The sequence below is a fragment of the Nesoenas mayeri genome (assembly GCF_963082525.1).
Source record: "Nesoenas mayeri genome assembly, chromosome: 5".
Classification (NCBI taxonomy): Eukaryota; Metazoa; Chordata; class Aves; order Columbiformes; family Columbidae; genus Nesoenas; species Nesoenas mayeri.
Genome location: NC_137548.1, coordinates 23,742,835 through 23,864,210, shown reverse-complemented (window position 1 = coordinate 23,864,210; position 121,376 = coordinate 23,742,835). Strand labels below are relative to the sequence as shown.

General features: G+C 46.0%; 1 protein-coding gene across 1 annotated transcript; it reads left to right on the top strand.

Annotated features, from left to right (window-relative positions):
- Positions 1 to 11,650: 11,650 nt before the first annotated feature.
- Positions 11,651 to 89,444, top strand: ADCK1 (aarF domain containing kinase 1; the record flags this gene model as incomplete). Its single annotated transcript, XM_080345573.1, has 10 exons — positions 11,651 to 11,776; positions 16,098 to 16,181; positions 40,212 to 40,415; positions 63,447 to 63,605; positions 67,345 to 67,503; positions 71,395 to 71,511; positions 83,237 to 83,386; positions 83,635 to 83,832; positions 87,511 to 87,704; positions 89,155 to 89,444. 10 exons carry the CDS (start codon positions 11,651 to 11,653, stop codon positions 89,324 to 89,326), a joined length of 1,563 nt encoding a protein of 520 aa, XP_080201699.1. The 3' UTR covers positions 89,327 to 89,444.
- Between the last annotated feature and the right edge of the window lie 31,932 nt (positions 89,445 to 121,376).

Below are 121,376 nucleotides of genomic sequence, written 5' to 3'. Positions count from 1 at the left end.
TGATTAATAAATAAATACAATCTTTATTAGAAATAAAAAAATCTTACCGTAAGAGGCAGGAAGATTATAAGGCACACTAAATGTCCATCTTGCAGTCTTCTAGTCATTGTGTCTGTTTTGTTGTCTAATCTGCAGGGCAGACCAGTCCTGCAGACTAAATTCATTTGCTACAGTTTTGAGGATGGGGGAGATTTGGAGGAAGGTAAGGACAGCCTTGTTGCAGTCTTTCTATGCCAAAACTCACATCATCTCCAGTGGGAATCAGACTTTGGGTTTGCATTGTGGTGACAGCAAGTGTGTCATCACTTCTATGCATGACAGATGCTTCCCCTTCACTCTGAGGCAGCTGGCCTCTTATGAACACTTTAAACAAAGCTAAGGATACAAGACTTTGACTTGTATTGTTTATCAATAATTTTCCTGAGCAAAACTCATCCATCATCTTTCCTACCCATTTCTGTCCGTCTTTTAGTTACAGAATTGCTGTTGTCACATCTGGCAATATTGCCTCCTGATTCAGGAGCCTACTCTCACCATTGGAAGTTGCCTGGGTATCTGTTCTCCAGCTGTTATACTAGTCTCAGCTGAAAAACTTATCTTTTCTCCTTCCTACTTTGATGTTTCTCCTTCTTCCTTTGCTGTGAGGCATTTTTAGTGTTGTATGGTAAATATACAACTTTGTGAGCTATTTTGCAACAGTTTATATGGCAGCCACAGTACAAAATTATTGTTTAGAAGTTAAAATTGTATGTGAGCAATCTGCTTAAGCTCCTGCACGAGGCAAATGCTCCTTTGGTTTCCTCAGTCTCATAGCTTGTTCTTAGATTGGTGCAGTCACTTTCTCTTTGCAGACAGTGAGCTCTTCATGCTTGCAGCTGTTTATAGCTGTCTGGCTATAAGAAACACTGATTTGTTTTAAGACTTTATTTTCTTCCCCTTGAAACTCTTTCTGGTTTAATTTTGGTGTCTGAGTTGGCTAATTTTGAGTCTGTGAATATGTAAGGCTCTTAGCACTGGAAAGAGTGGACCATATGGTACAAAGGGGCTGTAGAAGCTTATTCAAAACCATATGGCTTTGTAAACATATCATAGTCTTTATTTCATGCATATGCTTCTAATCCAGCTGTGAATAACTTCTTGTCCTTGCCCTGCATTACCTAGAGAATGCTTACATACGTGGTTTAACTGGTCAAAAATGTTTAGTGGCATTAAAAAAAAAAAACACAACTTGTTTTTGAGAAGTTCTGAACTCAAAAACTGTGGGAAGTTTGGAAAGTTTGAATCTTTGCAACATTTTCAAAATGGACCATTCAGACTTTGTTGTAAAGCAATGTTTGTTGGCCAAGTGTAGTCTGAATGTGCTTACTTCTTTGAAAGTGGGAAAATTCTTAAAACCAGAATGTGCTTACTTTCTGACTGAATACCTTCTTTTTTAATGCAGAATGGTCTTTTGGTGTGCTCGTGGTTTGTTTGTTATTTGTTCATCAGTTTTCCAATTTTGTTCTTCAACTGAGAAAACAGTTCAGTTTCTGTGTGAGATTAGCCACCAGGTGAAATAAATGTATCATTCACATAGTTGTCCTTAGACCTTGTACACCTTCCATTACTTCTGCCTTCTGCTTCTCATGATGTTTTGATTAAAGAATTAGCACTGTGCAACACCTGAAGACGTATGCTATCTGGGTGGACAACTGGTTGGCATTTCAAAGAGCAAAGGAATTGTAGGCAGTGGATCAATGCTGTGTAAGGGTATTCCTGAGGAAATTACAGAGGAACAGACACTATGACTTATACTAGTCATCATTTTCATCAGCTGGCAATAGTATGAAACTGCTGTAGATAAAATTTGCGGATGTCAAAATGAAAGGCTGTAACACTGAGAGGAGAATCATCCAGGGTGAGGTAGATTACTTGGTAAGTGGGATATGTTAAAACAAAAGGTGTTTCAATACCACATTGTGCAAACTTCTGTGTCTAGAAGTAAGAAATAGGGGGTTAAGTACAGACTGTCCTGGAAAACAGGGATTCCAAAAAGGATTCAGGGGGGTTATGAGAGAGAAGCAGCTTAGCATGAATTTCTTGTGCTATGAAGTAACAAAAAGCCACGTGCAGCCCACGGATGTGTAAGTAGGGACATAGTGAACTTCGTTTTGTCCCAGTGTTCAAGTTTGTAAAACAATGCTGGAAGACTGAATAGGGTTGGAAGATGTCGAGGGTTTAGATTGTGGGGTGACAATAAAACCCTGGCAGATGTATTGTTAACCTCTTCTCCCCCACACACTTCCCCCTTTTGCCCCTCTCTCTCCCCGCTTCCCACTCAGGACAGGCGATCGGGAGGGAAAGGAGGACAGAGAGAAGAGAGTTGGAAAAATTAACAATGTTTTACTAATGCTACTAATAAGAATAGAGAAAATAATACAAAATATACAAAACCAATCTTGAAAGTCTCAGCAACTGCAGAGCCGGCACCCAAAGTCCTGGATTGGACTCTGCAGCCAACCGGAGCTGGATTCAGTCTGTCACTAGGCTTCAGTTATCAGGGACGACTAGCAAGGTCCTCTCCTAATGTTGGCCATAAGGCAAAAGGGACAAGATCCTCGTGATCTCCCACTTTTATATGAAGTATTCAGCTGAATGGGATGTTATACTCCGTTGGTCAGTTTCTTGGTCATCAGTTTCTCCTTGCCCCTCTTGTGAGATGTCCATCCATGCTTATCAATAAGTTTGCATTCCATTGCTAGGTTTACCAAAACATGTATCTAGTTCTTCAGGAAAATGCAGCTAATATGAAGGCTTTAGCTAACAGGCAAAATTCACTAAAAGAGAAACCTGGTTTTTAACAAAACCAGGACAGAAGACTACAAAGATAATATAAAGCTATTATTGACTGGAAGCAACTAGGGGAAATCAAATAAGTAAACTTGCTTTGTGGTGAACTTTTAAGAGGTAAATGTTGTATTCCAAAATTAGGATGAGGTGAACTCCATTTATCTGTTCTTATTGTCAATTACATTACAAGGAGAAATGATCTGAGTAAGCAAATTAAAACATTTAGTATGTTTTGCTCGTTACAAAAAGATTTTGAAGATATTTGATCATTTCATATGTGTACCTATGCAAGTTAGAAATGGAAGATCTGAAAGCACTTTCTCATAGAGGAAGAAAAAACAAGAACCAGTGACTGGAAATGGAAATTAGGGAAATTAAAATGAGAAATTAGGCAGAAATATTTAACAATGGGAGTGATTAACCTCCGGAAAACTCTGGGAGGTGTTCACTTTCCAATCCATCATCTTCTCATAAAGTCTGAAGTCTCTTGGGAAGAGACACTTCCATTATTACAAGCCTGAGCAACCAGAGCTCATACAGGAACAGCCAGTGAAACATAATGTCCCCCAGTATATACAGCACCAGACAAGAGAAGTTAATATTCTCTTCTGACTCGTGAATTTGTCATCTTTGTGCATCTTCCTGTGTCTCCTAGTCTCCTAGTTCTGGACTTTTTTTGGACCAGACCTGGTAATGGTTCAATGACACCAGCTCTTGCAGAGCTCCAATAAGAGGAAACACTAGGCAAGGAATGGCTCTGAGATCCTTAAACACATTTTCCCCAAATATATGTCTGTCTCTAAGAAAGAAGGTTGATCTCCTTTTTATTTTTATTATTATATTTTTTGCTTAGCGTTTCTGGACAGTAACACTATCAGGTCTTCACATACGTCTCTTTTCCCAGAATGATCACACCAAGATGATCCTCTGTGTGGTGAGTAAGGGGTTCAGGCTCTGTGGAGGACTTAATCCTTGGTGTGACTGCCAGCAGTGACATTTTTAGTTTGATGTGTATACCACAACTGGTTTTGAGAATAGTTTTTTGGGGCAGATTTAGGCTGTTAAATCCCCTGCACCTTTTTTATCTACTTCAGCACTTTTCACATTTGCAAATGCAGAATTAAATGGTTCATGAAATATCTTGTAACAAAGGAAGATGACAATACAAAGTAATGGAATAAGCTATTGTTAATATCAGACATTTGTATGCCTAACAGTCACTGCACATTGTGGGATAAAAAATATCAAAATAAACAACACTTCTCAACTCAAGGGATAAATTATGCCACAGGTAAGATGCTAAACAGCGAAAAATAAGATATTTACCTTGATGGAAAGATTCAGCCACATCAGCAACCCCTGCATTTCACAGTCCCCTAGAGGCTACAGGCAGCATTTAGAAGGAATAATTATAGCTGGGGGAAAAAGATCAGAAGGTCTATTAGTGCTTTCATAAAAATCTTTAGATTCTTCAAGCCATGTCTGTATTATCTGGAATGACTGGAAGGGAGGCTGTTTTAATTTCTATTATTTGTTTTACTTTGTAGAAAAGTACACTTTCTCAGATAGGCAAAAATGATCTCATGTACTTCTGTAACACCTTCCAGACTCCAGGGTGTTTTGCAAATGTTTTGGAAGCATTCCACTCCTGGATAATAACCATCTTTTAACATAAGACACGGTGGGCAACTGACACTTCCCAGCAACCTGGAAGAAGAAGTGGAGTATCCTTTAGCCACCAACAGCTTCAGAAAAGTAAAGTGGAATTTTTTTGCCAACAGAAATTATAAGACATAGGTATGGACATGGCATACAATTGTCTAAACTGATATTGGGCAACAAGGTTGAGCAAAGGCCTTGAAGGAACAAAGTACTAGTAGGAGTGGATTTTGCAGCTCACCTGAAGCACAGCTCTCCAAGCAGCACATCACTTTCTGTTGTCACATTCTGACATTGGTCACTGCTGACTCAAAGGGACTGAAGGACCTGGAGCAATGGGTATGTTTCTTTTGAGAGATGCCTTATCCAGATACTGGCTCTGTACAATGATTGGGGAGAAGACCCTATTCTAAAATGGGATGGCTCCCAGAGTCAGCTCTGAGCTTTCTGTTGCTGATATAAAAGCAAAACCTGCTAATCTCCAGTTTAAGCTGGACCAAGACTGTGTGTGGGTTTGGCCTAGCAGGAGACCTGTGAGACTATGTTAAGCTTCCTTCTGGAATTAGCTCCAGGTAGGTTGTTTTGCTTCCTGTCTTCCATGTTGATTTGCACATCTGTCAAGCCTTATACAGAGATAACTGTAATATTTATTTTGGTGACCTGAACTAACCAGAAAAGAATCAGAAAATATTTCTGAAGTACAGATCTCTAGCAGCAGAGATTCCACCAGCTGGATCTTCAACTTGTATGAATTGGCATTGCTACAGTGACTTTTAGAGCTGAACTTGTTTACAGCTTCAGAAGATGGATCTGCCTCAGTATTTCTGTTGCTGACCATCTGCAGAATGTGAGGACAGAGCAGAAGAGTGAAAAAGGATCTGCTGGGTCAAGCTGTTCTTCCCACTGCACTGGTAGCAATTTCTCCCCATGTCTCCTTGTTAAACTAGTTCTCTGGGCCCACAAAATCAGAGAGGATCACCTGCTTTCTCAGATTGTTTCTCTTTTCTTGTGCCTCCTCCTGTACATGAGGAATGTCTGGTATAAGTGAGACTTTCCAGATATCTCACCATGTTCTTCACCAAAGGGAATATAAAAAAAGAGTTTGATTCTCAGCAGGGAGGGTTGATACTGACCTTCTGTCCTGTGTTCAGGCAGTCTGGCTGCTCCTCTTGCTCAGCTGCTTGGGACAGAGAGGCCCTGAGTCCTTGGGTTTGTTTCTGCATTACATGAGATTCACACCTGGTATGCAAATGTTTTCAACAAGAATGAAAAGGAAATGCTTTTTGCTTTTCATCTTTCACAGCAATTTGGGGTAATCTGAGATTTAATTTATTCACCAGTTGAAAGGGAAAGGGAAATCAAGCCAGCGTCTTTCTTTTGTGCCAAGCTCTTTCTTGCTACCCCCGTGCAGGCTCACACAAAAGAGCTCTGATCACTCTAACTAGGTGCTTGTTCTAATTATAGAAAGATTCAGCGTTGGTTACATAATTGCCCACTGCACATCGGCACACAGCATTGTTATACTACAAAAGCCTCTTTTTTTCCAACTCCCTCTGCACAGCAGACCCAGAGTCAGCCTGTTTAACCAAGAGCTGCAAGGAACAGAATTAATCTGAAGTTACCTCCCGTAGCTTTTCCAGGAGAGGCCATCAAAAATCAGATACTGATCCGCTCCCTTTGCCAACACGTGTGATCCAGCGGTTAAAGCAGGGATTGATACCCTGGGCAGCAGTCCTAAGCATTCTGGGTGGAAGCAGCGAGCTGTGATCAGCAATCAGTGGTTGTGCTGAGGATACAATCTCTATTTTGTATTTTTATATGCAGTAGCACAGTAGTTTTAAATGGATACCCCACTAATACACCTAGTATCATCCTGAGCCATGGAGGTTGTGAATTTACAAACACAAAAATCTATAGCAAAACTTTCACAGGTGGTAGTAGGTACAGGAGTAGATATTTTTCACATGTTTCTAAGCTTATTTTATTCTGTGATTCAGAGTGGTTACTTCATGTTCAGCCTGCACTTATTTCTCTCTTATTTTCTCATCACATGCATGGCTCCCTCACTTTTTATTTTCTTCCTTTTTTAACATCATCCTCTAAAACATAAAGCTTCCTTCCAACAAATAGTCTTTCCTAGGCATTTTGTAACGGTCCAAGACTAAGCTGGGATGCTTCACTGCACCTGCAGGTAAGTGATGTTCAAAAGCCCCTATCTGTCCAAGAGGGGAAGAAACTTATTGAATTGTATAACCACTTTTGCCATGATGTGGCTGATGCAGCAACTGAGCATGTATCCTGTATCCTCATATATATCCTGTATCCTGTATCCTCAGTGTGCTGGCAGGTGATCACCCTTAACTCTGCCCTTCATAACCTGTAGCTGCTTTGTGAGGGAGCCCACGTTGTGCAGGCAGTTCTGTTAATGTCTGCTGCAGGGGACAAGTAGGGAAAACAAAAGTGAAATGAAGCCAAATGGAAACAAAAGGGACACCCAGCAAATATTTCCAATGTTGCTTTGGTCTTTTAGGAAAATCTTTGACATGCTGTTGTCCCACAAGCAGGGAGAAGCTTACTTTTACAGCACTTTTCACAGGGCTTGGATGAAAAACCTTTTCGTCCTGGAGGAGAAGCTGGTCATCAGGATCTTTCCTTGAGCATAATGTCCCAGTTTATTACTCCTCCTTCTAGAAGCTGAGACCTTTTCCTTCATAATCTGAGTGTTTCTAGATCCCTTTTTGCCCTGTCTCTACCTTTTTGGGTGCAGCTGTATCCCTGCAAATATGAATGGTAACACAGTATGGTGATGCTTTCCTGGGTTTGTGTCATTGTTTCCAGAACCCTGCTGGAAACTTTAACTCTCAGAGAATTATTACAAACTTTTTTGGGTTCATTCTGGTTTTGGTCTCTGGCATCCTTTTAAACTATTAGGGATTAACTTTGATAGCTATGTCCTTAACTTTGTCCCAAGTACTTAAAATTTTCCACTGTGGGTTCCCAGGTGTTACTGAATTGCAGGTTCTATCAGAAAGATACTGACTTGAAACCAACATTGAGTTTCCTTCTTTTCACAATATGGGGAAAGTTCAACTAGAAATGCGAAGTTTCAAGTGGGTGACTATCAGACTAGGTATTTGCTCCAGGCAATATGAATCTCTTACAATATTTATGATGATTCAGCAACATTTTTTCATTCTCTGCTTCGTTCTTTCTCTCTTTTATCATAATCTTTATTGCAAGAAGATTTTGGGGAAGAGATTGCTTTTGCATTGAACCTTGAATAAGATAAAATTTATTACAACCTTCATTTCTTATGTGAGGAGGTAAAGGTTAGCTGCAGAGAAAGCTCTTTTTTTTTTTTTTCCTTTCATTCTGCAATAATTTTCCTTGTTGCCAACAGCTTGATGAACACAGTTGTACTGAATCATAGTCTTGGGTGGAGAACAGCAATTTCTGACATACTTATGATGCACATCTCTTTAGCCTTTGGAATTACGCCCTTAAATATAAGAATATATTGGGTAACCATGTACACACTTCACCAAATGATAAAAGCTAAGGACAGCTGCATAGTGTATGCTATCAAATTTACGCTCCTTGAGGCTCTGACTGCATGATGGACAACACTGTTTCATGCTCAACAGGAGCCGTATGAGTGCTCGACTGTATTGCCAGGAGCCCTGTGGGGAGAGCGCTCGCTCAGCACTGTGAACAGACACGGTGTTGCAGCCCATGCGCTGTGGCTGCGTAGGTGGCTGTGCTCGCACCTATATCGTGACGTGTTGCAGACTCACAAGGTAAAACGTACTTGGTGCCCTGGTCAAACCGACATCCAGCACCAGCGCCCCTCCAGTACCTCTCCCAGGTATAGAAAGGGAACGCTCTGGTATCCGAGTTTGGTATTTCTACCGTCTCGCATGATTTCCGGTGTATGAAAACATATGTATATATATATATATATCTATATATAGATATAGATATATAAACACATATCTTCTTTTTTTTTTAAGAGCACAGAAAACGGCTTTTCGGGGCACCTGTGCCGGGCTGGGAGCCCCGCTGGTAAAGCGGATATGGTGTTGCCCTGTTGTACACTGAACGGAAGGGTGCTGCCCGTGCACCTTCTCTTGTGTAGCTACGAGGGGAGCAGCGCGCACCCCCGCAGCAGGCTCAGCGCCGGCCGGCGGGCTCGCCCAGGGGCCGCCGCTCGCCCGACTGCCACGCCACCGCCGAAGACTACATGTCCCAGCAGGCCGTGCGGGCAGGAACGTACCATGTGCCAAGCGTAGGGGGCGCAGGCGGCTGAGCGCGCGGTGCCGGCGGGGCGGTAAGTGCCGGCTCCGCGCGTCGGTGGTGCGGCCGACGCGGTGCTGGAGGCTGCGGAGGGTCCGGCGGGGACGGATTCGCACCCCGCTGCCCTCCCACACCCCGCTGCGGCCTCGGGCTCACCGGCCCGGTTCGGCCCTTCTGCGCCCCGGCTGCTGCCGCCGGCAAGGGCGGCCGGCCCCAGGCGGCCGAGCCCCGCCGCGGGCGCAGAGGCTGAGTTGACGCCGGGCTCGGCGGGGCTGGGGTTGTTTCTAAGAGCGGGGGGCGCCGGGGGGCACGGCACACCCCGGGGAGAACCGAAAGCAGCCGGATTCGGCCCCTGGCGTCCTTCACGGGGAGCCCTTGGCCGCGCTGCTGCGGCGCGGGCGCGAACTCGCGGGGCGAATCGGCCCCGCTGGGTGGCTGCGGCGGCCCCCGGGTGTTGTGCGGTCCCGGCGGGGCCCGGGGAGCGCGGTCTGCCGGGCAGTGCGGCCGCGCCGGGGCGGGCGGCGGTGCTGGGCCTGGAGGGAGCCCCCTCCGGCGGGACACCGGCAACCGCCCGCCCGTCCCAGCGCTCCCGGGTGGGCTGAGGAGTGCCCGGCTGAGGGGAAAGGGCACCTCGTGTGTGTGGAGTCGTGTGGAAGTCAAGCCAGCACGAGAAAGGAGCAGGGTGATTTATCAGTGCAGGCCTAAATAACGAGTGGCGGTGACATTGTGAGGCGAATTTCACAGCTGACGAGGTCTCTGAGGTGCCCCTGGGGGTGTTGTAAAGGCTCCTCAGCACCTTGTGGAAAACTGAAATACAGTTGATTTCTGACAATCCATTTCTATACCTTAAATTGGAGGGCTTTTAGTTATTCCCTTTTTATTGATACAACACATCAAACATGAAAGTAAGAACTTTGTTGCTGAAGAGCTCAGCTGCTCTGCCTGTTTATTTGCTACCTAAAGTTCCCATCTTCTGTTCATGATGTACAGCTGGCGGGTATGGGAATAGGTGTGATGTCAGGAGCTGCAGATTATAGCTTCAGGTAGGAATAAGATGCAAGAACAGATGGACTTGCATCCTGCTTTCAAGCAAATGTTCTTTTGGTAATAAAGAAGGTGAAGCTAAGAATAATGAAAGAGAGAGGCATATTTTCTGTGTTTAAAAAAAGTCACTGTTTGCACCTTTCACTTCCAATAAATGAAATTTTACAAAAAAAAAAAAAAAAAAGGAGCAGAAATGGTTTAATTAAAACACTTAGCAGAAAATGTTTTTTTGAAGGTGACAGAGGATACAAGAAATTTTTGTACAAACGAGCTCAGTCCTCCAGTAAGATACCCAGAATTTCTAGAATTTCAGTCAGGTCATGGGAGGAGAGCACCCTTTTTTTTTGTAGTGCATGTTCATTTGGCTGTAGTCAAGGGGCCAGGTTTATTTTCTCTTGAATCTGATCGTGGGTTCAGAGGAGTCATGATCAGCCAGCTAAGCCTTGTGAGAGGAGAAAGAGCTGGGGTACTGCAGGCAGCTCTGACTGATGCTGGCAGAATGTGTCTCAGCTTTTTTGCCTCAAAGTTACCTAGGGCTTGTAAGGAAATAAAAGGAAATAATAAAGTTCAGCTAAGGTTCATGTACAGAGGTCTCTTGTGTTATATTAGCCTATTTTGCTGATTGTGTTCTTGTGAGGTGTTTTTGAAAGGCTTGGCCCGTGTCACTGCATGTATTTTTTGTTTACAAGGCTTCCAAGAGAAAAGGCATGAGCCAGACTGACCCCACTAAAGGTTCACAAAAGCAGGAAAGCTTCTCAATTAAGTCTAAGAGTAGGTGGACTCCATCTGGCTAAGGTAAAAGCCTGTGCTCTAGAGGGTGCTCTCGAGCGCTTGCAGAGTGAGTGAACCGTCACTCTTGGTTCAGGGTGTAAGCAGAAAGAATGGTCGATCATCTTTTCTATCCAATGCCAGTCAATGGGTAGGGAAAGAAAAATATATCTGATTTGTAACTTTTTTTTTTCAGATCTGAATCCTCTAAAGTGACATGGAGATTATTACACGTCTAACACGTGTAATGATCTACATGTTCACGCTATTTTTATATGCTGCGGTGCTCCGAAGTGCTTAGTGTGGGAAATGCATTTGTTCCCCACCATCAGGAGCGAGGCCTGTGCTGGGCCTGTGACAGGGCCAGGATTAGGCTGTTGGTTCCCACAGATGTCTGTTCTGCCTCTGCAGCCCCCACCTGGCACTTGAACAGGATGGTGATGATGATAAAACAAGTCTTGCTTGGTCACTCTGAGCAGTTCCCCATCCCCTGTGTTGCGTGTGACTGTGCCCCCACAGCTCACCAGCAGCAAGGCACTTTGACAGCCAGTCTGGTAGAGTTCCCAACAAGTTTTTGGGTGCTCTTGGTGTTGCAAGAGCTCTTTTTAAACCTTGCTTGTTTTGATTTTCCCTTGGTCCCTTGCGATGGGTCTGTTCTGGGATATCTTCAAAACATTTTCAGTGAAGATGAGGCCTACTGCTGACTTTTGGTGAGCGCTTGCTCCCTTGTCCCTGTCCACCTGTTGTTTCTCTTTGTAAAGCATCTGGGGCCATGAGCAAATATTTTGTTGTGAGTTCTCAAGGTCTATCGCAATGAGTTACTTCTGGCTTTGTGGCCCGTAGACACCGTTGAGTTAGAAATCGCAATGGAGTCAGAGCTTGCTTTTGGTTACTGCATGATTGCTTGAGCTCTTGCCTGAGGGCATGCTAGCAATGCATCAGCAAGGAGTAATTAAAACTTGGATTGCCAGGTCCCTCGGGGCTATAGGCATTAGATCACTATATCCTTCTCAGATGTTATAGTTGCTATTTTGTATCTTGGCAGGGCTCATCACCCATGGCACGAAGGGCCTTGAAACTTGCTTCGTTGACAGCAGCCACTTCTGGCATCTATCTGTATGGCAACAAGTTCCTGGATCCCAATGATTTTGGAATTGTTCGTGTGGGCCGAGCCGTTGCCACAGTAAGTTTCATCCTAGAAATGTACAAGAGTGTTCCTAGGTGGGTAAGAGAATTGCAGTTCACAAGAACTTGAGATTTCCTGCATTCCCTCTCTGCACTTCCCGTTAGCAGCTGGATCTATGAGACTGAAGGTCAATACGGGGCTCTTCAAGTTCTTGACATGGTGAGGAGAAAAGACGTGAAAGCATAGAAGGAATAGAGCTGTTTGCATGTTTTGGAAAGAAACATGCAGAGATACTAGACTGCGGAGAGCTGTCTCTGCTTCCCTGGATTGGGTAGGACCTTCAGAGCAAGGACTCACTTTGGGCTCGCAGCTTCATCAGCCACCCTTCAAGGTCAGTTCTGCTGCCTTTAACAGTGACCTGCTTCAAACCATCTTGTCTACATCCGCATATGCCATTTTTTACATTAGAACATGTTGATTTAATGATTGTGGCTGTAGTGTTGATATGCTATGATAGCCATTGCCCTGCAACCCTTAGTATGAGAGGGGGGACAGCAGGTGTTTTGAGGATCATTCTCAAAGCAAGGTTCAAGTGAGGATGGGAGATGATGTACTTCTGAGACTGGATTGGTTTCCAGAGTTGCAAAATCAATGCTACATCTGCTTAGCATCACTGCTATATCACCCTTGTGTTGGTCATGGCTCTGGAAAACCTTGGCATGGAGACTGCCAGCCAAATAGGTAGCTGCTGTGTGCTTGAGAGTATTCACTGATGAATCGATGGGCAGCCAAGAACAAGGATAGTGGAGACTCTGGAGCAGGTACCAATCTCCCTGTACCTCACTTGCATTATACATGTGTCATTTTGGGCCATGATCTCCATCATTTACAGACCCCCAGTGGTAAGGAGCATATTCTATGACTTTTAAGCACTTCATTTATGAGTTTTACGGGAAGTCAGCTTCTGAGGGCAGATGCTCTGTGGGTTGGCTCAGGTGCTGTTCTGTTTATATGTGGAAGCTGCACCGTGAACTGTTTTGAAAAATGAGTGTTTATTTTAAAAGGGCGAGGGCAGAAATACAAACTGTAATCTTCTTACCTAATAAGTGCTAAACATGTGCTAAGCTTCATTCTCTGTCCCTGACCAGGAGGCAGCACTGCCTGGTGGCAGGGAGCAGCTCTCACCCTCTTGCTGCACAGAAAACGGAGGCAGAGAGAGGGAACACAGCTTATTGTGACTGGAGAGGAATCTGCTATCCGGGCTGTTTGGGCTTTCCAGTCTGCCCTTGAATTCTGCCTGCTTGAGCAGTGTTTCTCAGTCTTATTTAAAGCCAATGTTTTCTGTTTAAGACAAAAATAAAGGAGAAGTCTGCAGGATGAAGCTGTGCAATTGGTCTCTTTTGAGTGATGATGAGAAATGACTTTCCTAATCAATAGGAAGTAGAGTGAAGGAGATTTTCTTTGCTTTAGGTGCTGGCGACACTAAAAACATGTTTGGCTTTCACGTCCTCTGCCTTCAGGGAAGTCACAAGTCATGGACTATAAAGCATTTCACTGACCCTGCTCTTAAATGTGTTAGAGGGTTCTGCACCCATAGCTGCAAGCAGTGACCCCCAGAAACATGCTGCCAATGTTCTGTGTTCTGTTCGTGATGGCAGCATGTGTTCTTGTCTGTGTGTCTGTATACTTTTCAAACATGAATTTTCTGTCTCTGAGTTCTGTATTCCCTCAGTCCTATACAGGACTGCATATGGTTTGGTTGCTCCTTTAGGCCTGCTGCACTAGTGACCTCTGGCTTCCCAGCCTGTGGTCTTCTCCTTGTTGGAGAGGCAGAGGTCAGTGTGTCCCAGACTGCTCTCTGTCATTAATCATAGACCAGGTGAAGCCAATAGAGCAATTGGACATGTTTATTTCTCAGAAGCTCAGCTTCTTGGGCTCACTCTTTTTGTAAATGAAAGCTGAGACTCTGTAGCAAACAAACAACTTTGGATATTGGTGGCATGTACATAGATATGAAGTGCCTTTCCTTCAATCTAGTCCTGCCCAGGCTTCTTGCCTGGTTTGTTGATTCAAATATTGGACCATAGCGAGGCAAAAGCAGGCTGGAATTAAGAGGTTGTAATCCTTAAGAGCTAAGTTCAGCAGCAGCCGACACAAAAAAACGTGAGAGAAGTTATGATGTGGCAAAAAAACCCACAAAACAAAAGCCTGGAGAAAAGAAAACATGGAGGTCAAGAAACTTTACCGAGAACTATAGGACTGTGGACAGATTTCATCTGAGTTTGACTAGGAGGATTTGAGTCTGCAGGTATTTTAAGCGTAGTCCTTTGCAGACTTTCTTAAGAAACTTGATGAAGTGTATACTAGCGGAAAATTTCTTCTTGAGCCTCAGTTTAGAGACCTGGCTTTTGCTTATGTGTGGGTAGACAACTATTCAGAGGGAACATTGTGGCATGACCTGGTGAGGTCTGAGGATAGTTTAGGTGTGGTGGAAGAGTGTAAGGTGTTGAGAATTCTGTCATACAAATTGGAAGCCCAGTGCTTTGGGACTATTAACACTGCACTGCCTACAACATCAGTTAAAGAAGTAATGTGGCATTTGTAAGGGGAAGGACTGGTTGATCTTGTAGGTCTTTTTGTGTCTCTGAGATTCAGTCTCACACTGTCACATGAATGTTAGCACTTGGCTTGGATAAGAAAGAAGTCAGTGGCCTGGACAGCATTGCATTTCAGACAGTTTCTGTGTTCTGGTAAAATCAGAAACCTGGCAGAGAGTTGTGCATTTGCTGTACTTCGTTGAGGGCATCCCTGTTATTTTGGATATGTAGAAGGAACGTTCTGCGCAGTAGCTGAAATACATCTCAGACGCGGGCAGGGATTTGGCAATGTCAGAGTTGCCTATCAGGATCATTATAATACTAATTCAGTGTTTAAGATTATGATGTAATTAGCAACTGCTTAATTAATTCCCTCTTCCTCTGTAATACAGGCCAATTTGTTAGCTGCTTCCTTTCAAGTTGGAGGTGATAATTACCCTCATGGACCAGCGATAAAATGAGAACCAACTCAAGATTTCATGCAAGGCTTATTTGAACCTCCCTCCATTTCAAAGTTGTTTTTTGAGATTGGGCAGAGGCTTTGAAAATTTTTCTTCTGAATGTGACTCTGTGTAGCTGTGCAGCTCCTCAGTTCACCAGGCACAAGAGAGCTTGAAAAGCTCAATTTCCAATCTTGAAAACAGGAAATATGGGAAACCTAACCTCCCCAAGGGAGAAGTGTGCCTGTAACTAATTTTCAGATTGATCCCTTCTTTGATGCATCTCTGAGCTTTTGCCTGTTGCACTGTTGTCACTTCCATCAACTTTGTCTCAAACCTGATTTGATCCCTTTGCCTTCCTGGCTTTCACATTACATTGACTGTGCTTTATGCGGTAAAAGGGGTAGAATAGTGCCCTGTCCCAGAATGGGATGATACCCCTTCAGTGGGGAGGTTTGAGGAAATCTGACTTTAGATCTGAGTTATGCAAATGGTTCTTTATGCTAATGATCTTGAAGTTCAAATGACAAATGAGTGGACAGGTTCATCATTCCCTTCTCTGCCCCCAGGTAAACTTTATGAACCTGACCTGTATGTTTCTGTTCTGTTTGCTGACTGTGGAAAGAGAGGAACTTTCATTGTAGGATAAAATTGTGAAATACCCTAGATCCATTTTCAGAAAGCAAGGCACTTAGGAATCTAATTCTGTGGTCTGTGGCTATGTCTAGCTAATAAGCTTTAGCTGGATCCTCGTATTGTTGTTTCATAATTGACTCTCTGTCCCTTTGGTCCTCTAGTCCTTTGTGCAGTTGAGTACCCCCAAAAGCACCACGGTGGTGAACTTGCCTTTAGCCACTCTGCTCCCTGCTGAACCATCTACCCAGACTGAGCTCACTGTGCACCACTGTGGCCAGGCAGGTTGGAGGTGTGAAGATGAAGTGTGGGATAACTGGTTGGGCACAAAGAGGGTCTTCATGACCTCTGTTACTGGCAACAGACCTTATTGTGGAACCTGACAGAGAATGGGTGTCCACTGGGCAAGGTGCTGTACAGAGATTATGAAAATGCTTTGAGTTTCTCAAATGGAGGATAGTATAGGAGTGTCAAATGTTGGTTATTTTTAATAGCTAGGTGCCAGTGAGGTCACTGCACTGCTTTCTGTAAATATTCATTGAAATGTAAGTATTTTAATTTAATTTCTTATAAGTCCATTACCATAAACTCCACTGTGGAGGCAAAACTTTGGGACCTGAGCTACATACATTTTCCCTAACAGCAGGTTTGTTGTTATGATCAAAGGTAACGGTGGAGCTTGCACAACATTTCTGGTTTCATTTGCAGACGGCAGTTATCGCCTACGACTACCTCACCTCCCTTCGGAGCGTCCCATATGGATCAGAGGAGTATGAGTTCGTCAAATCACAGGTAGGTGATAGCACTGGACTGTGTTCCTTGGAAACTGCCAGGCACAGCTGTATTGCCAAAGCCATTGCTATAAAGCAAACCATGAGGCTGTCAGCTTAATAACTGAATATGCCTTCTACCAAAGGGGTAACAGCAGAGGCAGCTGTGCTGCATATTACATAAGATGCTTGCAGGATGTGCAGCACCCAATGGAGAAGCGGTAGCCTTGTGCAACCAGTGCTCATTTATGTCCATTAGAGATTCAAGTTCTCAGTACATGGGTTGTGATGCGTTTGGGCTTTGCCACCAGTTCTCAGCTGCCCAGACTGGTTGTGTGGAGGTCAGCTGCTGAGAGGGGACTCGCAGTGGATTCTTAACCTGCTTATTGACTGGTAATGGCCATAACATGAAAGCTGAGGGATTTAAGTAAAAGGTGTGTGTTGAAGGGAAATAATAGGGATGCATCAGGCTTGCAGATCTCTGAAGAAGTCAGAATTGGGCAAAGAAAGGTACATCTCATTGAGAAACACATTGTGTTTTGGTATTACTTGTTAATATGAATCGAAAAAGCCTTTCTAGTGAGAAGATAAGCACTGCTATTGCTCCTCTCAGTCCTCTGCTGCACCTTTCATTCCAGCCTACAGATCTACAGTACCTTGAGCTATGAGTGACACTGAGTTTTATTTGAGTGCATGTGGTGTATGTAGCCAGGGTCTCTGCTATTTCAGCTCAGGGCCATTTTCGAGTAGGAAATACAGCTTTTGCTGAATTAGGCCAGTCTGCATAGTATATTTGAAGTAACGTCTTTAACCTCATTTTTCTTCCCAGTGCATATAGGATTTAGGACACTGATGTGCTTGTAATGTATGGGGTGGTGCTCTCTAGGGTCTCTCAGACTGGAGGGACTATAAAGCTGAAAACAACAGTGGGCCAGGTAGAAATCAGTGGCATTTGACTCCAGTATGCTTTAGTCTGCCTCTGGCAGCAAATCCACATCATCATCAGTATGGTCTTAGAGTATTTAGGGTAATTTGCAGAGTGGTGTCCTTGGGCTTGTTATCATCCTTTCCTGTCTAAAGATGCTGAGCTGTTCTGCTGTAGCTTGTCATCCCAGGTGAGTGGCACTGATGCCCTGCCATAAACTGAAGATAGATATGCTGGAGTCTGGAGCTTCACTGTCCATCTGCCCATGTCTCTGCCGTGTGCCTTTGGAACCTGGTTTGCAGAAGGGCTGCTTGTAGCTTTCTTGAGTGACACCCAGCTTATGGAGTTATCAGTGCTGTGGACAGCTTGTCATTTGGCAGCAGTTTGCAGCAGCCCTTGCAAATTCCTGACCTTTTGCCATGTCTCTCTATGGCTTCATTAACCTCTGTCATGCAGGTTTTGATGGTTTGTCAATTCATGCCCCGGGCAGCAAGAAAGGGCCGTTTGCCTGCGCTGGCCAGAACACTGCTCTCCCTGCTTGGCAGCCAAGGCCAGCTGAGTCAGCCTCTGTGTGTGGCAGAGCCAGCGGCAAGTGCAGTGTACCAGCATGACACAAGAGGACTCTGTGGCATGGCCAGCACTAGCCCTCAGCTGCATGAAGAGGAATGAGGAATGAGCTGGGAGATAGAGAGGGCGAAGCAGGTGCAGACATAACATGAGTGAGCAAAACTTACTGGCCTGTGGAGGCTTGTCCTGCTGTTGGCAGGTGTTATGGAGCGCCACCACTGGGCCTGACAGTGACAGCCCTTGTGGCTTCCTCAACAGTGTCCCCGTGGTGCTTGTGCTAGCAAAGCATGAGCTTGGCAGGGAAGAATTTTATGGGCCTGGGCAATTGCATGCCAAACCCTTTATCTCAGTGCAGCTCTAAGTGGACGGCAACCAAGTCTTTACAATCTTGCAGGTGATTTTGCTGGTCTGAGACTAGCTCAGGGTTCCCCCATTGGAGCTGGTACTGAAGGTTAGTCACTGGACGTGGCCAAGAGGGTGTGAATGCTGCTCCCAAGTAAGTGTTGTGTGTGTGTGAAGGTTACTTATTGAGATGTTGCTTTTACTTGCCTCTGTCCTGTATAGATCTTTGGTACTCTCAGCTATTCATTGTGTTCTCTTAGCTTTCTGTTCTTCAGGTGAGGCCAGCTTAACTTCCTCTTCACATGCTGAGAGTTTGGAATTTTCTTTTAAGCATGTGTATGAATTCATTACTGATTTCCAGCCTCACTTTTGGTGCTGTTTAGCACAGAGATTCTGTGAGGCAGGGATGTGGTGACCCTGAGACTCTAGATAGTGCCAGCAGATCTGAGTGCAGCTGCTGTGCCTTTGTCTCCAGTGAAGAGGTGCAGCTGCATGTGTGTTTGGGACAAGCTTGCACCTGGGGGTGGAAAAACATTTTTTCTTTGCATCTCCTCTAGGTACCCAGCATACTGGTGGGTGCTATTCCAGTGCAAATGATAATGCTTAACTCACTCTCCATGTATTCCCAGTCAGCCGCCACACTGGAGCCTATAAATTACCTACTGCCTCAGATGAGAGATGGGAAACCTCAGTGGTAGCACGAGTATCTGAGGCTGCCGGGGCCAAACAGGGACATAGTCATTAGGAAACAATTAAATGCAAAGCAGATTAAGAAGGAAATGAGTTCCCCAGGGGCTTTTAGCCAGGTTCCCATTTAGCTCCAAGGAATTATCTTCAATCTTACTCTGTTTTTCTGTCCCTTATGAGCCACTTTTGATGCTAATGCTCTCAGCCACTCAGTTCTCAGCCCCTTTTTATGGTCAGCAAGTTGGAGGTGTATTTACTACTCTCCATGAGGCAGGAAGCGGTAGCTGGGAATTCACTCTCTTCCTGGAGTTGATTTGCCTCTCTCTAGTTCTCCTGGCAGCCAGGAGACAAGAGAATCCACCTTCCTGATGGCACTCACAGCCCTTCCTCAGCAGCTGTCAAGGGAAAAGATGTCTCTTCTCTTTCATTTCTGCCTGTAGCGGAGATAAACCTGCTTAAGTAGTCAGCCTTTATTCTTGTCCCAGTGGTTTGTTCATCTCGCCACTGGTGGTTGGACCACACAGGTAATTTCATCTTTCTCCTGACTTAAAGATCCTTTCCCAGGGTGTCTGCTCTTTTCCTGAATGTGATGTTAATGGCAGTGTTCTGATGGCAGGGCCAGTGGTAGCTGTGGTTAGCCCCAGGACATTGGATGTCTGTAGGTCTAGTGTCGGGAGCATTAGGGGAGATAGGAGTTTCATGCCTCTTTCATTAAATGATTCTGGCCCTCTCTGCACACCTAAGCTTGGACTTTTCTTCTCGTTTCTGCCCCTACTTGTGCTGGGTCAGAGAAGGAAGAAGGGCAGCTTGCTTACCTCTTGCTTTCTCAACAAACCACTTTATTCTGTTGAGGGCTGCATTTCTCTGACATTCTTCTGTCTCCTTGACTGTTTGTCTCCTCAGTCTCAAGTCAGCCTACCCCCTGGCATTTCCAGTGTGCCTCTCATCATAGCACCTGGATGTCTTGGTTGACACTTCCTATATTGCTGGTGTCAATTTCTGTTGATCATCCTGTCAGTCAGGAGATCTCTCACAACATGCAGTTTGTTTAAGGCCTGGCATCAATGGGCTCCTGAGTTGTTGTCAGTGTAGTAAGAGGATTGCAATGGGCTGGTTGTTTTGCAGATTTCAGCACTAGGGGCCACAGCTGAAAATCTAGAGCAGGGCATTTTTTGGTCATTTTCCTATGTGAGACAAAAGATTAGTGCTGTGAATGTGGATACAGGTATTTTCTTAATGGAGAGGAGATAGCAAGGAGAGAAAGGATCTCTGGTCGAGGTGTATCTGGAGACAGTAAGAATACATTCTTGAATTAACTTTATTTGCTACAGAATTGCTTTGTCAGGGAAAAGCCATTTGGGGAAGTTAATTAACTTTCCTCCTTTTGAGAGCAGAATAAGGATGTTCTCATTCACACTCCTGGTTATTGGGCTGTCAGTATTTGGGTAAATATTTGGAAGGCATAACCTCATGCCATCATTATACAGAATATGATTTCCTGCTTCTTGGAAGCTACACTTGGCTTTTGTTGTGTTTACTTTTCATGTTGGGGTGGGTGTTTTCAAAATGAGCTGTCTCACAGCGAAGTTGCCCAGCTGAAGCATCCTGGAAAGAAAATGAGTGGGTGTATGTGTGCATGTGTTTTTCAAAAATAACCTACAGTTTCTGGATAGTTCACACCAACAAAATAGCCTGTGTCTTTGGACTTCCCTTGTGATTCAGTAACACTGTGCCCTAAATAATAAGGGATATCCTAAAATGGTTTCTTCATGATGAAGGTGGACTGCATTTGCAGAAAGAAATTGTCAGAAGCTCTCCATGGCATTCCTTCAAAAAGGCAGCTGCGAGTGGAGACTGTGAGCTGTTCTACATCACAGCCAGTACATGCAGTGGTGGCTCTCTTTGCCTGTGCTTCAACTTGTGGTGAACTGGGGTCAGAAGAAACAAATGAACTTCCCTAAGAGACACGAAGTAGCCATTAGGTGGCAGTGACTTTCTGTCACCAAGCTAAATGGGAACCCCTAATAGAGGTGAAGAGCTTCACAGCCCATCCACAGTCCCTGAGCTGATCATGTTAGGTTGCCCTATTATGTGCTCCCCAGGATATCTCTTAATCTAAAGGACATGGTTGACGCTAATGCAGTCTAAAAAAGCTACTAGCAGGACCAGCTGGTGGCTTGATGACTCTACATTTGAGCGCTGCTGTCTAGCAAACTTCCTGCCAACACATAAAGAATGGAAGCTTTGCACTGAAAACACATAACAAGCTGTAAAATAAATCTTATAATTGTAAGACACTTCCTTTTCCTCCTGCTTTCTAGAGTGGTGTCAGCTGAATATTATGGCCACAGCATCTCTACGTTTTAATTTTGGAGCATTAGGAAGGTCCATTTTTTTCTGGGATGTATGCTTATAGAACAGAATGTTCTTCAGTCCTCTGTAGTGATTTATTCAGATAGGTGGGCCATCTCACTGTGACATTTTTGGAGAAGTGAGAGGAAAAAGGCAGTGCCTTATTTATTTGTTTTTTTTTGTCCTGGCTGTGCACTCTTTTCCCTGATGTGCTTCATTCCAAGGGCATGAATGCAAGGGAGGTGTCAGGCACACTGCTTGGCCTAAGTGGTCCAGTATCTTTCTTGGATCTCCCCAGCAGGAGCGAAACTCTGTGCCTTGGGAGCATTTAGCCTTCTCTCCTCCAGGTGGGGCTCTCCCTTTTCAATTGAATCCCTGAAGGCCTCATTACTTTGCTTCTTTATAGCTCCTAAAGAGGTTCATAATAGCCAGAAGAACATCTGAAGAACGTCTCAACTGGTACAATGAGGAAACCATTAGGAAGCCCTTGAAGGAGGTAGGCTGCAAGGAGCCTGCACCACGAAGAGGACTATAAGAAGAGCAAATGGAAAGTGAAGAAACAATTTTGTTTTATTTAGTGTTTGGATTACGCCCTGAGTCCCACTGTGAAATGAACACTTAGCCGTGCAAGGTCAAAAGATACGGCAAGAGATAGTATCTTCTCTGAAGAGCTCATGGTTGAGATTTATTTATTTGCCTAGATTTTCACTCTAGATGTGGGTTCTGCAAATTGATATGAACACAGGATTTCTCAGAGGGGTAGAGGCCTGTGTGAAGGGGGAAGGAAACAGAAAGCAGGAATTGCTTAGGATGCCACTGTAAGTAACTTAAGGCTGTTCCCATTGACTTTGGATCAGGTCCTAAGCAGGGATATTTTCTTAATGAAGGACACTGTAGCCTTGAACTACTGGCCAGTTTATATGACTTTGTTGTTGGAGGCCACCTGTAAAATCAGTAGTGCTGACAGATAGCTAGTGCTTTACCTGTTTTAAAAATAGACAGATGGCTTGAGAATTTAAATAATCTGATATGAGACTAGGAAAAATAGATACCTGAAAGATTCATTGGGGGATAGAGACACATCAGTACTTGCAATGGCAAACTAGGCTTCTCAAATTTTGTTTCGTTTGTTCTTTGAGTCCTTAACAAGGCTCATATTGTGGATTCAGTTCCCCTTTCTAAGGTTGCTATAGTCAGCTTGCAGTCAAACACCAGCTTGAAGAACCCCAAATTGGGAGTACACAGATGTAAAACCAGGAACGATAAGTCTGTTGTGGCGTGCAGAGGATATTTTACATATTGGGCCAGGCTGGAATTTCCGAGCAGGATTGAATACGGTAGATTTGGTCTGCTAAACCAGTGACCTTATAACATTCTCCCCAAAGTGTATATCTGATAAAAGAGTGTGCTGGAGGGTAGCACACAATTATCTTACCTGTCAAGCCAGTGTCTTCATTTAGTCTGTTAAGTCAGTGTTGAGGGAATTGCTGTAGTGAGTAGTGTCTTGCAAACACTTCTCTAGACTTCTTGGCAACATTGAAGGTGTCTTAGCATGTTCCAGGCAAACTCTTTTACCTGTGCAGGGACTGCCCTGTTCACAAATTTCAAGGAAAGGTATCTATGGAGGCAACTCTACTATGTTCCTCCATCTAGTGCCTCAGGGACAGACTCAGAGTCCTGACAGGACTCTGCTAGTCTGAGGAAGCCCTTGGGACAAGTGAAAAAGGAAGCTTATTTTCTCTTGAGTTGGAGCAGTTGCTGATTTAGTCTAGGAGCAAAACCAGATGTAAAGGTAAGTGCCAGGTTTGGAAGCTACTCTTTATTGACTAGGGTGTTCAGGTGCCCTTCCTTGAAATCTGCTGATGTGAGCATGTTTCTGCATTTTTGTATATCTGGACAGGCACATCTGTTTGCCTGTGTGGTCAGGGTGCGAGTCCTTCTGTTGAAATAGCCATTTCCAAGACAGAGTCAAAAGTTCAAAAATGGTTTTGGAGGATTGAATCAAAGATGTAATTGCATTCACTGCTAGCCTAGTTAAGCCTACCTTTGGTCCCACAGGATTGGTTTGAGATTTTTTTTGGTTGTTTTTTTTTTTTTTTTTTTTTTTAGCTTGAGAGTCCTGTGTCAGGGGCTGCAAATTCTGCTGATGGTGCACCATTCAGAGAGCTTGCTGCTCCTTCCTCTGCAGCAGCAGCATCTTGGCAGGTCTGACGCCAGTAACAACTTCTTTTTGTCAGTGTACTGAGCTGATGTGACTTGGAAGTGGCCCACAGGGAGCAAATAAACATAGTGACAAGGGTCATCTTTATACAGCCTCCACTCTCTTCCTAGCTCCACTTTAATGATGAAACTACATGTAAGCCTGCACATATACACATACGCACAGTGCTTTGTGAAATGCCTCCTGCCAAGCCTGGATCCATTTACTGTCTTGCTAGCTTTGGTGAATTTAGAGGTAAATTCACTGAAAAGTTCACGAGTAGAATTGCTTTAACAAAAACAAAACCAAACCAAACCAACAACCCAGATTCTAAAATGTCTTTAGTACTTCTGCAGTCTCTGTTTGAAAATGTACTAGTTTTGAGTTGCCTGTGAACTCCATAACAGTGCAGCCTGTTTGTTATTGTAGGGTTGCTCTGAACACAAGTTGTTTTTCGCAGGATTGCTGAAGAGCAGCAGCTTTGCACTCCCATTTGTTTATGGTAGGACTGTTGTGTGAAGAGAAGTAGGGAAAGATATGCTTTCCTCCCTTGGGCCCTTTTCTTTGTATTCACAGTCAGGCAGCACAGCTGGGCATTACCAGAGCCCAGCAGGAGCTGTTTCATCTCTGGAGTGCTCTGGTATTGCCTGTTCTATGACTCCTCTTCCTCTCCAGGACAGCTTCCCTGCTTCTGTTTCTTGCAGTAAACTGAGATTTTTTGGTGACAGTTTGAACTGGGAGTTATTCACTGCAAATGTACGGAGTGGTGATCTGGGGACCATTGTTCTAATGAAATGATGGCTCCTGAGCAATGGGGAGTGAGAAACAGCAAAGCTGTTGGCTGGAACCATTCTTTCCTTGCTCTGAGCTGGTGCTTGTACTGGGTTGAGTGCTCAAAGATGAGAGGTGTCTGCAACCTCATGCATGTGAAGGGCTCCCAAGAGCTGTACCAGCTCCTGCCTCCCTGACTGACAGGGTTACATCAGTTGCAGCTTTCCTCAACCTCCACTGGCCCCAGAGGCCACAGGCTTGGTACTGAGTCTGTGCCAGGAGTGAGGGTGATGTTTGATTCTTTTAAACCTATGTTTTGATTTTGTTGTAGTGAGTGCTTGGTAATAGGGCTCAGGACTGAGCAAAACGCAGGTAAAACCAGCGTCACGCGTGCACCTCTTGTGGTGCATCACCGGGTGAGTGCAGGCAGCTGCGCACACTAGCCCAGCACAACCAGCCTCTCTGTTCACTTGTGCTGCCATCCTGTACTGGGCCTGAATGAGCTTCTGTTGAGGGTTTAGATTGTGGAGTGACAATAAAACCCTGGCAGATGTATTGTTAACCTCCTCTCCCCCCACCTCCTCCTTTTGCCCCTCCCTCTCCCCCCTTCCCACTCAGGACAGGCGATCGGGAGGGAAAGGAGGACAGAGAGAAGAGAGTTGGAAAAATTAACAATGTTTTACTAATGCTACTAATAAGAATAGAGAAAATAATACAAAATATACAAAACCAATCTTGAAAGTCTCAGCAACTGCAGAGCCGACACCCAAAGTCCTGGATTAGACTCTGCAGCCAACCAAAGCTGGATTCAGTCTCTCACTAGGCCTCAGTTATCAGGGACGACTAGCAAGATCCTCTCCTAATGTTGGCCATAAGGCAAAAGGGACAAGATCCTCGTGATCTCCCACTTTTATATGAAGTATTCAAGTGAATGGAATGTTATACACAGTTGGTCAGTTTCTTGGTCATCAGTTTCTCGTCGCCCCTCTCCTGAGATGTCCATCCATACTTATCAATAAGTTTGCATTCCATTGCTAGGTTTACCAAAACATGTGTCTGGTTCTCCAGGAAAATGCAGTTAATGTGAAGGCTTTAGCTGACAGGCAAATTCACTAAAAGATAAACTTGTTTTTAACAAAACCAGGACAGCTTCCCACTCTCCTGGTTCTCCTGCATCCTGCTCCAGCTCTGCCCTTTCCTCTCCACACTGATGTGTCAGCCCTCGCTGCCACCTCCCTGGCCCCTGCTGTGCTGCTGCCAGATTGGGCACAGATTTACCCTACCAGCTCTGCCGTTCATTAGCAGCTCACGTAGCAAAGATTTGCCACAGTTTTAGTTTTCTGAGAAAATCAAGACCCAGACACTGGGTGGATTCATTGCCCGCCCCAGGCAGGGCAGCTGTGGCTTTGCACAGCTGTGTCAGTGGCAGCTGAGCCAGCAGGTTTTCCCTTCCTAGAGCAGGGTTCCCAGCACTTGGTCCTCACCTGGAGAGACGAGATGAGATTCACACTGTATGTGCCTTAGTTTCAGTCTTGGAAATCTCACTCCAGAAACAATCAGATATTGCATTCTGAAACATGCCGAAATCTGATGAGCTCACAGTCCAGGGAATTTTTCCCTTTACAAACAGCCTAGAAACCCATTATATTTCATATTAGTATTGAAAGACTAATGCAGGCATGTGTTTTTTATTTGAAGGATACTAAATTTAAATCAACAACAGAGAAGTCAGACTTTATCTTTCTTGCAAAATCTTTGAAATGGTGGGACGTATGTGTAGCTAATGAAGGAAAGTTCCTTTAAATATTTTTTAAAAGTGTTCACTGCTTGTAATTGTTTGACATGTGTAATAAATCAACAAAGAAGCAATGCATAGATAAGACTACTTCCCCAAACAACTCATCCTAGTGGCAGATGCCCCTCCTTCCACATGCATTGCTCAACAAATTTCATCTCAAGAAGGGAAATGAATTCTCAATTGCAACATGCCTGGTAATTAACTGCACCGTAATTCTGATGCACAGTGGTGTCACCTGCCATCGGGTGGGAGTGCAAAAAGCACTGCATTTTGTTGATGGTTGAACATTTGTTTTCTTCATCATTTTGACACCAGAGGTAATTACCATTCCTGAAATATTCGCTCGCTACCATTACAAAACAACCGTTAGGGACAAATTAATTATGAAGTATCTCGTCATGACAGATTAATAGGCAAACAGAGGAGATTTCTTTTTCTTCTTTCAGGCAACTGAATAGTAAAATCTAACAGTTCCTGTGTAACTACTAGAAATACATACTTTTCTGTAAGCCAACACATATTTTATTGGAGGTGGAGGATTATCAAAAATAGGACTAGACTACAGAGTGAGTTTTCAAGCTTGCTTTTACTCAGCATTTGGTTTTCCAATATCATGTGCTGAAATGAGCTTGAGTCTGGGCATTGCCATATGGAGGGGAGGTCTTCATGGTTGGTATTGGACCAATGTCTTCTGTCTGGGTCATGGCTGAGCAGTATCATGAAGGCTTGGAAGTGAGGACTTATGGATTTGATGGATTTTAGGACAAGACATGAAGTCATTATCTGCTTTACGGCCACTGAGGGTGGCCGTGTCAGGGAGGTCAGATGTGATATGCTGGTTGAGTTCCAAGTGGCCAGTGATGTTCTGTGTGCCTGTGTCCCCCTGGAAGTCACAAGACTACCTTCCCCAAATTATTCTTGTGTGGTGCTCTCTGGGGCCTGTTGTCGTGTAGCACATAGATGGCTGCCTTCATGTAGTGGAGGTGGCTGAGGCACCCTGCTCCCTGTGACTGAAGTGTCTGTCAAAGACCAGGGGAGGAAGAGTTTGAAATGTCTGGATCACTCACTCATGGCTGTGTTTAGCAGCTCACCCAACTAACGTGTAGTCAGGACAGCGGTTTATGTAAGCTTGGTAACTGTGCTTTCAAAGAGACAGTTAGATAGGTATCTAATAGTTGACTGGCTACTATGGGTTGATGAGCACATGATTAAAAAGGAGTCTGTCTTAGGCTCCAGAATAGGCATGTCTAGATTTAAATAGGCCTCCTGGAGGAGGCTTGTTCAAATTATCAGCTTTAACTTCTTTGAAATCTCACTCAAGTTGTCAAACACATGTTTAAACAGAGTTTATCACCTCCAGCCAAGTGCTTGTACATACGGCATTCTGCCCCTGCCCAGAAAAGGAACATGTCCTCTTGGTAATCATTTCACAGCGCGCTTTCATGCCATGGCCTTCTTAATTAGAGAACAGTGAAGCTCCACTCTTTTCCAGAGGCCAAACGAAGTCCACATTTATCTCATTTTCCACGTTCCCCTGCCTGCAGACATCAACTCCCTTTTACACTGTGACTTCAACCTTTTTCATGGGGTTTCTATATCTTTGTTTGAAGTATGTACGTGCTTTAATAAAATAATGACATGAGGCTAGAAGTCATCAGTAGCATTACTTTTGGATTACTAGCATCTGATTTATTTTTATTGCTTTCTTCACACCCATCTTGTGTAGTGCTAATTCTCTATGGTCCTTTTTGGCATGCAAATTTTGTCTTTGGGACTATCAACAGTGATTGTATTTTGCCAGCAAGGACTCATGCTTTGGAGGATCTTTGTCAATATCATGTTCCTCTCAGGTTTTGTACTGATTGCCTTTCTCTTGATTTTACTATTTACCTTCTAGTCAACATTAGAAATTGGCTGTCTTTGATTAGCATGTTGATGGAGATCGTCTCTTGCCTATTATCTCTACTGCAGTGTCATCTTTGTTTTCTCTTGTCCAGTGTTAGTCTCTTACACCAGATTCTCCCCCTTTTGACAAAGAAATATTGACTTTTGCTCATGTAAGATTCAAACTGAAACCTCTGGATTCCTAGATGGCACTTTCTTTTCTAAATTGTGGCAAGCACTGCCCAATTTGCATTTTTTTCCACAAAGAAGTTGCAACTGGCTAGTGATGGACCAGACTTTCCTTACCCTGCTCCTTGGGGTACTTGCACAGGTGATCTGTGGTAATCAGCATCTCATATATGAAGAAAATATCCACCCTAGATTTCCACCTGATAAAGCCCATTTCCTGCTATTTGTACTTGCTTCTGTGCAAGGGTGGAGGATAAGGGTAGGGATATTTCTCCACAGGCAATTGAGCAGGAATCTATTTTATAATTTCCTGAATCACTCTTAAAGACTGTTGACTGGTCACTTTGATCCTGGATGGGATAGGTAACCTGGAGGTGGAGGCTTTCTGCTCCTTTTCTTCTTGGCTGTGTGCTTAACTCCCCATTCACTGCTCTTTCCTGTTGCACACAGTTCCTTGTATAGAAAATAATGGCTGACAGTGAGCCTGCAGATGGAGGGACACTCTGTTTTCTTAAAATTAGGGTGCGACAAGACATCCAACAGCTTTACTGACTATTTTACCATAGATTCTTATAATATGTTTGACATTTACAAATGCAGCATCCTTGCCTTGTGGATGCTCATTCATCTCTTAGATGAGAGGGAAAAGTCAGCAACCAGTAAGGGAAAGGGCAAAGTGTTGAATGTAATTGTATATAAAGATGATCTCTGTTTTATTCCCTTCACAACCCTGGTGAGCCACAGGCAAATGCAGGGGAGGCACGTACAATATTGTTCATTGTGATACCAGCTGCAGTAAAGACAATTGTTTCTGGTACTGCTGGGGGTAATTCCTTCTGCTTATTGTGGGAGCAAAAGTAATCTAATTTGGATAATGAATAACCAATACACAGCCTCACTTGGGCTCTCTTTTTGTTCATCTCAGTGAGTGCCATGCCAAATATTTGTATATTTTACTTTATTAAACTGCTATCTCATGCTATTTTAAGTGGCATCCTCAAAGCCAATGTAAGTTCTCTCTCTTGTTTGTGTTCCCAGCAGCCATAAGGATTCAGTAGACCAATGCAGCTTTCACTGGCACCCATGTAAGCCCATTTTTTCCACATTCTTCTTCCATTGGCACCTGCACAAACCTATTGTTTTCAGTGAGAAAGAAAAGGAGTGGCTTCAAGGAAGGATTTGACCTTCTAATTGCGTTTTAACAAGTCTATTGATTCTGTATGAATCAGAAGAGGCACCAGCTCAGTCTCCCATAGTGGTGACATTGCTGGGATGCGAATAGACACCAGCTGCCTTTCTTGATATGGAGCTGTGTGGTGCTAACTGGATGAAAAAGCTGGAGTAATTTTTGTATGTATTTTTATATATATGTGTGTATATATATATACACACACACATATTTCACTGAAGTCAGCAACTCTGATAGCCAGAAGGGAACAGACCTGCTGAGTAACAAGGGGACGTCTCTTCTTTTTTTTTCCTCTAACATAGACACTTTTTAAACTAGAACTACACTTTGCCATTGATGATGACTTACTGGCACCACAGCCATACTCCATCTGTTGGATGTAGTGCTATGACAGTCACTGCAGCTTTTTGGAATTGACAGCATAGTGCCATAGTTGTTATCTTTCCTGACTTCCTCGTCAATCCAATTTAATCACTTCTTGGTATTTCATGTGTTACTCTCTCCTCTTCAGGCATCCTGTTCCTATGGGAAGAGGACTGTACTTTAAAGGTCAGAGCTTCTCAGAGTAAAGAAGGGGAAAGGAATCTGCCTCTGTCAGTTTGGTAAGGGGTTGTATTGAGATCTCTAGAGATGCTGCCATTGGAAACCCCTTTTTCTGGGTTCTATGACCAGGCTAAATGCTGGTGCCCGTCTGATGTAAGAGAGGGAACCTGCTTTCTCTGCTCCCCAGCCATTGGAGTGACCTGCCAGGAGAGAACTTGCATATGGACAAGGGGGAGAAGCTGCTATTGCACGGTTTAATGGCATGACGTTGACTCAGATAGGACCTGACTGGAGGTCATCTGTGACATGCAGCTGGTAGGGTGGGATTCGACTGTTGGGAAGAGAAAAATGTCAGCCCAGATTCTTTGGCATTGACAAAGTAGATGTGACGATTTCTCCCCTCCAGCTGCAACGGCTGCGTCTGCACTTCTTTCTTCCCTGCATACCCACATGAAGAGAGCAGACTGTGTGAAGCTACCCTCTCTTGACTCTCAGCTGCTGAACTAGATGAGACTTACCTGAGCTTTCTCTATCCTTTCTTCTGTGCTTGGGCCATCCATCCTGATAAAGCTTGCCTTTCATTGTGTCTCTCCCTGTATCTTCTGTCTGACAGTGCTTCCTGTGGAAACCATGGCTTTTCTGGCTCCATTATACTGCAGGATGGGGAGCAGGAACTTAGGGAAAAGACTGACAGATGTCCATCCTCACCCCTGCTGCTAGGGTCCTTCACTTTGCTTTGAAGGCCAGGAATAATCAGTGCTGAACAGATTCCCTTGATATTCATTTCATCTCATCATCCACCTCTTCACTAACTCTAGTAACACCCTGTACTTTTCCCTTCCTGTCTACAGTGTCTGACCTCTTGGGTAGCTGGAAAATGTTACCAGGTCAGCCTTCTTGGTACCATCTGGTTTTGTTATTGAGGACAAATTGTGAAACTTCCTCGTTTATACCATCTTTGTTCTTCTGTCTTGCAGTAAGTCCTGATGTACTCTCGCTTGTTTGCTTTGCTCTCTCTATCTGTGACTTCAGACCTTTTTTTAAGTGAAGAGACCATCTCTACACCCCTCTCCCCCATGTGGAGCCTCCCTGTCATAGTCATAACTGTATGAGCTTTGGTGACAGCTAATTCCTACTGTGGCCTTGTTTGAGCTCTTCCCTCCACCCACGGCTCAAGACCAGTCCTCACTTCCCATGTTACTGCCTTCCCAGGGTCTTCTTACATGGACATAGCTGTTTGGGAGTTGTTCTTCCTTCAGGTCTTCCTTCATTTTTTACTGCACAACATCATCTCTTGCTGTTCAGTGAATAGTCTACAGTTTCTGTAGGGTATATCAGCAGCTCCTTTTTAGGTAGCACTCCTGAATGTAATGTGCATCTCAGTTGATCTTGTTCCTTATAGCAACTACAAACACTAAATAAAACAGGACTTAATAGGACTGATGGCTGGGAGCCTCCCAACACAGCTAAATACAAGACCATATAAGAAGGTGTCTTTACATCCCTCAGCATGTTTTCACTGCCATCCTATGTGGTCTGATCCAAGCTGAGCTGAATTAATTTTGTTAGCAAGATTTTGAGAGATGCTGTGTCAAATTTATTATCCTTTCACTTGCCTCTGTAGCAGGAGCTGCAGGCACTGTGATCAATGGATCGAGACATGTGCCTAATTTCACTGCAGCTTCTGTAAATGTGCCTTCTGTAGCCATGCTGTTGAATGACTTCCTATCCTCCATGGGTCCTCTGCAATCAAGCACAGCACAAATCTCTTTGTATACTGACAACAAGGCACTGAGGGTACTTTTGGGAACCTGCTGACTTTGCAAGTATTATACATCTGTGTATACAAAGATCTGGTCCTTCCTCCTTGTGAAAATCTGATGTGATTTCATCCTCATGTGTAAGCACCATTCACGTAAGTGTACATGTCCCAACAGAGAACCTGTGTGGTGGAGCTATTTGTTGTGCACTTACAGGTGTTGTCTTCCTGAGAGGGCTTCCCTCAGTGTAAAACAGCTTCCAGAGAAGAACCTTGTTCACTGGAGATGATGTCTGTAGGTGTAAAGGACTCAGCTTGACTCTCAAATTCCTGTATTCAGCAGTTTGATCTGGAACTGTTAGTAGGGTAGAACAGGCAGGTGATGCCATAGCTGTAGACATGCTATGTCCCAGTTATCTTAGCATGTTATTTTCCTCTTGTCTCTGATCATCCCTTCCCTGGGCTCCTTGTTTCCCCTGCTCAGGAGACTTAGACAGAATAGTGCATTATATCACAGAGGTGTCTACAGGGGAAACAGCTACTCCCTTCTGATTTTTCTCCTGAACTGCCCCACAGATAACTAATTGCAGCTCAGTTGCTTCTATTAGCTATTTACCTAAAATTGAGCTGGCTAATGAAAATGTTTCTAATTAATACAAGGCAGATTAAAACTCATTACAGCAAGGTCGTCAGTAATGAGAGATAATCAGAGCATAAATGACCGAGCTTGGAGCACAATGAAGATGGAACACAAGCAGGTGATTGGTGCAGGTTGTGCATGCAGCAGCCAGCAAGGGCAGAGTTCAGCAAGGTGACTGCTGGTGTTCCGTGCTGTGGTTGAGCAACACTGCGTCCTCCTCTCGAGAGCAGCTTGGGAAGTGACTGGCTGAAGAGATGGACCTCAGCCCAGGGTAAATGTTTCCTGAACCAAGTGGCATCTTGGACTAGAGGTTTGTTGTTAAATCACCTCTTAGTCACTTGTGTGAATTGTTAGGAACCACGGTGTAAATCAGGGTATTCGTGGGAAGAGCCTCGGAGTATGTGTAACGTAGGTGGCAGGTCAATGTCTGTGTGTGCTTGTGCGTGGAAATTCAGAGTACTGATGACTCAGAGGGTGGGAACTGGCACATCTGTTCAGCATGAAATGGGCTGGCCAGGTTTGGAAAAGTTCCTCCTCATCTCCAGGGAAGATTTGTGCAAATCATGAAACGTGTGTGCTTTAATTTCAGCTGCCTCTAGTACTGGTGATACAAGGCCCCAGCATCAGTACCAGATTTCAGCTGTCTGATGCAGGCACACCGTGTACGTCTTTCCATTTGTACAGAGTTCACTGGCCATCCTGCTAGTTGTGTGAGTCCTTGTTACTGTGTTTGTGAAACTGAGAAGCTATGAAATTGTCACTGTAAACTAGGGGGTCATCTCCATCTGTCATCGTCTGCAAGCTGTAAAGCTTGCTTTCCCACTTCCTGGCTGTCCCACTGGGAACCTACTGCTGTGCCAAAATTTCTGAAGCATTTTGGCATCTGCCAGGACTATTTTGAGCCATGGAAGTCAAAACTGAGAATTAGGGGGATGCCTTTTTAACCAGGGTTTGCACCAAGGGTAGCTACCTAAAAAGCATAGTTCTGAAAAGGTAACAATGTACCTGCCTATGTGGGAATATTTGAAATGCCCTGCTTTCATATGGGTAGGCAGAGACCTGTAAGTAAATCTTTAGGAATGTTATACATAAGTTACAAATAAAATGAATTATTATATAGTGGGGTGCATTGCACCAGGAGTTATTCCAATTTCAAAGACGTGGATCTGTCTATGATTAGTGGTATGATCAGTTAGTATTGGTATTAGGAAGCATTTGAATGGGAAATATCTGGCGTGTGTAGGAACGAAATTTTGTAAAAGGTAGGCAGGAAAGATAGTTCAAAAAGGCGGCAATAAAAATTCCATTTAGAGTTGTGTGTCTCCTTGCAGCACCCCTGCTGTCAGTCAGTTTGATTACCAGGCTGACAGTGTTAGTGAAGGCTATAGTAGTTTATATTAACTGTATGCTTATTCAGATTTGTTGAAAGAGGAGATAACAGCCCCTTGGATGAAATAACACTGTCATTGCAGTGGGTTGTGTTGCTGTTTTTAAAGCACCCAAATACCCTGTTCACTTCACCAGGAGCTGTATTCTCCCTAGACATCATCACAGACCTTTTGTCATGGCACTTGATTTCACTCTCTCACTGTATTAAATTGAGGTGGACATCCTTTCATTCCTCTCTGCTTTGTGTTGTCTTGGGTCATCTAAGGCTGTTCTATAGTTCTACCATTTGTATGCATATGACCCTGTCATGATCAGGAGTGGAAAAGGACTGTGGCCAGATTCCTTTCCTATCTTCTCTGACATGTTGTTACTCCCTCCCTGACTTACCGTGTTTTGGGGATACCTGCTACAGAGGTGTGGTGACATCCTCTCTGCCCTCTGCATGGAGTCCAAGGGGCAGCCTGGCTCTCCCAGTCCAGCCCCCTGCCACCGCAGGCATCCCTGGCAGAGCTGTCTTGTCCAAAATGACTGACAGCATACATGCTCAGGATGGTACCACACACTGCGTGCCACAAGACACCTCCCAGCAGCCCAAAGGCTTAGTATGAAAGACCATCTGCAACAATTCTGCTGTGCCATGGGAAGAAAGCAAGAGTCCATCACCAACGTTCCAAGCCTTTGCAATGGCAGCTAATTTAGTAAATACAGAACATGCTTGGGAGCAGATTGAACCCCAGCAGAAGGGGTGACCAATTTAACTGGAATGTGAGAGCTGGATAGACCAAATAGGTTTTTTAAAGAATTTAATGATGCTGGGAGCATCAGTGCACACTATTTGCATTCTATCTCTCACCGTGGCCCATCAATAGGGTAATTTTTGTCTTGATGCCTTAAACAAGAATGTTTAAAACCCTTTAGACGTTTTATTACATGTAATGTTATGAATCTGTAAAATGGAGGATAGGGATCCTGAGTTTTGTTAAGAGCTTTGTAAAAGCACTTTTAGAGATGAAAAGCTCCATATAAAATCAGGTATGGTTGTTTTATCATAAATGTCTAAAGCTTTTCTGAATTCCATTAAGCTCTTGGCTTCTCTATCCTCTGACAGTGAGTGCCACTGGTTAATGCTGTACTGTGCAAAATGGGACATAAAAAACACCCCAATTTTAAAATGGTTGTTGCTTTGTGGAATGCCCTACTATTTGTTTTGTGAGAACTGGAAATGGGAATGGGAGATTTTCTTTCTGTTCTTTCATATAACTCTTCTCTCTTAATGCATCAACTCTTTCTGATATAAACAGTCTCCTAACATTTCAGATCTCTTTTTTTAAGGACTCTTTTCAAGACTATGATCATTTTTTCCCTGTCCTTCTCTGTCATCTTCTTCTGGGCCTCTTTTTGTGGTGGGATGTCCAGAATTCAAGCTAAAGTTGGGCTTTCAATTTATACAGTGGCATTTTGATATGTTTTTCTCTTCTCCTTTCTTAACACAGTCAAACAGCTTGCCTGGGTTTTCCTGACCCCCACTGTGCACTGAGCAGGTGCCTTCACTGAGCCATCTACAACGTGATGCAAGCGTTGGGTGCTTACAGTTGATTTAGAGCCCATCAATGTGTGCAGGCAGGATAAATCGCACCTTCCAGTATGTGTAACTGTGCAGCCATCTATGCTGAGGATGATCTGCCAGTTTATTGGTAGTTCACCTGTCTCTGGCAGGGACTTGGTAGGCCTTATTTTTCTGTAGTGGTGAATAATTTCTCTTGCATCTCATGGAAGTTTTGTCATTGTACCATTTTGTCCTTTGACCAGATCACTAGCAGGGAAATGGAACTTTGGTGTAAGAATGAATGTAATGGGACACTCTGCTGTTTGTTTTTGACAGTGATGCAGGTCAACCCATTTATAGTAGAGAGCCTATTCTGCCTTGTGGGTGCTACCTGTACATGTTTCCCTTTTCATCACATTTCTCAGTATTTCTGTGTTTCCAGTGCTAGTTTGGCCTCACTGGAAGTAACAACATTGCAAGTGCTAATGTAGACAGCGTTCTGCAGCATCACCTTGTCTAGAAGAATTCAGGGCAGGTTGAAATGAAGCTGTGGTAAAACCATCACTGAGTGTTGCAGCCTTGTCCTAACTAGAGCATCACCCACTGCTGCTGTCAGTAGTGCTGGCTTTGACGCTGCAAAGGGGCAATTCTCAGCTGGGAATGGGGTAAACGAGCAAGTGACATAAAGAGGCATTCTTGCATCTTTTCCAATAATTACTCAGTTTTCTTATCACTCTTTGTGAAGGAGTTTATTGAGAACCACTTGAAAGTCCCAAGAAACATCTCCCTTTTCTCTTCCATTGACCATAGCATTAACATGCTCAGAGTATTTTAGTGAACTGGTGAAGAATGATTTTTTTTTTTTTTTCCTCTCAACATCTCTGTTGGCTTTTTTCAGTCATATCACATTTAGCTAGATGATTTTTAGTACTCTCTATAATTATTGCCTCAACTAATTTAGTTTACATAGAATAAAAGCTTGCAGGACTATAATTTCTCAAATTACTCTGGATTTTTCTTAAAAGCGGGACGTTTGTTCCTCTTCACTCCTCGGGAAGCTACCAGTTTTAATGTGCAATCCTCTTTTTGTTAGGATTAGTAGCAATTCAGCTACTTTTTGAATTAATCTGTAATTTTTATGATTGAAGGTTTCAAGGTATTATCTGGAGACATCTTTCTTGAACTACCGTCTTGGAGAGTGTCCCTCCATTGGAAGCAGCGATGGCCAGGCTTCTCCTCAGCATCCTGCCTCGTGCAGGGAGTTTCCTCCAGCAGGAGAAGGTGCCTCCTCTCCCTTGCTCAGGCTGGGAGTAGGTGGGATGCGAGTGGGCACCACGTGGCGTGGAGCTGTTCCTGCTCACCTGCACAAGCGTGTTCTTCGGTGTGGAGGTGAGAGGAGGAGCAGCCCTTCTAGCCTTGCCCTGTGGGCAAAATCCAGCCTGAGGTCCTTTGTGAGATGTCTGTGTCTGCAGAGTTCCCGGAGGCAGCACTCATCACCAGGAATTTCTGGTCACTTGTTTGTTACGTCCTTGACTAATTGCATTTCAAATTTTCTCTCTGTGTTCCTAATCCTAATTTCACATTTTTCCAGCTATGAGTCTGCCTTTCAGGGTTGGAATTACTTTTCTCAAGGCTTTTTCGTATGAGGAGTGGCTTCTACCACTTACCCTACTGTCTTAAGTGGCCTTCTCTTTTGTCACCAGGTCTGTCAACAGATAACAGATACTCAAATTTTCACCAGTATATTTTAACTTTGTGTTTATTTTCTGCTAAATTAATTCATTTATTTTTAAGACTAGATTAGCATCTGCCAATGTATGACACCTTGTATGTCTGATGCTCTAAAGAGCAGTTTTTTGCCAAGGTCTCTGAGTAAAGGCTCCTTCAAAAGCATCAAAATTACTTGAGAAGCCAGGTCCGCTTGTACATCAAGGGTAAATTTAAAAATTTCCCTTTGTAGCTTTGCTTGCTGAGTATGTGCTTCATCCCAGAGGTGCATCTTCTCCATACTTGACAGTTATTACTTCCATTATGGCCCATATGGAACAATTTTAATAATCAGTGTTAATCCCAGTCTACCCCAAGTTTAGGTAAACCGCATGGGTCTGATAACCCTGACAGCCTTTGTGAACTGAAGTGCTTCCTGAAGGAGGCTTATTCTTGGTAATCCTTGGTACGTGAGATGCTTCCTTCCTCTGCAGTGTGCTCCTAGGCATGATGCATACAAGCAGCTCCCTGTTTCCAGCTCTTTTCCCTGATGAGAAGAGTCTTCAAGGTATTGCTTATGCAACAAAGAGCAGTCTCTTGGTGAGATTTCTCAGAGAAAACCTGTGAGACATTCTGGGGGTTTCCTTTTACCCTGCAGTTTCTTCAAGGTAGGACAGAAATGTGGGTCACCAGTGTGGGACACATTAGTAGGAATGTAGCACTCTTACTTTGCCTATGATTAGGAGAAGGTCCTCTGTCAGAGAAACAAGTGCTACATCTGGACTGTGACCTAGCTTGGGGAGATACAGGCAATGAATAGATAGCGTTATGAACATTTTTCTGCTAAAAATCCCAACCTGGTTGATAAGAAAAGAGACCTTGGAAGCTGCATTCACAGTCCTGCTTCATTCTTGCTGTACTTCTGTGTCTAATACAGGCTGCAGTTTTGTAAAATGTAGGGCTACGAATGGATTTCCTTCTTCGGAGACAAGTTGGCTGGTCATCTTCCGTTTCCCTAGCAGGGGCTGGAGCTGGCATTCCCTGGTCTGGACAGCTAGCCAGGGCAGCTGTCTCTTGGGAGTTTTAGCCAAGCCAGTTGTGATAGCAAGGTGGAGGATGCTGTACATGGGTGTTGTGTTCTGTTTTGTTCCTGGAGCCCTCTGTAAGGATAGTGTCTCTCTCTTGGCCAGGACTGCTGTGTCCATGAGGCCAGCTGGACTCTCTACAGGGTGGATAAGTTTGGGAGGGTGAAAACTTCCACTATCCTTGTGCTATAGAGGAGACAGAGGCTATTTCTGCTTCCTTCTCAGCAGTGACTGTCATTGGACTGCATCCAAGTGTGTATACAGCCAGGATTTTAATATACATGAGTTTTCCATCCTGTTTTATCCAGGTGATCTGTGTGGTAGGTGCTTGGGAGCCAGCTCCTCTATCTTGAGCTGGCTGCCCGGCCTCATGCTCAGCACCGTGCCACAGCTCTGCCCTGAGCCGTTTGATGGGCTCCTGCTGTGCCCGTGGGAGGTCACAGGGTCTGTGCTGGCCCATGCTCAGTGCTGCGGTTTTTGGAGCACACCAGCAAGGAGCCTTGACAGCATTTCCCACCTGTGCCCTGAGCTGTGGCTGCCCAACACCTCGGGGGAGGTGGCCAGCCGCCAGTCCCCATTCCTGCTGCTGGCAGGGGGTTTCCTGCATAGATAGAGGTGGCGGGCAGAGGGCGATTATCAGAGCTGCGTAAAAGCTGTTTCCCTGTAGTGGGCTGCACTCCCAGTGTCGTGACAAACTACTAAGCTGCTCGGGCTCCCTCCCTCCCACTACCATTCTCTTTCACCCCGTTATTCCTTCCCTGCTTTTCTTGCTCTCTTGTCATCTTTCACAACTTTCTGCCCTTGTCCCCTTCTGGCCTGCTTTTTTGCCCCTGATGCACAGAGGGAAGGTGAGCAGGGAAACGGCAAGGGCAGAGGCTGGCTTGTTACAGCAGGAGCTTTGAAGCTGGTGTGTAACATGCAGCACAGTAAGGTGGGAGGCTTCAGGCACGCTTGTGGGTGTTATTTTCTGCTTAAGTATTTGCTAGTGCTTTTGAGCAGGCTGTGTGCTGTGGGAAGCTCACGCTCCAGCATGGGTTATGCTTGCCAGCGTTCGCCCACCCAGGAAAGTGTGTGTGCGTGTGTGCATCAAGCTGTCACGTCTCACATGCTGACTGTGAGACTTGCACGTTAAGCTTTCTCCTCACACTCCCCTAGGACTGTGTTTTGTGCACTTGCAGCTCAGCACCCCGTCTGTCCCCTGATGCCTTCCCAAGTGCGAGATACTCGCCCTGTCCCATGATGTGACATGGCACTGCTTTGCATGGAGGACAAGGTAGACACTAAATGGGGCAAGGAGGGCCTGGGGGGTATTGTTCATTCATGTTTGTCGTGTTGTTCCTTTCTGCCACATACTTTGAGGCTTTTGGTGGCATCCCTCACCACAGGACCTTGGGCAGATGAGGTCTGCAAACACAGGATTTGACCTTCAGTGACTTCTGGCACAGGAACCAGAGGAATTAGGAGTCTCCATGCAGATAGGTGTCAGGCAGTAACAGGACATGGGTGCAGAATTATTTTTTGTCATTGATTTGCTTAGATTTTATTAATGTATCGGGGTAAACTTATCTGATGTTTATTAAAGAATATTGAGCATAACTGTGTCTTTGGCAGGAGGCTTCTCTAGTAGGAGTAATAAATGGAGAATAAATCATTGTTACGGAAGGATGTGGTGGATGGTCTGTTCTTGAGAGGCGGAATGAACCTCAGGAGCTGAAATCCAGACCAGGCAAGCAGTTGGTGATAGGTTTTGTCATTTTGTGATTGCATTCTGGCCAATGTGAGCGAAGCTGGCAAGTCTTCTAAATCTTAGTTTCTAAACCCACTGTCACTGCAGACTCTGTTAACAATGTAAGCAGTAAGACCAAGACCTGGCTGGACTGGAGCGATGTAATTTTCCCTCATGGTGTGTCACTGAGCTCAGGAGGATGAAGGACTGCTGATGTATTGTCCTCCTTACTGCCAAACAGACATATGTAGTTTTGATTTTTAGCAGATTCTTGTTGCATTTTTCTGGAAGTTTCTGGGATGGTATCTATGGTTTTCTTCTCACACTAAGACTCTAACATATCTGGTTGTGGTCCTGACTTTTGTCTTTTGACAAGGAGCTCCCAAACTCTGCAACGTAGCGGTAGATCACAGTGACAAACCAATGCTGCCTCATGGCTGGACATCTTATTCTGTACAAGGATGTAGCCCTGGACAGAGCCAAAAATTAATGTGCTGTCACTGATTATGGTGCCTGTGCAAACAAGTGTCAAAGCACCTTAAACTCTGGAGCATCTTTTCCTGGTCTGGTTCAACATCTCTAAGCCAAGCCAGAATCCTAATAGTTAGCTGACACTTTGGATGATGATGCCCAAAATCAAGAAATGGAAATCCTTGGTTTGTTTAAATACTGGACAAATAAAAGATACATATGTGGGCCTGTGCATGTAACAGACAGCAGAAGGGCTTGGCTGATGTTCTGGTTTCTCCGCAGGTGCACCTGCGCTCTGCTGAACGCCTCCGGGAGCTGTGCTGCGCCAACCGAGGCACCTTCATCAAGGTGGGACAGCACCTGGGAGCGCTGGACTACCTGCTGCCTGAGGAGTACACCCGCACCCTCAAAGTGCTGCACAGCCAGGCCCCGCAGAGCACCAGGCAGGAGATTGAGCAAGTTATCCGTGAGGACCTGGGCAAAGAGGTACAGGCAGCCATAGCCCACGTTGGCTTCTTAGGCCTCAGCAAGCCCTGGAAAAAAGGACCAAGGAGGTCCCTGATCGTTCTCAGTTGCAAGAGATACCAAGGGGAGATATCTCCTCCTTGCCTTTGGGAGAATGTCATACGAATTTTCCTTGGGCATTATTGGGCATTATGGGCATTATTGGCAAGCTTAGGAAAGGAGAAGATAACAGAGGATTAAGGGTGTGAATGCTGCCAGGTGGAAGTGGCAGGACTAAGCAGAGCAGCATACCCCAGAGGTTGTGCCAAGACTAACAGAGTTGTTGAAGGTCAGGATGGAGGGACATCTGCCACACTGAGAGGTGGGAGCTGGAGGTATTGATGTTCAGGACAAAGATATATTAGCAGAGCTCTGTGAGGGATGACTTCTCTCCCCTGGTTGTACTCGACCAATTCCAGCGAGCACTGACAGTGCTTTACTTTCTTGAGCCCCTAATTAACCCCCAAAGAAAATAATAGCATAAATCACTTCTGGTGCTTGCAGTCAGGTAATGCAGTAGCCCAGGGTTCTGTGTCACCGTTAACCCTCAGCAGCCCACAGCACTGAGATCAGAGGTAGGTACCTGTGTTCATTAGCTATAAGGAAAATAATCACAGTACTTAGAGAGGGCGTTCTGCTATTCTGCGTTTTGCCCCTTATAAGAAGAGGTCCCCTCACACACCAGCCCTGTTTGAGGAGAGGCATTTCAAGGATCAAAAATGACATGGTGAGAGGGAGGCAGGATGCAACAGTGTGCAAAGGCAGTGGCAGAGAAGGTGCATATGAGGAGAAAGAAGACAGGAGGTTGAAGAAGGAAAACAGTGTGTACATAGTTGCTCATATATAGAGGTTTTGTTTTGGGTTCTTTTGGACTGTCTGACTATGTGGTAAGGAGGTATAGGGGAAACATGAAGAGGTAAGTGAAGCATTTGCACCTAGAGTGTATATTACGGACAGGTTTGGATGAGGTGGGTAGACTAAGGATCTAGGTATTTTCTAGTCACGAATGACGATTAAGATTTCCCTGCAGTTTAATGGCAGGGTTAATGTCAGCCCCTGACCTGCAAGATGCTCCCTCCCTCAGCACTGCATCCTTGTAGCATGGCTGGTACCAGCTGTGTTCCGTAGCTCAGTGGACAGATGGGGCAGGGCAGGCTGGCTGCTCCCTGCAGATCCCTGCTGCTCCATGGGCCTCCATCTGGCCATCTCCCCTCCGCAGGAGCCACGGAAAGGCACCCCAAGGTTAGCCCCCATTAAATTACCACAGCAGCCACCCCTCGCTTGTTTTGTGTGGTGTCTCTCAGAGGCTGAGCCAAGTGCTCGGAGGTGAGGTATTTCCTTTTCTCTCAAGTGTTTGTTCAGCTTCCTCTGATATGCCATGGTTTCCTGGCTTTTCGGGAGCTAGCCGAGCCCTCCATGCCTCATTGATTCCCAGTGAGGCAGCTCAAATCTAGTCTCCACAGCAGCCTTCCCTCTTAGCATTCACTTCACCCATATGGGCAGTGCTAGGCAATATTTAATTTTAAAGAGACAGAGAGAGGGTGGAAAAAAGGGCATAAATGGGAAGAAAGAGAGAGGAAATGCTAATGAAAGAGAGTAGTGATAAAAGAGAGAAATGTCGAGAATGAAGTATAAAAATAAAGGAGCTGGTGAAACTGGGCAGTATTAAAAGCTGAGATAAATTCCCAGTTCTGTTAGTTACAAGATATCAAATCAAGGTATTTAAAAACAAAAAGGGTTTGGGGAACCCGATGCACCAAAGTTGTCTTTGCTGGAGCCCAGAGGATTGAATAGGGTTACTTCAGGAACAGATTTAATTCCAGTGTAGCTACCTCCTCAGTACACTTTAAATACAATATACTTAGCTGAAATATAGATAACAGATAAGGTGGAGTGTCAGGATGGAAGGGAGTGCAAAGAGGGATCCTGAAACCTTCCCCCTTGGGGCCAGCATCACACCTGGGAACCTGCAGATAAATTCAAATAGAAGAGAAAATAACAGTGAGGGAACATTCCCAGGGGGCCTAGACCTAACCCTGCTGCTCTCGAGTTCAGTGGTAAGATTTCCAGTTCCCCCATCAGGCACAAGAGCAGGCTCCTCCAATGAATCTCAAGTATAGGCAAGAAGTAATTACATACCATTTGGATCAGTGCAGAACAAATAGGGGAAATAGGAACTGGAAATATAGAGATACCTGGGGAGGAATGTGACAAGCTGACAAATTAGGCAAGAGCTTGCAAAAGGGCATGAAGATCAAAAAAAGCCAATTTCATGTATAGACACATTTTATCTTCAGTCAGTTAGAAATAGTCTGTCTTCTGATGTGACCTACTCCTGAGAATCTTATCAGAGGCTTGAATGTTTGACAAATTGAGTGATTTGGTGGAAAAACTGGTGTAAATGGAGAGCATGCCAATGGGACTGATCTTTGAGCAAAGGCAGAGAGCTTGTGAGGTAGGTTTACAGCAGTTGGACATGGCTGTTGTCAGCACGCAGACTTGCGTGACACGCTGCTGATGGATGCCTTCCCATTCCAGGCCAGCATCATGGCTGGAGACTAGGAGCTACAGCATGTAGCTCTGCTCCATGAGCTAATGGGCTGATTTAAAGCCAAATGTTATATGTGTTGATTGGACACAGAAGGAAAAGCATCATATATGCTCACTAGTGGGTTGCCCGATCATAGAATCACAAAATAATGTAGTTGAAAAATACCTTTAAGATCATCAACTCCAACTGTTAACCTGAAACTGTCAAGTCCACCTCTAACTCATGTCCCTAAGAACCTCGTCTACACATCTTTTAAACACCTCCAGGCGTGGTGACTTCAAGTCTAGGGGGAATCTACCTACCAGGGATCATTGAGATGAAAATAATCAGTAGTGAGCAGATACTGTCTTTCTAATCTCAGCCATGGTGGTTTGGCTAAGTGATGGTGGGAGGTGGTGATTATTTTGAGTGTCATATGCAAGAGGTTGAGGTGGGGAGTGGGATTCTCAGGACAACATGAGTAGTAGCAGTGAGAGAGGCTGTACAAACAAACCTTTACGGTGACTCTTGGAAAGGATCACCAGCGAGATCATAGAGTAAAAGACTTTTGGGGAGATAGTGGAGATACCACAGGTTGGGCTTGCTCTGCCTGTATTCCTTGGAGCAGTTGGGAAAAGCTGTGTGCATAAGAATGGATCATGAGATATGAATGAAAGCGTCTCTCCTACCTCTGTTTTCATCTTTCTTACTTGAACAAGGTTCTGAAAATGAAAAGGTGTCAGGTGTGGAAAATGAAAGAAGTGTTCCCTATCCCCCAATTGTAATTTTCTTTGCAAAGCTATTAATGATACAAGGAAAGATAGCTGGTTCAGCTAAGACACCAGACATTTAGGGAGAAATACTTATGAAATACTCTGGAAGATAAATCTTTGAGTGGCTGCACCCTAAAAGCACAAAATCATTGTGCCTAGAAGCTAGAAATGATGGAAGAAATGTTTTGTCAGCACTGGGATTAGGGGATTTCCTCCCTCTGGCAGGTCTGTTGGAAGATACTGGCTTGTGGCTGTGAGAGACGGGGATACTGGGAAGGTGATGCTAGTTTGGTCCCAGAGTGCAGGACTCAGGACACCTCTGAGTTTGGCCAAGCCAGTTCCACCTGACAGCCCTTCTGTGTCTGACGGAAGGGCTTTCTGTACGTCTTCCTGCATGTGATTTCTGTGGACAAGGTGCTCAGAGGAGCTAATTGCTCATTGCTAAGACTGATAGGACAATTATGAAACTTCGACCTTTCAAAAGTATGTCTACTTCTCTCTGCTCTGATCAAGGCCTATCCACAGTATCCCTCCTCATAGGACTGAGTGGCTGCAGAGTGGCTCGGCAGCTTTTACAACCCTGCTCTTCCAAATGTCCTTTGTGCCTTTCTGTTGGCTGGCTCCAGTACTGTCCAGTGCAGTCCCTAGTATGGCTCTGTGGGTCTCACTTCTCTGCTGCTATGCAATGATAATGAGTTTGGATACTGTGACATCTCCTGGCTTCACTGTGTACTCCTGTCTATGCCAACACACCCTTTAACCTAAAATACCTCCAGGTTTGCCGTCATATTGCACATCCCAGTAGGCCACAGCACAGCTATACCCACCCAGCACCACTGTAATCCCTCTGCTGTGTACAGGAGGACGTCACTTTCCAGAGCCTATTGCTCATCAGCTTCCAGCCCATCCTCACACATCAGCATTTTGTAATCAACTCTCCAGCCTTTTCCCCTAGACTCCTTATTCTTCCCCTCGGAATGTTGGTGTGCTCCATGCTCTACCCAGGCTTTAACTCCCGTTGGAGATAATTTTTCTTGGTGGGAGACACTCCCTCCCCATCTGTCTCTCACCACTGCTCCTTCAGAAATATCCCTATTCCTCCACCTGTACTGCTTTCTGGCAGGTTCCCATCAAGCCGGGTTTCTGGTCCCTGCTCCTGTGTCTGGTCTGAGGTTGTGCAGTTGGGGTTAGGGCAAGGATGAAATTATCACCCCCATGAGGCCAGGGTGGTCTCAGGCGGGGTTTGGTGGGTGCCTCTGTGGTGTGGCTGCCCAGGTGCTCTGTGACCAGGCTGCATCCTTGCCTGGGGCCTTGGGGCTGGTGTAGGGCATGGGACAGGCCTTACCTGCCATGGTGGGGAGGGTGTCTCCTTCCTCCTTGCCCCTTGACTTATCCTCACATCTCCGGCCAGTTGTTGAAGCTGTCACGGAGATGAGTGGAAGCTGCTGAAACTGAGCAGTCTCAGATGCTATTAAGTGAGGGATCTCAAGAAATCCTGACCAGCTCTTTGCTTGGACTCCAGGTATCCACATCTGCATACACACGCTGCTACTGGGAAGTTTGCTGTGCTCCAGGAAGGCTGAGAGGTAAAGCAGGCTACATATGGAGAACACACCAGTGATTGAATGTGTTGCTTCCAGTGCTTACTTTGTTCAAAGCTGGGGAAAAGGGCTGGGGAGAGCCTAGAGGTCAAGGCTTGTCCCTGCTGAAGCCAAATCATATAAAGGGCTTAAGTAGATGGAAAGATTTGGAAGGATGTCAGTCCAGCTCTGCTTTGTGGGAGTGCAGGTAATGGGAAGCAGTTTCTAATTGCCTGATTAGCCAGCACCTCCAAGGAGACTATCCTTTTCATCCACAGTTAGTTGCGGCTCTTACCTGTTGATCAAGGACTATTTTACCATTTGCAAGAAGCCTCCTGCAGCCATATAGTGATGGAGCTTGCTGATTGAGCAGGGCAAGGTATGTCAACAGTTAGACTATGATTTGTAAGCAAAGCACGTGTGGTAGAGGAGCCTCCTGTGCTGTGGTTTGTGAAGCAGGATGCATTTTCACAGTGATGTTTGGGGGACCCAGCCTTCAGTTAAAGGGCTTTGGTCTCCTTGGATTCATACCATTGTACCTGGCATGGCACGAAAGCTGTGCAGTAAGAAACAGATACTCCTAGTCTGAGAAGTTGTTGTCCCTGCAGTAAAACTGGCTGAAGAGGATGCTGCCCTTTGTCCCTCTACTTTAAATTGCTCCCAAGGTTCCCAGAGTGTTTTCTAGGTTGGGTACATGAGCATTATTCACCCACTGTTAAAATACACCCATATACACCTGGGAGCATGTTCACTGCAATGTTGTGCAGCAATGCCACACAGCCATTTGACAGGAAGGGACAAAAATTTTATGCCCATGTGAACCTGCTGTGGGAAAGATTTAGGATGAGACTGCAGCAAGGTGTTGATCCTCATAACCAGAGATTTCCCTGCCCTCAAACTGTTAGAGTGTGAGAAAAGACAGAGGCAATAGAAGAGACTCCTCTTTTTATTCCTATTTCTGTACGCACTCTTGGTACAGCATGGCAGGGAGAAGAATGGACTGATTCCCTTCCTTCTGGAACTGTTGATTAGCATTTTAAGCTCTGGCAAGACATATGCTTACTTCTTATTTGCAGAACTATTGAAGCAGTGCTCAGCCCTGTGGGAGAGCAACTAGGCCTTCAATAGGCTGTTAGGTATTACACTGCATGTCCTACAGACTCCAAGTGGCTCCCAAGGGAACAGGAGCCACTTTCCGTAGCTGGCTCCGTATGTTGCCCTAGAGAAGATTAATTTACCTTGCTAGATCACAAGGTCTTCAGGTCACGATGCTGCAGATCCTGTTATGGCCCCAGGAAGCCTCTTCCTAGGCTGGCCATGTTATCTGTCCCGTCTAGGGTGCCAGGACACATGCCTGCGTCCTCCAGTGTTGCACAGCCTTGTGGTCAAGCATTCTGTCCGAAAGCACTGATGTATGGCACAGTCAGTGCATGGCTGCTCTCATGGCTGCTTGCGGCTGTGGGACTGATGCTGAATGGCTCTGCTGAATACCTAGGTCTCCCGTAGCTCATGACCCTTGTTCTGTCCTTAGGTACCCCCCTCCAGCAATGCCATGCTGAGCTGCTCTGTGAAGTTGGCTCTCATGTATATTACTAATAGGCAGGGGGAAACTAGATTTAGATCAGCATGAGCCTCTTCTGCATGCTCTGGGAGGTATGTCCATCTCAGGAAATCTCCTCTTCTGCATGAGTTACCCACTCTCTATTACCCACCAGAGTGGAGGCTGGGCTGTGGTGGCCATTACTCTGACAGTGTGAGGGGCTAGGAAGTGGGATGGGAGGATTTGGCCCTTCTCCCACCCCTCTGAGCCTCACTCAGCAGGCCCGTCAGGGCTTCCAAGCAGCCATCAATAAAAAACACATTTGTGTTAAAACTGTAATGAGGAATAAAAAAACTTCACATTTTTTCAATAACTCGAGATATAAAAAAGAGATTTTTATCAATTATGAGAAGGATTTTGGCCATAAAAAGGTAATTTAAAGAGTCTGAGATGGATGGCGAATAGCATTAATGTCACCCAGAACAAATGGGCCCGCATTACTCAACTGAAGGGCAGGAGCAACCGCCTGTGCTGGTCCTGCTGTGGCTGCAGCCTCCACCGCGCTCTCCCTGCCCTGTCTCTGGGCAGAGGCCCCAGCCGCTGGTGGATCTCAGTGGAGCTGCCTCCACAGTGGGTCCTCCTGCGAGCAGTAGCTGCCCAGAACCGATGTTCCACTGGCAAGTGCAGACAGGGAAAGCAAACAGGGAGCTTTGTGCAGCCTGGTCGGTCCAACTTGCCTTGTCCCTTGTGTCCTTGTTTGCTCCGTTTGCAAGCTCCTGCACTACTGACCCTTAATGTCACACCAAGGACAACCTAGTGGCCTTAGTACCAAGGATGTTTTGGGACAGGTTACTTCCTCCTTCAGTGGGTTTTCTCTTCACTCATGTTTTCTGGGAGAGGATCTGGCTGAGTCCTGGCAGCCTCTTCCTGGGTGTTCTAATCCCCATTGCCCAAGAGAGGGAAGGGTCTGTGGACAGATTAGAGGATAATGGCCTTTGGCTTCCTTCGAGTTAGCAGAGATTTACAATACAGGAGGTAGAACAGTGGATTTTCTGAAGGATTTTTTGGGAGTTCTGCAAGGAAGTGAAAGATTTGAGATCAGAAAATGCGATTGGGAATGGCCTGTCAGGGAGTAGTTCTAACCTGCATGCTTCATGACTTTTTTTTCTTTAATTTACAAATTCACTGGGGGTAGTGCATGACATACCTGCATGGAATTTGTTGGCTCACAGTGTCGTGTGTGCAGATGGCAGGCTCTCTTCAGTATGGTTTTGTCAGAGTTTTGATGACACCAGAAATGTTGCTCTGATGCAGATAAATCTTGGTTGGCACTGCACACTACAGCTGTGTTGAGCTGTTCAGTGTCCACGTCCTGCAGAGGTGGTGGATGTGCTGCACAGCAGTTCTCTAGCCGTTGGCAGAAACCACCTCTTAGCACATGGGTAACCCTTCCAGTTCCAAACAGTCACTGGAAATTGCTGTCTGTAGCTGGGATTAATATTCCTGATGTGACCTTCTTGCATGTGAAGAGTTTCTGTGTGTCTCATTTACTCGTCAGACTTTATGCATTTATGACATCGCAGGGTCTGGGCAGGGGCAGAAACACTGAGCTGCTATGTGGAGGAACTGGCTTGTGTTTCAAAGCCTACTGCCAGTACACAGAAATATTCTTACTTGGTGCTCTGATCTAGCCACAGGCTGGGTTTAGTATGCCTGGTTTTTCTTTAAGGGAGCAGGGAATCCTGTCATCTGCCTGCCTTTTGATCTTTTAATATCCTACCTGATTCTGCCTGGTTAGCATCTCCTGTTTTCTTTCAGAATTTTATGTCTGCTCAGTTACTTTGCTCTTGACCCACTGAGAACATGAAAACATGATGCAGTGAGTCTGGTGACTTTTGGCAATAGGTTCTTTGTAGATGAAACAAATGACTGAAGATGAAAGGAGGAGTTATAGGAACTGACCTTGGCATATCTGCATTTTCCTAACATGCAGAATAGACACATAGCATTTTTATGAATTTTAAAGATGTATAGTGATCTAGTAAGCTCTATTTTATGGCACTTCTGGGATCTGTCTGAGAGACAGCTCCTGATTCCATGGAAGAATGCTGAGCTATAAAGTACTTCAACCTTACCTGCAGGTTCTCCTCCCCGTGAAAAAGCTGCTGTGGGTCAGAACATTGGAAATTCTCCTCATGGGAATCCTTACACTTAACATACTTTTGTGTTTTGAGAATTGAAGCAAAAATCTGGATCTCAGGAGCCTCAAAGGCCTTTCCACCATAATTAAGCAAAGAGTGTCAGTTTCTAGTGGGCAGGCCAGCCTGAGAGAAGGGAAATTTTCTCATTTTCTCTTTGGAAATCACATTATGTTTGTGAACATGAAGCACATTTTACACTTATTTTCTGCAAGCTTTGCAGTGCTTTGGTTTTATATGTGTGGTTCCGAGCCAAATCTGTGAAGCTGTCTGTGGCAACTGAAGCAATAAACTCACATGACCTATTGTTTGTGCTAGGAGAGCTCAGCTGAAGCACACCCATGAGTTTTTCCCTTGCAAAGCTCACATAAGCACTCCATCTCAAATTGGCAAGTTCTTGGAAGAGGCTGTTCAGCACCAACCCTTCCAAATTTCAAATTATTAGTAGAAAAGATACATTAGTTGGCTCATTTCAGATAATGAATGAAATTGAGGTGGTATCAGTTGTGAGTGGAGAACAAAGCTGGTTTTACCAAACACCTTATGGGATGTAAGTGATTGGTTCAGGTCTATTAACTGTTATTCCCATTTATCAAGAAAGGCTGGAAGGAGGCTAGAACAATTAAAATTACCAGGGCTTGTTAAGAGCGGTTACACTAAAGAAGTCTTTCCATGTAACTTCTGCTGTATCCTTTGTGAGCTGCGAGTGTCTCTGCCCTGGCTGCCTTCCTCTTTTCTATTGTTTTGTTTAAAGGAGCTGTGAGGCTGGTACTTAATGGCCTGTCAAAGATCTTTACTAATCCCTTGCAGTCATCAGAACCAGCTCAGGAACTACAGGTTGGCTGCTCTAAACACTGGGTGGTTCTCAGTGAGTGACGAGGCAGGAAGGGAAGAGTATTGACTGTACTGGTTCTGTGGGCCTTATCTCTCTGTTGACTATACGACTGATGACTGTTGGGTTGAGCATCTCCAGTGACAGTGTTCTGTGCCCGATGAAGGAGGTGGTGCAGCCTGACCAGTAGCAGACTCTGGGCTACTCTCTTCTGGCTTTGCTCTCCACAGGGCATGTCTGGAGAGGATCTCAGTCCTTGGCTCTTCTTTGGTGAGGCAGCTCCGCAGGCTATGTTGAGGTGTTTTTTGAGATGGGTGCCCCTGCTTACATTAAATAGAAACCACCCAACTGTTTTACCTCATCCACAGGAGCCCAGTGGTTTTGAACCATAGGAAATGGAGCTAGATGCCAGTCGGTGTTTAGAGGGTCCTTGTCCTGTTCCTATTCCAGGGTCTGACTCTGTTCAGAAGTAGGGCAGTTGGATTCTGACTCTGGTTGTTGGATTGCTTGGGAATACATGTGAATGAAACAAAATTAACCCCCTACCTTTGTTTCCTTAGCCCACTTTTCTCCTTTTAACAACCTCTAGTGGTACAACCTGGGGGTGCCAGAGGAGAAATTAACGTTCAAGGCGGAAGACAAATGAGGTCTTTCCCAATGCACCCCAGACTAGCAGCCATTTCCTTGGCAATGCTTGTTACCCTGCAGTGGCAGCAGCAATGGTAGGCCTGTAAGTGTGGTTGATTTATGTTAACTGTTGAAACGATAATGTTTAATCTGTAAAGTGCTAATCTATTTTTTATGTTGATTATGAATAGGCCAGCTGTGCCTACTTTCCTATTCATAGAGTTTAGCGAACAAGCCCATTTCACAGGCTGGGTTTGGAGGGTGATTTACATGAGATCAGACACTACTGTAAGGAGAGTAAATCAGCTGAGTTACACTACTGAACCAGGAACCTGGCAGCCCAACAAGATGATCTGGGGGCAAGGGAAAAAACATGGGAGGAAGAGACAGCAGAGACAGAAAATAAATAAATTGTAGAAGGAGCAGATGGATCAGAGCAGAGACATGGAAAACAGGGGAAGTATGGGCAGGAGAAGAAAGGAGAGGTTGATATTCAGACAGGAGATTGACAAGAAGGAAGCAGAAAATGATGTGGCTGGCTTAGGACAGGACTTCCCTCTCTAGATCAGTGCAGAAAGCTCTGGGCTCCAGCATTTGTAGGACTGGTCATTAGGGAATGCACAGAACCCCTTCCCCAGCATGTTGCCAGTGATGCTGTTGGCGGAGATGTTTGTGGATTTAATTTGCCTGGCAGTTGTCTCTCTCAACTGACTTTCCTGGATCTCTGGACATTTTTTTCTGAGAGCAGGCTGTGAAGAATACAAACTCCAGGGTCCATCCAGATGTCTTTATAAGTTATTCTACCTTGACTTCTCTTCAGTCCCTGCACCTTGTCCTATGTGGTGTGGACTGCTGTACATATGTGTCTCTGGCACCCAGCAGGGCACGGTCAGCACTAGTAATGGGCTTTTCGGCTTTACATCTTTGGCAGGGCATTACCACCTTTTTAGCATCTTTCTTCTGATGTAGTGACCTCATTATATCTCTTTCTTGATATGAATTAAATTCAGGCAGAGCTGCCCACATCTGCCAGGCTACATGTACTTCCACGTCCACATCAGATCCTCACTCCTGCTTCTCTGTCCTGTTAGTTTAGGGCAATGCTATGCTTTAATAAAACATTGTCACGCTTGCATCAATGTAATTATGACTAAAGCCTGAGGAAGAGACATAGCTGGGCAGAATCTAGCTGGGACTGGGCTTTGCCCTCTGTGCATTTTCATTGTACTGTGCCTCTGTCCACCCTGGTGTCAGGCTGTTGGATTGTGCAATGCTGCTTCTGTCATTCCCACTCTTTGTCCCAGGCTTTTCCCCTCATCCCTTTCTGAGAAGGCACATAAAAGCATTCCATATTGTATTCATGGGAGTATGCCTGTCTCCATTTCAGGAGCTGGAACAGAAGGGTTTGTCAGTGTAACATATACTCACATATATGCAGTGCTGTCCTGCCAGGTAGGGGCCCTGCAACATAGCCCTATGCTCCCCCTGCATGCCTTGCCTCCATCCACACACACAAACACCTGTCGTGGCTTTGTTCTTCACTGGCCTTTCTGTGGCTGGAGGATTTTGCCTGCCATTCGCCACACAAGCTGTACACATCAATGCACTGCCCTGTGCCTCCTGCTTAACTTTGCACAGGCCCTGGCACAGCTTTGCTTGCTGATCAGGGGCTTGTAGCCCACCTCTCCCAGCCATCCTCTCACAACTCTCTGTATAGTCACACAAACCTGCTCACAGACATTTCTCCCCTACCACCCCTTCTCTCTTACTTTTCTCAAAGCCCCCAGGCTTTCAAAGCTGAATCAGAGTCATTTCAGATGAGGCACAGGTGATGGGTGTTCCCAAAGGTCCCTGTATATCCTCATGCTCTGGCAGCTGGTTATTTCTCACAGGACTGCTGCTGTTGTGCAGGCTTGCTGCTGACAGGGCTCTTGGGGCAACTCTGCAGTCCTCAGCAGAGCCTCCCTCTGCCGGGCTGTGAGTAACACAGAGCCTGTTTGTTGTGGATCTCTTGACCCTTTCCTACCCAGGTTTCAGCCAGTGTGTGGCAGGGATGTGTTTATGCCTGGAGTAAAAGTGGTCTTGGCAATTTATTTGCTTCTGAGTACTTTCTTAAATCTTACCTTCTTGCTTAACGTGGCAACTGGCCCTGTCTCTGTGGCATTTTGGAAGAGGTTTCATCTTGATATTGGGAAAGAAATGTTTTACATTGAGAACAATCAGCCAGGGGAACAACCTCCCAAGGGACATGGTGAAATCCTTCACCACTGGAGGGTGAACAAGCTGCTAGGTAATCTCATCTAGGCTCCCTTTCCCATAAAAGATTGGACCAGATGATCTTTTGAAGTCCCTTCCAACCCAGCCTGTTCTATTGATTTGCTGTTTCTTTCTAAATGTGCTGTCTTTGCAGCAGGCTGCTGGAAATCTGTATGGATAATATGTCATTTGGGAATGTGTCTGCAGGAATTCAGTCCAGGGCTTCTTAGTCTGTTGGGGACCACCATGTGTCTTACTATGTGTGTGGCTCAAGAGAAATGGGAACTTTGGGGGAGACCAGGGGAGAACAGTTGAATTGTTTTTACCTGTCACTTGTGAGCGTTAGTACTTGATGTCTAGTACTAGATTAAGATCTGACCTGGAAGTAAGATTGGGAGGGAGGTCAGTGTTGATGGCAAGGCCAAGGCTGCAGGTGGACTTGAGTGGAAGTTGCTGACATTCTCTGTTGTGATGAGAAGGGAAGAGGAGGGATGGTTTGAGTGGGAAGATTAGGAACTGTGCTTTAGCTCTGTTGAATGTGAGCAGAGGGATGAGTATCTGTAAGAAGATATCTAAGAGACAGGCTGAAGTTGCAGTTTCACTAGAAGCAGGCTGATCTAGAGTACAGAGGTAGAACTACGAGTCACTAGAAAGGAGGTGGGAATTTTAGATGAGCTATTAGCCAGATGCAGTGGTGGGGGTCAGACCTGTGGGCAGAGCTTTGTGGAACATCTTCAGAAAGCTGGGAAATGGGTAAGGAAGCTGCTCAGACATGCTAGCAGAGCCTTAGAAAAGCAGAAGGGTAAGGAAACTGCCCCATTCCTTAGAAACTACAGAGGTGTTCCTGCTTTGTTAGCAGGGTGCTGAAGAGCTGTAGGCAACACAGTAAAACTGTGAAGATATCAGTAGAAATGGGCCACTACTGCTCCTCCTGAACCATGGAATAAGAGAATCGTTTTGGGCAGATGGGATGCAGGAGGAAGTTTACTGGCAGCAGAGTTGTCTTCTGCTGTGCCCTCACTGCACACTGGTATAACAACTGAGAGCCTCCTTTATTAGCAGGGGAGAAATATAAGGAAAGAGAGAGTTCTTTCAATTAAAACACAAAAAATGGCTGGGTGTGGAGAAGTTGTGTGCTCTTGAAGGGCTGTGATTCCAATCTGTCTCAATGACTGACAAGTGTCTCCATCCTCACAGACAGGAAATAATATTTCTCCAAAAACACAGAGAGAAAAGAGTGGATTTAATGAGCATTGTTCAAGTGGGAGACAGCTCAAGATAAAAGAGCAAATTAAGGTAAAGGGAAGCATTTGTATATGCATGGGGAGGGCAGGAAACATGGGGCAAGTTGGAGCATTTGTACCATAGGCTGCACTATTGAAGGGAATAAGTAGCTCACAAGTCACTACTTTGTTTTTCAGCATGAGGGAATGGAAGGAAGTGAACAGTGATATATGTATATGCATGCCGTAGCTTTGGTCTATGCATTTTGCATAGGCTACAAGATGCTTATATCATGCAAAACAGAGTGCACAGTGACATTATTTAGTGTGCACTTTGAGAGATGATGGTTTTCCACCTTCTCCACACAAGCATGTGGTCTCCACTGTGCTGGTGCACTCTGGCTTGACTCTGGTTCAGGAAACACTGGCTGCTGTTGAAGGCAAGTCACAGGCAGACTGGAGAAGTTTTGATTTCAGTGGTGCAAAGTGCAAGGTTCTTCCACCTTCCAGCCTGTCTTAGGGAAGTGAACTGGACTTGCAGCTTAAAATGATGATGCAGCTTCCAACAGCAAAATCTTTCAATTGGTAGTGGACATTTTGGAAAGAAATTGTTTCTTGGAATTTAATTCTGAGTGTGGAATTAGAGGCGTGGGAGGAAGCTGTCTGCATTGTCTGAAATGAAGTACTTTTACCAGGAGAAATGTTCACACTGGTAGGTGGTTTAGAGACTTGTTCTGAGACATCCTAGCTCTGCTGTTTCCTCTCTCTGGTTTGTCATAGGTGCCTGTGCTACTGAAGATGTTGTGCTAGGCCTGCAGATGAAGTCTGGACTTCTCTTTCCTACTATCCAGCTTGATATCTACCTTATGTCAGAAGTCCGATGTGCAGTCTCTCTGCTTTCAGAGTGCTTTGTGAAACCAGCACCTGGAGAAAGAACAGCTGAACGAAGCTAAGCATGGAAGAGGCTGTGGTGATGCTAGTAGAAAAGTTGCAGAGCTCCAACAGTTGAAAGCATTGGCTCTCATAGCACTGAGCTAGTCTGTTAATCTTAGCATCCTGTGTCTCTGGAAGGTAGTAAAACACCTAATAGCTTAATTAATGAAAAACATTTATCTCCTTGTGACAGTCAGGAGGATTAGGTTCCCGTCTGGTTGTGAGAATCCTTGCTTTTATTGGACTGAATATTGTTTGTTTGTGGGAGCCATGGGTAAGTGGCTCACCTTTCAGAAAGACGGGAGATGAGGTTCACCTCTCAGGTAGGGTGTACCAGCTCTGTCTCCTCCTTGCTGTTACTGCTTGTTGTAGCTGTCACTGCTGAGATTGGTTTCGATCCAGGATGAGTGATATTCTCAGACAGTTCTGCCTTGTCTTAAGGATCTGACTTTACTTAGGAAAATAAATGAAGATGCTGTGTCTGTGTCTGAACACAGACTATTAAGCAGGAGTCATCAGGGATGGCATAAAACGTGCTTTTGCTCAAAGTACGGCTCTGTAACAGTTATAGGGACTATAGCAAGTAGACTGATACCATTGCTGTACAGCTCAGTGCATGGATGAGATGAAAGCAAGGGTAACTTTATGTAGGATTTCTCACTGCTTTTCTAGCCAGAAAAGACTATAGAAAGAAGACAGTAAGTGAGCAGAACAGGGAAAAGCCAGGATCCTAGATGTCAGGCAGTGGATGAGTTAGCCAACTTTGGTCTCTGGATGATGGGATCAAGGACTCCTCCTTTAGCAGAGTTCATTTTCTCTAACATTCATGACTTTGTGACTGAGGTGCTCAGTGGCACTGCTGGTAGTGGGCTGCAGAGTACCAAAGTGGTACCAGGGAGAAATAAAAGGAAGATATGAACTTTGTACCACATTTGGCTCACACTCCTTTCCCAGAAGAAAGGCTGATGGACAGTCCTGGCTTTGTGCTATTGTGGTGCAATGTTAGTGGTGATTAACCAAGTTAGCAGTTATTGGTACACCGTGAGCAAATGTATACCACTGGCAGGTGAAGTTACTTGTCTGTGACTGTGTGTGTATTAACTACTTGTATTATACAGATAGGTTTTAAAAAAGATATTAAATTTACAAATTGGGTCTTGGGAAATTAGATAAGGGCAGATTAATAGCTGACTGGACAGCCCTAATTCTGCTCACCTGTGCATGAGCTCTGTGACATGGTATGGCCCATATCACATGGGATATCAGGGAGAGCCAATGTTAGGGCTCAGCTGTTCCAAATTCTAGGCAAGCACCTTAACACGCATCTCCCCTTGAAATGGACCGCATTGGTTTGCCATCCTGTGCACTGAAAGATGCAGGGATTTTGTGTAATAAGCCATATGTAATTGTTTCAGTGCACCAGAATACACAGATACCTTTTACCTGTATTCACTTGGATGCAGTTTATACCTCTATAGACATGCACATTTACATGTATATGTAATATCCATTCAGAAGAAAACCACTGTTCTGCATATATCTACAATAATATTAAAAATATTGAGTTAATAAATACATGTTCTTGACAGATGCATTTAGGAACCATCAATTAGGCTTGGCATTCATTAGGTGGGGAGAAGTCCAATCAGATTTCACTGACTCAACAAAGCCGCCTATAAATTGTGGGCTGTTTGTTCTGACATTTGATGAATTATTCTTCATAATCCACTGTCTGCTGCGATAAATCTAATCTTTCAGTTTTTGCTGTTTTAATAATTCTTGGAGCAACACTCTGGCATTTTGTTTTCATAGAAGGGATAGAAAGGCTGGGACAATGGAAAAAACCCTCATTTGCTGTCTGGGAAGTAGATCACTCTACTCCAAGGTAACATTTTCTCACACCTAGAGCTCTGATCTATCAGACTTGCAGAGATCATTGAGTCCTTGGTGCCATGGACAGTTATGTGTCTGTTCTCGAAAAGATGACCAGCCTTGGACTTCACATCCCTTGGACCTAGTCCAGGAAAGGCATTCAGACTTCTGAGAGCAATGGTGTCCTAGTGTCAATAAAGCAAATTCCAAAAGTTCTGGGAGGCACAAGCCTTAGAAATGCTGTATCAGATACAGAACTAAGTAACTCTTCAGCTATTCTGCCACATGGAATTGAGGGGACATTGTACTAGGCACTGTTAAGATGGCAGATGCAACACCCAAAATTTCCTTGGGAACCCTGCTCTCTTCCCAGAGTGGTGTTGTGTTGCTCTATTTTCAGCAAGCTCACGAGTCCCATTATCACAGTGCCCTGTGCTGTCTTGGCTGGGAGACTGTGGGCAGCATTATCCCTGTGTAAATCTTTGAAAGCTCCTGCAGACTGAGCTCACCTTAGCAAATTGCTGATCATAGAGCCATGATTAAGAGAGGCCAGTTAGTGCTGTTTTTATCAGGAATGGAAAAACCAGATGAATCAAGTCACCTCGACAAGGGAATTCCAGCGCAGAGAATCGTAGCACAAGGAGATATGCAACATTTACCTACCTTAATCACTTTCTTGCTGTCAGCTTCTGCCATGGACCTGTCTCCCAGCTGTATGATCTCCTTTGTCTTGAATGGATTTGTACCAGCTTCCCCATGTGCATCTTCCTGTGCTGCTGCATGGCATCAGAATGGGAGGAGGCTGTGGGCTGCTCCTTGCCATCACAACACGATACTGCTGTTCATGGAGCTCTGTTGTATCACGGCCTGTGATGAGTATCCTGGAGGCAAGAAGTTCAAGTTAATCCTGTGTTGCCTACTCAGCCCCTTCTGAAATAGCAGGATATCTCATAGATTGCTATCTCCAAATACAAAATGCGAGATTTGGGAGCAATTACAGTGTGCTGTGATCAGAAGAGGAGATCTGCTGTGATATTGTGGTTGAGGTTTTAAGTGTTTCAGTTTGCAATGCTTTTTTGGTGATAAGAGAACAGCATCATCACTGCTGGGCCCCTTTTTGTGGATTATTTTGAGTGACTGTGATGAGTGAAGCTGTGGAGCACAGTGAAGTGTCTGGAGATGGCCTGTGTCAGAGATGATCTCAGCTTCTGCTGCATGTTCCCCAGATGTGCCAGACTCTGGCGCAACCGCCTGACATGGGCATATTTCCACTCAGTTCTGAAATATTTACCATACTTTTGATAACAGAAGCACCTTTATTCTGTGAATGTTGTATGACAGCCATTTCATGAAGATGTACTGTTACCAGAGCTCAGAGTTTACTGTGGAGGCTGGACCACTTCCAGCTCTGGTTCCTTCATACCCTTTGCATTCTCAGAAACTTGCAGCGTCTATCACTAACTTTCTAGGCTGTCAAACAGCAACTGAGTCCCAGGCTAGCAGCAGGTAAAACAATTCCTCTGTTCTCTATCCTGCTGTCATGGAGACTGGTCAGTCTGGTGGGATGAGCTTCTGGAGAACATAAGGATTACTGTACAGACCAGACCAAAAGCTGAAGCCCACCACTCTACCAGCAACTGTAGCCAGTGTTGGCTAAGAGGCAAAGGTTATGAAAGCATGGCAGGCGTGCAGTTAAGCTTTACCTGGTATGATCTTCCAGTAATCTGAAGGTTAGAGATTTCCTGGGAGATTGTGTCTTGATGTTTAATAATTTGGGATGGATTTTTTCTTCATCGACCTATCTACCCACCTGGACTTCTCGTATTCATAACATCCTGTGGCAATGAGTTCCACATCTTAATTGGTGTGGAGAAAAAAAAAAACAAACTTTTTGCTTGTTTTAATCCTGGCATCTGGTAATCTTATGTGTTAATTGACAATTTGCTGCTCATGAGTTTTGTGGAGTGAATGAGTATTCCCAATTCCGTTGTCCGTGACAGAAGTGATTTTAAAGAGCTCTGTGACATTCCCTCCCCATTGTCTCTCTTTCCAAGCTGAAGAGTCCTTTGAAGTCCTGGGAAATATTTGAAGGCAGTTTTGAAATTCTTTGGTGAAGGACTGTCTTCCCCTGGGAAATGCTGAGCATTTGAAAGTCTCCTCACTGACACCACCTGGAGTGGACTGGTTCAGCTGTGACAGAGTTGAGGAAAAGGTTCTTTGTAAGTGACTGTGGAAAACCAGAATTTTCAAAACTGTCCTGGACTCTGCTGGAAACCTCCTTGACAGGACTTGTAAATGCAAAATATTCTTATTTAGACCTCATAGTGATCTCATTCTGGTTGTGCCACATCCAGTGGTCTGGAGCACCATGCTGAAAGGGGTTCAGCCTGCCAGCTGAACAAATCTGGGCTGTTGAGACACCTTCTGCTTGTGATTTTGCTTCCCACTGCACCATAAATTTGTCCTGAACAGACTGCTGACACTTGGCCACTGTTCATCTGCCATGGCCACTCTGGGAGAGCAGAGCCACCACGTCCCACATGGGGTATGTTACATAGTGCTGGGCAAGGAAGGGGCTCCATGACAGTCTCCATGGTACTTTGTTAGCAGCCTTTCTGGAACAGGGAACAGACCTCTCTGTGAAGTGGGCAGGTTGAGACCAGGCAGTAATATTTGATCATTTGCTGCAGCACATGGATATAAAAAGGTTGGGATTAATAGGCAGTATATTTCAAAAGAAATTAGCTAGCAAGACATGCACATTTAACATTTATGGTTTGGAGATTAAGATGTCAGGCTGGAACTTGGGATATGTGGGTTAAATCCCAGCTCTGTCAAAGACTTCTCAAAACGTGCTGGGCAGGTCGTGTAAGGCAGTACTTTCAGAAAGGACTCAGGATTTGGAGCTTAAATCCAATTGACTTCCAGTAACTTCCTAAGTGTTTAAGGACAGGATTCACAAAAAATATCGAGGCATTCTGAAGCTCAGCATTGCAGCATCAGCTGGTGTGCACCACAGACTGAGGCAGAGCAGCATGTGCTTTGGGAAGGCACTTCATGTGAGGAGGCCTGTAGGTGACAGCTGGAAAGTGTGAGTTTGTGCAGGGCCTGCGATGGCTGTGCACCTTGTACGGTGCCACTCTGGGCTTAAGGATGGTCTCTAGGTGCAACCTCAGCATGAATACACACTAATAAATGTCTAAGTAGACAGACCCTGCTAGAGCTTTTATATCACCTCCCTGAGATGTGAATATTAATACCAACAATCATGGAAAGATTTTGTATATATAAAATTAGATGAGTTTCATTCTTTAGTATTGAACAGTCCAGGCTGTGTTTCCAGCCAGTGAAGTATTCTGTGTTCATTTGCTGTTTGAGCATGTGTTGATGGGGAGCTGGCTGTGCCGGAGGCCAGTAAGAGAAACCACTGCCTGCAGGGACACAGCTCACCTGTACAGCGGTGAACCACAGCTGGCTGTCCTGCACTTCTGAAAGAGCAGTTCTGAAGTTCCTTTTCTCTCTTTTAAACCTTTATTAAAGCTGTCTGGAAACTATGCTTGCTTCATCTCCTGCCAGGATTACAGAGAATAACAGCCAGTTTGATAAGGCCCTCTGAGGCTAGCTGTGGCCTGAAAGAAGCTCGAGAGTTCCTTAAGTACCATATCAGCTGGGCTCTGACTGTCCCAGACCTTTGCTTGCTAATTATCCATCCTGGTTAGCATGGTTAGAGTATTTGTTAAGGGTGCTTATTAGCTGGGTGCTTGTGAGCCCTAAGAGCCTGCAGCCTGCTCCACAAGCTCCCTGCCTGCAGGGAAGGGGTACAGCCGCCTTCCCTCGGGAGGGACGCCACTCTCCAGCAGTGGTGTGGGAGTCTCGCTCACCTCTTCTCTGCTTCCATGTCATATACAGCCTCTCGCTTGCTTTTGCCTGTCTGGGACGCACAGCCTACATCAGAGGCACAAGCTGCCTCCAGCGAGCTGCAAAAGGACAATTTCATAATGAATGAGGGCAATTTGCTAAGTGGGGGGTCCTGGAGCCCAGCCATAATTGTGCTGCTGCTTTATCTCAGCCTCACACCTGCTCATGTAATGGCCGGGCTGCGATCTGCTCGCTCCCTGATGTGCACACTCTGCCCTTCAGCTCCCGGAGGAGCCATCAATTCTCTGTTGCATCCCTTCCCCTGCTGCTTGCACTGCAGCATTTGGGTGCACACAGAGTCCCCCTTGAACTGCAGCAGGGCCACTGGGCTGCCTCTAATGGACATGACTGCCATCCTGCCTTTCAAGTTCTAAATAACAAGTTTCTAAATGAAATCCTTCTGCCCAAAAGAACTCCTGGAGACACCTTTCTTCAAATGATGTTTCCTTAGAAAACTTAGTCACACAAGAATATTGTAGATATTATTCCTGCCAGAGGGAACATGTGCAGCTTTTATTTTTCCCCTTGCATGCTTTCAGTACTGGTGAAAATGGTTGGATTGACAGCATAGGCAATTAAAAAGCTCTTGAAATCCAGAGCAGATGGAATTTTATCCAGTTTCTATGTCATCTTGCTATAAATGTGCCTCACTAGATTCAGGCCAGTGAACTCCCGATTCTGTGCTTTAACCTTTGTAGGGTGTTGCCACCCTTATGACAGACTAGCAATATTGGCTGCTATTCTGTAAAGGGTACATCCCCTTAACGTGAACAATGTAGGATAGTAAGGGAGGTGAAGAAAGCCCCAGCTTGACCTCATGTGGCAAGTTCTCTGTTTGCATTTTGTCCTTTTTTTATGGGATCTTGTAGCCCAACATGCTCCTGGGCACATTAGGTCTCTTCACATTAAGAGGTCCTCTCTTCTGTTGATAGACAAACTTCACACAAAGGTAAAAGTCCTTGCGTCTTGAATGCATCCCCTGAGCCATCTACCATCCTGTGGGTGCTTCTTTCTTTATACTAATCAGAAATGAGAATCTCAAAATCCAGAAGTGAGAGCAAAGAGGAAGGGTGGGGAGGAAAGAGAGAAAAACCTTTTTTTGTCTTAAGACAGGAGTGTCAATAGGTTTGAATTATGGACCTGCTGTAATTAAAAACCACATAACTAGTTGTTTTTAAATGCAGTTGTTTTACTTAATTGATTTTGCTGCCAGGACCAAAGGGAATTAAATAAATAAATACAATGCACCTTCCTAGTGAATTACTTGAGGCAGCTGAGTCTCTATTGGAATTTAATTGCTGCAAATGCTCCAGCTTGTTGCTAGCAATAGTTTTCTGTGGAAGGGGTTGGGAGAGAAGGATTAGGGTAGTGTGGGAGGGGGCTCATTCCCTGGCAGCTGCACAAGGGAACAGGCTGCTCCTTGTATAGTATTTTTCTTCCTTGTCAGCAAAAAGAGTATTCGTTTAAAGCTTTGCATGAAGACTTTGCTTAGAAGGTCTTTATTCATATTTAATTACTAGTTCGCTGCAGCTCCCATGTTTAATTACCTTTTAAAAAGCAGGTTATAAAAATGCACTGACATTATTTCTTTTCTGTTACTGCATAAATTACAGGCTTCTCAACTGCTCACCCGAAATCAGCCCAGCCTGTGGGAAGGGTGGGGCAGGTTCCCTTTGCTGACTTCTGGATACCTCAGAGCTTGTCTGCACCTTCCTTTACAGAGCAGGACACAATCCCTTAACTAGTCTTGTGTGAACTAGCTCCGTGAGCTACTAAAGCTCATTAGTGCTCCATCGGGGCTAATGAGCTGTGCGGAGGAGGCTGGCTGGGCAGCCAGGCTGGCAGCACGCTGCCCGGGGAATGGTGCTTCCAGGGCCCAGTGCTGCACTGGCGATCTCTAGCAGGATGCTGTGTTATTCAGGGCAGATGGGCCCTTGCCCATCTCTCATTGCCTCACCCATGTCTGTCTAGGTTTTTGTTTCCTGGACATCCCTCTGGTGAATTTAGTTCTTCAGCTTTCCTTTTAGGCTAGTCCTGAGTTTCATACCCAGAGCTGCTGATACTTTCCTGCCCACGTTGTGCTTTGCTGTCCCCATCTGGTGCTTTTTCTGACCAGAGAGCATTGTTTACTTTTATTGGTGGCATGAGAAAGTTAATCACATAAAACTTGTTTTCAGGCCAAGTCATCAGAGGTGCAAACTGCAATTTTTGTCCCCCTCCCTTAAATCCAGTCCTTACCATGGCTCCTGATCATGTGCCTAGCTTTCACCATGTAAACTGTCTGATGCTGCTCTGTGAACACACATGATTTCAGGGGGTGACAGTGGGTAATATTAAATATCTGCAAAAGAATTACACGCAAAGCGACCTCTGTTGGCTTCTGTGCCCAGTAACAGCCAAGAATGGTGACCATAATTGCTCTAGCGAGTTTTCAGGACAGCCTGGAGAGGTCCCTCATGTGTCACCTGTCGACCTTTTGTCCTAGATGAAATGTGCTGCTGGTTCTGTGCTCCAGATTTCCATAAGCAGAGTATCTCCATGGCACTTTGGTGCTCGGCAGGCTCCACCGGGAGGCCAGGCAGTGACAAGGTTCAGGCAGGGGACAGAGAAAGGATAGAAGGGCTGAGCTTGCGCAGCTTTGGCATGTGCCATGTCTGGCCTGTGGGCAGGACTTCCCTTGGGGTAGTCTCTGGCACCCCAAGCTAATGCCTCTTTTCTCTTCTTTTGGCAGATAAAAGAGCTGTTCCTGAGTTTTGAGGACACTCCCCTGGGAGCAGCATCACTAGCCCAGGTGCACAAGGCGGTGCTGCAGGATGGGAGAACGGTGGCAGTGAAAATCCAGCACCCAAAGGTCCAAGCTCAGAGCTCCAAGGACATTTTGCTCATGGAGGTAAAAATACCTGTTGATCCTGACTTAAAGAGCAATTGCCATATTCACCCATGGTGTAAGCAGCTATGACAACACCATCCTGTAGCTTTGGAACCTCCACAGAGATAAATGCTGTCTTACAGCAATAATACAGAAAGTTGGTGAAGATTGCAGTGAGGGTGGCTCTGGGAATGGAGAGGCTGAGCAAGGGGGTAAGAGTGAAGGAAGGTGGAAGGAGAAGACAGGTAAACATGAATGACATCTGAGTAGGTCCATGTGAGATTTAAAAGTGATTCCTCAGGTCTCTCCTGCCTGTGTGCTTGTTAGCTGGTGGATTAAACTGGTCCATTTCCCCTTGCAGTCAGGGCTGTGTGGCTAAGAAAAATATCATTCTCCATGATTAACATGTTTTTTCAGTTAAATTCCAGTATGGATTCAACAGTGGCTGAGCTTGCTGTCATTCAGTTCTGCTTCTTGATCAGCTCCTTAACACTGAGCTGATTCATGCTGGAAACAAAAACAGTGAGATATGGAGAAGGTCACTGAACAGGGGCAGATGCACAAATGAGGGATTTGGCTAGGAAAAGAGTGTCAGTGCCTGTGTCCTTTTCCTCTCCTGAATGGTGGGTACCACTCATGTTCTTTGTGCACTGCTGTAGCTTCTCCCAAACTTGTCAGTCTAGTCCACTGAAGGGAGGAACTGGAGAAAAGCTGTGGCACTGCTCTTCATTGCAGTAGTCAAAGATGCCAGTAGTATGGTACAATGCAGGAAATGGAGACAGGACTGAGGTGGAGGAGAGGGGAAGGATTAGGTCTGTAAATGGTGTCCTAGTAAGACTATATCTGTATGTATAGTACAGTAATGTGCCTATCTGTTGACAGACAAGTATGGCCATGTGACTAAAAAGGGGAAGATTAAGCTGAGGGAGTTTGACACCCCTGCTTAAGAGGGTACTGCTGACATAATGACACACAGTTCTCCATCACAGGAGATCAGGAATCAAAGATCCTGCCAGCACCCTCTCAGAGAGCGCATAACTAAAGATTCTTCAGGCAACTGAAACATTGTGCTTTGAGCCATCCTGGCTAGTCTGCAAAGAAAAACAGCTGGTTCCAGCTAGAGCACATCAGTTTGCAGCTGAATATTTATTTTGAACTCATAGCAAAATAAATTTTTGGATTGAATAAAGATATCCCAGTAAAATGAGATATGTCTGTTTTGGTGCTGGTTTGAGAATCAAGAATTGTTTGAACTCACTTTGGGTACAGCTGTAGATTGGGATTTGATTCAGGTCCTTTCCAGGACTGACTGCACTGGTGTGCCCAATGAGTTTGCTTGGGTGAGTTGTCACATGCGCAGCAGTTCTCCGGGGCTTATGGCATCCTTCACTCCTGCCCAGGACAGGGTGGCAGAAACTAAGCAGTCAAGGAAGAAGGATGTGCATGGTAATGAAAGACTGTGAGCCCAGGGCAATAAGAGGATTGTGAATGAATGAGCCAAGATGTGTATCCACCTTGGGACATTTGCACTTTTAACAGTAAGTATAACAGAAAAAAATCCCCTGTCACACCATGTTGCTGTGATTGCTGGTTACACTGCTAAGAAACATTTAAACAAATGATTTTAGGATTTTCCTGTCTTTTCTGTGTTTTAGACTAATCCTCCTAGGAAACTTGAAACTAAACCAATGTATTTCCTTTTGGCTATTTAGTATTGTCCTTCCTCTACAGACAATCTAGTTTGCATTGTTGAGATCTGTTGTGTACACACAACCATGGGATAGTATTATAGCTCACAACATGACACACGCAGTCTTGTTTTCAAAGGGTCTCTTGTGGAGTGTTATTTGCATGCATCATCATATCCTTTTATGGGACTGTTTTTGTGTAGGCCACACTGAAAGCCAGATAATGTACACTGACGTTCTTGTCCTTTAAGAATCAAACAGACATTGCAGCTAGGTAGAGGTTAATTTAAATATTGGTGGAGATGGTCTTATTTAGAGACTAATAGGAAGGAATTTGAGTGGGAAAAGCTAGATGGAAAATTCCTAAATTCACCTGAGGTTTCATAACCTCAGCGCTGACTCTTTAAAAATCAGGACAGCATCTGATGAATCCAGAGAGAGATACCTCATTGCTCTTATATCAATACTCAATTTCAAGACAATATGTTAGACAGATGTCAGAACAGGGACAGGCTAAACACTTGTTAAGTATGTCCCTGCTGATGATCAAGTTGGCAAATGGATTCAAAAGAGCATTTAAAGGAAGGAAAAAACAATGCATGAATTTTCTCACATCATGCACCAATGAAATAATCCTGCAGCCCTTATAAAGTTTATGTTCACGTTCATGAAGATCGCTGGTTACATTTCATTTGGGTGACATAAATTTGAAAGGATTTATGCCTCTAGATATAACAGTAGAAATATCATTCAATAGTGTCTGGAACCTGGTGATTACATTTTTAAAGGAACATTGAGTTTGGAACTGACATTTAGATAAGAAAAGTAGAGACAGGGGTGGAGAACAAATGTTTTCACACAGCTGAACAGGAGCAGTGATGGTTCATAAATTTATTTTTTGTCATACATTTCCATGATAGCAGCTTTCTGTGTGTGTGCTTTAAACGTTCCTCCTGCAGTGCAGGAATTCCCACCGCAGTGGGGGAGATCTAGGAAGGGAAACTGTTCAGGAACACACACTGATAAGTCTGTTTTCATTTTCAGATAGATGTACAGAACAAGTAAGATAAAGACAGGAAGGTGGATTGCATTTTTATGTTTTATTCTTGTTTTATGACCCAAGTAGTTAAAAAAACCCAAACAAATCATTTTGCTTAAGATGTGGTCCAAATTGTCAGCTTGCGTAAATTTGTGACACTGGTTGAGAAACTGGTCCTTCATTTGAGCAGAAATGCTTAGCTGCTGTACAGCTTTGATTATGACATCCAATCACATAATCTTGATTTTCTTCAGGACGGACAGCCCGTCATTCACCCTTTTATTAAATGTTGCTGTAAGCAAATGTTTCTAGGCACTTTTCAGCTGGGCTGTTCAAGTGTGTGTGCAGCTGAATACCTAATTACTTTAAGAAGAAGAAGATGCCAGGTGGTGGATATATGATATTTAGAAAAGACCACCTTAGCATCACTGAGGATGGCTGTGACTGACACTGAGGGGCAAATCTTCCTCTCATCCCCACCAGGAGTGTGCTTTAAAGATCTGTAGCCTACTACCTGTATCTGAACTCAATTGTCTTCTCTGAACTGCTGGGTGGGTTTTCTGTGCTGGCAAATTCTTACTCAGCAGCAGCAGTAGTAATGTAGAGGTGACAAGTCTCACTTTAGGTCTTCCTCTTCTGCATTATCTGAGGCATGTAAAGCCAGACAATAACTCTTAGAATTACAGGACTCAGAAGAGAGTTGCTCTTGGGCCCTCCCCTTGGTGAGATCTTCTCCAGGGCTTTGCTCTCTTATGTTTAGGCAGGAGGCAGCTGGGCTCCCTTTGGTGTCTGTGCCATCATTCAAATCCTAGGTGTGCCTGTGTGGAATGGCAGGCCAACATTTGTGTTACAAGACCAAGGCCTGACACCACATTTTGTATTAAGATACTGCAGGAATCCTACAAGCACTTGGCGTGCAAACTGGTTTTTTTTTCTGTAAGTTACATGGAATGATCCTATCAAAACAGCACTGTGTGTAGCTGCGTGGCTTTGGAGCTAGGGTGGAGTTGATTGTCTGTTTCTTTGTTCTCAGGTTCTCCTCTTGGTTGTGAAGCAGATCTTTCCAGATTTTGAGTTCATGTGGCTGGTGGAAGAAGCTAAGAAGAATCTACCCTTGGAGCTGGATTTCCTCAATGAGGGCAGAAATGCTGAGAAGGTTGCTCATATGCTCAAGAACTTTGACTTCCTGAAGGTGAGGGAACACATATTTCTGTGTAAGTATGTGCATTAATAGTCTCACTTTATGCCTCTTGTATACCTCATTCACCACTTGGAGGAACCATACAGAGAGAGAATGGAGTTCAGTTGTTGTTCATCCTACACTGCTCTGCTGATAGGGACCAGAAGCTGCTTCCTCTTCGTATCTTTCCTGCTGTAGGCACTGTAGATTGGGTGAGGAGTGGTGGTGTGGGACCATCAGTCTCTGGAGCCTGCTACTCATTTTCCCAAACACAGGTCCAGAGACCTGTGAATTTGCCATTCTTTGCTGAGCCATCTGCTGGTACCTTTTCCTGGGCTTTATCTCAACCGAGGGCAAGAAATAGTCATAAAACAAAAAAGCTAGACTGAAGCTGATGATGTCAAGTAGGATTGAGGAGACCGTGTATCTCAGGAGGAAGCATGTTTGCATGGATTCTTCTTCCTGCAAAAAAGCACATTCTTGCTCTGCAATTGAGCATGCATTCTTCATATGCATCCGTGGCTACTGCATTCCCGTTACACTCCATACACAAACTCAACTGCATCCGTATGCTGCTCTTTCCTGCTTACACTCTTACCCCACCTCCCCTGCTACACACTAAGGTCTCTGTCAAATGTCTCAAGTAGAACCAAACATGTACACATCTCATTCTTGGAAAGACATAAGCTCACATCTTCAAACTTGCACAGTTGCAGATCGTTTTCTGATACACAAGAGGCAAAAGCCTCCACTGTGTGCATTCTGGAAATGCACAAGTATGGTAAAGCACAAAGTGCCGTTGGCACAGTTACTGATATGACTGCATTTGCACATATGTAAAGGCAGCAAAAAATACATCATCCTTTGGGCTCTCCTGCATACACACATGAAAATGAGGTTTTCACCTCGTATTTATGCAGAAATCTCAAGATGGGAGTGACATATGTCTGAAATGTGATGAGTTTTTGTTAGACTTTACAAGCTGGTCCATCCATTTTTCCCTGCTTCTTCTGTGCAAGGGCTGTAATTCCTTGTCACCTGACTCCAGGTTTGTGACAGTCCCTTTGGAGCCCAGTGGCAGCAGTGGTCTTTCCATAGACACAGATAGCTAAAAGCCACCAGGGCCACAGAAGGCCAAAGGCCAATGATTTTGCTGAGTGTGCGCTTATCAGAAGTGATGCACCTTGGAGAGCTGTATCCGTTGCAGCTGTAACTAGGATACTGTGAAGTAAATCCCCATGGAGACGGCCAATTACCTCCTTGCTGGGTTAAGGAGCTATCATGATATCGATACATGTAGTAATAACAAATGGCTTGAGATGGCTAAATAATGGATCCTCCTGTCTGACCTGCCAATTCAGAGACGTGTTCATCACCCAAAAGCAACAGAAGAATTGAGCTGCTGTATCATTAATTTTCCTAAACACGCTAAAAAGCTAAGAAGTGGATTTTGGTCTGTGGACCTGTTTGAGCTTTTAAAGCCTAAGATAAATTGTTTCTGCGCACTAGCATTACAGCCAAACATCTGTGAGTAATTAAAAAAATCACTGAAGAATTTGTCTGTGAGTGAGAGAGGCATCTCTGAGAGCATGGATAGTGCTTTACAAACCCACTGACTTGCCTCTGTAAATCTGGAGACAAGAGTGAGTGTCATCTGAAATGATCTAAGGCAGCAGGGATCAGTGAGCTAGATGAGCTGGGGATTGATTAGCTTCGGAGTTTGTTTGCTTTTTCACCAATCTAACTCTGCAAAGAATGGACACCCAGAGAACCTGGGATGGCTGCAGTCCACCTTGGACATAATGGATCCCTGGCGTCAAAGTCCATGCAAAGTTAACATGCAAATTATGCCCAGAGCATGGAATGAGGAAACTGAGGGACACTGGAATTGCTCAGCAAAGGAGTCTTTGATCTACAGTGTCGCATACATGGTGAGGTAGAAGTAAGTGACATTGGGAAAATGGTCTCTCTAGGACAGGAGCAGCAGGGGTGGCAGATAGTTTGGGAGAGACTGAGGCGCCATCAGTAGTTACAAGCAGAGTATGAAACAAATGCTGCATATTCAGGAGTTATGATGAGCAGCAGTGGCCTGGCTGGTTCCACTGGCTTTGCTTGCGTTAGGTGGACAACACCACTTACCTCTTCCTGTCCTGCTCCAGGGTGCTGCACCTTTTCAGTGTGCAAGTCCTGAGTCCACAGCCAAGTCAGGCGGGTGAGGAGAGGGGGCTGCACAGCCGGCTCTCTCTTTGCAGGATCCAAAACGTGGCTCTGTACTGGGGCACAGTAATGGGAATAGGTGGAACATGTACCTGCATGTCTTCACCTGTGTGCAAAGGAAAATCTGGACAGCTTGAGAGACACACAGTCAGAGTGACATGAGGATTATCCAAAGGGAACTTCAACAAAAGGACTCTTGACAGTTGGGGATTTCAGCACAGAAAGAGTTTGGCTGGAGAAGCTGGAAAAGGCGGAACCAGACTGAGCGATGTCTGCGTCACTGCCTCCCTGGGTGACAAGGGGCCTCTGACTTGTACCTCAGCTTGATTTACTGAAGACGGAATGAAAAGTGCTTTGACATTTTACACTTGTTACTGTGTCACATTGGTTATAAGATAGTTAAGGGTCTCCCAGGGTTTCTGTGACAAGCCTCTTATTTGTGACGCTTGATTTTTCTCCCAGTTCAATTGCAGATGGCCTAAGTACGCAGGGTTTGTCAGCTCAAAGGCGTTAGTGTTCCAAGGGGCACCGTGGAGATACAATTTATGACGATGGCTTATCATTTTTAGAGCTGCATAAGTGGGCCCTGTGCGTAGCAAACAAGATGCGGCTCCTGTCTAAAGGAGCTGAGTGGATGATTCAGAAACTTGCAGTAGGTACTAGTTAAACCGCACAGCTAGAGGAGCTGCAGAGCAGATAAGAAAGCTCTCAGACATCAATGGGAGATGGACAAAGTCTTTTAAAGTGGTGTCTGAAATGTTGCATGAGCATAGATCCTGCTACTGTTAAATTGGTGTCTTGTCCTTGCACACATTACTGCTGTCTTGGGGAAGAGGCCAGTAGCTAGGTTTGCCTCTGTTAGGGAATAGACTGCCTTAGCCTATTGAATTATTTGGTATACTGCTTCTTATAGAATTTGTTTAGAAATTGCTTATAACTAACTCCTTAGCATGAGTAACTAAGTTTGCTCTGAACTTTTAAACTTTTCTGCCTTGTTAAGCAAAAAAGGGACCCAGAATTTGTTCAAGCAAGAGGGTAAAGGAGCTTTTGAGCTTTTGCTTGTCAACTGGAGCTACATCCCTAGAGAAAAGTAAAGGAATGGAACAGTGCATCTAAAAGAAGACAAGAAAGAGAAGAATGTTTTGGTTATTGCCAGGGCCTTGCTTTTCTCCCCAGATGCAGGTGCAAAATAGCAACTGAAGGTCAGCACTTTGATTGGTGTCTACTCTGGTTGGTAAAAAGACAAACAACTACCTGCAGAGATAAGAAGTGGCCAGCCTGACAAAAATTAAGATATCCAATGAAGAACAAGGAGACCCCCAACTCTAATTTTACAATTGGCCCGAATTGATGCATGAGGGATGGGAAGCTTAGGTTGTAAGGACATAATTGCCACATGTTTTCTTTATTCAAGGTCTCTCTTCTCAAGGCACCCAGCTTGAGCTGGTCTATGCTGTACATTATAAATAAATTATTTATTTAAGAAGAATTTCTGGAAAACATGGCTGTGTCTCTGCTTCAGGAAACCTAGGGCAAATAAACTTCGTTAACACCTTGCTTGTGCTCAGGAAGAAAGCAAGTCCCCACTTCAGCCTCTTCCTCTTTTACTCCTTTTCTGGGATGTGTGTGATATATTCTTTTTTCCCCAGTTTGTCGTTTGACATAACCCATCTGTTCCTGTTTCAGGTCCCCAGGATCTACTGGGAACTCTCAACAAGGCGTGTCCTTCTCATGGAGTTTATGGAAGGGGGACAGGTGAACGACAAGGCCTACATGGAGAAGAATGGCATCAATGTCAATGAGGTAGTTTCTCAGCCATCTCTGAATTGGGCAAGATGGGCAATGTAAAACTGATGTTGACATCAGCTGAAGTTGGTGCCAAACAGAGGCTGATGGGACAGGAGAGGACAGAAAAGGGAGCACATACAGATGCGAACAGAGCAATCAATCTGAGAGATGTCAGTTCTTGTGCTTCTGTGCAAAGTACGTAACCTCTTTTGGGGAGCACTCTCCTGTAGGCTGCACAGTTAGAGATACCACCAAGGAGTCAGGCAGTGGAAGATGGTCATGCTCTTATATTATATATCCCATGGCTTGGTGCAAGATGGCAGTTCCTGTTATCCTAAAGGAACTTCAGCTTCTGATTCTTTTTGTATCTCTTCCTCCTTTCTCTTTCTTCTGCACTAGCTTTCTCCTGGGCAAACGCATGGGATGTAGCTTTTATATCCCAACAGCTATCCCATTATGAAGAAGATGTAAATCAAAGTTCTTATATGATCACAGTTATTGGAGTACTGGAGTCTCAGCCATGGTGCTTTTGCCTAATTCTCTGACATGTGTTACTTTCTTCTGCCTTCCAAAATCTCCCTTTTTCTTCCAGATGCAACAGTTTTCTTCTTTGCTTCCTGGTCCTGTATTACTGTGTAGATTTGCAGTCCTTCATTAAACAGCTGTCAGATTTCATCCTCAGAGAGGCTACATTTCCCTGATAAGTGAAGTAATTTGTATGTGTGGCATGAAGTCGGAAGAGCACTTTAGATTCTCTGTGGGTGATTGATTTTTGCAGAAAAGAAGGTATAACTTCCCAGAAGGACTGAGAAGATGCCTGGGGAAAGTGTTTTGAGCCATTGGACAGTGTGTCAAGCCACCCCTCTCGGTCAGTGAGTGCTGATTGAGGCACTGCTGCTCACCTTTCCCCTTGTGCCCTGTTGATGAGCCTCAAAGCTGGACTTGGTTGACTGCCTATCAATGAACTATAGTGTAAAATCAATTGTATTTAATCTGTCTGTCCACTTACCTCTGAAATCTGAATGCTTCCTCTCTCTCTGCTCTTCCTCCTCTCTGCTCCCTGGCAATCCATGGTAATGTTATGTGGCATCAGTTAGGGGACATGACAAAGACCTTTCAAGGGAAGAGAATTGTGGGGCATACCAAACTCACAAGGAGACAACATTAAGTGTATCTTCTCAGCTGCCTCCCTAAGTTAGCATGCAGCTCTTTCTCAGCATAAAGAGCTCAGCCATGCTACAGGTGGGGGACTGAATAACCTACCTGTTTCTTTCTATTTCTTTTTGCATCTTCCTTTGCTCTTGCACTCAGCAGAAGTTGTGAGACATTTATCAGTAGCTGCTGCAGGCAGAAAGGCAGGCACCTTTTCATGTGTTTCTCCACTGAAAAACAGGAAAGGAAGGTCTAAGGTTAAAGCAGATTTTGAGATTGTCTTTCCATTGTAATTGTGATGTACAAGCCCAGACTGATGGGCAATAGTGAATGACACACAGTTTTTCTGTGCAAGATGTCCAAGTCCATTTTCATTCAAGGGACTTCTTAAATCAATACAACATCACCTGCAAATAGCACAGTCTCTCTCCCTGCATGCCTCCATTATGAAGATGTTGCAGCATTTGGGTCACTGGTTTTCCTCCTGTCTCCCGTCAGAGCATCACAGAGGTCATTGTCAGCTGATCAGAGGTAGACACACTTCTGTGTCTATTTTGTGCCGATGATCTTTCCTTGTATTTACCAAGGTAACTGCCTCAGTGGTGCATCTGGTCTGCAAAGACATCATAGTGTGACTCGTGAGAACATGATAACTCATGGACTTTGCTATCAAGAGTGATTTTAAAAGCCTGGTCCATGGCAGAGCACCCAGTCAGCTCCATTCACTCAGCCGAAATAACTTGTCAAAAGTGAGAGAGTAATTTATTTGAGTGAATTTATCCTATCCTTTCCTTCTGCTATAAAAGCAGAGATCAAATCTAGCCCTCAGCACTCAGATATGAAAGTGAATATTCCTTAAGTCTTGAAACAATCACAGAATCATAGAATGGTTTGGGTTGGAAGGGACCTTAAAGATCACCTAGTTCCAACTCCTCTGCCTGGGCAGAAAGGCTTGTCTTGATGGATTAGCAGGACTTTTGAGCAATATTTACATGCAGATTTTGAGCTGGGCTTCCTTACAGTTCTTGGACAGCAGATCCGTTCTGATATCGAGGCAGCCAGCAGAGCATAGCTCCCTGGGACTTTGGTTGCTTCTTTAAGTTTTCGCAAACCACTGGAGATAGCAAGCTGTCTGGAGAAGCCCAGGGAAGATCATTTCTTTGCTGTCTTCCATGGCTTTCTCCAGCCAGCCAGGGTGGAAAATTCAGTAACTGCAGCCTTTCAGTGGCATATTTTGCTGCCAGTATGTACCAAAATAAAGTAGAGAAGCAGCTGATTTCAGTTTTTCTAGCTTGCAGAGGCTTTCGCTTGTGATGAGGGAGATTTAGGGTGGAAATTCAGCCCATTCTTTTGTTCATTTGCCCCTTTGGGAAGATGATTTTTGTGATGTCTTGGCACAATAGTTTCCATGCAGCAATGAAGACACATATTTTTCCTGATTCTCAGCTGGCCTCTAAATGATGGCTGAGATGTAATTTAGAAGAAGTTGCCAACAGAGTTTTACTACTGCAAAGTATAAGTCTCAGAGGTTTGTGGCAATCTGTCAGGTATATGGTGTTATTCAGCTTAGCGGTAGGACTAGACATTCCAGCAGACTCTCTCAGTGCCTCTGCTGAGCTATTCTTTCCTCCTTTTCTCTCCACACCCCCCAAAATATATTATTAACTTTTACTGATTACCAATAAAGCAGCGGTGCAAAGGAGGGAATACCGAGTCTGTCAGAAGCGTGTGATGGGCAACAAGATCTCTTGTTATGGCCACAGTAAGATGAGGTAGGAGCAGTGCACACCCTAGACTACTCCTCTGGCAAGGTGCAGCAGACAGGGACAGATATGTCTCAGGGTCATTATTGGCTTCTGCTGTTGATGCCGTGGGTGAACAACTGCGTGGCAAGCTGGTGAAGTGAGCAGAAGGCAGCAGACACTGAAAGGAGCATGGGGAGCGGGTGGCAACCCAGGTTTTAAAACTATGACACAACGTATACAGCAGTTCTGGCTTTCAAGAGATGCGTTAGCTCCCTATAAATCACCTAAATCTATCTATCCGTCTATCTATCTGTCTATCTATCCGTCTATCCATCTATCTATCTATCTATCTATCTATTTATCATCTTACTCCATTTTGATTTACTGAGTGGAGGAAGAGGAGTCTTCACTAAGCAAGATTTCTCTTGTGTGACAATGCAGCCTTGAAAAGCAAGCTGAGCCTCTCTCCTCTAAATGGAAGGGATCCCCGAGGTGAAAGCTCCCTTCAAACCAGGTTACTGACATTTACTTAATACCATCTGTAGCAGGATTATCATTAAAGCTACCCAAAAGCGCATTAATCTCTCTGAATCCATCCAAGCGCTGGATTGTAATGGCATTTAATCAGAGAAGGCTTTGATTTCTAAAGACAAGTGCAAACACTGAAATATCTGCCTGTAGAACAGTTACTTATTCATGTGCAAGTGTAGCTGAGGATGAGCATGCAGCTGGGATATTTGACAGCGGGAGGGAAGCCTGGAGGGTGGAGTTATCAAGAAATGAATGAATGGCATGAATTTTGAGGGAAGACCAGGCCAGGGTTAAGAAGGGGGCCATTTGGAAACTTGGCTGTTCCTTTTCAAGAGACAAGAGCATTTACAGTTCTGGTTGGGAGGATACATTTAGAAAAGATGGGTGGAGCAGGGAAAGAAGATAAAAATGAGGCCGAGGAGCGCTCAAGATGTTTGTAGAATACCGTATGCAAAAGGGAAGGGAGGACAGCAAGGCTACATAGAGCATGGTCTTCTAAAGAACATCCCAAATGGCATAAATGCTGCTTTTGCACCCATTCTCATTTTATCTGATTCATTTAGAGAGAGCTTTTCTATATACAAATCTTTACATTGTCTCTGATCTGCTGCATGGGTCCCTCCTTGTTGATGCCTGTCTCAGCAGAGGCTGCTGAATCAGCTGGCCGTGGGAGATGTGGAGCTTACAGATGCACTTCTGACATGTGCCGTATTGTCACCAACTAACCAGCCAGCTCAGGTAGCCAAGTGGAGAGTCCCCCATGATTGCCCTGCCTTACATTTGCGTCAAGGGAAGGAAACGATGCCATGTACTTCAGCTCACTAAAAGCCTGGTCATGAGCTGTGGATGATTCAGAAGTCAGGGAAGTGTTTTGTCCAGCTGAGAAGTGAAAGCAAACAGCTAAGGTACTTAAGATGAGCTACTGTGCACAATTATTGCCATCTGTCACTTCATGCTATTGTGGCTTTTTGCTTCCTTCTGTTACTAAATGGGTTCTGCACTGGAATGGTATCTCTTAGCTCGATTTAGAGCCCAGCTACCTTCTCATGGCTGACAGCAACTTGAAATACGCTTTCAGTGTTGGGTTTACCCTTCTGCCGAGAGTCAGGAACTGCTGCCTTGTAGCTGCTAAAATTTAAGTGGGATTTCCCAGGGTAGGATCCCTTTGTCAGCACAAGTGTGGAAATCTCTCATGTCTCAAGTGTTTGTGCTTATAACACTCAAGTATTAGATGAAATGGAGCATGGAGAAGAACATTGTTCCTGGGGAAAATGGCTATTGCTCTTTGCACCTGCTGATTTAGTCTGGGGAGAGGTTTCCTTGCAGATTCTCTTATGCTTCCTCTTGTCTGAAGCTTAATAAAAATTCACAAGGCACTGGTAAGCAAGGATAGTGATTTCTGAACTGTGCAAAGACACCAGCCAAAAGAGTTAAATTACACACAAACCTGTTTCTTACTGGAAGTCAGTCTCAAGCATCAGTGTCAATCAATTGCTTAAGTCTCAGCAAGATGCTTTATATTAAACCCAAGGAAATACAACTACATTTAAAGGAAAAAATATCTCCGTGGCCATTTTGGATGTGACAGAGATGCAAGAAACAACTAAATGAACAATGGCTGATCTTCTCTACCTGTGTCCTTTTGAGAATCTGTAGAAACTTATCAAGTTATTCCTTCAGTTCCCTGGGCAGACGAGTCAGAATATTTCTCCGCACTCAAATACCACGGAAGATGGGGCATTGAGCAGGAAAATGATTTCCTCAGTCCCCAACAGAGAGTATGGGGCATGCTAGGAGTACACTCCAGGAGTCCTAAAAACTGTTCCTGTATCTTAATGACATTGTGTGCATCCAGACATCACCTTGCTGTGACACTAGATCAGTGCATAGTAATAGTACTGCATTACAGAGCACTGTGTTTTGATCCTCATGACTGGATCACAGAGGGCACCATCCTAATCTGCTAGGGACAAGAGCCATTTCAGAGCAGCGACACAGCAGGGTCCAATTGTGGCTATTCTCCATCCGCACCCTTTGCTAATTTGACACCAGTTTAATTAGGCAGGATTGCCGTAGCAGGATTAAGCAAATGCTTATATGATGCCTGTAATAACAACAATGAAAAAAAGCAAAAACCCAATACACTCTTCAATCCAATTAACCTTCGATTAAGGTTCCAAAATCAATGCTATTATTTTGGCCCGAGGAGGTAATATTGAGTACTGAGAAATGAGCTGCACAACGACCTTTACTTTTAATGAGATCAATAGAAGTTAGTGTCACCATCTCTTAAAATAATTGGCAAATATTACAGCCAAATTAAGGCCAGAGACTAGTATCTGCTCCCGATCTAAAGAGACAGTCACAAATGGAGGTGGGACAGGAGGGATGATGCCTTATCAGGCAGTTTCATCTGGGACTTATCAGGGGCAGGCAGTGATATCAGCTCTACAATGACCGTGTCACAGGATTTTTTTTCTTTGGCTTTCTTCTTCATGTCAGTTGGAGACATGGAGCCAAGACCACCCCTACTTGCTAACAAGGCCAGGAAAGTGACTTTCCCTGGGTAACCCAGGCTGGTTTGTTACATTGCAGCTACCCATGAACATATGTGCTGTCTTTTTATTGCCAGGGTATTCATAGGCTCAAATTCGCACACACTCTATCCTTTCTGAGAGGTTTCTTGCTAACTGTTGCATATTGATGTTTGTAAATATATTAATTTGTGATGGGCTTTCCAGTGTTTTGTTACTGTCAGGTTGCCCTGTCAGCTGGATGTGCTGACAGGGGCTGGTGTGTGCCCAAGGTTTGCTGCTATGGGGCTGTATGCAAGAGTTGTAACACAGGTTCATCAAAAGTAGTTCACAGTGGATCCTGCAAGGATAACAGGTTGTCTAGGCTTTCAAAACCGATGGCAGCAGCAGTTTGCAGCTGTGTATGTATACAGGAAGAAATATATCACTGCTGGTACCTATACTGCAGCTTGGGATCCTCTGAATTAGATGACAGAAATGCAGTAGGTGTACTTGGTAAAATACTTGGTACACTGGATACGAGTTGGTCAACTAGAAAAGGTGGGAATTAGCAGGGAAATTGCAAAGTAGGTAAGAAACTGATAGAGGCAGCGGTGGAGAGAAATTACCGTAGTGGAGTTTCGTGCGGTTTGCTCCTCAAACTGATCTTATTTAGTAAATTCAGTGAGGACCTCGACACAACAAAACTATGTGAAGGAGGTTGTTGATGACACCAAGTTGGGAGGTTCTGTAATTATAGAGGAGGATCAGAGCAGCAATAGCACCTTGACTGAAGTGATCGAAAGAGATAAAAACCAGCAATACCAAGTAGAAGCCATGCACTTAAAAACTAATGAGAAGATTTTCTTATGTATGCTGGGAGTTTATCAGAGGGAGGTGCCATATTAGAATTAGCTGTGGGATATTAGTCAATCACAGGGTCTGTGTTTCCAGTGCAGTGTGACTGTGTAAAAGGCAGATTGACTCTCAGTACATATCAAATAAAGGTTCATCCTGTAGAAATGGGGCAGTATTTATGCTGATAATTACCTTCTTGGTGAACACATTGGGTTAGTAAAAACTGGGAAGGGACTGGTTAAACTCTAGGGTTATGTTAGCACAGGAAATAATGGATATAAACTGGACATCATTAAAGTTAGGCTGGGATTTAGGGGAAGGTTTCCCTCCATCTGAAAAGTGAGCTTTTGGAACAACCTCTGAAGTCATGCTTACTGTCACTTATTTCCAGTGAACTTAAGCAGTTTATAGAGAGAATGTGTGATACTGTACAATATCAATCATCAATGTCTGCACTGTATTCTTATTTTCTTCTGTATTGGCTTGTAACTCACGTTACATGTTTGTGACATGTATCATCCTTGCCACACTGAGTACATAAAATGAACATAATTTGCTTAGTCTGCTGAAGAGTTACTCCGAGTCTGGCTGTTATACATGTCACTCCATTGTTTTTCCCCAGGCTGCTGCTGACTCTCCGTTTCATCATCTGCAATCTGCTTATTCCTCAGTTACAGTTTTTTCAAAATTAAAACATTGGGCTGAAAAGGTGTGGTTTGCCTGACAGAGCGTCATGGTCATGTCACGTAATGTGGCAATGGCAGGTTGCTATTTGCAGTGACTGGTGAGGCCACAGGCTCACTTGGTGACTGTAGTCATCATGTTCTGCCGCAGCACAAACAAATTGAACTTCCTTTAGAAAATAACACAGCCCCTGGCAATAGGCAAGGACGTGCCTCTGGCCAGAGTCTGGTGTCATCCTGATGTATCAAGCTCAGCTTTGCTTACTGACTAGCATAGTTTTTTTCTTATGTGTTATGCCTAAATTATGCCATTCTTGATTACACCCCCTTCTGCCTACTTGTATTATAATATTTCTTGTAGCACATCCAGTGCTACAAGTGCTTCTGCTTCCTTGCTCTTCAAATCTTTTAACATCTGTAGACTGTTCGTCCTCCACCATTCCTTAGGCAACTTCAGAATCTTCAGCTCTTTTAATATTTTTCCCAAGTAAATTCCTCATGCATCTTGCCCGTTTATTTGTTTTCTCTGAACTCACTCCATGTTGTCTGCATCTCTCTGTTAATGAGGTGTCTGGAAGTGAATTCAGGATTCCAAAGGTGATACTTATTTTTTCACAATGTGCAGCAGAACAATGCTGTGGGACTTTGGAAATATAGAGGCCTTGTGTTGGATGATAAACAGGGAAATGTTATGCAAGTTAAGGAATGATGACCTCTCTGTGTCATAACAAAACACCTATGTGTTTACCTTGGTCTTTGCTTCTGTAAATCACTGCAACCTTTTGTCTAATTTGTGGTGCACCTTCACCCTGAGGTTGTACACAACCTAAATGCATGCTAAATTCCTCCTTTCTCCTGAGTAGAGGTTTTCACACATTCATTTTCTCATTTAACCTGCCTGCATTCTTCCAAAGTGAATTCTTTATATGTTATTTATCTAGTGGCCTTCTCAATAAGGGTGGCATAAAGGCCCATAGTGATGGGGCACAGTACTGGAGAATTAATATATATAAAGGTGACATATTCATTTCCTAAAGTTTTTTTCTAGAAACATGAACTCTTCTGTCTGAATTGTAATGATAGGTTGCTATTCACATATTACACTCTAAGCCCTAGAAATATGACCTTTCTTTGTTGTTTAGAATTCAACAGTATTGATGCTTTCTATCAATTTAATTTTTATCTGTCGTGGTTTACCCTGAGCTAGCAATACAACCACGACAGCTGCTCACTCACCACCCTCCCCCCAGCCTAATGGGGAGAGAATCGAAAGGAAAGGGAGAAACTTGGATTGAGATAAACGCAGTTTAATAAAATAACAAAATACTAATACACTACTAGTAAATATATATATATATATATATATATATAAAAGATGTAGAACATAAAAGATACTCAGAAAAGATACTCAGTGCAATTCCTCATGAGCTCTGTCCACACTGAGCAGCCAGTCCCAGGAAGCAGCACCTGGTCCTGAACAGCTGATCCTGAAGAGGAAAAAGGCAGAAAAGCCCAGAGGGCTCTGCAAAATGGCAAAAGGCCAAACTAAATGTCCCAAACCGAACTCCCCTGGCTCTGCCAAAACGAGCAAAGAAAAGATGCATGAGAGAGAAAATGCCTGAGAGTGAGCAAGAGTGAGAACGCATGAGAGAGAGATTGGAAGATCCTGACTCTCCTTAAATATGAAGCATGACACTAATGGGATGGAATACTCTTATTGATCAGTCTGGATGTCAGTCAAGCTCTGCCCCATCCATGCCCCCTTCCTTGATGCCTCACACCTGTGGGCAGAGGGCTCAGAATGTCCTTGGCTCTCAGACCAGAGCAATTAAAAACATTAACTATCTCCTGGGGTGTTAACTATGTCCAGATAATGACTGTGGTAGCTATGAAAAAAGAAAAGTTTCTAACTGCATGAAGAAAATTAACTCATTTTCAGTCAAACCAGCACATTATCCTATTTTAGAAGCATGTTAACAGACAAAAATATGCAAAAATACACTATTTTTTTTGAAGAGTGTTTATATACTTACATCATAAATCCCTGTAACATATCTTTTGTATGCTAACTAAATTGTACAGAATGTGTTACTCTTTCCAAAAGAAGCCCTAAAGTCTAGTTTCAATGAATTAACTACTGCAGGTACTCAAGGCTGCATGCTGAGTAAATGAGTACATGAGGGAAGGGAGAGAGGATGAGGATCTTGCAGTGAAGACTGTCTTGTACCTGTGACCCAGCCTGTGGGTCTGAACACGGCTGTGACCCCTCTGTTTTCTTGATGAGGTGAGAAGTTGAATCCCAAGCTTCTTGTATGTTGCATAGTGGGCTGCAAAAGGCTGGGACCACAGGTCTGTTTAGTAACCTGTCTGCTGATGGTGGCTCAGGAGGGAAGACCTTCCCTGTAACTGGAGCCTACAGTCATAACAGAAGATGCTGTTATGGAGGTAGTGTAGATAACTTGGTGAAAGGTAGTTTTGTGGGATTATAGAATATGTGAGACTGGAAGGGACCTCAGGATGTCTCGTGTCAAACCCTCTTGCTCAGGAGGGTCAGCTCTGAGGTCAAGACCAGCTTACTCAGGGTATTATCCAGTCAGGTCTTGAAAACTCTGAGGACAGAGATTGCAGTCTCTCTGGGCAACTTGCTCCATTGCTTGACTTTCACAACTTAGGCACTGTCATCGTGGTTGATGGTATTATCAGTTGTGATGTCCAAGTTTATTCCTCCTGGTGTGCAGGTTCCTGTGAACAACATACTATCTTGGCACATCCTTGGACTGTCATCAAGTGCTACTCAGCTCTTCTAGGAGGTCACAGCACCTGGTACTTCGGTCCTATCCAATTTTAGAGCTTGTTGATTTATGTTAAGGAAGTCTATTCCCTAGCAATCTAGGAGATCTATAAGTGTCACTTCATTGCTCTAGTGATCCGAGCTGGTTATTCAGAAGGGAAATGTCTTTCCACTCAGTTGGTACTTACAGTAACACCTGTGGGGCATTAGGAGAGCTGCACCACAGACTTGTGTGGCTGTGCTGTGCCACCTGCATGGGTGATTTTGCATGGGGACAGCATTCCCCATCATTCAGTAGTGGCTCCAGGTTGCATTTGAGGGACGGAGATCTGTCCCACCTGGTCCTACAGCTGTCCCAGTTGATATGCTACAGGAAGGGTTCCCGTTCTTTCTCTTGGAGTTACTTGGGCACTATTCATAATTCTTAGAGGTAGCTACACATCAGAGGTGGGTGAAGCAAGCCCTTCCCTGTCTGTTTTTCTGCAGGATGCACTGTTTTTAGTATCTCCACTACCTCTTCTACCACCTCTGCTTGTGGTGACAGCTGCCTGTTTGCTGCTTACTCTGTGTGGCTTGGGACATGGTTGGAATAATTTATAATGGTTGTCTTTTAATTGCTTGTTCAGCACTCGTCTGTGGAGCACTGTGCTGCTCTCTGATGGCAGGGAGGGCTGGTGGTGGGATGTCAGGGCAAGGCTGCTGTGTTAGTGCATGGTGAGGGATTGATCCTGGGCCCTGGGGATATTTGCGTGCTCCTGGGAGGTTTTTAACTTCAGTAACTTCTCTTGGTAATAAGGAGCAGTAGCATGGGGGAATACACAGCAGTAACAGGATGATTTAAACAGCCTTTCTGTGCTGCTTCATCTTCACAGACACTGCAAATCAGATTAGCAGAGAACTGTGGAAAGGAAGGGGGAAAGTAGGGAACAGTGCGATGGAGTCAGGGGAGAGGGAACCCATGTTCATTCTGGTAAGCAGATAGACAGGCTGAGTCTCCTCCCACCCCTTCTCCACTGGGTTCTGCTGCCATCCATGGATTGAAACACCTGAGTCTTCCTCTGAGCAGTATCTTACCACCCCAGCAGCTCTTTCCATGCCTTCCCTGTGAACGTGTTTTTCCCTATTTGCCCTCTCATTTCCCTCCTCATTACCAGAAACCCTATTCCTGCCCACAGGTGTTTTATCTTTTTTATACCAGGCAAGTGTCTTTAGATAACCCCTGACCCCGCAAACACCTTCACTATGCCTGCTGTGTGAATCCTTCCTTGTGTGCCTGGGCTCACCCCCGGTAGATACCAGCAGCCACCCTGTGCATTTGTCAGGGTGAGGAGCTGCAAGAACTTGTGGCGATGTCAGCACATGCCAGCCCCTCACTCCCCACAGTGTTGGCATTTGGGGCTGCCTCCCCTCCCCGGCAGGCACCCTGCTGTGGGGGGCAGGGTATGACCATCTCCTGTGTCCTCACAGATCTCTCGCAACCTGGGGAAGCTCTACAGTGAAATGATCTTTGTGAATGGCTTTGTGCACTGTGACCCTCACCCAGGCAACGTGCTAGTGAAGAAATGCCCGGCCTCTGGCAAGGCCCACATTATCCTCCTGGACCATGGGCTCTACCAGGTATGTTGGCTATGAGGGCTTCCAGGGCCTTGTGGGGCTGCCTGTGGGGCATCAGGCTGAAAGAGCACACCCAGCTGCAGCCTTGCCCCCTAAGGCCCTGTAAATACATTTTTCCTGTTACTCCCATAACCCTCCAAGGATGTTTCCTGACTCTGAAATGGAGGATAGGGCACAGCTAGGGGCCACAAGCTTTCTCCCCATTTTCCCTGTTGTCCGTGGACTTCTCGGGGCTTTGTCTCCCTCCACAGGTGCTGAGCGATTCATTCCGTATGGACTACTGCCGCCTTTGGCAGGCCCTCATCAAGGCTGATATGAAGAGGGTGCAGAAGTACAGCCGGCGGCTCGGGGCAGGGGATTTGTACCCTCTCTTCGCCTGCATGCTGACCGCCAGGTCCTGGGAGTCTGTCAACAGGGGCATTGACCGATCGCCAGTCTCAGTCAGAGAGGTAGGTAGTGTGTCCTTCCCTGTCATGTGCCCTTCCTTCTTCTCATGTGCCTTTCATTGTTGGAACCACTTGTACCACTGATACCACAGCAATGGTGGGCAAGCCTTGTGGCAAAATCTGCACTGACAGCTGAGCTAGAAAAAGCCAGAATTCCTGCAACGTGTTTTATAGTGGCTGAACTTAATTTCCCAGTGTCACTTGTCATGCACTGCTTAAATTCTGTATAATATTTTAATGGTTAAGTGTTCACCAGTTCTGGCAGGGGAAGCATTTGTACATCAGCCTTTTCTTAAAAAAGTGTCAAATGCAGCTGTGCAGGGAACCATCAAGGAGGATAGGTTTAGATAGAGGAGACATAAAGGCTTAGTGGGAAGACACGAGAAGGATAATGCATTATCACTGTTCATGTAAATGACTATCAGCACTGATACAAACTCCTAAAAACCCTTGGAAATTACCTCTCGATCAGCAACCCTATTAACTTGGAGTCAAGGTTGCTTAACTGCAAATCCTGTCAACTCAATCACTACAAATCTAGGAAATTGTTGCTTACATTCTCCACCCTTTCCTGTCCACACATGTTGGGATCCTTCTCACATCTCACACTCCTGACAGGCACATACCGCCTTAAGAACAGCAGCAGCCCCTGCCAACTCTGCTGTTTTTAGAGATGACCATATAGTGATGTGATTTCAGCCAATAGATTAGTGTCTGTAGGTGGAAACATGTTGTATTCTATGGTTTGTTTTTATCTGCATGCATTTGTAGTAGAGAGGATGAAATTCATTTAAGTAGTGTTATAATATTGTCCTGTGAAATTCTCTTCTGGAAGTTCCTTTAGGTTGGAATGTGGTGGATTTTGCTGCACTGGCAGGCCATTATCTATAGCAATGTGTAGGTCAGACACCTTGGGTAATGGGCCCCCTCTCTCCCAGTAATGCAACTGCTTCCTACCTGAGTTGATTTTCTGCATATCAGAGATAATATAGTGACTGTCTAGCAGATCTATGCTTGATGTGGTGAGTTCTGGAGCTGGTAGCTCCAGAAGAAACATCAGAGGCACCAAGATGTGTTGACAGAGTGCTGGCTCAAATACTACGAGGCCAGTGTTGAATCTGAGCTAATAAGCAATGTTTATCCTGAACTGGCTTGTGAAGGTTATGCCAGAGGTGTGACTGCAGCCACATGGCTCCTCGTGTGGGCTAATGAGCGTTGTCACTGAGTTGAATTGCTTGTATAGAGCCAGCTCTGTTGTCTTTGCCTCCATGACACAATTAATGCTGAAGCTGGATAATCCTGCAGTGGATAATGGGGATCTGAGCAGATTTGCTGTGGCATTAGGAAATGAGCCACTGCTTGCCCTTAGCTTAGAGGTGAATTTGAAAGATTGTGTCAGCAGCAAGAGCCAAGTGCTGTCTAGGCAGGTACCATCAGCATAGAGCTCTGGAGAGTGTGCTTGAGCATGTGTTGATGTGAGAGTAGCCTGTGAGACAATGAAACAATCCTCTTGAAATGAAATCTTGTCTGTAGTCTCGTGTCCAGTCCGGGGTACTGCATCTTGAGAAAGGTTTGATGAAACTGGGGCGAGTCCAGTAGGAAGCTACAAGGACTGGTGGTCAAGCAGGGAGAAGCCGTGAGGTAAGTCTGAGCAAGTTAGGTCAAAAAAAGTAGAAAAGTGCAAGTTGAGAAGAGTTGTAGTGGTGATTTTCAAATCTGTTAAAGACTGCTGCAAACAGGACAAGAAGTAATGGATTTAAATTCAGCTAAAGAGATAGAGGTTAAACACAGGATAAGCTGGACCTCATGGCAAATCCAGTGAAATGCTGGTGTGGAGGGTCTGGGGAGGCTCCGAGTCACATCACTGGAGAGTTTTAGTAGCAGGCTAGTCAAATGTGTGAGGATTGCCATAGGCCTAGTTCTGCCTGCCTTAACCTAAGGCCAGGCAGCTGACCACTCAGGGTGGCTGCTAGCCTCATCTCATTTTATGATTGTGTTTTGCTGCATCCTGCAGCAGCCTCAGCCACTGCAGCCAAGGGGCTTTTCTCAGGTCCTGTGGCACAGCTTATTTCTTCCTCTGCACATAGGCTTCACTCTTGACAGAAAGTGACAGTTCTGATGACAGATCATGTGGTTGTTTTGTGATCTGGACAAGCAGCTGGAGCTAAAAATAAAAATAAAAAAAATAGGAAAGGAAACCTGTGTGTGGAAAACAAAGTAGCCACTGGAGTGATGCTGGCTAGGATAAGAAATAATCAGGGAGGAGTTTTCTGCCAACAAATAATGGAAAAAAGCATATAACATTTAGGAGAGTGAAGTGTCTTCTTGCTGAAGCTTTGTACATTTGGTCAGTGATTGAGGCAGGAGGACACAAAGATTTACTTATGAGCATCAAAGCAACCATGGTGGTGTGTGAACTGTGTACATCTCTGACCATCACAACCTGCACGCTTGATTTGTGCAGGTCTGTTCCTTTATAATAAGTCTGAAGTTCACAAAGAGTGTGAGATCCCGTATCATGAAATGTAGGCTGTCCATCCTTCATTCTAGAGAAGGGAAGGTTTTAGAGCTGTCCTTTCCCTTCCCCACAAAGCAGCCTGCCTCCTGTAAGAAGTCATTTACTGCCCTCTGCGTGTGTCCTGCTGGATTCTGGAAATTTCAGATGTTCTAAGACCTCTGTTTGTATTTGTCAGTTCATGTCGTGGCCTCTGTAGGAAGAGGTAGGGACATGATATGCATATGGGATCAGCTCCACACCACACTGTCCTACAGTTACTGGGATGGTGGAGAAACTCTCAGATTTAAAGAGGCAGAAGAGTGGGGACTGGCTGTCCTGTGTGCTATGGTGGCTCATGTTTGGAGGGGAGCCCATCTTCCATGGCTTAGGCTGTAGCCCATCAGTTATCTCTGGGATCTTACTGTGGGCAGTTTATTTGTTGGAAGCTGGGGAACCAAGGAACATGAAGGGCTTTGGTCTTACACTCTTTCCTCAAGTGTCTGCTGCTGTCTGCTGCCAGACAGGGTATGGGTCTAGATAGACCCTTAGTCTGACAGATAGCAGTTTTTGATCTTTTGGGTTAGCATGATACTTAACTGCATAATGCTTTCTCACCTCTGCTGTGTTGAAAACAGAGGATGAAACTAGGCCTTGGAAACAGCTCCATCAGTATAGCTTAAAGCCGTCAGTTGCATGGGTCACCAAGAGAAGGAGCAGGCTGGTTATCCTTGCAGTATGCCTCCACCTTCCTGAGACATCGTGTGCTACCTGCAGCTCTGCTGGCTGTGGGGCTGGTGAGATGAGACTTGGTCAGAAGGCGGCAAGGGCAGTAATGAGATGTGGTTGCTATGGTCTGCCTGGGGCCAAGAACTGAGACAGCAGCGAGTGCCCTGTTCTGAGAGGCTGTCAGTCCTGCCGGTGAGGAGATGGGGCCTTATCCCAGTGAGAGGCAGATGAAATACGGCAAGAATGATCTGTGACTGTGCAGTGGGTGCTTAGGACAGCCAGCTGTCTGCAGAAAAGCAGGATAAAGAGCTCTCAGGCTGGCCTCCCTGGGCCTAGAGTTGTGGTTGGGGAAAACATCGTCTCCTCCTGCCAAAATCTCAGCTGTATCTGGACCTGCGTTTCCCATGCGCTCTCAGCTTCTCTTTCCGTTCTCTCTGACATGACCTGGCTGGCCAAAGGATGTGGAGATCCGGTCCAACGCTGCTGCTTACCTGCCACAGATCACCCAGCTCCTCAACAACGTCCCTCGCCAGATGCTGCTGCTGCTGAAGACCAATGACTTGTTAAGGGGGATTGAGTCAGCGCTGCACACGCGGGCCAGTGCCAGCTCCTTCCTCAACATGTCTCGCTGCTGCATCAGAGCCGTTTCCATGTGAGTCTCTTCTCCAGGCACCAGATGTGGAGCAGCAGGGGCTGGCTGTCCCTGGGGACTAGGAGCCAGGGGAGATCCCAGGGCCAGCAGGCCAGCCAGGGCCCAGTCCCACAGTAGCTGAGCCAGATGAGCAGGACAGAACCTGAGATAGTGGTCAGGTCCAATCCCAAGTCCATATCATAATGTGACATCATGATGACAGGGCAGATCCAAGGTCAAACCAGAAAGTCAAGCTGTATGTCAGGTCCAGTGGTTGTAAGGCAGGTCCATGGTGACAAGACAGTGCTGAGGTCAAGCCAAGAGGTCAACATGTGCATTGAGGTCCAGGTCAAGGGGCTTCACAGCGGGGCATGCACTGAGGACATTTACTCTTCCAGTATAGCTCAGGCAGGGACAGAAGGTGCAGGCCTGAGATTAACTGGAGCTCCTGGGCCTATGAGCAGAGGGTTGCAGGGGGTCCCAGGCTAGTTGGGGCCATTAAGGTTTATTCAAGCCACCCACTCAGGGCTGTAACAAGACCTAACTTGACCGCTTGACCTCTTACTCTTAGCTGTGAACCTCTCCCCCACATTAGCACATCTGCTGTGGTCCACCCCTGCTGTTAGATGTCTCAGCCTGTGTCTGTGCCGTTCTCATGCCCACCAGGCTCTCCAGAGGACAGATCTGTCACCCTGGGGCTGGGGACAGGGATGGAGTTGGAGGCCTTAGGATAAGGGTTTAGGGTTTATCCCCTCCAGAGGAGGGGAAGTGGCTTACTACCCATTACAGGCATCATCACTGGGAAGTGTTTGTGGATAAGCGACATCTGCAAGTTCACTGCTGCCAGTTTCTGCTGCCTGACTGAGGGGCTAGGGCTGACTGAAGATCAGGCTAATGTTTAAAAGCCAGGAACAGGAGTTGTGCAAGTGACTTCCATGTGAGTCTTCTGAGTCAATACACTTCTGCCTCAGATTCCTCCTCCTTGGAGAAGAAATAACAGTTATTTCTCTGACTGATGAGGGACCTACAAATCCCAGTTAACCTTTGCTTCTAAAGAACAGAGAATTACTTTTCCTGGAATCCATGTGTCAGGACTGCTGGACTCTTATGAGTGTGCTACCAGGAAGGGCTATGATGTGCAGCTGTCCCTGTTAGTGGAAGTGAAGCTGGGAATAGAAGCAGAGGATGCCATGGCCCAGGGTCATGATGTGCAGTGGGATGAGAAACAGGTTCACAAGGGAACAGACTGTCTCTTCTGCCAAATTCGTGCTAGGAGGGCAGTCCCCAACTCTTCAAGAACATCAGCTGGAGAAAATCCCAACTCCCTGGTATCCCCATTGCTGGTGATTCTCCAGACATGGGACATTCCCCTCCCCTGGGGAGGGTCAGTTGTACTGAAGATGTAGGGCAGGCTTCCTTCCTGCCAGGCTGCATCGTGCCCAATCTAATGCAGCTGTTTCTCTCATTCTAGGTACCAGAGGAGCAAGAGTCACTCACTTTACAGGAGGGCCCAGATCTCTCTCGCAGAAGCCCTGAGCCTGTGGCAGATCAACTTGTATGAACTCTTCCTGTGGCTGAAAGGGTCCCAGCTGGGGAACTGGGTCATTGCTCTCCTGAGCCGGATGCACCATTCCACATACTGACGTGAGCTGGTGGGAGATGCCTGGATGCTCACTCCCTTCTGCTCTCCACGGCACATTTCCCATTTTGACTGTTTCTACCTATTCTGTGGGCTATTTTTGGGTCTTGTTCCACGTTACATGCCGCACTGTCCTTGCCTGTTACAGCATTAGCTTTTTCTGTGGCGCTGAGAAGTGGAGTCAGTACTGGAGCTCTGCTGTTTCATGGTTTAACAAAAGGAGGTGCAGGATACTGTGTGTCAGGAAGGGCTGGGTATGTACTTTCCACTCAGATTCCAGTGGGACTGCGCTGGAAGCAGAAGCCTCTACTTGGCTCTTTCTTAAACAATCTTGCAGAATTTAAGAGAATCCCAACCCACCTAGAATGCCCCAAAACATTTCTCAGAGCTTCAGAGAGGGGTGGTAAGTCCCTTTCAAATCCAAAAGGGTTTATAATAGTTTTTGCAATCTCCTTAGTCTGATTTCTGTTCAAGTGTGCAGGTTGTTTCTCAGAGGAGTCAGACCTTGTGGAGAGCTGGCACTAGGACATCCGCTCCCTGAACCAGGGAAATGTGACCCTAATGGTGAGAGCAGTGGACTTGGGGACTGGCTTTCTGTGGTTCGTCTCCAGTCCTGTCAGCAAGTGTCTCTATGTTTCTGGACTTTTCCTGGCCTGTTTCCTTGCACGTGAAATGGGAGAAGGGAACAGTGGTCCTGCCTCTTCTCTGAAATTCAGGGAAGGCAGGAAGAATGACAACTCAGGGTTCTGAAACTGCTGGTAATGTATGTGTACTGTACAATAGTGCCACACAGCAAAATAAATGTGTCAGAGACCTTTAGGGGAGGGATGCCTGGCTGTGCACTCACAGTGATGTTTGGGCCTCTAACCTCAGTCTGGTTTCCATTTCTCCACTGAGTGATGCCATGCAGCATTATTAACTCCTTGCAAACCAAATGAGATGGCCTCTTGGTCTTTCCTCTTCCCAAGAGCTTTGTTCCACATCTGGGTCCTCTGGTGCTGCTTCAGGTGGATGTTGAGATGGGATGGAGGCGCAAGTGTCATTCTGCTGGAAAGAGGCACCGCACTTTGTCACCCGGATCCACACTGAGCCTGCCTCCCTCCCTGCCTGGGGGAGCATGCCATGGCGCATCTGTGAGACGTCACTGTCCCTGTGCCAAGCACTGAGCGTTTCACCTCATTGCTACCTGTGACGTTTCACTGCTCCTGCCTCAGAAGAGAACCTGCCGCTTGCTTGGTGGTGCAAGTGACAGGTCTGATGGCTCTGACTTGGCAGCTATGGGATGGCTATGAGGAAGTCTCACCCAGAGGCCTCTTTTATGTGAGACATATTTGGGATCCTGAGAGACGTCCCTGCTGCTTGTAAGGATTCCTGTAGCCAAGAAGGGCGGATGGAGGCAACTGTTCAGATCATTTCAGCTTTCTCATAGGTCGTCTTGGTGAAAGGGGACACGAAGGACAGGATCAGAATGTCTCTCCACTGCCAGCAAGCTTGCTAAGCTGAGGGTTGTTACTCAGGCCTCAGGCTTGTGCCTGAGACCAAGCCACCAGAAGAGCACTTGCTCTCCCAGTTTGCGTGCAGTTTCCCAGCTTGCAGGGGTGCAAGACCTTGCAATATGTCCATTTGCATGGGAAGGGAAGCAGGGGGCAGAGTGTGAGTGAGTGTGTATGTCAGTCCCTGACGAACCGATTCTCTTGCTGGCTGTGTGGGAGAGGGAAGAGGTGTGTAATCCAGAGAAGGTACATGACTGCAGGTGTGCTTGGTTATGATGAGTTAGTTACTGTGGACATATGGCTTATGACAGTGACTGTGTATGAGTGCAAGAGTGTAGGTGCAGTTGCCTGGCTCAGGGCTGTCAAGAAGGGGTGTGTGGTTGACAGAGTTGTGGATGGGGAATTACTGAACCTGGGTTTTTGGTCTTCTGTGCAGTCAATCGTCTGACCCTGGCCTTGACTCTGAGCACTTTCTACTATGGGGCAGCAGCAGGTCTGATGTGCTCTCCCATCTTAGCTAAGAACAAAAAAAGAGCCACTGGTTAGACTGAAAGTCCTTGTAAAGCTTGTCCCCAACCTGTCAGAAATTGTCCTCACTTCTGTGTTGTGTGATGGTGTCGGGGAATGGAGTGGTGGTAATTGCAGTGAACGAGACTTCTGAGTCAACAAGAAGTCACAGAGGCCCTGTATTATTGGTCCTGCAGTCTGTACCTGAGTAATCTTTGTTCATGGGAACAGTCTGGCTGAATCAGTGCCTTGCTTAGGCACTTACAGCTTGTAGGCTGGCCAGCGTAGGTGGGCCTGTCTTGTTCTTGTCACGAGTAGAGCTCTGCTCAGGAAATTGCCCTGGTGCACCCAATAGGGTTCAGGAGACCCTCTAGCAATGGTCACTGACTGCACATCCTCATCTTGTAGCTGCCCCTGTGAATGCCTTTGCGTATCTATGCCTGAATATACCAACCAGAGTGCTATCTGGGTCTCATTAACATCTGTGTGTGAAAGCTCATCCCACAGTGAGACCCTGGCATATCCCTCATCTCCAGAGGATCCCATGTTGTGGAGATGCTCCCTGCAGCTGGCATGTGCATTGACTGCTGAGCCCCAAGCCCACTCTTGACCACACATGTTCTTTCACCCCTCCAAAATCCCACCACATGACTGCCTGTTCTGCTGCCGAAGGAAGGTTCTGGCTCTAACAGTGGTAGAGAACCCGTAGCCCCTCAGACTGTCGTTTTTGGCAGTGTTTGGTGGGCAGAGTGTGGGGTGTGTTTGGAAGAGCTTTGTCTATTGACATGAGTCTCTGCTGAGAGGCTGTGATCTTCCATGTTAGCAGTGGGACTCCTCAGTCAGTGGTGCTGAGCTCTTGCCCTGCCTACAGTCAATCAATGAAGGTTTGCCCGAGGACAGAACAAGCAAACACCCAGAGTTTGACCCTTTAACATTCCTGCCTTGTCTTTTTGCTGAAAGCTCTCAAAGGTGAATGTGTTAAAAGGATTTTGAAAAGATGCTTTCTCATCCCAATTTGTGGTTGTCAAACATGGGTAACCTGGATCTGCTCTGTGCACTTGGCGTTTATTGGCGTTTTCACCACCCGCAGACAGAGCCTCTGCTGCTCTGCCTGCAGCTGGCACACAGGCTGCTGTCTGCCCGGCTTCAGCTGTGAGCAAACTCAAGTTTGGTTCATGCACTGAACATTGGCCTTGCAGCAGACTCCTGAGCCCACTGACTCTTTCTTGGGACAAATAGGGAGTAAGAGCTGGAGCCAGAGGTGCAAAACCACGGGTCAGCTTTCAGCTCCTGTAATATGAAGTACTACATTGTAGCCTCGTGGCATCTCCCACCCTAAAGGTTCTCAGTGCTCTTGGAAGTATTGAGGAAAGAGCAGTCATTTCATCTAGCATTTAAATGTACTATTACTAGGTTGACTGGAGGTTGGAAATGGGACAGTCTGGGTAAACGATGTTGCCATGCAAAACCACAAGAATTCAGGGTATGGAGTGAACAGGCTTTTTATATATAGCTGAAAAAAAAGCAAGAGAGAGCATTAGTCCAGGCTGAACACCGTAGACTTTACCTAAGCCATCCAGTGAACTTCAGTGATGACAAGTGGGTGGCATATACATTTGCAATCAAGGCTGCTTGGTGCCCTCTGCCATCTCGCAGGGGCGTATGAACCTCGTGCAGCGGCAGCTTAGAAGCTTTCCAAATGAATCACTCTCTGCTTCCCATAGCAAATGAACTGTGACCGGCCAGCAGCCTGGCCAGCACCAAAGTCATTCCCTCACAAATGACTCCCCTCGGGTCACGGGGGCTGCCTTCCAACACGGCGCTCGGCAGGGCTCTTCCCCCACACTGCTATGCATCTCTGTGTGCCCCTGGCACCACTCCTTCCTGTACCCCGAGTCCAAAGGGGTGCAGGCAGGCCGCTGGCTCCCAGAGCATGCAAGGAATGTCACACGTGGTGTGCTGTGCCAGCGTGCCCAGCATTCAAGTGGGAGCAAAGAGAGGGGTGCAACCCTCAGGGCAGCCAGTGGCTTCCCCCTTTGCCCCCTGACAACTGGGTGGCTAGAAAGGAGGGGCAGGCATTTCTTTCTCCTTGTCTCCTGTCTAAAAGAAAGAGGCTGGGGCTGGTTCCTGACCCTGCAGCCCGAACTGTGGCCACCCCCATCTCACCCAGGGGATGAGATAAGGGCAGGTGCAGGCTGGAGCTGTGCCCTGTACTGGGAGGGAGAATTTGCTGGCACTGCTGAGCTCGGAGGCAGGAGGGCTCCTGGCCTGTGGGGTAAATCCATGTCTGCTTGGGGCTGCTGATCCTTGGACAAGTTGAATAAAGTGGCCATAAGGTGGAGCAGGGGCAATAGGGAAGGAGCAACTGGAGCCTGTGAGTTTGCTCATCACATCCCTCTTAATCTTTACAGCAAAGAAACAGAAAGGCTTCTACCTGCTCTGTACCAAAGAGCCATCTCCCACCTGCAGACATAGCTAAGGGTCTTGATTGCTGTAAGAGCACAGCAGCCCCCAGGGGATCCTGCTGTCCCCCAGCTGCCCCCACTTCAGGCTCCCAGGCCACACACATCTGCAGCTTCATACCTTGGGTGAGGCTGCAGCAGTGCTGGGGGTCGGGACCTCCAGACCTCCCCATGGTGAGCACCCCAGGCAGTGAAGTGCCCCCAGCTGATGTCTCTGGGAGCAAGCTGCTGCCACCTCTCCCTGCTCAGTGCCTCATACCATGCTGCATGGAGTGAGTCTACAAGGCCCAAAGGCTTTCCACTCCATCCCATCACCAGTCCCTGTGTGATGATGGCCAGGGAAGTGATTGCTGTCCTACCCCTGTCGTTTAGGAGAGGACTTGGCGTCGGCTGCCTCTCCGCGGTGTGGCAATGGCTGGCAATTAGCAGCAGCATTTGTGCTCCACCCAGGCATAAAACTGCTCTTCGACAAGCAGCGGGAGGATGCGCATGCTGCTGTGTGTTTGCAGCAATTAATTTTTGCTAGTGAGGGCTTGGGGTTTGGGGTTGGGAGGGGAGGAGGAAAGGGAAGGGAAAAGGGAAAGGAAAAAGAAAGCATGTCTGTGTTTCAAGAGTAAATACCAAACCCAGCATGGCTCTAAACGGACTTGGGATTTTTAAATGTTCCTGGACTGCACCCTCTGCTTTTTCTTTCACAGGTTACCCAGACGCTGTGGCACGTGAGTCACCATCGCTGGCACAACAAAGGGTTCCCACTACCTCCCACCGCCCCACACACCGTTGCAGCATGGTGCGTTACTTGCCAAGGCGCAGCGGTCTCTGCGAGGCGGATCAGAATGGTTTTTTGGCTCTGTCTCTGTGGAGCGTTCCTTTGGCTGTTTCCCTCCCTCCTTCCCCTAGGTGGGACTCATGGGCTTTTCTTGGTGGTTGTTTCAGCTGGTCAGCCAGCAGCTGTCACTCTGCCGCGGATGGCAGGCTGGTGAATGCAAAGCCCCAGCTTGGGAGGCAGCCTGGGTCTCTCCTCCACCAGGGCACCAGGGCCACCAGGCTCCTGTGGCATGGGTCTGGCCTTCTGCCAGCCCCGCCAAGGTGTCTGAGGCCAGGGTCATCCTCTGTCCTCCAGCAGCTGCTCAGGTGTTGCCCAGGACTGTAAAAGAGCTGGACAATGAGAGGTTGACATTTGTAATTAATTAATTGTCCTTTCCAAGGATCATACAGGTGATACTAACATCCTCTAATGTTTTACTCTGTGAGGTTTGACTAGGACCTTTCAGATGAACAGAAAAGCTACTAGTGGAGTAGCAGCAGCCCTGCTGAAAAGGAGCAGGAAGGGTTTGCAGGGGACCTCAGGGTACCTCAGGTGAGCTTCCAGTGGAAACCACAGTCCTGGGCTACATCAGGAGAACAAGTAGCCTTGACAGTCACACTCTTGCCCTCCCAAGACATTACTTACTCCCAAGGAACAAGCAATAGGACAAGAGGAAATGGCCTCAGGTTGCACCAGGGGAGGTTTAGATTGGATATTAGGAAAAAAATTCTTCATGGTAAGGGTTGTCAGACATTGGAACAGGCTACCCAGGGAAGCAGTTCAGTCACCATCCCTGGAGGTGTTCAAAAGATGTGCAGATGTGGTGATTAGGGACATGGTTTAGTGCTAGAGTTAGGTTATGGTTGGACTCGATGATCCTAAGAGTCTCTTCCAGCCAAAACTATTCTGTGATTCTACTTGGTGCTGCTGAGTCCACACTCAAAGCAGTGTCCTCTTTTGGTTCTCTCAGTTTAAGAGGGATGTTGAAAAACTGGATTGGGTCCAGTGGAGGGCATGTGACATGGCCAGAATCTGCAGCCTGCAAGGGAGATGGGCTTGTTTAGTTCGGCAAGGAAGAAGCAAATGGATGAGCTGATAATGGCCACTGACTCTTTGAAAGGGAATTAGAGAGTCAATAGAGCCAAACTGCTTCTGGGAGCACCAGATGACTTAGCAAGGGCAAATGGCCACAAGTTATGTCTTGGATACTTAGACTGGGCACAGGGGTGAACTTCTTCACCGGGAGGGTGGTGCAGAGCTAGAGTGTGTCACCCAGAGAGGGTCTCCAACCCTGGAGGTTTCAAGGATCTGGCCAGCTGAAGTGTGGTTCAGTGGGTCTCCTGTTGATGAGAGTCTCCTTAGGAGTCGGAGTGCAGACAGACAGACACCCTGTGGCCCCTTCCACACAGCCTTGCCATGAAGCCATGCAGCCACGGCATGGAGCAGGCAAGGGCTCTCATCGCTGTCAAGTCAGTGCTGTGGGATGAGGTTTGGTCTGGGTTTCACCCTTCCCAGCTTTCCCTGTGTGTCTGTGCTCAGACACAAGATGATGTCCCTGCCCAGGTCTTTGCTCTGAAGCCCAGGCCAGGGCTAGCTGGCTCTTTTCATTTGGTTCGGTTGTGATGCCAGGGCTATGAGCCTGCCTGTCCCGGCAAACACCAGCCTGGGAAGTTCACCTTGCAGCTTTAATTGGCTAGCTGCCTCTTGGGTCTTTTCTGTGCAAAACCTGCAGGTCATGGTGCCTTCCTGAGGAGAGGCAGTGTGTGCCTTCCCAGAGTCCTGCTACAGCCGCCTCGGGCCTTAAACAGGCTTAAAACTGGGCATAGATTCTACTTACATCCAGCTGAAGGCTTTTTGAGCAGGCTGGAGGGACGCTAGGTGACCTCTAGGTGATGGTGATCAGGCCCCATAGAGACAGTGCTGAGTGTTTCCCTGGCTGCGGGCGTTCAGCATATGGGTGGTGTGAGATACACCTGGCTGAGAGATCTTCCTTGCCCATGCCAGCTTGGGAAAATACTGATGCTTCTCCATGTGACAGTGGTCTGAGTCTGTCCCCTGTGGGGATCATTGCGAAGCGTTTATCTGCAGCTGTGCCTGAGGGGCTCCTGGGCAGGACATGACTGTGTGCTCACCTGCGCACCTCCTGCTGACCCTGCGACATGCAGCAGCACTGGCCTCCCCCAGCAGTCCCCATGAAGCTCAAGGTGACCTTGTCAAAGGGTAGTGGCCTCTCTGGGTCTGTGCGTGTGACCCAGAGAGCATCCCTCTGCTTGTCATCCTCTGTGGCACTCCACATCAGCCATGGTGTTTGATCAGTGTCTGCTCCTCACACAGCTGCCTCCTAAGCTGCTTGCTGTATCCCGGGTACTTTGATTTCTGGTTGTCTGTTAAAAACTGCTCAGCCAGGCTGCATCAGCAGTGTGGATCAGGGAGGAGCTTTGGTATTTTACCATTTTATTTTATTTTACTTTATTTTGATTCAGATTATTTTTTGCTGAAACTACTTTTCCTCACTCTGATGCTTATCAGCATGAATAACGCTCATAAAGACTCTTCCTATAACTGAAACACTGCCAAGAAAGGAACAAGACTTAGGTCTGACCTAGCAGGATGTGTCAGCATGTAAAATGCACGTTAGCTCGTGGTGGTTTGCAATCCTGCAGCTCCGGGCTCAGCATGGATGTGAGGAAGTGAGTGTCTCTCAGGGTGGCTGTCCTGTGAGCCCCTGCTCTCCTCTCAGTCCACAGCCGAACAGCATCTCTAACTTTAATAAAGCGGAGATGGAAGAGATTACTAAGTGGTAGCCAATAAACAAAGTGACGTGCACAAAGCCTCATAATATCATATCCTAAAGAAAATATGAAAAATAGTAATCATGGCCATTGTTATTACTATCTTGTTCTTCACTGTGCCTGAACTATCCATCATGCCGATAAGGCTGATAGGAAAACCCAGCGATATAAGATGCATATATCACAGGGTAGGCAGTCCCATGGCTGCCTGTGCTGCACTCAGTCTGCGCTGGGGCTGCAAGTTGCTCCTCTGCATCGTGGGGCCATCAGTTAAATTGGAGCAGAACGAAAGGAGGGAGCACTGTCAGTGTAGCCACCAGCAGCAGGTCAGTGCAGAAACAGCTGCTCTGCAACAGCTGGTGTGGAGACCTGAGCAATGAGGTGATGTGAGCTGGGGATTTACTTTGGGGTATCAATGTACCTAAAATGCATTGGTGTGAGGTGGACAGAGCCCCAGAGGAAGACAGAGGGAGGAAAGCAGAGTCTCCTTTGTGGAGTGGGAAGTCAGCTACAAGTGTGGTACTGCTGGTAATTGCATGGCAGGCTGGACAGTGAGTTTCATAGGAGGAGAGTTTCACCCTGGTGAAATTATACTTGACTGTTTAATTGTGTAGCCAGAGAATAAGAGTTAGTGAAGATGATGAAGGGGATGGGGACCTGCGCAGGTTCTGCAAGGTCACCTGAGCAGTCTTTGCTGGCCAAGGCTGTTTCATGCAGTTTGCCCTTCAGCCCTGGCCCTGTCTGGGTTATGTGGTTCATGAAACGCCTTTAGTTTGGAGACTGGTCCATGGTCCTACTCTTATGATCTCCATCCCAGGTCTTCTCCCCGTGGTTTCCTTTGATTGCTGCGTTCATACTCCCTGGCAAGCAGAATGAGGGACCAGCCCCTGGTGAGCTCCTGTGAGAGGTCGCAGGACTGCAGAGCTGTTCAGGTGCTACTGTGCCATGTTTCCTGTCCCCAGCAGCACCTGAATTTTGCCAAGGGAGCAGATGCTCTTACAGCCCCTCTCCCAGAGCTTCCTGCTGAGGCTGGGCTGTGGGTCCAACCCCGATGACAGAGGTGGCTCTGGGTGTGCTGTGTAAGCCCCCTCTGCAGCCCGTCTTCTGCTGGGAAGGGTTATTTGCCATATTGCACTACTAGGAGAAAAAATCTTGACTACAGGTGTAGCGAGCAGGCGGCAGAGCACAGCGCTGGCTGTTGTTACTGGCAGTTACTGCCTTCACTTGCTTAGGGGCCTACAGACGTCGGAGCGTGGCTGCTGAAATGAAATGTTGTTAAACCTTGGACATAAATCACAGGCAGACACGGAGTGCTGCGGAAAGGCTTTCCCTGGGGCTTAGCTTGGCCTTGTCATGGTGGCACTGTAGCAGGGATGGTGTTTGGCCCAGGGACCCTGCTTGGCTGGGTCACCCTCTGCATCCTGGGTTGTCCCATTCAAAGGTGTCCTGTGGTGATGGCAGCTGAGTGGAGCCCACAAAATGGCTCTCCCCCTCTTTCCCTTCCCTGTCTCTTTCTCTCCAGGCTGGGCTCCTGCACTGCCCTGCCACGGCTGCAGCTGGCCCCACCTCTAGCTGCTGAGGGGGGAATTCAGGAGGAGGTGGGGCACCTCCTGGGAGAAAGGCATTTTGGACTGCAGTGGTGCACATTGATAAAAACCAAGGAGCATTTAAAGAAAGGCCTCAGGAATGGCCCAAAGCAAACTGCTGCATTGCTGTGGCCCTCAGATGGCGGCACAATGGTGTTGTGTGATGCCAGGGTCATTGTTGGCTTGCACCAGGACGATGCCCATTCCAGGGCATGGCCACGACAGCCAGATCAGTCAGGAGCACAATGTGATGGACCTGCCCTTTGACCTGTGAACTGGGGCACAGCGATGGGGTGGCAAGCAGGGGCAGGAGAGGGGCTTGCCAGGCTGCCCAGCTCTGGAAATCTGTGGCACTGCTCTCTCCAGGGCATGAAAATGAACCACACACCACAAATGCCAAAGGTTGGGGTACCCCTGGGCAGCTCAGGCCAGGTTGTTTGCTTACACTCCCCAGCCCCGACATGTCCCTGTGTCCCCCTTTCTTGTCTTGATCTCATTCTTACAAGCTCCTGGCAGGCCAGCGGAGCTGTGGCTGCAGCAGACTCAGGGTCCCCGCTGCTGTCTGTGCAGCCCTGGGCCACTCGCAGGCACCCGCTGGGACATGGAGCCCCACTGGGGGTAGGTCCCCAGCAGCTGCCACCAGCCAGCTCAGGCCATGCTGCTCTCCGCCCTGCAGCAGGCTTTTGGTGCCGCCTGCCCCCTGGGGACACCCAGCCCGTCCCCCTCAGGCAGTGACAAAGGCAATTACCTCGCTGCCAAGCGCCATGAGCCCTGCTGAGCTTCCCCAGCCGGCTGCTGAGACACTTACCTGAAATTAGCAGCGGCCAGCGCGTTGCAGAGGTGAATGCGGTTGCGATTATGAATGCGCTTCTTGTTTGTCTTTTCAGCGCTGAAATCCTGTCAGCGAGGAGAAGCGATAATAACATGCTATTAAGTTCTTTCTGGATAATGTAATTCAGGAGTCAGGAGGCAGTTTGGTCATTTATGCCTTTGAAAAGCTCAGAATAATTTTCAGTGTCATTATCTTCCATTTTAAAGAGCCCATTTCAAACATCAATACCGAGAGCCCCTCTCCTCCCCACCTCCCCATTGCTTGTGTGGTTTTCTCCCACGTTTTGTTCCTGTTTTCTCCAAGTTTTCAGGGATTTGGGGTTTGTTTCCAGTCGTTCATATACCCTGAAACACACATCACACCTGGCCCTTTCTTGCTCCCTCTTTCTTTTTGTAGTGCATTTGGGAACTCGTTGCTATTTCATTCAGCACCTCTAAGTTGTGTCGGGTGAAACAGCTGCTGACGAGGCTGGGAAGTGCTGCTTGGGCCTCGGCAGTGGCAGGAGAAGGGTGGGCATGGTGTGGATTTGGCTCTGCAGGGAAGGAGGAGGACCACAGAGGTTCAGGGCCGTATGTGTCCCCCCAGGGTCTGCAGGCAGGTGGGGAGAGCCACCCCGAAAGCCCAGCCGCCCTCAGGAGCAGGGGCTGTGTGTGGGCAAGGTGCAGCGCTGGTGATTTTAGTTCTGTTGCAATGCCCCAGGACCCAGCTGTGCTGGTCTGGCCGCGGAGCTGGGGGAGCCCGTGCAGCTCGGCCACTGCGGCACGAGCAGCCACCCTGCTCCAGATCACTGCTCCCTCTGTTTATCCAGACATGGCCACAGCTGATGGGTTATATGCAGAGCCTGATGCATCGTTATGTTCTTTGCTCATGTTTTTGTGAAGTGTGTGCTTTAGTGTAAGCAGTTAATGGGTATTTTTGCCCTGAAATAGCCCCCAGGATAGGGAGCAGAGAGGCTCCTTAGCAGATGCAACTTCAACACCAGTTTACACTGCAGGCATGAAAACAGACAGATGTCTCTGAGTGAATGCAGCAAAAATTATTACCCAGAACTGGGGCAGGAAAACAATCCGGCTCCTCTCTTGCATGCACAGAGCACATCTGAAGAAGAAACTTTTATTCATTAAATTAATCGGCAACAATCCCTGAAATGTCATCCTTGGCCTTAACTTCATTTCTAGGATTAGAAAGTGTCATAGCCCTTCTGTTTTTTAAAGAGGAAGTTATATGGCTCCTTCCATTTTTTTATGTGCTGGCATGGCCAGTGTTTCAGTGCAAACAGGAGGGATAATGCCCTTCCATTTGCTTCCTTCTTCCTTCAGAGAAAGAAGTGGGATCTCCTAGGCAGAGTACAGAAAATACCCAGGGAGCAGGCAAGACTCACATCCATTCTTAAGCTTGGTTCACGTTGTTCATCAGGAAGGAACTGGCGGGCAGTCACTTTCCAGCAAAGTCAGCAGTGGAGTCAGGCTATGACCTGGCAGGAGCTCATTTGCAGAGAGGGTGTGGGAAGACTTGCACAGGGAGCAGTTTAATTTGCCTTTCTCTGCAGAGAGGATGCACAAACACTAGTGGCACAGTGTGGCTTCATTATGGAGCTGGCCCAGCATCATTAGTATAGAGGATACAGTCTCCTTGGGACAGGTGTAAGGAGGGATGGGGATGCTCTTTCCTAAGTGAGAGATGGAGAGTCCTTTTAAATACTTTTGTCAGTCCTGGACATTAATGCACGGTTCAGTGCTGGCCAGTGATGCTAGGAAAAGAACCCACACAGTAGCAGACTGGGTACAATGGATGCATCTGCTCCCAGAGAGCCGTGCCCTCCCGCTCTGCAGAGGCCAGGGGAACAGAGCCCTGTGCTGGTCCAGCACGATGGGCTGTGCCTGCTGCCATCGCCTACTGACTCCCTGCTCTGTGTCCAGTTGCAAGTGCCCTCTGAGCGCAGAGGCAGATTATATGTGTTTCCTGTGGCCTGGGCTATTTACATGGTGCCTCCCATGAAGGTTTTCTGGTGGTTGGTATTTTAGCTCACACTGTAATCTCTCCTGTAGTAGGGACTCTTGGAGAGTCCTCTATCCAGCTACCTATTTTCATTAAATCTATAACACTTTCATTATCTCTGAGATCTGTGTGCCTCTCTCTTGGTTGAAACTAGAGAAGGGTTTGTCAGTATGGAACTGGTAGAGGGTCAGACAGCCCAGTCCCTCCTCTCAGGGCAGCTTGATGGGGTAAGCTGTCTGCCCTTAGAAAACTAACAAGGGAAATATGGGAAAGAAAATATAGTGAAAAGCAGAGGAGACTGGACTTCTTAAATGGCTTGTTATATCAGCCAGATCTCCATTCATTCCACCTGCAGCCTGGCCAGCTTAGCCCCGCTCCCAGCAAGGAGCTTGCATCTCATTCTTTGGCTTCTCGCATATTTTTCCCAATTGCAACTGTTTTTCTCAGCCTGTTTTTTTTTCCCCCCAGTTTCTGCTGCACTGGCAGCCCATGTGCTGTCGCCTCATGGCACAGCTGGCTGGTGCTAGGGGCGTGGCAAATGAGGCACAGGGAGGAACTGCCAACTGGCATGGGGCATGCAACTTCCCTTCACTCTGTGCTTCAGCCATGAGGCAGATGTTGCCCCATGCTCAGCTGCATGAAGCTGGTAGGGCCGTGCCCAGCTGCCCAGAGCAGACTGTGTGGTCTGTCCATGTACCAAGTCATTTCCCTCTTGCTTTTCTTGCTGGATGCTGCCTCCTTAGCCCACTCTGCAGTGATGTTTCTTTCACTCTTGGTTTGCCTTTCCAAGGTATCTTGTTGGGCTGAAGGAAGCCTGGCTGTGGTTTGGGCTGTATCGTAAAGATACTGATGTTGTTTATCGGTGGTCCTTATTGCAGAATTATGTTGGGTGTGTTTTAGATCATGCCAAAGGTCAAGTTTGGTTTAAATAGTGGTGTAACTCAGACTTCAGCTCAGCCCGGGCAGGTGTTTTGAACAGACACAGTAGTTGAACTGGAAGCATTTCGGTAGGGCTGTGTGGAGAGCCAGGTGTGCAGTAGCATCACCAGGCCAGGAGGTGCCATCCCATCATTCATGAGAGCATGGCCTGAGCTCTGTGCAGGAGGACCGTTAGCTTGGAAAAGGAGATGCTGCATTAACCAGGCTGAAGCCCCTCAGCCAGTCTGCAGGAGCACAGGCTCTGGCAGGGAGGTCCCATAGCACTGCAACAACAAGGCTCAAGGCACCCTGTGTGCTCCTGGCATGTGTCTCAGCATGGGCACGATGTTCAGCTACAGTTCACTTTCACATTTGCTTCAGATAATAACATTCTGTAGGGTCCATAAGTCATCTGAAACCCCTACCCAGATTTTAGCAAGGAGAGTTGCCCCTTCTGATTTAAAGGGAGGTCTCTGCAGTGTGAGAGAAGGCAATTTGTCTCCCGAGAGCTAAGTCATTCCTGGGCTCTTCTTCCAGCCATCTCCCGAGATTTGAGGCTGTGAAGCTGCTAGTGTGAGCATACACATGTGTGCTCATATTTATGTGTGTTCATGCTGTCTGGAACACTAACTGCTTGCCTGTGCTGGTTTTGCTCCTGGTGCGCTGCCTTCTCCATGCTCTGCCAGCCGTGCAGCCAGAGAGACCTTCCAGCCCGAGAGCCAGAGGACTATGTCAGACCCCTGGGTGGCAGCTGGCCATTTGGTTGATGGATTATCCACTCTGAACATGAGACAGTAATCTTCAGAGGAACAGACCCAGAGAAAGTGGCAGAGTTAATCGCTTTGAGCACGGGCAGCAGTCAGAAAGGGAGAGGGTGGGCAAATCTAAGAGAGAACAGCATGGTTTGGAGGGAGAGAAGAGGAAGCAAAAGGGAAAACAAAAGCATAAAGCAAAAAGTCAAGGGCTCTTCCCTGGCAAGGAATGACAGAAGAGGACTGGGTGTTACAGCAGGATGGGACTCAGCCTCCACCAGCAGCCCTCATTTTGTCATTGTTCTCTCACATGTGCAATGCAAAAAAGCTGCCCAGGATCTCTCCACAGTGGGACAGTGCAGCCTCTTCCCAGATATACATGTCATTTGCTTACAAATGTGAGACATGGAGAGCAGAGAGTGCTGTTTAGTCTCTGTCCCCTTTGCCTCTGTTGAGATGTCAATGAGAAGTGCTCAGGCAGGGATGTGATGCCTTATAGATTCAAACAACAGATTCTGCTGGAGACTGTACTTAGAAGCAGGAGAATTTTAATTACAGAGACAGCTCTGTGTTACTACAGTATTCACATAAAGATGTTTTTAAACTCCACGCTACATTACTCCAGGGAAGCCATTCTGGGCTTCACACCAACCCAACTGCATGTCGGGCAGAGGGTTTTGTCACTTTTCTGTGCATCTTCAACTGAGTCAGTGAGTATATTAGCCACTGTTACCAAATCTTAATGGGTTATCTCTAGGCTCCTGCCAGCCTACGCAGTATTTCTCTTTCCACAGAAGTGCTTTGATATACGTGGATTAGAATTGTTACAAGTGCTGAGTATTAATGCCTCAGTTAAAGAACGTGTAACACATGTTAAGAGACAAGATATGTTGACATTGTTAAGGCATGTGCCAATGGATGAGACCAGTACCCATAGTCTTTAAAGTTATTTTTCTTATGTTTTGCCATGGAAGGATGTGGTGTGGCATGGGGGTTTTGCAAGTTTTGGGGCACAGCCAGGAGCTCTAAAGAGAGAGCCTTGTAAGCACCACTGTTCTGCTTCAGTCTTTTATTAAGGTCAGTTCAAGGGGAAATCTACAGCAGTCCTGGGCTGAGGCTGCGCATATAGAGAATGTGGAGAATATTCCCAGGCACAAATCCTCTAGTTCTCCTTTGCTGGAAGAACAAACCACATGCCCTGAGCATCTGGCATGACACAGACTGAAGGGCAATGGTGATGTCTAAATGGAAAAAAGTAATTAAAATATTAACACCAGTTGCAATTAAAAGTTGCCGTTTTTAACATGAAACTGTAATCTTAATGGCTAGATAAGACCAATGCTCTATCTAGTCCATTCTGTAGTCTCCAAAGTAGTTCATCTTGGCTGGCCCAGATGCAGGTGGAAAAGCCATGCAAATGGACTACACTTAAGACTTGCCAACTGGAGAAGTTTCTTTCTACTCCATACTTCTGTTTACAGCAGGTCTAAACTTTTAATAAGGAAGTTTCTATCTCTTAAGATTTATACTTATATATCTGTATGTATTTACATATAATGCAGCTGTGCCTATTTTCAGTAATTGCTGAGTACCTTGAAAACTTGATCTTTAGAACCAGTGCAGGCCACAGTGACAAACCAACTGACTGTGTCTATCTGGGACCATCCGTTCCTTGTGACTCAACACTGGCAAAGACTGAGTCACAATGGTCACCAGGGTGTCCTGTCCAAGCCCTCCTAGTCATATGAATCACTTTGCTCCATCACATCTCCAGATCATCTTGGGCACTTCAATTATGTGGGCTGGAGTTGAATCACCAAGACCACATGAGGCATATTGGTTCCCAAGATAAGTTCAGTTGCTCCAATTAACTGCAGATAAACTCCAAGGATGGCCTTTAATAATACAGTGAAGGTATGCTTCATCTTTAATATTTATTTAGACCAGTTAGTGTTTGAATTTGTTTTCTTCCACTCAAACTGATGCTGCCTGTGACCATCACATTGGTTGTGTTATAAGGTAAACTGGGCTTGGAGAACCTCTCCTGTCCCCTCCCACTCATTGGCCTGTTTTTTTGGGCTGTAGAAAGGACTGTTGGGAAGCCAGAGAAATTACATTACTGGGCACTGTGGATGAAGGAATAGCTTGATGTGAGGAACAAGCTGGCGGTCATGGCTTTTAGAGAAGGAGTGAAGAACAAGGGCTGCATGGCATTTGGCTGAAGAATTTGGAGGAGGCAAAGTGGAGGGCCTTGACTTGGAGACAAAGGCACAGGAGATAAAGGTGGAGGATTCTTCCATGGTATAAAGTCTCAGACTTTATATGTGGGGTAGAGAAGGGCTGGATCCTCCTATTGATCACCATTGTCTGGTGGGCCTGCAGTGCTGAGGGAATGTGGAGGATGCCAAGGGGCAGGGTCTTGTGGGGACATCTGGGGTCCCAAGCTGAAAAAAGACAAGAAAATGCTACATGTGATTCAGAGAGCAGCCTTGCAGATACACCACAAGCACGCCCTGCAGGGCTACTCCTTGGGATGACAGGAAATTCCCAGTCCTGGCTGTGCTGCCCTGCTTGTAAAGCTGCCAGCTGGGAGCACATCTGGGGGAAGTGTAGCAGTGCCTGATCTGAGTTTCTGCCTTGGGAGACCCTGGCCCTGTGATTAATGTGCAGCATTGCCTGCTTGCTCTATTGTAAATTCAAATTTTGCAGTTCTCCTCTGCTAGTGAGATCACCTGACAGTAACCATCGCTTGAGTGGGACACATTTTTAATAGGTAAAATACAATTAAAAAGAGCATCCTGATTCCAAGTGCTTGTCAAAGGGTCTTAAAACCTTCAACAACAGCAGGCTCTGGGGCATAATATGACTCATTGTCTTTGGCTGGTGTCTTTGGTGACATTGCTGGTGACTAAGGGTTCTTCCCAAGCAGGAGAAATCTTAACCCTTGATTTACAGTGAAGGCTGATATATTAATACCAGCAGTATTTCACTTTTGCTGTTGCCAGAGTGTGGTACAGGTTGGTGAAGACTATACCTCTTCATGCTGGGCTGAGGAGAAAAGATGTCAATCTAGAATACTAGAGGATAGGGGGATAATACTAGGGGGATAATACTAGGGGATACTAGAATCTACCCTGCTGTTACAGATGGGAAAAGAACAGGAGGCCAACCAGCTTCCACTCGTAATAATCAGGAGCTCATTAAGGATTCTAATCAGGCAGAAATATTTTCCCATCAGCTCATTACAAACTGTAACGAGGTTGCAGCTCTGGGTCGTGGCTGCTTTTTCTCTTGCTGGAGGTAACGAGTACATCTGCTGAAGGCTTTGGCAGCTCGTTTGGTGTGACACATAGGTGATGGGGAGAAGGAAGGGGAGAAAGGGGCAGAGGGCAGAGCCAGGAGCCATGAGGTTGCCCTAAAGAGGGGGTGTGTTGCCTGGTGGCCTGGAGAAAGGCAAGTATTTCCTTACTTTGCTGTCTGGGAAAAAGCCAAGGGAAGGGTTGCTAGGGCAAGTCCTGCTCCTGGAGATGGTGGTTTCTTTTGAATGTATGGTGGTGTACCTCTCCTTGGGCTTCTTTGCAAGCCTGACAATGAGTACATGAGGGGACCTGTATCCTGTCTTGTCTGTAGGTTGTGGGCCTGGGATGGTGTGTGATGGCAGCTGAGGACAGGTGGGAGACGGTGTGAGAAAAGCAAAGCAGTGCTGAGGCTTTTGGGGGGTGCTGTGTTCTGTGGAGATCTCTGCCTGCCTGTTTCCTCCTCACCCTGTGACACTGAAGGGAGTTTTGACTCTCTTCACCAATATGTTGCTCACACAGGCTCAAAACATTGCTGTCTGTTGGCTCGCCAGCACCTCTGTTTTGGTCCTTGGCCTTTGAAAGGATTTGGTCATGTGAGGAAAAGCTTGTAGTAGAAAAGACTCTGGGAGACTCAAAACATAAACCATCTAAGGAAAAAATTGACACTTTTGATGAGGCTAATACTAGGTCTTATTGACTGACAGAAGCTACCAAGGCTATTGACCCTGAGAGGCTGCTCTTAAATATGGAGTTATGTGGCAGGCTATATTTATAATGAAGATAACCTATGCTCCTGTTAATCCCCCCTCTATGTCATCTACTCAATAACCTCATAGATTCCTCTGGATTTGTGAAGCCATCTATCTGCCAAGACAAACATCCTCCTCTCCTACTGTCAGTGGCAAAGGTCATCACCAAGGTGGAAGCAAAGAGCTTTCACGACGTGACAGAAATTTGTGGCAAAACTCTTTTGGGATGGAGATGTAGTTCTGTAAATTCAGCAGCTACTTTACTGTCAAGAAGCTAAATAACAGCTTTTGCTTGTGCAGACCCTTCAAAGCAGTCTTGACTTTTTCAGCTTATGTAGAAAACCCGTGCTGTGTCCTTCCTTACTCCCCAGGGCTCTGTTGTGCCTGTTGCTGTGTGGCCACAGGGGCTGGAGATGCTGCAACAAATGGGGCAGAAGTTTCTCTTAGCTGCAAGGGCCCTCTAGAAACTTGAGGGACAAACTATATCAGAGGGACAATATCCAAGATGGAAGGAGTATAAGCAAGGCTAGGAGGCTGCTATCCAAGAAGAGTTTGTAGATAGAAAAGAATTGTTGAAGATAAGCTAGAAAAGCACCCTTGGGCTCTATGCCTGGCTCTGCCTTCCTGCAGAGTCAGAAAACAAACCTGAAAAGCATCTGTTGGATGCTGTTAACTACAGAGTGGTCCATCTCTCTGGGCTGTATTACCCTCCCAGTAGCATTTGTTGAAGGCTGGATAGCTATAGCTCGTAGACAGACAGGATTGAAGGCACGTTCTCTAGCTCTTGCACTACTTTTTACCTGTCTTCCCAGTTCACAACATGTAAGACAAAAGCGACTTAGGAGTTAAAATAATGCTGTTCCTGATACAGAGTCTAGGTACCGGCTAGCAGCAAAAACTTTCAAGGAAAAAGATACTTGGAGTCTGTTTGTATTGGGGCATTAAATTAGATTTACTTAATTTGGATAGGAGAATGTTAAGTACAAAAATTAAAACACACAAGTAATTAGCATCTGAGGTTGCAGGGAGCAATTTATTTAGTAATTCCACAGTGAGCTTGCTGGTTTTAAGGTTCTTGGGTGTGTTCTTAGTTTTTCTGCTTCTGGCAGTCTTCCAGCTGCTATCTCTATGCTGCATTGCTTCACACCTGGATTGACCTGCCTTTATAATGTGTCCTTGACATCCAGTCAAGGTGGTTTTGAAGCAGAAACACTTCTATGAAGATGCTGGTGAGAAACCTGAGGCTCTCTTTCTAGTGCTAATAATAGTGGGTTTGTATCCTCTAGTACGTGGCTGTGGCTTCGTGCTCCCCTGTGAGCCCCTGTGGAGTCCCTGGATGTGTCTGCCCTCTCCAGAGATCCTAGTTCACAGTACTGGGTGCATGTGCTAGAGCAAACACAGAGAAGGGCCTCTAACAAGGCTGGTGTCCAGTCTGAGTCTGGTGAAGTACCTGAAGACTAAGGACCAAACCAGACTTTCCGGCAGTGCTCCTGCTGCTTGTCCTAATTCTTAGGCTATGTTTGCCTGTGAATAGTGCCATCTCTCCACCCAGGTGCAAGGAGGCAGAGAGTTTGGTGTGGTGACTATGAAAGCCTCATGCATGTTACGGGATTTAGCCAGGAAACTCGCAGGTACTCGTGTGAGTTCCCCTGTGCCTGATCTGGAGGGTACCCAAGGAGTCACGGGGCCAAGCGGTGCTGAGGTGGCTGCGCAGCACAGCTCTTCCAGCAGGCAGCCTGCGCAGGCTGTGGAAAGGAGCATGATGAGTAATTATGTGCTGTTGTTACAACACAGCTGCGCAGGGAGGTTTAAATGGCTCTTTCCAGCTATTGCCTGATTGCTGCGGTGTTAACAGGAGCAAGGATCCCCTCTCTTGGCATTCAAGCTCCCTTTCCCCACATGCGCACTACAGCTTTTTGTAGCATTTGCAGCAGAGACTTAAGCTTTGAGCTAATTTTGCTGCTATTTTTGCAATCTTCTACCTTCACTGCCATCTCTATCCTTCCTTTCCGAAACTGTGTCATGCCTGCTATCCCTCCATCCACTGCAGCCCTTGCCTCCTGCTCAGGATGTTGTCATTTGGGCATTAAAAGGCGAGTGTTGCTTGGCGTGCACAATTTTTGTAGCAGCAAATACAACAAAAGAAAGCCATAGAAAAGGCACATTGGCTCAGTTTCATTGCACTGGGCTTTAGGAAAGATGAGACTTATCTTGAAGCAAAAGGCCTAGATCAGGCTACAGAGACACTTCAGAAAAATGAAGGTCTTCAGGCTTTATGTTTGGAACAGCTACTACTGCAAATATATATGTTTTTTCCCAGTATGCTTTAGGATGGACTCCAAAAGGGATCTGAAGCAAAAACAAGGTTTTCACTTTGGACTATAAGCATCTCCCACCAATATACTCAGTGTTTCCTTTCTCTATCAATCAGCTGGGAAAAGGGAAGGAAAAAATGAATCAACTTGGTAAGGTAGCCTAATTTGGTTTCTACATCAAGATCCTCTGTTTCCTGAAGTATCCAAGTAACCTTTTCCAGCACAAGTCACTGACTGTGGGTAGTACATGTCTAGTTAATAACCTGTAAGTGGCTGCCTGTCTCAGTGTCCTCACCCACCAGCAGAGGCAAGTAGCCAGCCTTTGCTTCAGATGTAGATCCTGTGGTGGGAGTAACCTGGAACTGACCTGCCTATCTGGGACTAGGGTCCAGATGAGGAGGTTAAAACAAGATTAATATTATAGTAAGTATAAAAACAATCACTGGATGGCTAGCATAGAGCCTGGACTTGGGAAGATCGAGGCAGGGGAAAATCTGTGTGCTTTTGGACACAGTAAATCCATCTTAACACAAGTCTAAGAAAGTGGAGTTGAGATTTTTTTCTGGAGGACTAATAGAGAATGCACCACTTTGGAGAGGACCAAGATCATACGGGGTGGAAGTAAACACCTATTTTTGTTACAAAAAGGTTTAACAGTTCATCCCAGCCTTCTAGTCTCCTGGCAACAGTGAAGAACAGGCCATACTGGGACCACTATTTTAATCAACCTAATTGCAGGTCCTTTCTCTCATCCCCTAGCAATCAGCCTCCTGGGAGATGGAAAACCCTTTCAAGCATGTAATCTAAAGGACTTGGAGACTCTCTAGTTTGCCATGCTGCAGTTACATGTTGCTCAGATCTGTGCAGTACTCTTGTTTCATTTTTTTTTTTTTTTTTCCTGGAAACAAGGCATTACTTTGGGGGGGTTGCATTTTTTCCCTATTAAAATGTTAAAATAAATTTGTATCTTTCACTCCACTAGGAAATTTCCAGTTGGATATTATCTCAAAATAGTAATGCTTTACAGTTCTGACCTGTTTCCTTGACTGCCTCTCTGCCTGCCCACACTGTTCACAAGATCTCTCTACCTCCTGCTTCTGTCCATCCTCTAGAAGTGCTCTCTTGCCTATGCAGATATGCAAAACAGTAACTGTTTTGTGTACAAAGCATATGATGATAAGAAACATCTACTTTGATCATATATTTGTAAACATTAAGAAGGTCACCTCTCAGTCTCCTCCAAGCTAAAGAGACCCAGCTCCCTCAGCCTTTCCTCACATGTGAGATACTATATCAGGTGAGTTAGTTTACTCCTAACCACCTCAAGCTCCTGGGCTTCTGCAGCTACCTGGGCCACCTTTCCTGCATGGGCAATGAGAGAAATCAGCCCTGGTGCTGAGTGGTAAAGCATTGCACAGTGGGTGCTTCTGGCATCTGGGGTAACATGGACAAGCTCAGTCCAGTCAGTGGCTACACTGACAAGCTGGTGTAAGGCCTGGGGAACAGGTGTTTCAGTTCAGTGTAATTAAACCACTACACTTACTGCAAAGGAACCAGGCCGTGCCTTTGCCCCTTGCTCTCTTTTGCTGTCTCTATCTATTGGCAGTAAAAGATGAAAATTAATGCTGTTTTGTACTTCTCTCACTGAAATCGTATACATGGTACCGGCTGAACAAAGCCCGCTGCTTTACTTCACTGCCCTGTGACAGTGTTGTAACACTGATCCCAGTGTCAGCTGGCAGAGCACCTCACAGGCTTCCTCTCTTCAGAGTACCTGAAAACAGTTGGAAAGCCATTTCTGTCCATTTTTTCTGGTTACACTTTTTTCTCCTCTTTGTTCAAAGGATTGACTTCAAATCTATCATCAGACAGGTGACGTGAACTCTACACTCAACTCTAGCAATGGCTCTTGCAGGGTCGTGGCTGTAAAGCCTCCACTCCCAGGCATGAAAAGAAATTCCTGTTTCCACAGCTGATACTGCAGCACCCCTTGCCCTCAGGACACCTGCCTGAAAAATGGGTAGGACCCAGCACTGAGAAGATCAGATGCTGGAGGTTCATGGTGCCCGTGTGGGCATCCTGCCATGCTGGGAACACTGGGTGCCCAGGAAGCTCTCCCGCCCTTCTGCAAGTCAGCTCTGAAGCACTGGGCAATGTTTTGGGCTGTGCTGTGAACAATTGGCAGAGCAATTTGACAGGCACTGGGGGAGACTGATAGAATTCTTTAGTTTTTCCCCACTCTGGTCTAGGGCTGTAGCCCAGCAAAAGAGCAGCATGCAGCCCTTACAGGGGCACTAAATTAAACACCTGGTGAAGCTCAATGGCTCCTCAATTCCTGTTGTATTGTTGTTGCAGGAATCATACTTTATTTATTTGTAGTTTTGCCCTCCCTATCCCTTTTCTTTTTAAAAAATCCACTGAGCGATTAGATTTGCAAATGAATGGGCAGGGAAGTGACAACAAAAGGGAGCTGGAGCTGAGGAGTGCAGGTATAATTACTGTAATTAACTCAAGCAGCAGGGGCACAGCCAGTGATGGGAGCATCGCTCAGAGATGCTGTGGGCGAGAGATGGGAGAGGGAGGATGGCCAGCCGCAGTGATCGTCTTCTGCACCACGGGTCCCTGCTTCCTGCCTGAGTGCCTTGACAAGAAAAGCGTGGTTGTGCCCTTCCCCTGGGGCAGAGCTGCTTGGATGAGCTGCAGGGAGGGACCCACACCTCCCTAGACAAGGTGCAGCAGGAGCTCGTGGTGTCTGGTACTGAAATTACTCTCTAGGGGTCACATGAGCCCTCGTTTCCTGTAAACCCCTAGAAGTGGGGGCACCCAGCATGCAGCAGAACTAGCCCATGGCCAGGCAAAGTGCAAGCCCAGGAACCAAAACACTTCAGCAGCTTAGGTCTCACAGGAGGAGGTGAGATACCTGGAGCCAGTTGATAGCTTCTTTCAGAAGCTCTTTGGCATCAAAAGATGTTACTTGCTGACTTTAGTAGGTGTTGGTCTGGGACTTTATGGTTGACCTAAGATACGGCATTAATTGTCCTCATCACTAGCAGACTGAAAAGAGAGTGTGACCTTCTCAGTTTGGAGAGAGTTGCCATGGGTCCATATGGACACACATCTGTGGCATGGGAGGAGGTGTTTCATGCACCCCTGGTCATTTTAACAGCAGAAAAGTTTTATGATCACTTAAGAAAGAAGCAACATGTCTTTGTCTGACCTATTTCTGCTATTTACAGTCCTGTGGTCACTTTTTCTCCTCTTGGTAGCATACATGTCCATAACCTGTGTCTTGTTCATCTGGGAGCGCTGCAGGGTGGGGTGTTTCCAGCACATGTTCCCTTCCCATTTCCAAGGGTGTGCTCTGCCCTCCGTCAGGACAACGCAGCGCCTGCCCATGCAATGGGTCCTGCAACAGCTCCAGCTCTTGGCAGAGGAGCTTCTCCATTCTCATAAAGAGGTGGGAGGTTAATTTCAAACACAGGTGTTGCTAATGTTAATTGCTATTGGTCCTATGTTTGGAGTCTGAGACCAGTACAGTTTTAGGGTTTTATAATATTTTTAGACATAACCTTAGTTTATTGGGTGCATGCATGAGATTTAATGTATGAGAAGTTTCCACTGGAAAACATTTAAAAACCCTCAAAACCACTTTATTTTTGGGACTGCACAGACTGGGATGTAAACACTTTTCGTAGCTGGGACTGCTGAGCGAGAAAGGCATGTGCAGGGAGCTGCAGGGCTCTGTGGCTCCGTAGTCACCCCTAGGAACAGTTATGCAGGCTTGTTAGAAGAGGAGTGTGTTTTTGTTGCTGAAAGATTAATGTCCCAAGCTCTGTTCCATATAGGGTTGAGAGCACCTAAATGTGTGCCTGGCATATTTACAAAATAGATTTGCTGAAGCTGGGTACGGACTGATGTGTGTGTTTTTCTGTATCGTAAAAACTTCAAAACTCTCCTTTTTCACTGTGGAAAATATCTGATATGAGGGAGGAGGAATGGAGAGTTCTGTGAAAAACTTGCTAGTACTGATCAAAAAAGCTATAAGAAATAGGATTGGGAGGGCTTTGAGAGATCATCTAGTCCATCTCCTTGCCCCAGGCCTGTTCAGCTGCACCATTTTTGCCCTTGATAATATTTTGACTGAGCTCTGGGCAATCTATTCGAACGCTTCCCTATTCTTAATAGATTAACCCAAATCTTCCATGCTGAAGTTGAATTTCTTGCCTCTTATTTACCATGGGTGTGGAAAACAGATTATTCTTTTCCTTGTAGCAGCTGTTCAGATGTGTGAAAACTGTTATGGGGTCCTCTCCAGTCGTCTTTTCTTTATCTAGACATCCTCTGTCTGTTCTGTCTGTCACTGTTGGCCATGGATGCCAAACCTTTGACCATTCCCCTTCTTCTTTCATGGGCTCTCTCCAATTGGCCTCCATCTCAGAGTGGGATGCCCAACACTGGGCATAATCCTGCAGGGAAAAACCTACATCACAGGTCTGTCAGACTGACCTTAGTGTCCCAATATGATACTTGCTTGTCCTGTGATGGTGAGACATGGATTTTACTGCTTTTCAGATTGTGATGTACAGTAACATCTAGAGCTCTTTTTTGTAGAATTCCCACCTAGATGGCTGTTCCTTTTTCTGTACTTATGAAGTTGATTATTCCTGCTTAAGTTTAATTACACGAACATGTCCTGGTTGAATTTCATCTTGTGTTCTCAGATCATTTGTCCAATTTGCTGTGATTGTCTTGTATTCTATTTCTGTCCTCTAGTGTATTCATTCTCTCCCAGCTTGATGCCATCTGCAGATTTGATAAGTATGCTCTTTATTCCATTATCCAAGTCATTAATGGAAACATTGACTAGTGCTGGGCCCTCCAATGAACGCCTGTAAGATCCACTCAATACCTCTTTCATCTGGCAATGAAATGATAACTATTTTCAAGAAATGTTTTTCTAACCAAATGTTATTATCCCACAGTAGGTTCACCTAGACAATCTCTTCTTGAATATCATGAGTCACATGTCAAAATGTCAAAAGCTTCACTAGAAGCAAGACACAGCACCTGCTGCCTCCCTAACCCTGTTACGCTGTTGGAAAAGGAAGCTAGATCACTGTGACGAAAGCTGCTCTTGCAAATCCGTGTTGCCTGTTATGCTTCTCTTTAAGAATAATTTCTACCTTAGGTTCAGGACCTCTCCTGTTGAAAGGATGTGGTTCAGCACTTTAAACCAATAGCTCTCAGCAGCTTCATGTATACTTATGAATTTCACTTCATGCTTGGAGGCAGTTACTAATAGTATTATTTATACTGAAGGGAAGACTGAATCCCATGAAACCCTAATTATTAGTCAAATCCAAAGAAGGTTGAACCTAAGAACTGACCCAAGGAAAGTTGTCCCTAGGTCCTGGTCCAAAAATGTAACTCACGTGAGCCAGGATGCCTGCCCTAATGCATGTGGGCAGCATGATTCTGCAGCAGAATCCGCAGCTTTCTTCAGAGATGTGGCCACCAAACAGGGCTGGTTGTGGCAATCAAACCTCCTCTGACTGCAGAGGGTGACAGCTTGGGTCTTCAATTCCCTGCCCAACTGCACTGGGGTTTCAAACAGACACTGCTCTTTAGGGGCAGTGCTTAGAAGAAACAGAGTAAGCATAGCCCCGCATTCCCTAAAGAAAGAACTTATATCCTAATTGGGGAATGGGAATCATGTCGTACATCCCAGTTGCTCAGGTATGTCCTGGGCTGAGTGTTTGGAAAGGCATCTTGCTCCTGGCACATCTTCCTTCCCTGTGCATGCCCTGCTGCTGGCTTTCGTGGATGTGGCCTTGTCCCCCCTGCCTTGCCCAAGGGAGGTGTGGGCACCTCTCTGTGTCAGGCGACGAGTGGTACTCAACCCCAGACCGACTGCTGGCCCTTTGGGCTGAGCCTCGGCACAGCCGCGTGTGCTGCTGAGCACCTCAGCTGCGTGCTAACCGCGACGGCAGCCTCTCCAGAGGGTTTCTTACTGCCTTCTGCAAACATGGGCATTTAAATGCTGCACGTTCAGCAGACAACTGTCAGGGAATCTCAAATTGCAGTTGTCTACCTCCCTTGTTGCTGGAATAATTGGATGGTAAAAAGCAGAAATACCGATTTCCCCCACCCCACCAATAAGTACATTTAGGTATTTTTAGCAAGCAAATGTGCCAAAGTGGAGAAGCTACTAAATATAGAAAGTCTCAGCAGTGTGTTGTTTTTGGTTTTTTTTCTCTAAATTTTCTTGAAATCTTATTAATGAGATCTCTGCCTCATCTACTTCGAAAAGAAATGAAGCAATCAACAGCAATATATAATTTTTTTCCAGTTTGGGAAAAATGTTTTGTTCTGACCCATTAATTCCCAGCTGTATTCCAACATCACGCAGGGCGGTGTTAGCATGACTGAAGGAACTCTTTCATTCTAAAGTTAAGGTTTTTAGTTTCTCAGCTCTGACAAGGAAACACTCACCTGTCACTGTACCATGTTGTGAGTGGGTGAGAGCTGGATGGAAAATTCAGGAGAAAGGGAAGAAAAATAAATAAATCATAACGATAAACATTTAGAACTGTCTCTTAGTCATCCTGGGGTTTGTCCCCTTTTTGCCTGTTCCTTGTCCATTTTAATATCTGAAGCTCCGATACTGAAGTTAAGCCTCCATGTATATATGTAGGATCAAGGGAAGCTTTTCAGGGCAACGATTCCCTAATTAGATACTTGAAAAACTCATAGCACACTTTTAGAAATAATTAGAAAAATAAGCACTGATGCAAATTTGTGCTAAAATGGTGTGACTCATCAAAATGTCATCAAATTACATTAAAAAAATGTTATCTGTTGCTTCTTAAAGTGATTTTTAGGCCCAGTGAATATCCTGTAAGTCATGGGTGCTACTGGAGTATGTAACAGTGCCAGCAGAACTGGGATGCGTGTTTGCTGCTACAATGGATCAGGTGGCCACAGTGGATTCAGTTTTCTTGTGGCTTATACTGTTAGAAATGTAGAGTACTTGTGAAGTAGAAAACAGGTGTTCCACTATAAAAAGGAGAGCATCTGTCTATGGATACCAAAGACCTGCTTCCTCATGACTTACACTTTTTTTTTCTCAGGTGTTTCTGTTAGCATGTTGTTTACTTTATCCAGAGCCCTTAAGGCAAGGCTGGGGAATAGTATTTGAATAGCATGGAGCTTGCCCTTTTTGGAGCTACCTGAACATAGAAGGAACATCTAGGGGTGCTTTAGCAGAAGAGGCTTTCCCAGCTCACTAGGGAAGGGCTGGATATGGGTGTGAGCAATTGAGCCTTATTTCCTTTCTGTACTGAAAACATCTTCCTTATCTAGACACACACCTAGCAGCCAAGAAGAGAATTAACTGGGAAATGTGGAAAGCAGTAGAGCCCATCTCTTCTCTCTCTGGTTTGCAGCACCCTGGCCATACCTGACCTCTTGGGCCATACCTCTATCAGAGCTGCACCCGGTTCTCGGTGCAGTAGAGGCCCTGCTGCCTGGGAAGCTCTGCTCAGATCTCTGTAGAGATCCTCCGTAGGCTGCAACCATCCTCTGGTTCTGTGTGTGCAGGCTCCGTGGTTTCAGAGCAGGAAGAGTTTCTTCAAAGATAATGATTGCTGAGCACTTGGCTTTAAGCATGTTCTCAGCGAGTTCAGCATTCTGCCTTCTCTGATGTACACCTCACAGGGGGTATCTCTAGGGAATGGGCTCAAACAAAATCAGAAGAGCAGGTATCAGCATGGAACAGAGTCTGGGGGTCCAGTTTAATCAAATCATTGTGGTTTTGTACAATTGCTGGCTGAAAAACTACTTTTCATCAGAGAGTTCGAATTTAAACTTTGTTGTGACATTTATTCACTGAAGCACTCTCCTGCTTGGGTTTGCTGCTAGGTGGTAAAACTGTTAAATTCACATTTTACATGTCCCTTTGTAAAAAAAAATTGGCTTCTCTCAGCTATCCCTTTGCATGTTTTCATGAAAATTGTAAAAATATAATACCAGATGGAGATGTAGCCATGTCAAAGATTTAGCTGAAATTTGCCCACCAGTTTAAAAGCTCTGGGTAAATAGGGGAGACAGGAGGAATGGAAGCCTCCTGTAGTTGCAAGCAGTACATCTGTGTGAACTGGGCTTCCCCGGGAAGGCGGCTTTGCAAGCCTTAGTGCATTTAGCAGAAAGTCACAAGCAGGACCTTCCCCGCTCTTGCTGTTAGTTGCCAGAGGATGCTTACAGCTTGCCTGTTTGGGAGACCTTGGGGATGGAGTCTCATCCCTTTGCTGTCAACTCTTGCAGGGACTCCTGTTTTGAGATATCTCCATGGCCTCTATTGCATGCCTGTCTCTAGCTATCCTGTCATCCTCCCTTCCCTGCATTGCTCTTTCTTCAACAGCTCCTTATTCTCCTCTCCCTCTCTACCCTCTTTTGCCACCCCTTCCTCATCTCTTACAAAAAGCTGTCTTGGGGAGCAGCAGAACAGGTTAAGCCTTTAAGGTCTCATGGCTGCAGAGGCATTTGTGGCCTCATGAGGTGAAGTGCCTTTTTGGCATGCAGAGCTGTGAACAGCTTCTCTCTCCCCCTTCTCCTCCTCAGGCTCTGTGCCAGCGGGCAAGCATTCGCAAAGCAAAATTACAGAGCTCTATGGGTAATGATCTGCCCGTTCCAGTATAGCAGGTGGCTGGAGGCTGAATCCACACCACTCCCTTTCCCATGCACATCAGGATGAGACAGCTATTCTTCTCTTACAGCTGCTTCCAGCCATGAGAGGTCATGGGAGTCACCCTCCCAGCAGAGGATGCCATGGGGGTAACCCTCCCTCTGCAACAGCCGCAGTGGGCTCTGACCAGAAAGGCCAGATTCAAATGTTGGCCACGTGCATGGGAAGAGAGGAGGTGGCATCTTCACTCTGACTCTGGCAATGTGGCTGTTGCAAGAGGGCAGAACCATTTCCCATCTGCCTGTTCCTCTCTGGGCATCAGGGGCGGAGAAGGGGAATTGGGATACATTGGGCCTGTCACTTCTAAAATCCTTCTCAGATCCTGTGAGTCCTAGACTGACTGCAGGGGCCCACCAATCTCTGCTAGCATTGCTGAGGAGGAGTTTGGAAGCTGTCCTGACTTTTCTGCAAAGCTTCGGGGTAGCCCACAGCGCACAGTTCTAATCATGACTGCTTAACCTGCTGCATTTATCTGTATTTGCTCTGCCCATTTGCTTACCCAAAGAAAGGCTCAGCAGGTGTGTACGCAGCCTGATGTGCTCCATCCATGCAATTTCCCCTCTCCCTTTCCCTCCATATTGCCACTGAAGGCTTTCCTATACCAGTGCCATCCTGCTTTCTCCTCCTGCCCTGCCAACCCTGTTGTAGCAGCAGCCATGAGAATGCAGCCTGTAGGATTCCCTTTCACTGTTTTGGGATGCACAGTCATTTTACACCAGTAGGAGGGAAGGAGTGTCAGGCCTCAGGCAAAGAAGAGCAAAAGACCCCTAAGCATGTCAGATCCACTTTCTTCTGGCTGCTGCAGATAAACTCTGAGAATTAGGAAGATGAAACTGTTTATCTTTTACTCTGTTAGAAAGGATGGGTGTTGTATGTTTTTCTGGATAAGAACCCAACCTGGATCTCTGTACTAATTCTGTCCTCTGGGGCTCTTGACACTCTCTCCTCCCAGAAGGAATCCCGATAGGAGACCCTTAACTGTGTTTATCTTGCAAAATAAATGTTTAATAAACAAAGTCAAACACTGTTAAAGGGCATTCTGAGACATTAACTTATTCCCCTAAGCAACAGAACAAACAAGGCAACTTCATTAGCAGAAAAAGATAGTGTAGTGCCTGAGTATCTCCCTTGGGCTGGAAGAAGTGGGCTTGCTAAGGTCAGCCAGGGTGTCTGGGGACTGGGATGGACCAAATTACACTCACAGAGATAGAGGCTCTCCCACGGCATGAAAGTGAAGGTCTGCTTGAGGGGGACTTCACCCTGGTCCCTGCAGAAAACCTATGAGGCCACAGAAGTGACACAGAAAGCTGAGAGAGTCCCAGATACACAGCCCTGTCACAAGTCCTGAAGGCGGTCAGTGCGTCCAGAGGAAAAGATGTGATTGCTGCTGTCCTGGTGTGGTTGCCTCTGGGGCTCCACGCTACTTCTTACGCTTTTTTACTTCTGTATGAAGACAAAACCCAGTGAGCAATAACTTCAGAACAGCAGATGGAGGAAGACAGGTTGAAATGAGGGATAACGGAAGTGTAGTTTGTACTGAAAGAGAAAGCAAGGGGGAAAAGAGACCAAGTGGAGGGGATGGGTCTAGGGAACAGAAATCTGGCAGTTATGACCTCTTCCTAGTTTCCCTCCAGAAGTTTAGTTATCTTCAATGCAGTGTGGGTCCTGTAAGAAATAATGTATGATAGAGCACATCTTTATATAAGATGGGTGCATGAAATACTTTAAAATTTGTTATAATCTCATAAAATGTTACATGTATAGCAGTATTTTGCCTGTCTCTTGTTATCTTCTCCCTGGTGATGTTAAAGCACAATTGCAAGCTTTCTAGTCATTAAGTGAACCAACACCTTTGCGGGTCAGGCTTATCTCTGGTTTACAGATAGCAAAATTTAAACTAGAAGTTCAAATGGCTAAGCTGAGAAAATGACCCAGCATCCCAGGCCCCAGCAATGCTGGTTAACTTGAAGGCTGTCCATCCAGACAGTCACATCTGCAACTGTACAGGAGGGGCAGTGATTTGTGCAGAGCCCAGGGAAGAGGTAAGGAAGAGGAGGCCCATAGTGTTCCCTGCTAGCAAACACTGCTGCCTTGTATTTGCACCAGCACTTCATGGGAGAGCTTCCTTTACTGGTTTGAGGCTGACTCCAGAGCAGATGCAGCCACGTGCACAGTCCCCAGAGGGTGTTGTTAAGCATTTAGGACATGACCACTTCAGGCTTTGAAGTTTGCAGCTGTGCTCAGAGCAAGTCACTGGGGCCACCCAAACTGGCTCAGGCTCCTCCAGTCCTTCTCCGGTCCATTTGTTCCTGTCACCTCCACATCGCTCAACCCAGAAATGCTGTTGCCAGGGATTGGGCACCTGTGCTCGCTGCCTTGTTGGTGGCAGCAAGGCGAGGGGGCCTTGACCGCTGCTCATCTTGCTCTTAGCACTATCATCCTGTGGAGAAAAAATTGCAGCACTGGTGTAGAGAGGTTCATCTCCCTTGACATGTAATCTACCTCCGGCAGATGAAAATTTGGTACTTTCAGCACAAGAGAAGGCAAAGCTGGGGATGGGTGATTCAGTTCTGGGACTGAATTACCCCTGTTTCCGTTCCTTTTTTGAGAGCAGCGGCTTCTCTGCCTCTCTTTGCTGCTGGACAGCCCTGTCAGAGCCTGTTAAGTCAGCGGCCTCTTGCAGCACTGCCCTGGCAATCCCATGCTGCCTCGCACTAGCAGACAGTGTGCGTGTGCTCTGGAAAGGGACTGAGGGCACTTGGGCCAGATGCATGTCCTGGGAGACTATTCCTGTCTAGCT